The 143,823-nt window shown below is 40.6% G+C and overlaps 6 protein-coding genes and 2 long non-coding RNA genes across 28 annotated transcripts; 6 read left to right on the top strand and 2 right to left on the bottom strand.

The window, feature by feature from the left end:
* Positions 1-27,851: 27,851 nt before the first annotated feature.
* Positions 27,852-32,595, top strand: LOC104591797 (glycerophosphodiester phosphodiesterase GDPD1, chloroplastic-like). The gene is made up of 8 exons (XM_010250828.3): positions 27,852-28,529; positions 28,705-28,883; positions 30,847-30,906; positions 31,031-31,111; positions 31,249-31,449; positions 31,532-31,627; positions 31,712-31,908; positions 32,139-32,595. Exons 1-8 carry the CDS (start codon positions 28,433-28,435, stop codon positions 32,371-32,373), a joined length of 1,146 nt encoding a protein of 381 aa, XP_010249130.1. The 5' UTR covers positions 27,852-28,432; the 3' UTR covers positions 32,374-32,595.
* A 14,949-nt stretch (positions 32,596-47,544) lies between these two features.
* LOC104591798 (NAC domain-containing protein 83-like) lies at positions 47,545-49,384 on the top strand. Its single transcript, XM_010250829.3, has 3 exons — positions 47,545-48,036; positions 48,450-48,736; positions 48,929-49,384. Exons 1-3 carry the CDS (start codon positions 47,856-47,858, stop codon positions 49,232-49,234), a joined length of 774 nt encoding a protein of 257 aa, XP_010249131.1. The 5' UTR covers positions 47,545-47,855; the 3' UTR covers positions 49,235-49,384.
* Positions 49,385-68,396: 19,012 nt separating this feature from the next.
* Positions 68,397-87,135, top strand: LOC104591799 (pyruvate dehydrogenase E1 component subunit beta-1, mitochondrial). 10 transcript variants are annotated; one of them, XM_088904014.1, is made up of 16 exons: positions 68,397-68,461; positions 69,822-69,883; positions 70,843-70,917; positions 71,066-71,140; positions 72,360-72,440; positions 72,582-72,608; positions 72,713-72,775; positions 72,988-73,074; positions 78,814-78,939; positions 83,344-83,477; positions 83,576-83,648; positions 83,752-83,817; positions 85,626-85,664; positions 85,794-85,918; positions 86,019-86,133; positions 86,752-87,135. In XM_088904014.1, exons 3-16 carry the CDS (start codon positions 70,867-70,869, stop codon positions 86,818-86,820), a joined length of 1,131 nt encoding a protein of 376 aa, XP_088760140.1. In that variant the 5' UTR covers positions 68,397-68,461; positions 69,822-69,883; positions 70,843-70,866; the 3' UTR covers positions 86,821-87,135. The 10 variants fall into 10 exon arrangements, with proteins under 10 accessions (XP_088760140.1, XP_088760139.1, XP_088760137.1 ...); XM_088904013.1 differs by lacking the exon at positions 68,397-68,461 and adding an exon at positions 68,543-68,617; XM_088904011.1 differs by lacking the exon at positions 68,397-68,461 and adding an exon at positions 68,603-68,804.
* Positions 87,136-88,635: 1,500 nt separating this feature from the next.
* On the top strand, positions 88,636-121,718 carry LOC104591801 (uncharacterized protein At2g33490-like). 7 transcript variants are annotated; one of them, XR_734317.3, is made up of 12 exons: positions 88,636-89,090; positions 92,206-92,278; positions 93,041-93,121; positions 94,516-94,577; positions 94,690-94,758; positions 102,881-102,909; positions 102,986-103,190; positions 103,285-103,485; positions 116,306-116,359; positions 116,580-117,600; positions 118,055-118,165; positions 121,428-121,718. XR_734317.3 is itself a non-coding variant. In XM_010250834.3 (11 exons), the coding sequence occupies exons 1-11, from the start codon at positions 88,977-88,979 to the stop codon at positions 118,072-118,074; spliced, it is 1,929 nt and encodes a 642-aa protein (XP_010249136.1). In that variant the 5' UTR covers positions 88,636-88,976; the 3' UTR covers positions 118,075-118,325. The 7 variants fall into 7 exon arrangements, 4 of the variants coding, with proteins under 4 accessions (XP_010249136.1, XP_010249139.1, XP_010249137.1 ...); XR_016085763.1 differs by having other exon boundaries at positions 88,642-89,090; positions 118,060-118,165; XR_016085764.1 differs by having other exon boundaries at positions 88,653-89,090; positions 93,041-93,115; positions 118,060-118,165.
* LOC148791972 (uncharacterized) lies at positions 118,146-121,428 on the bottom strand. Its single transcript, XR_016085766.1, has 2 exons — positions 120,272-121,428; positions 118,146-120,018 (listed from the first exon to the last, which is right to left on the bottom strand). It is a non-coding gene; the product is annotated as an uncharacterized LOC148791972 (long non-coding RNA).
* Positions 121,719-123,502: 1,784 nt separating the features above from the next.
* Positions 123,503-126,260, top strand: SKL1 (shikimate kinase like 1). 6 transcript variants are annotated; one of them, XM_010250839.3, is made up of 10 exons: positions 123,503-123,983; positions 124,514-124,560; positions 124,669-124,723; positions 124,814-124,886; positions 124,970-125,057; positions 125,145-125,227; positions 125,385-125,472; positions 125,636-125,714; positions 125,807-125,871; positions 125,967-126,260. In XM_010250839.3, the coding sequence occupies exons 1-10, from the start codon at positions 123,734-123,736 to the stop codon at positions 126,033-126,035; spliced, it is 897 nt and encodes a 298-aa protein (XP_010249141.1). In that variant the 5' UTR covers positions 123,503-123,733; the 3' UTR covers positions 126,036-126,260. The 6 variants fall into 6 exon arrangements, with proteins under 6 accessions (XP_010249141.1, XP_010249140.1, XP_088760145.1 ...); XM_010250838.3 differs by having other exon boundaries at positions 125,804-125,871; XM_088904019.1 differs by lacking the exon at positions 125,385-125,472 and having other exon boundaries at positions 123,516-123,983; positions 125,145-125,262.
* LOC104591802 (uncharacterized) lies at positions 125,873-141,593 on the bottom strand. Its single transcript, XR_016085765.1, has 2 exons — positions 140,289-141,593; positions 125,873-126,139 (listed from the first exon to the last, which is right to left on the bottom strand). It is a non-coding gene; the product is annotated as an uncharacterized LOC104591802 (long non-coding RNA).
* Positions 128,670-130,141, top strand: LOC148791971 (uncharacterized). The gene is made up of 3 exons (XM_088904017.1): positions 128,670-128,973; positions 129,047-129,477; positions 129,555-130,141. Exons 1-3 carry the CDS (start codon positions 128,670-128,672, stop codon positions 129,840-129,842), a joined length of 1,023 nt encoding a protein of 340 aa, XP_088760143.1. The 3' UTR covers positions 129,843-130,141.
* Positions 141,594-143,823: the final 2,230 nt, after the last annotated feature.

Genomic DNA, 143,823 nt, shown 5'->3' with positions numbered 1-143,823 from the left:
CTTGAATTTCGAGACCTCGACCCTATGGTCTCCATACACGCCGCCATTAACGAACTTTGCCTCAACTCAGCCCCAAGTGCTCGGTCGCCAATACCCCACTGAAGACTAAGCTCGAATATCTTAAGAAGGCCCAAAAATACATCGCGGCCAAAGAGGCTTCGGCTGGGGACAACCAAGAAAGGGCAACCGAGCACCACGACGGGCCCCTGGAGAAGAAGTGGAAAGGCGGGCACCAGCACCACCCCGACAACTATGGCGGCAAAGACAACAAGAAGCCATCGGCCCGAGCCTTGGCTTACAAGGACTACACGCCACTCAACTCCACCTGCACTCAGATACTGATGTAGATCGGGGAGGAGAAGTTTGTGAAGTGGCCAACGAACTTGAAGCAAAACCCCAAGATGGGAAACCCTATGAAGTACTGCAAGTCTCATCGCGACACCGGGCCTGACACTAAGAACTGCTACGATCTAAAGAACGAGATAGAGTCCCTTATCCGCTGCGGGCACCTCAAGTAGTTCGTCAGAGGAGAGGCCGATGCCTCGTCCTCCTAGCAGCAGCATCAGCAAGTGGCAAGCGCCATCGATGTCATCGCCAAGGGCATGGCCTTAGGTGGAGCCTCAGCCTCGGCTCGAAAAGCCTACGCCAGGCAGCTTAACATCCAGGAGCCTGTTCCGAAGAAGCAGAATTACCAGGACGCTCCGCAGAGGCCGAGCTGTCCACATGCCCTCTTCTTCCCAAACGAGGACTTAGAGGGGGTCACAATCCCCCATGACGATGCCCTCGTGGTCGCAGCCATCATCTCCAATTTTTTGGTGAAGAAGATCTTGGGGGGTAGTGGCTTGTCAGCCGATATCCTTTTTTACGACACTTATGAGAGAATGAAGCTTGCGCCAGAGCAGCTCCAGCATATCGATGTTCCCCTCGCTGGCTTCTCCGGCAGTGTCGTCAGATCGGAAGGAAAAATTACCCTACCCATCACGGTGGGGACATCACCACACCAGGTGACCTGGATGCATGAGTTCCTAGTGGTGAAGGTTGCCTCTCCCTACAACGCAATAATGGGGAGGCCAACCCTTGATGCACTAGGGGCAGCCATGTCCTCCTATCACCTGGCCCTCAAGTTTCCCACTGAGCACGAAGTTGGAGTTGTTCGTGGGAACCAACAAATTGCCTGCCAATGCTACGTTGTGGTGCTAAAAGGAAAGAATAAGGAGGCCCTGTCACTAGAAGGCCTCGACCTCCGGGAGAAGCCTGCGAGCCGAGGCCGGCCAACTGAAGACCTCATCTCGGTTCTCCTGGATGAGTCATCACCAGAGAAGACAGTCTATGTCGGGTCCAACCTTCCCCGTGAGCGTTGACGTCTTTGCTTGGTCAGCCCCAGCCATGTCCTCCTATCACATGGCCCTAAAATTTCCTCAGAACTAACACCGACGCCTTTGCTTGGTCTGTGACAAATATACCCAGAATTGACCCATCGATCATTTCTCACAGGCTGAGCGTAGACCCGAGCTCTAGGCTAGTCCGACAAAAGAAGAGGAACTTTGCATCGGAATGATGGAAGGCCATAGGAGAGGAAGTTGATAAGCTACTCGACGCCGGTTTCATCCGTAAGGTACATTACCCTAACTGGTTGTCTAACGTGGTTTTGGTAAGGAAAGCTAATGGGAAATGGTGGATCTGTATTGACTTCAAAGACCATAACCGAGCCTACCCGAAGGACAGTTTTCCTTTGTCGAGTATAGACCACCTCGTCGATGCCACTGCAGGGTATGAACTACCCAGCTTCATGGATGCCTTCTTTGGGTACAACCAGATCCAGATGCACCCCGACGACGAGGAAATGATCTCGTTCATCACTAAGCATGACATGTACTGCTACAAGGTAATGCCGTTCGGCCTTAAGAATGCAAGGGCTACATACCAACGCCTTGTCAACAAAGTTTTCAATAATCAGATGGGGAGGAATGTCAAAGCCTACATGGATGACATGGTGGTGAAGAGCCTGAAGACCGAAGCACACATCTCGGACTTGGCTGAGACCTTTGATACTCTGCGCAAGTTCGACATGAAGCTCAACCCGAACAAGTGTGATAGCTATAATTATATAACCCTAGCAAGTGCACTAGTTATCAAGTAGTATAAAGATATCGTTCCCACGAGGATTTTACAAAATAAATATTAGAACTATAGGCTTCCTTAATTATTTGGACAACTGAATTTCAGATCTAACAATAAGAACTACTGAAAATTAAGAATAGAAGAAAAAGAAATAAAAATAAGGGCAATCAATGACAAAACTTGCAATGATCTAATTGGAAGCGCTAGGACTATTGGTCCACCTAACCATTCATAAGCTGAAGTTTTTCCAAATTTATTTAATATTCCCTCTCAGGATATATCAAATCTACCTCTATCAAGTAACCCTTCGATCTTTCGGCTAGAGTTCTCGTGATAGAAATGCATTAAGTTCTATGAAAAACTTATATGATCAGATGAATCATGTATATATATATATATCTCTATATACCATTCAATTCACACAATGAATCATTTAGTCGATTATGTGAATTCATCTCTCGATTCATTCACATAAACCAAATCAATTAAGAGGTGGCCAAGCTCATTATGCACAATAACTCATAGACAATATGAAAATAACAATATTGGATAAATCAGAATAAAAATCAATTCATTGTCGTGGTTAGGCTTACCACAGCCCTAGCTACAAATAAATTAATAAATGATAAGAGAAATAAAACAAACAAGGGGTAAGAAAAGAACTCATGATGTTGCCCTTGAAACTGAGATCTTGTCTTCTCCTTGCCGCCGACTTCCTCCTTTTCTCCTTCTTGGAGCTGACCTCCTTCTTGGAGCTTTCTTGGATGATGTCTCCTTGATTGCTTCAGAGAAGGCTTCTTTAACGAATTGGGCCGCTGCAAGGCTTCTCTGCGAACTGCGCTTCTTTGCGAATTTGGTTAGACTTCGGGCCCGATTTTGACCTTGATGCATTCCTAATATATCAAAACTCAAAACATGAAAGTTGTACAGTTTTCCCTTATATTTCCAATGCATCTTGAATCTTCTCAATAGGAGTCCGGATGGGAGAGTTATGCCCAAATCATCTCGTGGTGCTGAAACTGGGTAAAATTACCCGATTAGCCTTGTTTTTCTCCTGACGCCTCATTTCTTGCCCTGAATCGAAATACAAGAATAATGAGTCCAATTAAGTACTAATTAAGTATAAAAGACTGAATATTTGGGGATAAAAATATGATGATTTTTATTCTCATCAAAGTGTGCCTTTGGAGTTACCTCAGAAAAATTCTTAGGCTTCGTTGTCACTCAAAGAGGCATTGAAGCCAACTCGGGCAAGGTACAGGCCATAGTAGACATGACACCCCTCGATCAGTAAAGGAGACCTAGAGACTCATTGGTAGGATAGCCGCCCTCAACCGTTTCATGTCGAAGTTGGCAAACTGCTGCCTTCCCTTCTTCCGCGCCATCAAGAATCTGAAAAATTTTTAGTGGACGGAGGAATGCCAGCGTGCCTTCGACGATCTCAAGCTATACCTCGCCTCACCCTTGTTCCTTGCTTGGCTGGCATCAGGGGAAATTCTATATTTGTACTTGTTAGCTAGAGGCGAGGCCGTCAGCTCGGTCCTAATGAAAGATGACAGAGTCCAAAGACTTGTATACTATGTCAACAAGGTCCTCTGTGATGCCGAAACCAGGTACCTCGAAGTAGAAAAGCTAATCTACACCCTCGTCACCTCAGCTAGAAAGTTCAGGCCATATTTCTAAGCCCATACCATCGTGGTCCTGACGAATCAGCCCCTTAAAGCCGTCCTCTCCAAGCCAAAGACTTCGGGACGCCTGATTAAGTGGGCGATCGAACTATCAGAGTTTAACATCTAGTACCAGCCTAGGCCCTCGATCAAAGTGCAAGCCTTGGCTGACTTCGTAGCAGAATGCACGTTCAACAAGCCCCTCGGCCAGCCTCACAGAGGCAAATCAAAAGAAGCATGCCCGGTTGAGGAGCCCCCCCCCCCCCCCCCCCCCCCCCGCGTGGAGACTTTTTGTTGATGGTTCGTCCAATGCCAAAGGGTGTGGAGCGGGCCTCATTCTCCTCACCCCCAACAGTGCCATCATAGAGTATGCGCTGAGATCCGAGTTCCCTGCATCCAACAATGAAGCCGAGTACGGAACCCTCTTGGCAGGGTTACAGCTTTCCAGAGATCTCGACTCTAAGCACATCGAAATTCTCAACGGCTCACAATTGGTGGTGAATCAAGTCAACGGTGAATAGGAGGTCAGAGAACAGAGCATGACTAAGTACCTTGCTAAGGTTAGAGAGTTAGCCTGCCACTTCTGCCATTTCACCGTACAACAAGTCCTGCGAGCCGAGAACACCCGAGCCGATGCCCTCTCCAAATTGGCAAGCACCTTGGACGCGACCCTCGGCCGCACTGTGCGCATGGAAAGGTTACCTCGGCCCTCCATATGGGACATCCAAATCCTCCCCGTAGAGGCCAATCCATCTTGGATGGACCCCATCATCGACTTCCTACTGACGGGGAGGCTACCCGACGATAGGAACGATGCCAGAAAACTCAGACGTTATGTAACACATTACACCCTACTGGAGGGTAAATTGTACAGGAGGTCCTTCACCTTGCCTTACCTTCGATGCTTTTGCCAGGAAGAGGGTACTACTGGCCGACCCTTCACAAGGACGTAGCTGAGCTAGTGCATAAGTGCGACCAGTGCTAGAGACATGTCAACCTCTACCACCAACTAGCCACCACCTTTTGGCCCTCAACAGCCCTTGACCCTTTGCCAAGTGGGGGATGGACCTCTTCGGCCCCTTCCCTCCGGAAATGGGGGGCAGAAAGTACCTCGTTGTTACTGTGGATTACTTCACCAAGTGAGTGGAAGCCGAACCACTAGCCACTAACACAACACGGGCAATTTAGGACTTCTTTTAAAAGAACATTATTTGCTGCTTCAGCCTCCCCCACATGCTGGTCACGGATAACAGAAAGCAGTTCGATGATGCTAAATTCCGAGAATGGTGCACCTCTCTTGGTATCAGACAACAGTACACCTCGGTGGGCTACCCCAGACGAATGGTCTAGCCGACAAACAATACACCTCTCTTGGATAGAGCTAAAGGTCTGTGGGCCAAGAAACAACACAGCGTCCTCTTGGCATACGGAACCACACCATGGACAGCGACGGGAGAGACCCCTTTCGGCCTGACCTACGGTATGGAAGCAGTGATTCCAATAGAGATCTTCTAACCAACACTTTAGATCGAAGGGTATAATGAGGCTGAGAACAAGCACAAATTAGGGTGGCTGCTACTATAACTCTAGGGTGTAAGAAAGGCACAACAAAAAGGGAGACCTTGTCCTCAAGAAGGTCATTGTCCTTGAACCTAGAGTGGAAAAGTTGTGTCCCAATTGGGAAGGCCCCTACCGGATTAAGTAAGCACTCGGCCCCAACACTCGGCTAGAAAGTTTAGATGGAAGACCCGTCCCTCGTCCGGATGTACTACAGATGAATGTAATTTTTTGATGAAGTAATGAATAAATGAAGCAAAGTTCCTCTTCACCTCGGATGATTGGACGAATGAGTCCTAAGTCCAAAAGGACCCGTAGCCTCAGGACCTATCGACACGAGAAGCCTTCCTCCGAGGGACGAGCCCTTGGCATGGGCCATTGCGGAAAACAATACACCGGGGCAACCACCTCACCTAGGGCATACATGCTAGGGCGAAAGGCCTTTTACACCTCGTCACCTCGGAGCATGGTAATCCCCTCGGCTACCTACACTTGGCGCAACGAAAATAGCGAGGTCGAGCCCTCGGCTTCGCCGGTGGGATGCCTCGGCATCCCCCGAGAAAACACATGGTGAGAACAGGTCAGGAGAACTACACTCCGATGGTGCTGCTCCACCCTCGGCCATGGTGCCAGGTCCCTTCGGCCTTGCCTAAGTTGACACTTAAGAGATTTAGGAGCCGGGTGAGCCCCAATTACTTGAAGCGAGCATGCAAATAAATGAATACTATAGATGAATTGTGTGTGCCCTATGTACCATGGCCTTGATTGTTCGGAGGGGCAAGGACCTCTCAAAAGAAAAAAAAAGAGAAGAAAAGAAAGAAGGTGGAAGAGACAACATGCACAAAGCATAGTAGATACAAAAAATGGCTTCATTCATTGCTTAGTTCTTGTTTTGTATCGCCTTTACAAAAAGTTTGTTAAAGCCTTGTAGGCCAAGCATATGTACATTCACCGAAAGAAAAAGAAGAAAAGCAAACAACAAAGTACTACAACAATTGAACAAAAAGGAGGGGGAAATCTACGCCTGCGCCTCGCCATTGGCAGGAGGGGGAACAGAGTCTTTGGCCAGTTAAGCCTCGCCCGGAGCGTTAGGGATCACCTGCAGCCCCTCGATGCCAAAATCTGGCAACACCAGTAGGAATGCCTTTTTTGTATGCCTGTGCGTCTAGATAATCGGAGGACTTATTGTACACCTCCACCGCCTCGGCCGCTGCTTTCTATGATTGTTTTGCTTCGCCACTTTTCTTCTCTGCCTCGACAGCCTTCTTCTCGACCTCGGCTGCCCGTCACTCCGCTTTCGTGATAATGCTTTCCAGCCGGACCCGCTCCATTTGCTCCTTGGAGAGCCCTTGCTGCGCCTCCTTCAGCTGAACCTCAAGGCGCTCCCGAACTGATTGCTGATCCAGGAACGCCTTTCAGAATTTTCGGTACTTGTCCTCGGTGGCGGTAGCTACTGCCTTTTGGAACTTCTCTCGTTCCTTCTATAGCTTCTCCTTGGCAGACTTCTTCCCCTTCTCTGCCTTGTCAATGCGAAACATGGCCATTCTTGTTCAGTCCCCCAAATCGACGAAGTGCAGACAGGCTTGCAAAAAACCAGTTAGCAAACAAAAGGGTAGGGAGAGAAGAAAATGCAAAACCAAAGAACATCTTAACTCAGCCAAGTGATACAGGCCTTCGTCGTAGATGGCCTTGGGGTCACTCTACAGTAAACGGTAACGATACCTTGGCAGGATGGCCCCGCTCACCAGCTCTTGGTTGACCCCCTAATCTTGAATGGAGTCCCCCTCTCGGAGCTGCCATTGTGGGCGGAAGATTTCCCGACTCCCTCGGCTCTCTTGAGATCCCTATACTGATGGAGGGGATGATGAAGGTACGGATGGGCACTCCCCGGGCATGGACCTCCGCACCACCTCCTCGGCCTGCCTGTCATTGTTGGCCACCTCCCGCGGCAGCTCCTCCCTCGGCGTGTCTACTACGGGCCTCTTCTTACCCTCCTCGGCCCGTCTGCAGGCTTCTTCGGTGCCTCAGTCCCGGTGGTGGGCTTCTTTGGCGCCTCTGTCAAATTTTTGGCCACCTCCAAGGGCCTCTTCACCCCACCAATGACTTCCTGGGGTGCCACCATCGACTGCTTCCCCTAGGTGGGGACCTACGGATTTCCCCCCTTCTATGGGGCAGGGGGGAAGCTTCATCATCGGGCCTCTTCGGCGTTTGCCCTCCGGCTTTCTTCCCATCTTGCTTCACCCGGGCCTTCTCCAACAAACACTGCTTGGCATCCATTGGCACTTCTGCAAAATGGCAAAGGAAAACAATTAGCACGTTAAAGGGAAAAACGTTGAAGACATACTAAGTAACCACAAAACCTCTCCTACCGAGGAGGGCTGGGCTAATCCCAGCGAAAGCTAGGGGGACCTCCTCCTCCACCAACGGCTTCGCCTGGAATGTCCCCATCACAAGCAGGTGAGTTACAATTGCAGCCTCTTCGTCTCGGAGCGGTGGGGGGTCATCTCTCAATGATGACGTAGGCCTCCCCCTAATCAGATCACAATCGCCCGTCCTCAGTGCAAGAGACATAGAAAAACTTGTCCTTCCACCCGTGGACGGACAAAGGGTTATGCACAGGCTTCCCCCTCCTCGGGTGGAAGTAATACATGTTGAACTCGGAAGTGTGCTTCCTTGGCGCGAACATGGCACGAAACAGCTTCAACGTCAACTCCACGCTCCTGAACTGAGTCCACACTATTATGGCAACGATGGTACTAAGGGCATTGGGTAGAGTTGGCTGATAGTGATGTCAAACCACTCCAACAGGATGGAGATCAAAAAAGGGGAAACCTCAAGCCAAACTCGAAAAAATACTGGTAGAGACAGATTTTCCCCTCCTTGGTGGTCTACGGCCGATCGCCCACATCGGGGACCCTCAGGTCATAAGACCGGAGTATATGGAACCTCCTTGCCAGGGATTTGACCTGGCCCACGTCCAAGGAGCTATCAATCTCTAAACGTGGGACACCAGCGTCAGCCATCCTTTGGGCAGCGCTCCCTCCCACTAGTCTGGCGACAACTTCCACAACATCCTCCTCAGAGAGAGGAGGTCCTTCGGGCTCCCTTGGTGACGCCAACGCGGCGCTCTCATGGGGAGAGTTATTCCCCCGGTAGCTGCCCTCGGCACCCCTCGAGGTTAACCTTTCCCTTAGGACGGCCACCTCCCGTCGGAGGGGCGCTATGACTAAGGAACCTAGGGAAGACAGGGGGGAGGGGGTTGCAGGAGATCTCCCTCCCGAGATGTTCGAGAGTTCATGGCATTCAGGGTCAGAATATGAAAATGACATATTTGATTACCTAAGAGAAGATGAAATGTCCCAAAGAGAGGAAGAAATGGGAAAGTCCTAGATGATTGAGAGTTAGGGAGCTGCATTCACTCAAGAGCAAGGGTGTCTAAGTTCAAATGAAGGAGAAAGTCACTGTCAGGGCCCCTATTGAAAGGAAAATGGATGGCATTCAGATCGACATGAATCCAACAGACACGAGAGCCCTTTGTTTTGGCAAACCAGTTCTACTGCACCTTCTCACGCAACACCTCGAAAGGCGAAATGACGCCGGGTGGACTGCGAAGATTGCCCACGACAGCCCGCTGAGTGAACCTCAGGGTCCGCCCATTGCAAACCACTGGGCGAACCGCTCAACATAGCAAATGCATGACTACTGGAATAACCGTCCCCCTCATGGTAGCCCCCTGACGTGACTTGCCCGTGCACGAGACGGGACACCTCCACCAAATCGAGCATCCGCACCACACATGCTTCCAAACCGAAGAGGGACGATGCACACAGCAAAAACGACGCCATTCCAGGACACCACTTGGCTGATGAATCCGAAGGCATAATGACCACTACTCCCAAACGAGCGAAGCCGATGCCTTACCTCGACTGCTACCCTCGTTGCCAGTCGAAGCCAAGGCCTCGCCTCGGCCTCAGGAGTGGGGGGCAAGTGATGTGGGTTAGCCTAGCCCAACCCACTAACGTCTGACAGCGTCAGCTACAGCAGGGGGGAGCCCTACTACCTTCATACGGAGCCAACTGCATGACGGTCAGATGTACCCACCAGGGCCTGCTACCTGACCTCAGATGACTCTCATCCGGGGTGTTCAATTTCACCTACCTCTAGTACGCCCAAGTATAAATAAGAGGTAACTCCCGCTTAAAGGGGATCCGGAATAGGGAATTCTAACACAACTTACTGATTTACTCCTCGCACTTACCTTGCTCCCTTGGCATTTACTCTAGGAGATCCGGTGCACCCGAGGACTACCCCCAAGACTTTATCTACACCCTCTCCTACTTTACACCGCGTCGGAGCCTATGCCTCGGGTGTTCGCCCGAGGCCTCTGACATTCCCTGTTTTGTAATACCATCGGTCTCCAGGAACCCCATCATCGAAGGAACAACCTACAGTCCTCGACTTCTACGGTCCTTAGAAGGAATACCTTGCCTTGGCCTATGGTCCTCGGCTTTGGCTCACCTCTCCCGAGGCCCCGAAGTCTTCGGCCTACTTTTGGAACGTAGAGAGTGAATTTACCTCGTTGCCCCTGGCCAATCTGTGTGGCAACAGTAAGCAAAGAGATCCTTTGCAAAAACAACACATTAATGATACAAAAGAAAACCCCTCATGCTGGGATACGGGCTAATTCTCAGGGGGAGGGGTCTAGGGATTAGAAGATAAGTTCTATTTACATTGGCCCTTTTTGCTATGTCATGGGCTAGGCCTACATCATTCCTGTTTACATACATAATTTTAAGTTCTACAAAAAAAGAGATAAGGAATCTGATATGCTTGAACTGCGCCTGTTCATTCCACCTTGTGTTTCCCCTGGTTTCTCTGAGTTTTTGCAGGACCTCCTTCACATCCGACAAAATGAAAGCATGGTTGATACCCAATAAAATAAATCTTCTCCGGCCTTTGATGATTGCTTAGAGCTCAGCTTCTGTGGAGTTAATGGCCTTGCATTGTTGTCCTTCTACAAAGCAAACATTGTGTGTGTAAGAGACTATATATAAACATATGGAGGCTTGAGTCGTTGTTGGATTCCAGGATCCATCAACTATCGCTATTGAGTGAGAAACGAGGGGTAAGTTGTGGGTAGATATGACATTTTGTTCATGTTGGAAGTGAGATTGAGACCAGTTTTGAACTGCTTTTTCTAGGACATAAGCATTGTCTTTCCTTATGACTTCAAGGGGGTCCGGGGACTTTCCTTTGAAGATCACTTCGTTTTTGTGATCCCAAATGGCCCTCAAGAGGGCTAACAGCCTAGCCAAGAAAAAATCGAAGAGATTTTTCTTCTCAGGGTTCCTTTCAAGCCACCATGATTGGAAGTCTGGTGTTCTTGAGAGTGTGAAAGCTTCTGGATTAAAACCAATTTGTGCTGACAACCAAACTGCCCTTGGTAGAGCACATTCGAAGAAGAGGTGTGCCTGTGTTTCTGGTGCATTACCACAGAAAACACAGGATGGGTCCCTTGAGTGTCTTAGGAACCAAGTAGATTGCTTTGTCTTAACTCCATTCGTTAGGACTTTCCATCCAAAGAGTTGACACCGAAGGAGTGGTTTTGTGGTCCACAGTTTTGACCACTTAATTTGTTCTTGAGGGGGGCCCACGGTTTCAGTGCTTGAGAAGCTTATGTAAGCTGATAGAACCGAGTACTCCCCATCCTTGGTTTTCTTCCAAAGAAGCTTGTCCTCTTGACATTGAAGGGTCAGGGGTATATTTAGGATGGCCTCAGCTATTACGTCTGTAAAGACATGGTATAAGAGTTGGGAATTGCTTAGTCCCGTGAGAGGTGATAAAGTCTTTTACCATCCGATCCCTGCCACTGGGATCTTGCACTTGTAGGGGTTGTGGTTTGTTGGAGGGAAGACACGGGATCCAAGGATCATTATGAGAATTTATTCAGGTTGCAACCCCTATTTTCCAAAAAAGAGGAGAAGTGAGAATAGCATGATGCTTGCGATGTTTTGTTTTGCCACCAATAAGAGTGATATCTCTGTGATTTGACTTTAAAAATGGACTTTTCCCTCGGTCTTTGTTCCTTGTTTTTTGTTTTCATCTTCACTATATTGTATAACACCCACAATCTCCTTGTTTTTGCAACCGGTGATTGTTCATAAATTTATTCACTGAATTATAGATATTTAAATAAATCAGTAAAGAAGTTTTTAGAATCTAAATGTTCTTAATTTCATCTGTTTTCCCTTTTATCATAGGGTACTCTGAATGAAATAATATAAGTTAAACCTTCACACATCATGCAAGCTAGCAGCCAAGAACAATCGGTTTCATTATTCAAACCTGCAGATATGAATGCAAATTACCTGGAAAAGAAAATATCAGCGTATGGACTGAAAGCGTCGATGAGGTGTTGGCCATTTTAAACTGCTCTGGCTGCAGCGGATCTTGGAATTAAGAACTTGATTATATGCTCTGACTCATTAAGTATTGTCAGAATTGTGAGCCTGATATCTTTTGATTGTTCTCCTGTAATTTTGCCTTTGCTCCATGATTTGTTTGGTTAATTTGGGTTTGTTGATCGTGATGTTAATAATAGTGCAGCTCATGTCTCTTTCAGTTGCTGATGATGCTATAAAAGTCTTGGTTGGCGATGGCCCCCGCCCCCCTTAATAGCTTTCTTTGTTTTTCTCTTTATGTCTTTGTTTGTTGTCTTTGACTGGTTGTTTCCTTCTTTTATAAAAAAAAAAATCCATATCTTTTTTAATGAAAAATAAAGCATATGAGGCTCTAATGAGACTCTTTTAACTGCCTTCGAAACCGTTGACTGAGGAAATGATTTTGAAATGGTGGATGATGGGGGTTGTTGCTATGGTTGTTTGGGATTGTGGTATTTCTCATCATTTTGTATCATTCTTTTTTAAGAATTTTTTATGTATTGGGAGGTTTTGTTTGATTGGTGTTTTGGGTGTTAATGACAGGGTTTTGAGTGGGTTGGAGTTTGAAGGAACAGACTTGTTCTGTGAAAGTTTGAACTGTTATTCGGATTGACAGTTCGATCACCTGAATCAACGATTCACTGATCAAATCAATGGTTCTTGACCAAAAACGGTTCTGGGATAAAACGGAACCAATCAAATAATTGGTTCCAGTTTTGAAAACATTGCATTAAATGTTTTGGGGCGGGCACGAAAGGGAGGGGGGTTTAGAGAGGTGGAACCCACCCAATTTTCATCCCTGCCACCATATTAGTAAGCAATAAGCATGGCGTCTTTTTCTGCTGCTGCGTACAAATTTCGAGTGAATATAGTTATGAATGACACAACTTACCAGACTAGGAAATTCTGCTGTACAAGAAAATATCATCAATAGGAAATTCCAGTTCGTTCACCATTCGAAAGGAAACAAAAGTCCAAATCCAGTTATTTTCCCAATGGCAATTTTTCCCTTCATTTCCATGATTCATCTGAATCGGTAACTTTCAGACAAGAAGAAAAATGATTATGTAGTACAAAGTCTACCTACATCAAGAAAAATTCAGCCTCAGTTGAGGTTTTGTTAAAATTATTGTTGCTTAATATTCACTTATATTTTACTTCTTTCCAAATTTTAAATACTTGAGGCTTTTATATATATATATATATATATATATATATATATATATATATTCCTGACGCAAGAGAAGATGGGATATTCATTGGTCTAATTATGGGTTACAGATTGGACCTCTTTTCTTACCTTCCATTCCCTTGAGCCGGTTGAGTTGCTATGCTGTCGACCTCACTCATGTACAGCTCTATTTGTAAACCAGAGAATCCAAATGAGTCTAGATCCTCTACATCATGGACCATATAAAGTACTCTGGCTACAATTAAATGGTACTTTATTATTAATAACTAATGAGAGAGAGAGAGAATTGTAAGTTCTAAATTTCCAATTGATGTGGCTAGGGGAAAACATTACCAGAATGAAAAATGAAAGAGGAAGCGAAAAGGTTATGGTTCCCACAATTTGGCTTAATCTCCATGCATTGCTGGTGGTCCTCACTCAATTTCGTTCCTACCCACATTACTGCTGATTTTACATTCTAGTGCAACGGGTCCAGGATCTAGAGGTGCAAGTGTAACTAATGTTGGGCTGGCAGTTAATTCAATTCCAACAACTGAAATGCCCCCATTTGGTCTATTCTGTTTTGATCCTTAGGTTCGTTTGGTAGAGATTTAAAATCGAATCGAGGTAAATTTTACACCCCGGTTCGATTTTACAGGCATTAGGTAGAGGTGTTAAATCGGTGTAAAATTTCATTCTTGTAAGTATGTATATTCATAAAAAATTAGTGGAAAGTTTACATTAATAAAATCAATGTAAACTTTACCTTCCTCTGTCCAACGGTTACTTGCATGTCTTTGTCCAACGGTTACTCGTGTCTCCGGCTGCATGTCTTTATCCAACGATTACATCGATAAGACCCGTTCTCTCCCTCGTTCGCTTCATCGATAAGACCCATCTGTCCAACGGTTACCTCTGCAACTGCTACTGCTTTTCTGACACTATCAAAACCCAGTTGAAAATGGCGAAGATGGACCTCTGCAATTGCTTTGCAATGGTATTGCGTTTGGACCTCTACATTTGTCCAACGAGGGCTTATGATGGACTCCGCATCTTGCCCAACTACATCAACAACCTACGCAACACCGTCTTTCACGACTCCATTCGTTAAGGTGAGTGGGAGCTCTCCTTCGACGAGACGCTGCTCTTCCATTTCAAGACGCCGCACTGTCCGACGTCACACAGGTTTCATATCCCATGCATCAATCCGCCCGTCGATTTCGATTTCAGGATGAATACTGCAACGACCAATTAATCATCAAATAGGGCCTAAATGATTGTTAAAAAAAGCACTTATTGTACAAGTGAAATGAGTTCGAAAACAACATATGGAATATTCAAAGGGGAAACAAGGTTTTTAAAAATTAAGATGGGTGAAATGAGGTTAATGTTAACTGTTCTGAATATTTTACTATGGGAAAATTGGAGCCACCCCCATAAGGCTTGTTTAAATCCATTTGAAAAATTCAAGGTATGTTTAAATCAATTAAAAAAAAAAAAACTTTTAGGATATATTTAAGTAGATAATTGTTTCAATCATAAAGTAGCATTAGATTATGCCTACTTTGAGAGATTAGAAATTCAAAAACATTTAATAGTATAAAATGATAAATTATAAAGACCCCCTTTGTACTATAGAATCAGTGACAAAGACCCCTATAATTTAATTTACGATAAAGACCCCCTTAAACTTTTACATTGCAACAAATACCCCATAACTCACTAAACTTTCTCTATCTTCTTTTTCTTGTCGTTCTCTTAAAACCTAGCAGATGCAAAAATACCTTGATCATTGTCAAAAAAGGAAAAAAAATCCAACTTTTTGGTGAGAAATCTCCGACAATGAGAAAGTGTTGATTGCCGGAAAAGAAAAAATGAGCTCCGAAAAATTGATCATCCTTAATCTTAAACCAACGCATCCTCCAAAACTAGCCATCTTAAATATGCGTATTTTGGAGTTACGGTCCTCTGTTGAGGCGTGGTGAGGTCCATATGTTTAACTTTTAGAAAACTTTCACCAAAAGAACTAAAGTAGAAAGGGACAGTTTCATGCCCTAAATGAAATGAGTTTTCTGAACCACATCAGAAGATTACAGTCTGACGAAAGTAGCAAATGGGTTGCAGAGAATAGATTAGTCGAAGCTCATGAAAAGACTACGATACCTGACGTGTGTGTCCAAAATGTGTGCCTTTGATAGGTAGCTTTCATTATTCTCTAGAGAATTATTAACTTCGCTCTGTGAGCTATATATAAAGCTAGTCCAAAATCTGCAATGCCGTAGAATGCCTCCACTGTTTACCTTACCAATTGAATGGCTGATTAATAATCTAAGCTTCTCAACATATAGAATCGAGACAAGGTATATAAGCATTCCATGGAAGATCGACCCAATAATCAAGGACACTTGAGAAATGGCAAGGGCCATTAACATCTTGGTATTAATACAAGTCACCAATCTAGAGAAGGTAAACAAATTGCAGAGCAGACCTAATAGTTAATCATTGACGTCAACAAATTAAGAGAGATGTGGAGTGGTATTAATACAAATGTTGTTGAATCTCTCACATATTTCTTATTCAATCAGGTTGTGCCCACAAGTCCATATATGGCAGGGGTGGAATTGACCGGATTGAACATTTTGACCTAGTTGTTGAACACTTGAACTCAAGTACGTACTGGACTAACCCAGCATGGCCCCGTTTCTCAGTTCAGCATCCATGTCTATTTTCGTAATTACAGATCATCTATACGCCTAATTCCAGTTGTAGTCGAATTAACAAATGCAGTTTTCGGGTTCACACAAAGTAGTTATCTGTGGCTATTACATGAAACCTTTCTCAATTCTGGATGTAGGATTGTCAGATTTCAATCGGGAGGTCAAATCGTTCTTTTTTGTTGCAGGTATCATCATCCCTTTCTCTTCTGTCTTTTAGATCATTACTCTCTATTTCTACGTCCATGGATTCGAATGCTGCATGTTTAGTTATACAGCCAGCCAGAATCTCTCAATGGTCGCCGTAGAGAATTCCGTACGTGAGCAATCTATAAGATATCCTCCAGAGATTTGCCTTGACAGCATTTACAAGATTGCTTTCGGATTTGACCCAGAATACTTGTCTCCTTCGTTTCCATCGCCAGAATTCACCACCGCATTTTAAAGTGTTGTCCGCCCGAGCAACGAAAGGTTTGGCTCAATTAACCAGACGCTTTGGAAACAGTTTCCCAAATTTTAGGCTTTGCATAAACTTGGTGAATGGTGATTAGCTTTATCTCAACTGATCGAGACACAACATGGAAGCCTTGACCTGGTTCTTCTGGTTAATATCAAAGTCACTCTCATGTAAACAATATGGTTAATATCAAAGTCACACTCATGCTCTACTATACCCGCCTTTTCTTTGGGACGCCAAGGAGGCAGCGAGGACGACTTATTACTCGAAGGAACAGTGGTGAATAAGATTTCATAAATTAAAGAAAAAGGTAAATTTATTTATAAAAGAGTAATTTGAGCAATTAAAAAATTTACACTTTGATGAGAATATTTTTCGAAATTAACTGATGGAATATTAACGAAAGGGGTTTTTGTTATTCAAGAAGGAAGATTTGGCCGGACCTCGTAACCACTCAACACGTGGCAAAGGCAACAGCTCGACCAAACAGCTCGTCAAGGCACGAGTTCCGAAAGGAGGAACTAGCGGTCCGAACCCCCTGCAAGGAGCCCAAACTCCCAGTACAGAGCCCAAGCTCTCCCTTAGGCCCCGAGCCTTATGAACACAAAGGGCAATAACCCGAACTGGCCTGCCCCATGGCAGTTCAGGCCACACCTCTGTCCGAACTCAAGACTTCGCCTCGCACACCACTCCAGCACTTCGCCCCCAGGACACCGAACTGAACAAACCGTACCTGACACCGAAGGAGTCCGTATCCAGGGGCGGCGCACCTGATTGACTTGGGATCTGACGCATGACAGCCGCATTCCAACGGCCACCTGCCACCGCCATCTCCAGTTACAGAGACGGCTCCGACAAGGAGCAGTGGTGGTTCTGTCCCAGCAGAGGTGATGACACCCAAACTGGCAGAAGCACAGAAGTAATCATACCCGACCTGACAGAAGCCTCGGAGTGAGTGTGCAAAGTGGTTATAAAAGGCTCTCTACCCACCGAGGGCAAGGTATGTGAACATTGCACCATCTGGTTTTATCTTGCCTTTGAGAGAATACTAACTTGAGCTTCGGAGTGATCTCGCCGGGTTCCTCCCCGGAGATTCCCCACTTTCTTCTCTGTTTCAGGCCTCCCCTGTTGCTCCAGTCAGAGGCAAGGTCGTTGACAGCTAGGACCGGCCGGATTGCGCACCATCAATTGGCGCCGTCTATGGGAATTGCTTCTAAAAGCCTCCCTCTAAAACTCTCATAACCTCTTTTCTCCAAAAACCCCAACACTCATGGCTTCTTCCAGCAATGCCGGACGTGGCACGGAGATGAACACCACCGGGGAACAACTTCAAGTCCCCGTGGTGTGTGTCGGACAGTTCACCATCCCCCTTCCGGTGGATGGGATCCCCAGCTTGAATGCGCCACAAACAGTGGCGCTCGTAAACCTTCCTGCCATGAGCATCCCCTTTCCTCTCCCTATCGAAACAACCTTTCCTGAACCAACTGCTGTCCCCCTAGCGACCAGCCAGAACCAGTTGGACGACTTGATGCAATGCATGCGGGCAATGCAAGCCCAAGTGCAACAATTCCAGCAACATCAGCTCCAGTAGCACCAAGTACTGCACCACATCTCTCAATATCACTATCAGCAACAATTCCTCCAACTGCCTCTGAACCAACCATTGCTTCCACATCGGCACCCTGCTCCAAAGCCGGTTAAGCCCTCCCCTCAGGGTGGACGCCGTCACCGAGGAGAGGCCTCCCAACCTCAGAACCCCCACAAAAGTCAGGCCGCATCCCCGGGCCGAGGGGAAAGAAAGATCACCCCCACCTCGCAGCTCGCCGGCGGGTCGGGCACCTCTTTCGCCAAGTCAGTATCCCAACACTCCAAATCTGAGCTCCCGCTGACAGAGAATCGGTTCAGCGCCCTGGCGGCAGACTACCAATAGCCCGGGCCCATCGAGCTCGGCAACACAGAGGCCAGCAGCGCCAGCACCAGGCCCACTCAGCAACGAAGGCGCCGGCGAAGTTGTCGAACTGCCACCCGTGTGCTGCCCGAGCTTAGAGGTAAAGAAGAGACGAGCTCGGACGAGGTAAAAGCTGCCCCAATTCTCTCAGTTCCTTCCCCCCTCGCATCAGAACTCCTGGCAGTTCCCATGCCTAGAGACTTCAAGCTCCCACCTTTGGACAAGTATGATGGGTCCTTCGACCCCAGCGACCATGTCGATGCTTTCCAATCCCAAATGCACCTCGCTAGGGCCAGTGAATCGTGCATGTGCATGGCCTTCACCACCACCTTCAGGGGGTAGCCCGCACTTGGTACAGGAACCTGGCCCCCGGGTCGATAAGATGTTAGGCCCAGTTCGTGCAGGTCTTCACCGCACACTTGGTCACCAACAAGCGGTGCCCCAGAACAGAGGAAAGCATATTCGGAGTAGTCCCGAGAGAAGGAGAATCCATCTGGGGCTACATCAAGCGGTTCAATGAAGCGTGCTTGCAGATACCGCGATTAGACCCCGCGGTGGCCAAGAGAGGAGTAGCGCACAAGGAGTTCAAATGGCACATGGTAGCTAACCAGCCCGCAACCGTGGCCGAATTCCTCAAGCTCGCGGATAAGTTCATGAGAACAGATGAAGAAATCAACCAACGGACTGAAAGCGGAAACGAGAAAAGAAAGAGGGAAGGTGAGCCTCTAACCCAGTCGACAGAAAAAACCCGGCCCGGGAGCCGAAGCCGAACTAGCCGTTCCAAGCTCCCTTAGCAATTCGAACGGATTACACACCGTTGAACACGAGGCGGACCGAGATCTTGATGACAATCAAAGATGCCCCATACGTAAAGTGGCCACCTGGCCTAAAGGGGAATCCAAACGAGAGAAATAAAAATTTCTACTGCAGTTTACATTGAGACCACGGTCCTAGTACCGAACAGTGTAATAATCTCCGGGACGTGATAGAGGGACTCATCCGTCGCGGATACTTGAGGAATTTTGTACAGCATGATAATAATAATAACAATAAGGCAAGTCGACAAGGGGAGCACGGAAAGGATGCCCCCGAATCCAGCAGCAGGCCAGCCGAACCGTTGCAGCGACAACCTCTGGAAGAGAGGCCAGTTCGGGGAACCATCCATGTAATAGTGGGAGGTTCGGTGGTAGCAGGGTGTACTTCGGTAGTGGCCTGGATGTTAGTTCGCGAAGCATCCCGAGAAGAACAGAACCCTCCAAAGAGACCGAAGACTGAAGAACCGATCTCCTTCACGGAAGACGATGCGCGAGGGGTCCACTACCCCCACGATGACGCGCTTGTCATAAAACTAAGGATCAGTGATTTCGAGGTCAGGCGAGTACTCGTGGATTCGGGCAGCTTGACAGACATCCTCTTTAAGTCAGCATTTGACCAGCAACAGTTGCAGAAGAGCGAGGTGAAGCCCGCGAACCCTCCTCTGGTGGGCTTCAGCGGAGAGGAAGTCAGGCCCCTCGGGAAAATAACAGTACCTGTGGAAGTCGGAACATGGCCTTGTGCGGTCAGACTCAACCACGATTTCCTGGTGGTCGCGACCCCTTCCCCATACAATGCCATAATAGGGCGGCCAATTACGCATATCCTGCAGGCAGTGGTCTCCACATACTATTTGGCAATGAAGTTCCCTACAGACTTCGGTGTGGGGGTAGCGCAGGGCGAACAGCTTGAGTCCCACAAGTGTTATGTTGCCGCCCTGAAGGGAAAAACCAAGGCTGTCGACGACCTTGAACTGGAGTGGCCTACAGAGCAAGGCGAGGAACGAGTTTCGCCCACGGAGGAAACGGTCGCAATCCCGACTTCGGCTACAGACCCAGCTCGCACGCTACAGATCGGTGCTTCCGTCAAGGAACCACTACGAATCGAACTGGTGAGTTTTTTACTTCAAAATTTAGATATTTTTAACTGGTCCGCGGCCGACATGCTCGGTATTGACCCCAGCCTTATAACTCACAAACTTAATACTGATCCTGTAGTCAGACCCGTTAGATAGAAGAAACGCAACTTAGCCCCAGAGCACTGGAGGGCGGTCGACGAGGAGGTCGAAAAGCTCCTCGCAGCAGACTTCATAAGGGAGGTTCATTACCCGAGCTAGGTAGCCAACCCAGTGCTGGTGAAAAAGGCAAGCGGCATGTGGCGCATGTGCGTCGACTACACCGACCTGAACCGAGCTTGCCCGAAAGATTGCTTCCCCCTCCCCGGAATTGACCGCCTAGTGGACACGACCTCGGGACATGAGTTGCTAAGCTTCTTGGATGCCTAGTCGGACTACAACCAAATCAGAATGGACCAATCCGATGAGGAAAAAACCAGCTTCATAACCGAGTTCGGCCTGTACTGCTACAAGGTCATGTCCTTCAGATTAAAAAATGCTGAGGCGACCTTCCAAAGACTTGTAAATAGGCTGTTTCGGCCCTTAATTGGCACGAAAATAGAATGTTATGTAGATGACATGGTCGTTAAGACGCAGTTTTCACAGGAATTAATACAAGACTTAGATTCTGTCTTCCAAATTCTGCGTCAATTTAGCATGAAACTGAACCCTAACAAGTGTGTCTTCGGTGTACATTGTCAACCGGCGCGGTATTGAGGCCAACCCGAACAAAATAAAGGCCATCCTAGATATGAGACCACCCAGGAAAGTAAAAGAGGTTCAGAGGCTAAACGGTCGCATAGCCGCTCTGAGCCGCTTCATGTCCAAATCAGCAGACCGCTGCCTGCCTTTCTTCAAAGCAATCAAAGGCAAAGGGTTCGAATGGACCCGAGACTGCCAGTTCGCGTTCGACGAGCTGAAAAACTACCTCGCTAGTGTGTCGATCTTAGCCTGGCCTGAGGAGGGCGAGGTCTTGGAACTGTACCTCTCGGCAAGCGACGAGGTGGTCAGTTCGGTACTAATAAAAGAAGTAGATCGGGTCCCACGACCCATCTATTATGTTAGTACAATTTTGCAAGGAGCAGAGACAAGGTACCCGCAGATAGAAAAGCTAGCATACACACTAGTGAAAGCAGCTCGGAAACTCCGCCCATACTTCTAGGCTCACACTGTCATCGTCTTGACTGACAAACCTCTGTGGCAAGTCTTACTCAAGCCCGAGGATTCCGGTCGACTGACGAAATGGGCCATCGAACTTAGCGAGTACGACCTCCAGTACAAGCCACGAACTGCTATTAAGGCCCAAGCCTTAGCAGATTTTATCGCCAAATGCACGTTCAGCCTTGAAGTCCCCAGGCCGGTCGAGCCCGAGATCCCCAGTTTGGGTGAGCACGGAGCTCCCAAGCCAACAAAGTCTGAACCCCGTGAAGTAGCAGCCAGTGTGGCATCTCTCCTGGTTAGGACAAACGCGAACTGTGATGAGGAGCCCTGGATCTTTCACATAGATGGCTCCTCGAACCAACAGGGCAGTGAGGCTGGAATAGTACTACGCGGCCCAGGTGCACGAAACTGGAATACGCACTACGCTTTGAGTTCGCGGCATCCAACAATGAGGTGGAGTATGTGGCGCTGATAGCCGGACTGAACCTAGCGCAAAGAGTAAGGGCAAAACACATAGTTATCTGCAGCGATTCCCAGCTTCAAGTCAACGAAGTTACGGGCGAATATGAAGCACACGAGTTGACTATGATCGCCTACTTGGCAAAAGTAAAGGACGCTCTGGTCAACTTCCAGTCACACTTCATCAGGCAAATACCGAGGTCAGAGAACACTGAGGCCGACGCCCTGTCCCGGTTAGCCAGCACGAGTCACAACACCATGAGAACCGTGTACATAGAGGACTTACCTCGACCTAGCATTCTCGGTGGGGCAGAAGAGGTCGCTCCCGTCCTTGAAGTAGAGCCTTGTTGCATCGACCCACTCGCAAGCTTCTTGCTAGATGGAACCCTCCCTGCGGACCGCAATGCAGCCAAGAGGGTGCAGCGCCAGGTAGCCAAATACGTCATAATAGACGAACGGCTGTACCGAAGGTCCTACACGTTGCCCTACCTGCGCTGTTTGCGACCTACCAAAACCGCGCTCGTGCTCCACGACACTCATGAAGGTCTGTGCGGCGGACACTTGGGAGGCAGAGCCCTCGCTCAAAAGGCACTTCGACAAGGATACTACTGGCCAACGATGAAGGCAGAGGCCATCGAGCTCGTCAGAAAATGCGACAAGTGTCAGAAACATGCCAACATCCACCATCAGCCTGCTGCCGTCCTCAAGTACCTCTCCAGTCCATGGCCCTTTGCGCAATGGGGCATCGACCTCCTGGGGTCATTCCCGCCAGCAATAGGTGGGAAGAAATTCCTAGTGGTGGTGGTAGATTACTTCACAAAGTGGATAGAAGCTGAACCTCTAGCAACAATTACAGCCCGAAACATACAGAAGTTCTTTTGGAAGAACATAGTATGTTGCTTCGGGCTACCTCGGGTATTGATCTCCGACAACGGCAAGCAGATCGAGGATATCAAGTTCCAAGAATGGTGCCAAGATATGGGATTCGTCAGAACTTCACATTGGTCGCACACCTGCAGGCAAACGGTCAGACGGAAGTAATGAACAGAGCCATCCTCCGCGGACTGAAAGCACGACTAGACTGAGCTAAAGGGTTGTGGGCGGACGAGCTACCAAGTGTTCTATGGGATCACCGAACTACGGAAAAAACCGCCACGGGAGGGACCCCCTTTAACCTCACCTATGGCACTGAAGTGGTAATCCCGGCGGAGATCAAAATACCTACACTGCGACTAGAAGCATATGACGATCAGACAAACGGAGACGAGTTACGTACCAACCTCGACCTATTGGATGAGGTAAGAGATCTCGTGCACATCCGGACAGCAGCCTACCAGCAAAAAGTAGCTCGGTACTACAATGCCAGAGTAAAGAAGCGGAGCTTCTGTGTCAGCGACCTGGTTCTCCGTAAGATCAGGGTACCCGAACCCGGCGTGGGCAAAGTTGGACCAAATTGGGAAGGGCCATACAGAGTAAAGAGAGCGCTCGGGGGGGCATTTTTGGATGTTCCTTTTTGTAATAAGCCTAATGCAACTGATATATGGCATTTTAGGATGGGGCATTTGTCCAATCCTCGATTGAAACTTTTGAGAGCATTGGATCATTCTATAACACTACCATCTTCAAATTACTGTTCCATGTGTCATTATGCCAAACAAAGAAAACTTTCATTCCCCATTAGTCAATCTACTTCTGCCAACTGTTTTGATTTGATTCACATTGATACATGGGGTCTTTTTTCTACTCCTTCATTTTATGGACATAAATATTTTTTTGACAATAGTTGATGACAAGAGTAGATTTACATGGATATACCTTATGAAAATTAAATTTGAAGTTAGACAACATATTCAAAACTTTTGTTTTTTGATTGAAACTCAGTTTCCTGCAAAAATAAAGTGTATTAGATCTGATAATGCTTTGAAATTTAACATGTCTGATTTTTATGCTTCAAGAGATATTGTTCATCAAACTACATGTGTGTATACTCCTCAACAAAATTCTATTGTTGAGAGAAAACACCAACATATTTTGAATGTTGCCAGAGCTCTCAAGTTTCAATCACAACTTCCCCTTTCCTTTTGGTCTGACTGTGTTTCTCATGTAGTCTATCTAATAAATAGAACTCCTTACCCAATCATTTCAAACAAAACTCCATTTCAACTTGTTTATCATGCTGCTCCTTCATTTGATCATTTGAAAGTTTTCGGATGCCTTTGCTTTGCTTCTACACTTGATACAGATAGAACTAAGTTTGATACTAGAGCCAATCCTTGTGTATTTCTTGGCTATCCTTCTGCCACTAAAGGTTTTCGTTTGTATAATTTTAGAACTAAAAAGGTCATTGTCTTAAGAGATGTGCATTTCTATTAACACTCGTTTCCTTTTCATTCTAATTCTTTCTCAATAGATAATTCAGACTTTGTTCTTCCCACAGGATATGTAGTTCCTTTAGCAGAACCTTCTCCACCTTCTTTCACATCTTTATCTACTAATCAATCACCACCACTTACCACTTTAGATAATACCATTATTGATCCAACCCCTTCCACTAATGTTTCACCAGATCCCATACAAAGTATACATTCTAAAACCCAACCTAGAAGATCATGCAGACCTCATACACTTCCTTCATATCTTGACCAATATCATTGTCAAATACCAAATCTTAAAGCCAATTCTGTTTTCAAAACCTCCAATCCTCACCCCATATCTTCTACCTATTCCACTCACAAATTATCTCCTTTTCATAGGATCTTTGCTACTCAGATCTCCCAAACCAAAGATCCTAGAACCTATAATGAGGCTATAAAATCACAATGCTAGAAGGACGCAATGGCACTTGAGATCAAGGCATTAGAGCAAAATAATACTTGGGTTTTAATTGATTTACCTGCAGGAAAATAACCTATAGGGTGCAAATGGGTTTTTAAAACCAAGTATCATGCAAATGGCAGCGGTGAAAGATACAAGGCAAGACTAGTTGCCAAGGGCTATACTCAACAGAATGGCATTGATTATCTTGATACTTTTTCTCCAATTGCAAATATAACAACTATTAGATGTTTACTTGTTGTTGCAGATATTAAAGATTGGCATTTGCAGCAACTAGATATTAACAATGCCTTTTTGCATGGTGACTTACATGAAGAAGTTTACATGACTCTTCCCCCATGTTTTGAAACTTCTGATCCTTCAAAAGTGTGCAGATTAACTAAGTCACTCTATGGTCTCAAACAGGCAAGTAGACAACGGAATCAAAAACTCACTGATGCATTGTTGTCTCAAGGATTCACTTAGGCAATTTCTGATACTTCTCTGTTCACAAGACAAGCTGGTTCTCATTTTATAGCCTTGCTAATTTATGTTGATGATGTCATTTTGGCAAGTGACAACATTGAATTGATAAATGAGGTCAAAAAGTTCTTACATGATACTTTCAAAATTAAAGATATCAGCCAACTCAAGTTCTTTCTTGGCCTAGAAGTTGCCAGATCCATGGCTGGCATTAATCTTAGCCAAAGGAATTATGTGATTGATCTCTTGGAGGAAACTAGTTTTATAAACAGCAAGCCAGTATCTACTCCTATGATTACCTCTTAAAGACTTGATAAAGATGTTGGTACTCCTCTAACGGATGTTACTTCCTACAGAAAATTGGTTGGCAAATTAATTTATTTATGTAGCACATGGCCAGACATTTGTTTTGTTGTCCAACATCTTTCTCAGTTTTTGGACTGCCCTACAGACCATCATATGCAAGCCGTACATAGAATTCTTCGATACTTAAAAGCCAGTCTTGGCCAAGGAGTGTTATTCTCTGCTTCATCATCTCTACAGTTGAAAGCTTTCTCAGATTTAGATTGGGCTTCATGCCTTGATACCAGGAGATCTATCACTGGCCATTGTGTTTTTTGGGAGATAGTCTAATATCTTGGAAATCCAAGAAGCAACAAACTGTTTCCAAATCTTCCTTTGAAGTTGAGTATCGTGCCTTTGCTGTTGTTACATGTGAAGTTCAATGGCTTACTTATTTATTAAAAGATTTGCAGATCCCTCAAGTTGCTCCTGCTCTTGTTTTTTGTGACAATCGATCAGCTATTCACATTGCTCGTAATCCAGTTTTTCATGACCGTACAAAACATATTGACATAGATTGCCACATTGTAAGGGAAAAATTGCAAGCCGGTTTGATCCACCTGATGCCAATAACTTCTGAAGACCAATTAGCTGACTGCTTCTCTAAGCCCTTGCCACCTCACTCGTTCAATAGCTCAATCTGCAAGCTGGGCATTCAAAACTTGTATGCTCCAGCTTGTGGGGGGCTATTAGAAGACTAAACTTGTAATTTACAATTTATTAGTTTTCCTCTTTTTTGTTTTTTTCTTCATTTGCTATATATATATATGTCTCTTTGTAATATTTCCCGAATCAATGAAAAGAGAATTATCTCTCTCTCCAAATTACGATAATTATCGTGTAAATATTACACCAATAAAATCAATGTAGAACATTACACCAATCACATCACATTTTTCAAAAGTGCAACGATCACAAACTCATAGTTCAATGTAATATGTCATTGGCATACTTTTACACCAAATATTTTATACCGATTCCAAACACTGTCATACAAAACTGTTCTCACACCGTCTTCAGGAATTAGGGTATACTCTTTCACAAAGCGCACCTCATGGTCCCATCCCACTGTATATTGAGAATAAAATACAGAAAATGTTTCCGATGTGCGATTGAGACACATAATGAGATGAGTCCAGATCTCTTACCCACACAAACCCTGTCCATATTTATCGCAATCACATGTGAAAAATATCTCATTCTCTACATAATATTATACAGGGAGAAATATTCCCTATTCACAGGGATAATGCATTGTGGGTAGATGTGGGCAGAATTTTCGTGAACGGGAGATTATTGAGATTGGTATGAAGAGCGCTATGTGAGGAACATATCCGGACTCCGTCTTGCAGCCGTGCATTGAAAACATCTTCTTTCTACATTCTACAGTTGCAATGAGATGGGTGGGGAACATATCCGGACTCCGTCTTGCAACAGTGCACCTCCTCCTCCAAAACCAATAGCTTACTTTCCCCTAAGAAATTCTTATCATGCTCATCGGCGCCACGTATTTTGATGTTGACTGTTATTCCTCACGTTTAGTTTGTTTTTTCCCGATTGTTGTCAGTCAGTGCAAGACCTATTTGAATACTGTTCAAATTATACTTGTTTACAGGTCGGGTTTTGGGTCTAATTTTATATTATGTTAAATTCGAGCTTTAGGACAATCTTATTCAAAATTTGACAAAATTCAAGTTTAAGATTGATATGTTTTATTTCATGGGATGTATTCTATAAAAATTGTTGGAAGGGGCCTAGCCCTGACTATATCAGGTTTCCGATTTTTAACCCTTTTTTATTAAACTTTCATTTTATGATTTTAAAAACTTTGAATCGATTCCTCTTAAAAAAGTCTTGCCTGTATCTGCGCCCCACAGACGCTTGGAATATATTGTAGGGCGCAGACGTCAATTCCCTCCGTTCTAGAAATTATAACGTAAACGTACTTGAAACAAAAATATTCGTCTCTTTCTGCCGGATCAGAACGAAGGAAACATCCTTTTGAAAATTCGTGTTTCGTTTCGTCAGCATATTGTTACGGTCTGACACAGAACTACCCCCGTGACAATATGGCAGTTAGCGTATCCTCCAGATCGTCTGAATTTTAATGAAATAACCGGCTGCAATCCTGTCCAATCACATATCTGCAATGCAAGCTACTCTATCTAATCTAATCTAATCTAATGCTGATAGCTGACCAATCCGTAACATCGTGTTCACCAATCACAATCGCAACCCAACAAACCTCTCACATCTCTAAGATTAAATGGTTCTAGCGCGTTGACTGAAGTCCAAATTTCGCCAATTCAACGGTTACGATCATTCTGTTCACATCACATTCATAACCCCACTCCAGCATTCCATTTGGCGCTACAGCTAATAATTTGTAAATTACACAATTATTGAAGGAAATTCATTTTCATCGATAAAAATAAAAATGAAAAAAAAATTAAAAACTTGCGCTCTACGCATGGATGTATCATGCATGACAAGCACGGGGATGATCCCAAATTCCCAATACACGGAGGGGATGGGCAGCCGATCCGATCACGTATTGGTATGAAGGCTCAAGCTAAAAGGATAAACCATCGATAAACGGAAAAGACAGGAATCCCACGTGTCCATCAAACCGGATCAGATATTCCTTGGCATATTCCCTTGTGCACATCATTTCATTGGTTTGATTTAGAAATAGAAATTCTTCAGTCTCTCTGACGGGGAGAGCCAGCCACAGCCAGATAACCCCCACAAGAACAGATTGGAGATGGCAAGGAAACTTCCCGTCCTCGCATCCCCTACTCCACTTCTCCAAAGAATCAACGGAATCACCCACCCTAATTAACGGAAGCAATCGGCTGTTCTCGACGACCATGACCCCATCCTCCGTTTATCTTAACGGAATATACCATTGAATAACCCGCCAACCACTGCAACGTATTCGTTCTAGAATTCTACATTAATTTACAACTCCAATATTCTTCCGCCAAGATCCCATTTCTGTTCTGCTATTTCTCTCCCTCTTCAGGCTTCATCCCTATAATATATACCCCCGCCTTGACCTCCTTTGGAATTACCGTTGTCTCAACTCCTCGCTCTCTCTGTATCTCTCTTGAAAACTTTCCCTTCGCTCTCTCTCTCTCTCTCTAATTTTGTTTTTTCTGTTTTTTGTCTATGGCTCTTAAAGCCGTTCACGTTTCCGACGTTCCTAATCTCGATCAGGTCCCGGAAAATGCCACTCTGGCTCTCTATTCCGGCCGGTTTTCTAAAGGTGAGTGTTCATTCATTTCAGAGCTATAGTTTTCTTCTCTCTCGCCGTAACGAAAAAGTTTTTATTTTCTTTATTTCTTCTTAGAAAGAGCTTTGGATTTTGGTTTCCTTTTATCGGTTATCATATGCCCTCTGGTCTTTGAAATTACATCTAAAATTCCTGTTTCTTTTTTCAGGCAATGATGTTCGAGCCACGTTAAAATCGCCAAAATTTATGGTCATTGGACACAGAGGGTGTGGCATGAACATGTTGCACTCGTCCGACCGGAGAATGCAAGTCATAAAAGAAAACTCAATTCTTTCCTTTAACACTGCCGGAAAGTTTGCCCTTGATTTTGTAGAATTCGACGTTCAGGTGAGACTGTCGGCGAAGACTGCTTCTTCTCTGGTTTTGTTCTTGTTCGTTAATTTCCTTGGTTGCCTTCCGATCTATTTCCGGTGGCATATTTTCTTTCTATTCGGTCTGAATTCGTTTTACACCCCGCACCGCAAGTGGCGATAACATCCGTCATCCGCCGCGTAAGGAAACGGCAAACTTCCCCTTCTCGCCGTGAAACGGCCTTGATTTAAGAAAAGTACATTGTTTTGACACGTGTACAAATCCATCCATTTTAATCTAACGCCAGAGTACTAGTAGTAATCGCCCAATAAAAATGTTGTCGCATCCCGTTCAATAGACGTAAAACTTTTGTCGGCAAATCTGGTCAATCCTAAATCCAATACGAATACGATGTTCAATCCTCGACTCTAACCCGAACCCTTTCTTTAACCCGATCTTATCAATCTTATGTCGATACTTCCTTTGCTTCTCGTCCAGACGGTCCGATCCAATTCGAGTTGGCCAATTTTTCTTCACTACCCGTTGATTTTGGGTTGTAAAGATGAATAAATCGATAATGTGGTTCGGTTTTGATTTTCATATATGAAAACTGAAACAGAACCGAATTATATAAAAAAAATATATTTTTTAAAAAAATCTGTGAAATATAGATATGTTAATTTTAAATAATAAATATATATATCTGAAAAATTATATATTCTGAAATATATCGGATATATATTTCCGAAATACATATATTTTGATATATTTGTATATATGTTTTGGTTTTAAATATATATTTTCAGAAAATATATTTTAAAATATTATATATAATATGATTACTTTGACTTCATGTGCATATAGTTGGTTGAAACCCAAATGATTGTCGATTTTACTTAATAGAAGGTCAGTTTCTATTTGGTCGATAGGTAATCCGACCAGATCGAGTGATTGAAAAATCATTACTAAACCGATCCAATCCAACCCATGAACAGCTCTAATTGAGACAAACGTTTTGACCCTGTGACGTCAAAAGCCAAACTAGAACACCTCTTTACATAAAAATCTAGCATCCGCCCAATATGGTGGGGACACACACACGAACAATCCAGAACCAAATCCTAGTTAGACCCTAGCCAATAGAGATACCAGGGGTGGAACTCGGGTTGGCTCTAGTTAGGATTTTACTCTGCTTGTCCGGCCCATTTTAATACATTAGGCCTTCCTGGGCCTCATTGATAGTCCTAAAATAGGGCTACACAGAACGGGGATAGCACGTCCCCAAAAATCAAAACAAACAATTACATTTAGAAGAAGAGGGATGGAGCTGAGAGAAACATCGTTTGTGTGTGCAATACGATTGAGTATCATCACCCCCCTAACCTTTCGGACTGTGTCAAGTATTTTCTTTGGGATTGGGCCTGGATTAGGCTGAGCTTGAGCAGATATTTCGTCGGTCTCAATTGCTGTCTGACTGGTTGGATCTATATTGCCGGAACCAGTTCGCTCGCCCAAGTTGCTCTCTTCAAGTGTCATCATCCCATGTGACTGCCCGGAAATTCTGGACACGGTAGTACATTATTATACGCGTCCGTGACGGATGAAATGACTGATGTGAATAATTTACTTCACTGCTTTCTTACCTAACGAATAAAATAATTATATATCAATTCATCATAATATTCAGGTTACCCGATTTTAGCTTCAGTCTTTTTATGTTAAGCTTCACCTTATTCAGTTCAGTCACTTCAGCTGTTATTTAACCTATTTTTTCATCTATTTTGTTTCTGCTGGTTTTACCTTGTTAACTCTCTCTCTCGGCTGAATATCAGTGTACTGATTAATTCATTTTCGTGCTTTCTTCTGTTTCTTTTGTTCGGATATCGATTTCCCTTCTATTAAAAAGAAAAAGAAAAAAAAGGAATGAAATGAAAAGAAAATGTTGATGAGCGAAGATCCTTATACGAGACAGTAAACCAAGAAAATGTAACTTTTGTAGGTGACAAGAGATGACTGCCCAATCATTTTCCACGACATCTTCATCTTGACGGAGGAGAATGTAAGATCTTTCTGCCTTTTTTTACTTATTTGTTTTTGCTAATTAGCGCTTCTATATCCAAGTTACATGCTCTTTTATTATAAAAAATAATAATCCATCTGCTTGGCTGGCTTTTTATTTTCAGGGTTGCGTTACAGAGAAGATAATTAAAGAGCTTACCTTAGCTGAATTCCTTAGCTATGGACCTCAAAGAGATACCGGAAATGTAATCATTTGTATATTTTTTATTTTTTTTTTCTCTAGACGTTCTTAACCTTCCGTTTTCCCGGTTATTATCAATAAATCCATCCGATAAATAAAACTGAAACTGAGTTTGCCTCTCTGAACTTGTTGAAAAACCAGGTGGGAAAAGCACTATTCCGAAAAACTAAAGATGGAAGGATTTTCAACTGGAAGGTTCAGGACGACGACTCTCTCTGCACATTGCAAGAGGCATTCCAGAAGGTTGACCCCAAATTGGGTTTCAATATCGAATTGAAGTTTGATGACCACATTGTTTATCAGGAGCAAGTGCTCATTCACATTCTTCAAGTAATCTTGAGGGTATGCTTTCCTTTCCTGGTGACTATTCTTTTCTTCCCCCTCCTTAAGACAAGCCTAAAAGTGGGGAGTTAATAATGACCAGGTTGTTTTTGAGCACGCCAAGGATCGACCCATCATCTTCTCAACTTTTCATCCGGATGCAGCACGGCTTGTGAGAATTTTGCAGAGCACATACCCTGTAAGAACACCCTGTTTTCCTGTTACTTAATTCCCTTTCTTTTTGAAGTGAATGTTTTCTAAAGTTGTCCTTGATCAAAACTAGGTATACTTTCTCACAAATGGCGGGACCGAAATATACCCTGATGTCAGAAGGAACTCCTTAGATGAAGCCATAAATTTGTGCCTGGCAAACGGCTTGCAGGGGATCGTATCCCAGGTCAAGGCTATATTCAGAAACCCAGGAGCTATAAACAGGATAAAAGATTCAAATCTTACCCTCCTAACCTACGGCCCATTGAAGTAATTTTCCTTTTCTTCAAACAGTGTTAAAGTAGGATTTCTTCTATTTGGTTGACAGGTTTCAATAGCCAGTTTGGCCTATTGCTGGATATATATAAATGCTTGAGGACTTACTAAGTTGTTTGTGCTAAACTCGGTCTATGCATATCTGTAGATTTCTCGACTGCAGAACAGATTTCTTGTGATTAGGTTCCATTTCAGGTGTATTGATGCTTATTCTTGTGTCTCAGTAATGTGACTGAAGCGGTATACATGCAATATCTAATGGGTATCGATGGGGTGATTGTGGATCTGGTTCAAGAGATTACAACTGCGGTTTCTGACTTCATCAAGCCTGCAGTAGAGGGAGAAGAGGAGAGCTGTACCGAAGGGGATGGCCGGATTCAGGTGATGACAAGGCCCAAATTCTCTCAGCGTGAACTGTCATTTCTACTGAAGCTTATACCTGAGTTGATACAACTTTAAGTCCCATTACACAACCAATACAATGGAAGATCAATCAAACACGATAGGGTAGCAATCGAAAGTTTGTAGTTCCTTTTTTTATTTTTTGTTAATTATCTCTGCAATGAAATTCTTCTATTTGGAGTAAAGCCTTAGGCATCATTGTATATTAATTGATCTTTTAACTATGTTGTATTCATACACTGCTTGGATTATGAAGATATCCATCAAGGTTTACTACTACTGTTTCTGTTACAACTTACAAGTCGTTACTTATTGAGAATTGGGAGATCCTTTTTCAAATCTCAAGGCAGCAGGGAGTTCAAAACCTTCTTTGGAAATACCGACCAAAATCTACTCCTTCCAGACTGAGCCTTTTGTTTGAAGTCCAAGGTCCACATTCCCACCTTATGGAGTGATTATCACCTTCCAACTCTCTGAAGTCTGAAACACATCCTTAACGAATTTTCTTTGAAAAAAAAGGAACAGTTTCATTTGTGTATGTTCTGTTTGAAAGAGAAAGCATTTCAAGGGGTATTCGGCTACATGATTGGCGTTGTTTTTCGCAACAAAAAAACAACTATCACAAATCACAACACCAAATGAAAAACAAAATCATACACGTTAGTAAACACCCATCAAAGTATATAATTTTCAGACCTAGACCTTCATCCTATGTGATAATTTCAGCCCAGCAGCCCTTGAATGTGGCTAAAATAGAGTAATTCTTGCCTTTTATTTTAAAATAGGCATGACCCCTGTACTGAGTACGGGTCCAAGATCTGAATCATTTCAATTTTTTTTAAAATATTCTATATTAGAGATATAGGTTAGGTTTTTCATTTCATTTTTATGGAATTTTATTTGATTTAAGAGACTTGTCATATTTTATCTAGAAGAATGACCTACATCACTTATTATTTCATTTGAGATCACAACTTATGCTTATATGATAAATTTGATTTTGGTTTTTTATTTGTTTTAGAAAATTAAATCAGGTTTAATTTGCAATTAACAATTTATGTTTTTCTTCTTTTTAACTTATGTAGACATGGCAAAATCCTAATAACAGGGCAACTATTATTTTGTTTGTGATTTAGTACTTGTACGATAAGTTTGATTTGATTACTTTAGGAAGGTGGAGATATTTTAAGAAACATTAGATAATTGAGTATTTTGTGAGAATATAGAATTATAGATAATATTAACAAAGTTTAGACAAAAAGTGTAGAAAGATGGAGGGATGATGCTAACATAGACAAGTACATTATATACATGTAATACATATCCAATTAATTTTTATTTAAATATTTGGTTTTAAATTTTTATCACATTTTAATTAACTTGAATTAAATTATTAGCTTCATTTGGTTATTTAACCATTTTACTAATTATAGAGCAGCTTGACTGGTCCAAAGCCTCCCAGTCAAGACATGTGGCTCTCTGTTTTTTTTGTTCCTCTCTTACTGCTTTCACATACGTTTGATATTGCAATTTTTCAGACGTGAAAAGTGGGACTATCCAATCCTAAAACAAGCAGAAAATGCAAATCAGTCAATCACAAATTCTAATGAATCACTACATCTAAACTTTAATTACAACTGCCCAAGATTGCTACTGAGAGACTGAGAAAACCAGAGCCTCTACAAGAACCAGACCTCAGCAATGAGAAACATCCTCTGGAAGAAGTAGAGACTACCTCCACACTGAGAAACGTACAACCTGTACAAGAACCAGATCCATCCTTGATCAGGTTAGTTGACTTCCTGGTCGGGAATGTTATACCGTCGCTGTTGATGAAGGCATCGGTGAGCAAGGGGATGTTTAGTTACCCCGGTGACCGGTGAGCAAGGGGATATTTAATCAAGCAATTATGTTTGGACACCGGTGACCAGGAGGCTCATACAATGGTGTTTATCAAGCCGTCGGTGGTCGGGTTTCAGCCAGGGGATATTTTTTTTAATACAGGTGACCACTAGCTCCTCGTATATATCTGATGAGATCACTGACCACCGGCGATCATTTACATTTGGCCGACGATGACCGGGAGACTCATACGGTGGCATTTATCAAGCCGTCGGTGGTCGCCTGTATTAGAAAAAACATGCCTTGTCTGGCTGAATTGAAAAAACTTCATTGGAAAATTCATTTCAGTAAAATTAAATTTATATCTTTAACATTGACATTAGTTTTCACATTATCAGTAATTTTTTGGTAATAAGTTGTTATTGATATTTATAGTAATTTTGGTCAATTTATTGATAAAAGAACCACTTTCGGTCATTTATTGTTTTCAATATTATTATTACCATTACGGCTATTAAAATCATTAATTTTAATATTACAATTATTTCTATGATTAATATTCAGATTCATTAATAATCTTAACTACCGATTTATAATTACTAACATTATCGATATATAATGAAGATAATTTAATATCAGTAATTATAATTAATAATATTATTTTTAGCAGATAATATATTATTAACATTATTGGTTTTCAAATCATTAATATTAATATCTATCTTATAATATCAGTAATATAAGTAATTATTCCAGTAATAATATAAGATGGTAAATATGAATTTTATTACTAAATATGACTTGCTGAAAATTACTGAGTTTGGTAATTTATTCATTTAACTCAATCCAATTTCCAACAAACCCCGATTTATATGTTATACTGATCATTAATTAATATATTATTAATATTAGTGATTTTATAATCACTAATTATATAACTTCGTAAATAAGAAAATTTAATTTATAGAAATTACTTGCTGAAAATTACTGATTATGGTACTTTAATTTCATGAAGTGTGTCTAAATTAATTATTGAAATAAATGATTACTAACAAATTAATATAAAATTTCATTAGAAAATTTAATTCAAGAAATATAAATTTATTTCATTTTTAGATTTACATTATTTTTATATTATCACTAATTTTTAGCAAAAAGTAGTTTGTGATATAATCAGTAATTTTGTTCAAATTATTACAAAAAATACCACTTCTATTAATTTAATTTAGTGAAAGTTATATTATAAAACTTTGAATTTTTCAAATAAATAATTGGAAGTTTTAATAATTCCCATAAGTATTGGATAGTACATTTATAATTACCATACTTATTGGAACTAATAATTATATTATACTATATTATATTATATTAATTAATATACTATAATTAATATTATTATATTATAATTAATACTACTATATGAATTAATATAATTATATTATTTTTATTATAAATAATCAAAATTAATTATTACTAATAATAATGATTTCTGATAAAAAATAATTACTGATTATAATTACTTACTGATAATTAATTCCTTATTTATAATAATGCTAATTATTAATTGGGATATAACCATTTTATATTTATGTTAATTCATATTAATTTTTTTATAAATAAATAATTAGTGATAATTATTTACATTATTATTATAAGTAATTATAATTAATGCTATTATTATAATTAATACTATTATTGTAAAAGCACTTATTATTTTATTAATTAACCAAAAAATTAATTATTACAAATTATTTACTTAATATACACAAATTAAGTATATACATAATAATAAGAATATATTATTACTTAATTTAGTTTGGAGTTTACAATCATTGTCAATACTCATTAATAGTTAGAATTACATTCGTTATTAATAAAGAAAATGCTTTATTAATTACAAACTTGATTTAACTTTTAGGAAGCAACCTAATTTAACATTTAAAAAGAAATAACTCAAAATAGAATTATTAGATAAATAGTAAATACCAAATAAAGTAGGTTATTGCCTACCAATAAGATCTCATTTAATATCTTAAATCTAATTAAAAGAACATAAATTAATAGTGGGTTTCAAATAATAAGTCAGAATAGACTGTGAATTACAAAAATACAAGACCCATATTAGTTTTTTTAATTTAATTTTTGATAACTGAATTGTAAACTTCAAACTAAATTATAAACACATTTAGTTACCCGTACTTAATACGGGATCATTCACTAGTTATTTAAGTTAAAGTAATTAACTTTAATTGAACTAAGGGGTCAATTTAAATTCAATGACCTATATGGCGTGTACAGATTAAACATAAATGAATCAACTTTTGTGGACCTATAAATTGTTAAATTAGAAGTAATAAATTTTCATTGAATTAAGGGGTCAAGTTGGCCGAGTTTATGATAGTTTCAATGGGTTCCACCTATACATCCATTTTAAGATTTTGAATGGGTCCCAAGATGTATGCTTCTTATTCGGTTGAGCATGCGTCTTTTAATTTAATTATTTTGATAGAGTGATTTAAATTTTGAATTTTATTTGAAAATGTAACTAATCATTTCTAAAATACGGGAAAATTTATGTTACGGAAAAGATATAGTATAGAAAGAGTTTTGACCAATCAAAACCCACATATGAATTTTGATAAATAATGACGAATATGGTATGGGAAGAGTTTCAACCTTCTTAGGTATAATGGCAAATATGATAAGTAGTACATTAAAGAATTCAATTTCAGCAATAAACAAATTTGGGTGATTCGGGGCCTCACTTCCTCTACTTCCTCCCTGCCTCCTCAAATTTCTGGATCGTAGCAAATCTCAAGTCAAGGTAACATCTATTCCGAATTAGAGTGGATTTGGTCCAATCGAATTCAGTCTAATGTAAGCTTATTACAAATGGATCAGGTTAAATCCAATCAAATGAATATTTTGGATTATTTTGAATTAGTTCAATTCAATGTTTGGATCGTCTAATTTATCTAAATTTGTTTTAATTTAGATTGGTCCAATGACACTCCATATATTGTCTTAATCCAACACAATCCAATATAAATTTATTACGGATGAATGGATCAGGTCCAATCTAATCCAATAAATGTTTAGATTATTAAGTCTAGACTGGTCCAATTCAATATATCTTGTTGGTCCGTCTAATCTGTTCAAATTGATTTTAAATTGAACTCCGATCTATTTACACCCCTAAATCGGTGGTTCGAAATTTTATTCGATGGCTGTGGGAAACGAAGGTAAAAATTGCTGACCTGGATGTCTTTTTAGATAGAATTCCAATTCCCGTTATAGAAGAAGTACCTAAGTAGCCTCTAGTTCATTCCGACCCAACATCCTCTCATTTGTCCTTAATAAGGCAAGACGCAAGACGCAAGTACACAGTAGTGTTATTCTTTTTTCACCGTCTTTTATTTGCTGGGTCACAAGTAAAGGTGATCATTTCTAGCCCGGCCCGGTCTGTCCTGCAACTTTCGGTCTGTTGCACACTTTTATGTTCGGGCCCAGCGTTCAATATGCCCGGGCTTATATTTCAGACCGGGGTTGGTTCTGGCCTGGCCTAATAGATAAAAGCAGAACAGGGGACATCCAGCCATTCGGCATATAAAACCTTGGCCTCGGTCTTTTGATGTCGAGATTGTGAAGCATTTCATTTTTTTTTTTTCTGGGCGAATTTATTGTTGATGGTACCTCATTTCTCAATTGATACAGTATAAGGGCCAATTTGATTTGCAAGAATAAGGGTCTGGAATCCAAATTGGAATGGGCTATTCCGGTTCTAATTATTTGGTTGGCGGAATCAGAATCTCAATCTCATTCCCGGTGAAATGATCATTTCCTCCCCCTTTCTTGGAATGAAATCCCATTCCAGCTAATTCTAATTTCTATATAAACCACACAGATTATGGGAATGGATCATTCCTATTCTAATTTCAAGGGATTTTGATTCCAAGTCTGACTATAAACCAAATGAATACTAAGATTATGTTTGGTTTAAAGGAAAAAGTAGGGAAAGGAAGGAAAACTTTTACAAATCTTGTATAGATTACCCTGCATTTCCCTCCCTTTCACTACTTTTTCATTTAAACCAAACATAACCTAAGTGTAAAGTGTATACTTGTAGATAGAATATCACTGAAGATAACAACACAGATGATTCAACATCATTTATCGATTTTAAATTGAGCAAGAAGGAAACCGGCCGAAATGCAAGAATGTGCAAGGTCCAGGCCTCTTCTATATATATATAAGCATTATGCTTGCGTAATGTGAGAGTTTGTTCTTAAAAAAAGAACAACCTGATTGCCACATCAGCAAAAACAATACGATTTGACTGATGTGGCAATTGATATCGTTTTTGAAAACAAAATCAGAGGAGAGCTTTAGTGGGACGCAACTGGAGGCATCTGTCTGCTGAACCTGTTAGGCTAGGCTGTTACAACAGCAAAATCATCAGAAGAATCTAAAGTAAAGAGAAATTCAAGGGTGGATGGGACAAGGGCGAGCTTCAACATTGAGAGAATGCCTAATTTTGATAGAGGAGGAGGGCAACCACATGTGCAAGTTAACTGTCATACACGCAAGGGAATGCAAAATGCAAAATAATACAAACATACCTAATAAAGCTAGACAAGAGAAGTTGCTTTTATGCATCGCTTGGAGTTGAATACAAAAATCGACAATTCCCTCTTACAAACATCCCTCTCCACGAGAAACACTGCTCACTAGTCACTACCCTTGTCGCCTCACATGCTATGTTTGTCCATTTTGAATTGCCTGCTCCTCTCTTTGGAATTTGGACAAACATTTCATGTGGACCATCCAATTCCATTGGACCAACGGCAACGTACACCCCCCCTGCATCTTTGACATCCTGATTCCTGATAAGATCCCATCATATATATTATGTATTCATTCTTGTTCATTGCACAGGATAGACCTTTTTCACTCTCATCGTATATGTATTTGTTGATCGATCTGGTCAATGAGGATTCAATTTACTTTCTGATCACCACTACAAATTCAGAGCCTCTGCTTTGGCTTACCAACTTTTGCTGGTTTTCTGGACAATCAGAAAGAAAGAAAGAAAATCTCTTTGGCCAAGCTTGAGAAGACTAGAACTAGAAATTAAGCTCTTTGGCCATTTCTGAACTGTAGCATCACACAACCAGATTTGGATGCAAAATATTTTAGAGCAGCACCAGCATATGCATAGCCTATTGAAGAGTGAAGACTTCAAAATTGTGGCCAAAATCCAAACTGTTTGGCCACGTGGACTACTCGTCATCACCGAGGTGCTCATCAGGTGCCCAATTCCAAGACTTTGTCATAATTGAACCCCAGTAGTCAGTACTCACTACTCAGTAGAGTAGACCATGACCGTCCTCTGCTTATTATGTCCATCATTCCATGTTTAATTTGTTTAATTGTGTATGTAGTGAGAGCGACGACAATGGACATACTGTCTGTACGTGTCTCATGCATGCTTCCACCCACACGCCACCGACTGGAATTGCCGAGCAACAAGCTTCTCTCTCTCTTTCTCTGGTACATCAAATTTATTGGTCACCCAATTTAGACCTTCTAGGACAAGGTCGCTCTAGTGTAGAAGGCTGCTTGTAGGACAATCAATCACCCAATTGGCCAGGCCTTTTCCTCAACGTTTGAACGCACCACAACAGAAATAAATAAATCATCCTAATTAGATCGGATGGGAGTTATTACACGATTACTCATTTACTTGGAGAAAACTTTTGGCTCTCCAAGTTTGACAATGAAGAAAGCTATATACCTCAGCCGCTCTGCAGGTACCCTAAGAAACAAGTCATGTCATATTAATAGCCCCTGATGTTAATCTTTTCTTTTTTCTTCTTCTTCTTCTTCGGTGAAAAGGATGTTAATCTTTATGATATTAAAAGAAAGCTGCGGTCAAATTTGAATTCCTCCGCCACTTTTCTACTTCTGCGCCGTGGCTCGGCTCTAGAAAGTAGAAAGTCTACTTACTCGATTAATTACTTGTTGTGTTTGATGTAATACGTATATATTTCTTGGTGTTTCTTCTTTTTGGACTTTCCAAAATAAATGATACGTTGCCTATGTGTTTTGCGTTAGTTGAATTGGAATTACAGGTCCGATACTATTGATGTTGATACAAATTTATATTGTCTTATTGATACAGACTCTTTTATAATTTATAAAGGAATGATTTGAATCAGTAATAACAAGTCTTTGCCCCTTTAACTTAAAGCATGCTACATGACGTCGATCTGCGGTTGTTTCAGAAAGGAAGAAGTCCGATTCATAAAATGATTGACGTGTGGTGTGGGTGTTTGTTTCCGTCACACATCATATCAATTCCCCCCCTTTAATTACTTGGTACGTACAAACAACTTTTTTCCCTTTAATTTACAACTTACCAGGGGAGGGGAACCCACTTTAATTACTTCACTTAATTAACTGTGCCTCACTCTTATTAAACAAACAGTTTTGTTCTTGCTAATAATACAATCCGGAAGGGAAGCAATAAATAAGAAATTAGTTCCCTCTCCACCCACCACTCTTCCATTTATAAATTCTAAGGGGTGTGTGTGTGTGTTTTGTTTAATCGCTCTTCCTCGCAAGGATAGCTTTTATTTGTTTATGTCAAATTAAAACCCAACACTCTGAAAATTAACCACAGAAACAGAGTAAGTTCAATTCAACAGTTGGAAAATCTGCTATCCATTCTTGGGTATTCAATTGCTTCTGAGTTCTGACTTCTGCGGAGGCAAGTTAAGAAAAACGAAAAGCATAAAAACGGGAAACGGTTACAAGTACCACAGTTGAGACTTCAGAGAGCTTTTTGGGTTATAAAATAAGAAGAAAGAGTGAAGGAATTTCTTTTTAATTTTTATTTTACCCGAAAACACAATAATTGCAGCCTTTGACGTTTCTGTTTTGCACCTTAAAATCCTGCTCGACACGACGACACCCACACGCAAACTGCATTGACTGGGAGAGGAGAGAAAGAAAAAGAACCACAGCCGCAATGTGGCTCACGAAAGCCTACTTTTCTTTCCGTTCCACACAAAATGTGGCACTGACCACTACAAAGAAAAGAGCCCCCACCCCACTCAATTCTCTTTCTCTCGTACGAACTAATTTTTTAATTATGATTTTAGAAAAGGAATTTCCCTTCTCTCTACGGAATCCGTCTGCTTCATTTGTCAATGTTTCTCTTTTTTATTTTTGGTAAAACTTTTGTTTTGTCAATGTTCCAGAGTCCAGACTCCGGTTTAACTCAAGGGAACATAACCGTCCCACGTTAACTTATCCAATTTGCCCTTTGGTTTCCATTTAATTGCGGAAATACCATTTCTCTATTCTTTCTCTTTCTCTTTCTCAATCATAATATTTAACTTAAAACTTAATGGGGAATTTTATTTAACGGAATCGATTCTTGTTGTCGTTGTTGTAAGGTGGTATGGCATGTGGCAGGCAACGTTTTGTATTTTTATGAGATTGAAAAAATAGATGATAACCATGAGAAGAATGCAAATTGCTCATTTGCAGCTTAATATGTTTGTTTAAAAAAAAATCAAAATCAATTTGCCCCAATATTATTCTTTATCACATAAATTAAAGGCATGTTCTGGTGTACTAGAGTTGATATCTGAAACTGTAATATTTGCTTTGAAATCCGAATGTTGAGTTGTGGTAAATGAAATTTATAATCATTTTATCCTTGGAGAGGAGAATGTTTGTTTTAACTATTTAAGAAATTGATTAACAATTAACTAATAAAATGACTGATGAATAATGAAAATTATCAAAATGAATAAAATGTTTAACAAATAACAAAAATTACTTAAGACTTAAATGACTATAAAATAAATAAATGAAAACAAAATAATAAATGGATAAATTTATTAAAATAGTAAAATATTAAAAAATAAAATTTGATTAAAAATTATGAAAAAGAATAATTACAATGTAATAGGGGTGTCAGTTGGACCATATTTGGTCCAATCCAATCCGATGAATCCTTTAGACCATTTTGGACCTGTCCAATTCAATGTGTAGACCATCCAATCTGTTCAATTGGTTCTAATTTAGATTTGTTCCAATCCAAACTTGGTCCACTGGCACATACTCTTATTTTCTATCAATGGACCAGATATTGGTTCAATCAATTTGACCTAATCTAATATAAATTCATTACAGATGGACCATGTCCAATCCAATCCAATAAATACTTTGGACCATTAAATCCAGACTGGTCCAATTTAATACATCTTATTGGTCTATCTAATCCATTCAAATTAATTTTATTTTAGATGGAATCCAAGCCAAAATCGGTCCATTGATACCCCTCCAATGAGAGGGTAAAATTGCGCACCATAGGTAGTACAATTGGAAGAGTTTAACGTGCACACCATCCAGATGAGATAGTAGTCATATATATACGAGCGATGACCCGTGCAATGTATTGTATTTCTACATTTTTACATGTAGAATAGTATTTTTTCTTCATTAGTTACTGAACTTCGAACTTTCCTTTTTATAGCTTATATATTATGAGAAGCACATAAGCCAAGTGATGGTGGCTCAGTTGATACTTTATCTAGTTAGTTATAGCAGAGATATGGGTTGGGGCAATTGGCTACCTACCATTGTGTAGTCCTATAAAGCTAAAAAATGTGCTTAGCATAAAATTAAAACCCAAGTTAAAAAAAAATCAAAATTGAATTGATGAAGATAACCAAAAACTCGCATTAAATTATTTCTTACTACATTTTATTATTAAATCAAGAACAATCAATTAAAAAAATCTACATTAAAATAAATTAATAGAAACAAAGGAAAAACTTAAACCCAAGGAAAGGAGTAAAATAAAGGGAAAAACTTGATTATCCAAGGAAAAGAGCAATGATTTGTTTAGATTGGTTCACCCCACAAATTGGTGGGAAAATTTGGGTCCAAGCTAAGGTTCATATTTAGGCTGACCTTTAATCTAACAAAGTTCATCTGATTTACACCCTACTTTATCAGAGAGAGCCAAAAGGGATTGAAAAGATATTTAAGAGGAAAGTAAAGAATGGGGAGGGGAGATTCGTGTGTGTGCGTGTGTGTGTGTGTGTGTGTGTGAGAGAGAGAGAGAGAGAGAGAGAGAGAAAATATGAATTTTATGAAAGACAATAAAGACCCATGAGATTTTTAATGATTTAACACAAAAATAAATATACACATGTGTGAGAAAGTAGAGGAGGAAGAACTATGTGTGAGCTTTGTGGTGAGAGGACCCTCACCACCTTTCTTTCCTCTTTCTGTTATATATATAGATGCATGATAACTTGTAGTTATCAAAACGTAACACTGCGATAGCCATGGCTCAAGCTGAGCTATCATGGCCCAACAACAAAATGAGTTCACATCTGTGCCCCACAAGGGGGCACCCCACAGCACATTCCTGTCGTGGGAAAATTTCTCGATGATGACATCATCGGTTCTAATATTAACATCGGGAGATATTTCTAATACATGCCGTGAGATGTTGTGGGGCACCCCCTTATGGGGCGCAGATCTCAACTCCAACAAAATTACCTAATGAAAACCAAGATTCTGCGTATCTAAAAAAATGCACGCAAATTGCGGGAAGAACTTTATGAAATTTAACATAAAAGAGTCAATTATAATTCTATAAAAGGAGAATTATCTCATTTTCTAGGATTAAGACAATAACTTGGAAAGCAACCTTATACCTTCAGACTTTCAAAGTTTAATAAACCCTCGCCACTTTCAAATTTAGTAATTTTTTCCTTCCTTAGATCCATGTAACATTGGGAATTGGAAAATAAATGCAAATTGACCAAAACACAGGAAAAAAAAACTTTATTTTAAGTTGCATGTTTATTTGATTTATAGCTTCACATGCATGTTAGGTGGCACGTACGACATACATTATCAACATTCAAGCCTTTATATGCATCAAACATGCATACAGATGTGATAACTAATTATTAATAAATATGGTAGGATTAGATTATGTAATATATTTGACTGTTTCTTTTTCCTTATTCACCATGTCATTGAGATCGACTTCAGTGAGAGTAAGTCTGTGCTTACACCGTCCCAATAGTCTGTTGCAATTTTTATTGAGAATATCTTCTCATGAAATAAAGTATGAAATTATATTGATCATAATATAATTTTTTATATATTATATAGAAATCAAATTGCAAATATATATGTATAGTATAACTTATCAAACTAATCTGAAATTAATATTATTTGGGATATTGTAATTAGATAAATACTAACCACCACCATACAACCAAGTTGAGGCCCCCAGTGTGTTATTCTTATTCTTAACGATCCAATTACTCAGGCTGGGTTCCTTAATTATTCATACACAAAAAGACGTATTTCAACTACTCTTGCATATAGCCAACTGATGGTGGCTTGGTAGGTTCTCTGACTCATTGGAGTAGAGATCTGGGATCAAATCCCGCTGCCACCAGGGGCTGGGAGGTTAAGGGAAAGGGGATGAACTACCCCCTGTTGTGTAGCTCCATGAAGCGAAAAAAAAAAAAAAAATCTACTCGCATATATATATTCCCCCTCCTCCCCACGTTCAAAAAAAATATGGGTTAGTGTTGGTGGGTTGGGGGGTTAAGGGAAAGGGGATGGGCTACCCCCTATTGTGTAGCCTCATGAAGCGGAAAAAGAAAAGAAAGAAATAATGTATCATGCCAAATAGGAAAGTTCTATTTGAGTAAAAGAAGGCAAAAAAGTGATACTAAAAAAGAAAGAAAAGAAAAAATTTAACACCCCTGGCAGTGCAATTTTATTTGCATTAGTACAAATGTAATGGGAGTGCAAATGAAAAAAAGACAACTTCTCATTTAATTTTGTTTTGAGTTTTACTTTATTCTGCTTCCTGTCTTAATTTACTTCATTTGTTCTATAATCAAAGAAGATAAGTTAAAATTTGAAACAAAAATAGGTCAAAATTTACACTCAAATAATTTGCACTATCATAGTTTCACATCAGTGAAAGAGTACAAATACAAATATGTTCGGTGTAAATACATACAAAGTAATATAAAATACATAGATTTGCACTCTACATATTTGTATTTGTAAAGGCTCAATTTTGGAAGGAGAACAAATACAAATTTATAGAGTGCAAAACCTTGTATTTTGTATGTATTTGCACTGTACATATTTGTATTTGTATTCCTTTCAAACTGAGCCTTAAACACAAATTAGGAACTACTTAGGACTCAAAATTACATGGCTCTCACCAAAGGCTTAAACATTCATTCTTTCTTTCTTCTCGCTCATTACATTTCTTTTAGAGTATAAGTTATTAAATGTAAAATGCAAATGCCCACACACACATATAGAAACAAGATCAAATTGCATGGGAGAAGCCATTTGATGAACAGGCTGACTTTTGGCCCCAAGAATATATTTTTCTCACAAGAAAGATCAGAATACAAAGGAGGTAGATGTACTCTTAGAAGGGAAGCTTCTTCTATGCATATAATGGTTTCCACAGTGAGATTCTTTTCTTTAAAGGGTAGTTTGGTCATTCAAACGGAGATTAGATACGTTATTTTCTTGAATTTTCTGTCGATCAAAATAGAAGATTCAGGAAATCTTGTGAGGGCAGTATTATGAAGGTGGCATTTTTGTCAGCTAGCCCAAATCCGACGTAGTGTCCGTCGTCTTGGTGGCAAGTGGGTCCCAGAAATTTATTCCCCCCAATCCACCCACAACGATTTCAGATGGACAAACTTGCCCCTAATTATAATTGTTTTGATTCCACTATAATACCGGAAAAAACTTGTTGTAACCGTCTGTCGTAAAACGGTGGTTATTTATCAAAATTCATGGGTTGATTGGTCAAAGCCGTTCCTGTATCGTGTCTTCCGGCCGCATAGATCTTTTTTTATCGTCTTTGCTCTCCGACTAGTAGATAGAAAGAGAGAATCAGAATCTCCGTCCAATCTCCCGCACAGTTGTCAACTTGGAAGGGCATCTTCGTCAACGTATGTACGAAAACAATAGAAGTAGTTGGACACGCCTCTCTATGTACGTCTGTTGTCCTTGTTTGCTTGGTGTTGTTGAACTTTCTTCCCTTCCCACAAGGAAGAGATATTATTTAATTTGTAAGTGGGCACATCACCACCGTCCAATCAGTATTCTACTGAATAAATGAAGCGTTGCTCAAGTAATGAAGAGACATGTGCGTCTGCTCCCCCCATCCGCACTGTCCAAAGTTGCCCTTAACCTCCTGAGTCCTGACCCGTGTTACTCTTTTCATTCTCACGCAAAGCTGTGTCCAATTTTGTTTGTATTTATGTAAAACTAAAACCCCAATGACCCGTGTTGTCCTCCCAAACAAATGCAAATCAAATATTTATGTACCTACGTGCTTTTAGTACTAATTAATTTCACTGAGTCTGAGACACTCTAAAGAGAGGAACTGTTTGGCTGTTAATTTATCATCGTGGCTTTTTGGCTTTGCAAAAAATGGGCCCTGTGACGACGGTGAGCAATGTTTGGTGATAATTGAAAACCTGGTCCTGGGAAGCCCAAAATTATTGTCCTTTTAGACTTTTCATTCAAATTTTTTAATGGCTTTTCCTAAACAGTTCAATCACAAAAAGTGAAAACAACTCAGCCCTACTGCCCTACCAAACAGGCTCGCTGTTTCGTCTCGCGTAAAATTAAGAAGGTTACTTTGGTAACACGGGGCGCCTCACACCGGATCTGCTCTTTGCAAGGGCGCCTCACACCGACTGTACACGCACATCCTACCATACATTTGGAATATCTTCCGTACTTATAAATGATTATTTACGGGAAATGTTCCCAATGTATGGTGGATGTGTGGCTGGAGCCCCTGCTTTTGGGAGATCAGATCTGTCGCTGATCGCCTCACCGGCACATTCCACTGTGCATTGAGAGCATCTCGCGTAGCGTACTTAATGTCTTATTATTTGTGTAAGATATTCTTAATGCAGGGTGGGATGTGCCCGATGTGAGGCGCCCTGTATGAGGAGCAGATCCCACCTCTGTTTTTGGAGGTACAGCGTCTCTGAAGAGCATCACTTTTTTTTTTTTTTTTTCCCGAATAGACAACAGAGAAGTGAAACACGGAATTCATCTCCAATCTCATTCTGATTTATCTGTGTCATAACAACTAATATAAACTGCTGCTGCTGCTGCTTTTTTAGCCTTTTTTTTTTCATTTTTTAGAAAGATGGACTGGGACTGGGACTGGGTTTCTGGGTTGCGTTTCTTTTTTTTTTCTTTTTTTTAATTAAATACTATTACATATAACTTTTTAACCTTTTCGCAGAAAACCAATTTTAATCCCCGAAAACGTCTCTCAGAAAGAAAGAAAGAAAGATGCGTCAAACAAAGAAGGGCTTGAGTCTCGTTTACGCCAAAGGGAAGGGTGACTCGCGGGGTTGAGGGTGTCGTCCTTTTTTTTAATTCCTGGGTGTCTTCCAAATCCCATGGCTATAAGAAAGAAGAAGCATCCCTTTCCTCTATAACCAACATCCTCTTCTGTTCCTCCTCTCAGTCACTTCTTCTTCCTCGGAAGTCAGGATTTTTCTTGAATTTAGCCCAATTTGACTGTGAGTGTGTGAGACGTGGGAGAGTTTCCACGGAAAGCTTACTCCTACTCACTGGGAGATATGGAGAAGTTCAATTTTGTTAAGAATGGAGTTATCAGGCTACCTCCCGGCTTCCGATTCCATCCCACCGACGAAGAGCTTGTCCTTCAATACTTGAAGCGAAAGGTCTTTTCCTGCCCATTGCCCGCTTCCATTATCCCTGAAGTCGATATCTACAAGCATGATCCTTGGGATTTGCCAGGTTCGTCACCCATAAAACTACTGTACAGTCTGTCCCCGTACTTGCCTCCTTTGCCTTTTTCATCGAGTACGGATTCACAAATTACGAAGCACATGGAACTAGATTATTTGTGAATTTGCCTACAATAACTGTAGTTCTGTGAACACTAGATGTAACTCCAGGAGTCAAGACAAACTACCTTCAACCTACGAGTTCTGGAGCAGGGTTTGTTTAACATTTTAATCAATTCATTATTCATGGGCACTTGTACCAGAGATCTAGCTAGAAAGCTGAGAACGTCCAGTTCTATACTTCTATTACTGGTTATCGAATTCAATGTGACAAGCTAGGCTTTCATGGGTTTCTTCGATTTTACTTCACATATTTTTCGTTTCTCCTTTCTGATTTTAGGTGGGGTTTTCGTGTTCTTTCAGGTGACCTGGAGAACGAGAAATACTTTTTCTGCACGAGACAAGCCAAGTATCCAAATGGAAACCGATCCAAACGCGCCACTGGTTCTGGTTACTGGAAGGCCACTGGCTTAGACAAGCAAATTGTTGCTTCAAGAAGCAACCAAGTGGTGGGGATGAAAAAAACTCTTGTTTTCTACACAGGGAAGCCTCCTCGTGGGTCTAGAACCGACTGGATCATGCATGAATATCGCCTCGTCGGCGCTGGAACAACAGCTTGCATTTTCCCACAGCGGAAGAACTCGACCCAAGTGAGTTTCCGTTTATACTTGTGCATATATATATTTGACTCCATGCCACTGTAACTAAACAGTATACAGACCGTGTAATTCAGCTAAGTTAGATAGGTAAATTGGAATGAAACCATCTTTTCTTAGTAATTGAACTCGAGCTCTTCAGTGACAGTTTAGCACTAAATTATTCGTTTGTTTCATTCCCCGCAGAATTCCATGATGCCAATGGAAGATTGGGTACTCTGTCGCATATTTCTCAAGAAAAGAAATACCAATAATATCGAGGACGACATCTCCAAACACTACAACGAAAACAGAGTGCGGAACCCCGTGATTGCTAGGCCTAGTTTCATTGATTTCATGATGAAAGATAGGAACAATTCAGCTCCTTCTTCTTCTTCTTCTTCGTCTTCAGGTTCAAGTGGGATCACCGAAGTCTGTTCTAGTGATTCCAACCGCGAAGAAAGCAGTAGTTGTAATAGTAGTTTTTCCTCTCCTTGTAGAAGAGATGCATGAAACGTTTTGCATTGAGCCTGTTCCAGTAGTTGAGCTTTACGAGTTTCAATGAGAATCTCCATTCCAAGTATTAACTTCAAATTCTCCATCGTTTCTGTAATCTCATGTTGCCCACCGTTGAAGAAATTGAACTCGATAGTATTGAGGAAATCTAGAGACTAAATGATGTGGGAATTGAAAGTTTTTTTAAGCAGAAGCAATCCCTTAATTAAAATCAGCAACAACATTTTCCTACGTGCATTTGGACATGTTCCCAATACCCAAATAATTAAAAGCATCCGAGAGGGAAGAGACAGCAATATTCTGGTAGTCGATAATCTAGAGATTTTCTTATTAAAAGGCAAATGATTTTATTGTAAAAGACATGATAAAAATAAAAAAGAAAAAGAATAGTAAAGAGAAACAGAGAGAAAGAGAGGCATCCAAAGAAGGGAATGAGTAAAGGGCATATATCTATCATAGCTTTGTCAAAAGAGATCTCTTTTGAGCTAGCACAAGAAATGAACTTTAATGTGAGAATCCCCTGCACATGCATGGGCTTTCCTTCTTCCTTCTTTCACTATGAAAAAGGCAAAAAAAAAAAAAAAAATCACAGAGAAAGTCCTAATGATGGGTTCTCTAGTGCCTTTGGACCCCATTCAGTAACTAGATTTCGCAATACTAACGGCACTTTAGTTTTGAACAAGATTAGACATTTGAAAAATGTCTTAGAAGGAATTGAACAAGATGATTATGATCATTGATCACCCCTTGAAATCTGTTGTTGCTCAGAACCAACTTAACGTTGTCCGCTGTACAAATGGAATCGGTGGCAATTGGGGAGTCAATTTCTTTTTTCTTTTTTTTTTGTCCTCTAATTCAATTTATACTTGGTAATCAGATTCCAATGCTAGAAATTAAAGCGGTGTTAGATCTGACAATTCGACCTTTCAGCAGATTGAACTACACTGAATTGGCCAATTAGACAGGAGCGGGATTCTTATCATTCAGTTGATTGGAAATTAATCTAATACTTCACACTGAATAAACTAGAAACGCTTATTTATACAGTACAACTTTACCCCATCAATCATGTTCAACTTTTGTTTGTCCATGATGGAAACAAGGAGAAGGCTTTGATAGTATCCTTGTAATATTTCTTCTAAGAATCAGAACAAACTTTCTACGTCTATATGGCATGTTCTTAAATCGTAATAATGTCGCCATTGAATAAGGGAATTATTTGCTTTGCTTCAAGGTGGGAGGATGTGAAGCTGCTGTTTGGATCAGACTCTTAAACCTGCCCGGCCGTAATAATGCAGGAGGGTAGATCAAAATCCACCAGTTCTATACATAAAATATAAAATTAATCAGCCCAAAACAAACCTAGTTACATGAATATAGCCATGAAATGATTTGAATATTTCTGAGAGTTGGTAGAAGAAACAAATTCTATTAAAATACAGAACCCAGAAAAATAAAAAAGAGTCCATATGGGTACAGACTACAGACGCTAACAAATAAGAATAAAAGGAGAACAGCGAAGCAGCTGAATGTAATTGATGGTGTCACCCATAAAATAACTATTTTCAATCAAGCGCCCTAATGGCGCCTGCCTAAAACAATAAACTAAAAGGATTATGGAGTATGGACTGTTGTTAAGTGATTGACCTGGTTTTGTTTCTTTTTTTCTGGAGGGGCCAAAAATAATTGCCAACCAAAGTTTCTTGTGAGAGAGGTTTAGAATCATTGTTAGGCTGTTGGAGTTGTTCACGTCACCCTTTTCTTCATATTTCGCTTTCCGGTTCAAAGAGAGAGACAAAAGAATCAAAAGTGAGAGATCTAATTTGATTGTTGACTTGGGTTGGCGCTGGCCATTGGGTTCCCTTTTGTCAATCTCATGGGTCGGCCGTCGCGGTAGACCATACACTATAATTGGACCTTTGTAGCTTCACCCTGATCAGGTCAATCCCTTGAAGAAAGAAACCCAGCTATATATGTCTGAAAAAAAAAAAAAAACGTGAGGGATATCTTTGTCCAGTTGATGTTTGCGGGCAATTTTGGAATTATAAAAATAATACCTAGCAAACAGGGAATTCATGTTGATTGTTGACCAATATTCTAAACTTAATTACTTCTTAATCCTTTGGTTTCATTTAGAATAATAACAGTAATTTTGACTTCTGAGGGTTGTTTAATAATGAAGGATATCTTCCTTAATTTATATGCAGATGAGCTGATACATTTAACAACTAATGTCCTTATGTAAACCTATCTACTTGATGAGATAAAGCTTTCAGGGACAAGTGTAACGGGTTCTCAAGCAAGCTCATGGCACAATAATATTAATACATCAATTTAGATCAACCAAATCACAGGAGTAATATCCCTAGAGAGATGAACGGAGAGAGTTTGATTGGTGAACTGAAGAATTGCGTTGTTGATTCTTTTTCTTCTTCTTCTTCTTTTTTGGCTGGAACTGGGACTGGAAGTTAGTGGATTCCCTTGTCAAGTGGCAGAGAATTGTTCATACGTCAATTATTATTTTCTGGAATTTCTGGGAACCATGACTTTTCTGTTTTGGCTGGAAGTTGATTCTGGAATTTCTTGGCCGGAGAAAGACACCAAACAGAGTTGGTGGGCAAATGGGAAACAGAAGGACGACTTCGGAGTTACCTGCTTTGGACGCCGTCCACACCGGTTCATTTGTTGACGAGAAGATAGTGATTGAAAGTAAACGATTGATTGATTATGTGGTCAATGCAAATTCTGGGCTGTTAACCGTTGCCCGTCAAGTGTCAAGGTTGGCTGGCACTCCATCTGGCAATCTGTTGGGGGAAGGAGATTGACGAGCTATTCCATTAATTTTCAATTTTTGTAGCTCGATCGGAGTGGCCTTTAACCATATCTGTGCGATAATAACGTGGCTTATACAACAATAGCAAAACAAATTTGTACATAGGAATGGTATGGTGGATCAATTACACGCCTGAAAGTTGTTCCCTTTTTATCTATTAAAACAAAAAACAGAAAGCAGCAGCTAAAGCTGAACCAAGTTTAAGCAAGCAATTAAGCCTTCCCAATCCAAAACTCCGTCAACTTGTGCGGCTTACGGAAGGTGGCTTGAACGCAACTTGTGGAATTGTTGACAGGGTAAGACAAGTTTCACCGTCGTACACGGTACATTATTTAAGTACATGGCAAAATTGTCAAAGATGGAGTAGGCATCGCATCAAGCTTCTTCAACTCAGGTTCTCGGCATCTGGTTATTTGATGCCAAACAAGTCTCCATGACACATCTTGAGAACCTGTTAGCTGGCCCATCCCATTCCCGCTCTTTGTCGAGCTTTTTTTGAACGTGATTTTAGACCCACGAGGGCTTTGGGCTCAGGCCCAAAATATCATGCTATGAATTTTATTACGTTTTTGGCTACACCCTAAACCATCATATCAAGCTTTAAATAGAATAAAATAAATTTTATTACGTTTTTGTGTGACATACAATTTAAACAAAAAGTACATTTATATTTAACCATTTTAACTATTCCAAGTAATAATATTCAAAAATAGTATTTTATAAATTAATAGAACAAATAATTTATCAAAATTCATATTTATATAAAAAGATGATTTTTAATATCAATAAAATTATACAAATAAAATATTAATAATAAAATAATTATTTTAATATTTAAATTGCACATGATATGCATTTTTTATTTTTTATAAATTATTAAGTAATATTTTAATTTACATTAATAAGTAATAACAATATATTTATTATTTATAAAAAACAAAAATATTGTTTACAAAATATTGAATAATATAATATTAAATTGAACCTATCAAATTCACCAATCTACACTTATTTCAAAAAATGATTTTTTATTTCAAATTATTTATAGAAATAATAATATTAACAATGGAATAATTATCTTAGTAATTAAAAATTATGAATTTGTATAGGATATGTATCTTAAAAATTTTAACAAATTTGATATACTTTAAGTTAATATTATATTTTTGTGAATTATTAATTGGTATTTTAATTTTCATATGAGAATTTAATATTTAGTTGATTTTTTTTGTTAATGTTAAAAAATTAAAATAGTAAAATAAAAAATAAGTGATATAATAATTAAAATATAATATGCATATGTGTTTAGTGTCTTAGACTCTTGATTGATACATTATAAATAAAATTATATGATATCTAGCCATCCTGATATATTAATTGTAATATAATTTTTCATATACACCATTAAAATATACATTTTCTATGTATTTATATATTATTTGTGACTATTTTGGTATTAAATTTAGTAAAATTAATGTATTTATGAAGTTTGTATGTATTTCCCTAACATATCCATCTGTTTTCATATTTTTCATCTGTATCCATGCATTTTCAAAACGTATCCGAATCTGAATCCTCCAATATAATACCTGATACCGATTGGATATAAAGATCTAAAGCCATTTGATATAAATAAATTAATTATGTTGTTGAGTAAAAGAAAAATCTTGCCCAATTTACAGGCATGCCTCACCTTCAATATACCGATTTATCGAACTTGAGCCTGAACATATTCTGTTAACAAAGAGTTAAAGCCCAATCCAAACACAGCCTGGCTCGGCCCGTGAACAGGCCTAATCACCACTCCTTTACTTTCAGTATAACTGTATGAAACGAGTGTTAATTATTCCTTCTGACCCTGAGAAATTGCCTCGTATAGAAATTAAAATTCCTGAACACATCCACATTTAAAGAATTTGTCTCTATTGATGACTTATATAGGTTGTGTAGAAGTAAGATTTGGATGCCATAAAACCGAAAGGCTGCAATGAAACCCTCGAATAGATACAATCTAACACGATTCACCAAGAAAAAATCGATTTCTCGGATCCCAATGACTTCAGAGGAGCTCCCCAGTCCCCACAAGGGATGTACAGTGGGGCGCTTGTGGGGGGTGCCCCGTGGGGAGCCCACCGAGCTCTTTCCCAATCATAATCCCAGCGAACTTCATTCGACATTTCGACCCAAATTTCATATGCACATCAGCACCAATTAGCAAGAAACTTTTCACAATTGAACAAGCGCTAGCAATCAAGACCCAAAACATTAAAAGCTTAATTTCATTCATACTAAAGAATGGCATCACTGTTGTAAAGCCCTTTCATTTCAGTTCTAGTGGGTAAAAGAGTACAACCGTCCCTTGATAAACTCAGTTAATCTTACCTGTATTTGTTGGGTGAAAAACAATTTCCAGAAGAAACTTGGAATCGCCAAAGCCCACACTTCAGGCTCATCTGGTGTTGTCACTCATTTCTGCTAAGGTTGCAAGGTGCAATCTTTCTCGGATATTCCAGCAGTTGAAGCTTCTGAAGGAGGTGGTTCAGCACAAGCTTTCAAGACAGCCTCATTGGCTCATTCTGCAGAGAAATATGTTAAGATGGTAACCCTTTGAATGGTGATCGAAACCATGACAGAGTTCTTCAAAGCAAAAAAATAAAAATAAAAATCTCCAGTCCATACATCTAGTTCAAAACTTCTGAATACAAACACTGTGCTTGCAAGTATGTCTGAACCTTGAATTTCTACATGAATATGAATATCATAACATCCACCTTAAATGCATGCAGTAAGAACTGGATTGACAGAGCATTTAAACTGATTCGATGAGGCCTTGGTATAAAGGGGTCTATGATAAAATAGTTGCCCCTCGAGGGAATGAACTGAAGAATACCATAATAAACTTTTTTTTATCAATAACATCAAATTTTATTAATCTGAGAAGATTGCTGATTCCATAATAAACATTCAATACTCTTAAATCCAGAAAACAGACCCAAAAGGAATAAAAATTGACACCAAGATCAAGAAATAAGATTGCTGATACACTAGAAACAAAAGGAATACAAATTGACACCAAGATCAGGAAATAAGATTGCTGATGCACTAGCAACAAAGGAAAATCTATTACAGGGGAACCAGGCACTCGGGTTAATTTATAACATTTTTTGGGTATAGTTTTCATGTGATGTCAGCCTCACGGGTCAAAGTAATAAGAAATAATTTAAGTATTCATAATTTAACAATGGATATCATATAGCATTAAACATAATGGAATGGCAAAGCAGTATTCAAGCAGCTGACCCAATATAATTGGGATAAGTCTTAGATGATGATGATGATTGATGTTAGTCAATTCGAGGTAGTGTATGAACTGTGGAGAGCAATCAGATAGTCCTTGCTGGCAGGGTGGGGTTGAGCTACAAGGACGAGACCACGCTTCAAGACCTGCGATCAAGAAAGGAGAAGTCAGAGGCTCGAGGAGTTATCACCGGATAAATACTCCGACACTCAAGTCAGTAGGAAGTGATTGATGATCGGGCCGAGCTACAGGGATGCTGGTCCGAGCAGAATAGCAATATGGGTGTCAGAAGTTGGATCCCTTACCTTGAGCATGGAGTACATTTTTATAGCCAAAGATCCGTGTTCTAGTCAGGTTGGGCTTCTAGGGTTGTCGGGATGAGGTTAGCCGTCAAGGTATTCGGGATAGAGTCCCATTCCCCCGTGGAGTCTTCCTTACTCCTCTTTATTCGTAGTTGTGCTCATCCGTGTGACGTGTAGCTGACGTGGCTGAAAGGATAAGATGGGGGCCACAATAATAGCATAGCTCAGCCGAGCTATGTTGATGTGACCGAGCTATGCCGATATGGCCGAGCTATACCAACGTGGCCATGCGATGATTGGGCGGCCACGTGTCTCTCAGAACCAGCTCAGCCATGACCCGAACAATGATAAAATGGCTAAGTGATGTAGTAGGATCGTGGAAATACAAAAAGTATTGCAAAGCTTGTAATGGAGCTCAGGTCAGCCAAGGCTATATACCTTAGTTCGGTTCTCGGTACGTGATTGTACAAACACATTATACATACTTCAATAATAAGTTAATAACTGTTACTGATAAGTGATAAAAGAAGAAAAAGGAATCCTATATGCAGACACAACAGTATTTGTTTACCTAAGAGAAGGCCTCGTTTAAAATATACCAAGCAATAGAGAAAAGAAAGAGAAGAAATAGGGGAACAAATACTGTCACAAGAGAGTAATAAGAAGAAAGGGAAACAGAAAAGTTCCATATGTAAAATATACAAGTAATAAGAAGAAAGATCAGACCAATTGGAGTGGGGTGGGGAGTAGGGAAAAAAAAACCAAGAACAAAAATCCTTGCCTCCTTGGCATCATACAAGCTTCACAATCTTCAAACTATTTCATTCCATTTTTGGCACCATAAAAGTTTTATTACAGCTTCAAAAAATAAAATAAAAGTTTTCTTACAAAGACTATATTTATACACTCAAAGTTAGGGCTTGAATCTCCCTTCACAGACTCCAATTTAAAGTAAAAAATTAACCAAAAACTTCTAATTTAACCAAGACAAAGGTAAAAACCATATATAGAAGCTCTAATATGGATTCTATCTCATAAAACAACTCTAATACCCCACTTCTAATCTTAACAAAAAATAACAAGATAGACCCCAGCAGAAAGACAGCTCCTGTTTTCTGTTAGTCAAATGGCCATAACTCTCTCAAAAGAGGTCAAACTTACAAGATGTTAGTCACTGGATATGTGATTAAAAGCCTACCTAGTGACACCTAAATTAAGTCAAAGTGACAAGTAATGAGCCCTGAAAAATAGGGTGAAAGATAAGTGATCTTATCCAACTTCTCACGTTTCTAAAAACTGTCCAATATGACTTTAAATTAATTAATTTGACTAAAAAAACTGTCCAACTTCTCAACAAACTAGAATTTAACTTAAAAAACTGAGCTTTACCAAAACTTGGAACACCCAAAAATTACAAAGTTTATTCGTCCATGTTTTTTTTCCTTATTTCACATCTACATCAGAAAACTACTCAAAACTGAGCTTTACAACTTGGATGGAGACACAACAGTATGGTTACTTGGGAGCATGCTTTGACCTACTAGAAATGAAATCATCACCATAGTTGTAAAGGTGTTTACATAATTCTAGGCAACTGTGGAGTGCATAGTCACTTAGTTGCTTTTTTTTGGGTGAATAACTTAGTTGCTTAGGTGGGCACCTAGGCATTGGAATTATTACAAGGAAAAACTAAATTTTTTTTATCAGTAAGGAAAAGCTAAATTTTAGGTTAGTTAACTAATCTTACATGCCAATCAGCAATGCATATAAGAAATCATTTCTTACTACTTCAATCCATGTCTTTTTTGGTCTACCCCTAGCCCATCTAGCCCCTTCAACTTGCAAAAGATCACTTTTTACAGTGTTGTCAATGATCTTTTATGCATGTGATTAAACCATCTTAGTCTACTTCATTTATCACCAATTGGAGCATTTTCTAGGTTTCTTCAAATGAATTCATTTCTGATCCTATCCTTTCTAGTTTTCCACTCATCCGTCTCGGCATACACATTTCTGTCACACTCACTTTTTGGACGTGTTTCTTAATTGCCCAGCATTCTACTCCATACAGCATATCTGGCCTTCCAACTGTTATATAAAGTTTTCCTTTGAATGCAAGTGGTACTCACCTATCACATAAATGATAAAACTCCGAATACACCCCTCCTTTTTGTTGCTGCTCTAATTCTATGGGCAATATCCTCTTCAATCTTTCCCTTATTTTTTTTTATAACTTTCAATCTCTCCCCTCTTATGAATTATCAAACCAAGGTAATGGAAAAGGTCACATTGAATTATCTCTTTGTCTCCAATCCTAAATGTACCCTGACTTGCACTCTTATTAATTTTCATCTCAAAACATAACAAATCATCTTATCTATAAGATAATAGCATTTTAAATCAATCAATAGCCCTAGAAAAAAGTGTCTTACATACAACAAGCTTCTAAGTAGGGGTATGAACATGGACAATGTAGTCGTGTCATTGTTCCTGTGCTAAGGAGACAACAAATCATATTTTTATACATTGTCCCTTTAAGAGAGAGGCGCTTGATCCCTCAATCCATCCATAGTTTCTTGCTGGATTGGCAGCAAAGGGTAGGTCGTGTGGGGTTTAATCCCTGTGGCAGTTCTTTGGTGCACATGTTATGAAAGAAATGCCAAGATCTTTGAGAGCTCTTATTCTTCTTCAGGTCAAGAAGTCCAATGGAATATAAAAAGGAGGTTGTGTTCCTGGCTAGACCTGTTCATGGGTCAGGTAGCCCGAGGGCTCAGCCCGGCTCCAGACAGGCTCGGACATATTATTAGGCCCATGGGCCCAGGCTCGGGCCAAATGATCTAAGCCTGATTTAATTTCAGCCTGGGCTCGGGATTTTACATGAAAGCACGACCCGACAATATATATATATATATATATATATAAATATATATTAAAAAATAATAATATTTTTATTTTCTAAATCTAACCCTAGTTTTCACTCGATACTCTCCCTCCCCCAACCTCTTTCATACTTTTTTCAGTTTTCATTCGATAGTTCCCTCCTCAGCCCTTCTACGCAGCCAGCGAGCATCTACCAAGACTATCATCAACAGTGGCGACCCGCAACCCCATTCTCAACAGCGGTGACTAGCGACCTGTCCTCAACACTCAATAGCAGTGATCAGTGACCCTATCCTCAACAGCGGTGACCGATGACCCCATCCTCAACAATGGCGACCGACAACCTATCCTCAACACTCAATAGTGGTAGGAATGGCAACGAGGCAGGGCACCCCCTCCCCATCCCCACCCTAGAGCCAAAATCCCTTACCCCGTCCCTGGTGGTTGGGTGGGTTCAGGGCGGGGCACCTCCTCCTTATCAGGGACGGAGAATTCCCAAATTTTCCCTACCCTGAGTCAACACCTAAAAACACATCATATTTGGGGTATTTTGGAAATTATATTATGGGAATTTAGGGGTATTTTAAACATTGGATTATGGAAATTTAGGAGTATTTAAAACATTAAATTATTAGATCCTAAAGGTTTTAGGAATTTGGGGAAATTTTAAAGATATTTTAGAAATTAATGTTAAACCTAATGGGTTTGGGGCGGGTTCAGGGAATTATATGCAAAACCCATCCCCATTTCAAGGCAAAAGTATTTTCCCCGTCCCCATTTAATATTGGGGAAAACCCACCCAATTCGGGCAGGCGGGTTGGGGCTCCGGTTTTACGGGGGAAGTTGCCATCCCTAAACGCCGATGGTGACCGGAGACCCCATCCTCAACAGCAGTGACCAGCAACCCATCCTCAGCACTCAACAACGGCAATCAACAGCTAGGAAAGTGGATTCATCTCCCATCTCCCAACAGTGGTCGACGGCTTTTTATGGGTTTTTCGGGCTTTGAGCTCGGGCTCAAGCCTCGGGCTTTTTTGATGGTTAGGCTTGGTCCTGAAGATTTTATGTTAACAATAAGTGAAGCCCGACCCATAAAGAGGCCTATTCCTAACTGACAATTCACAAAGACTCTAGATGCCATACAGAGATCTTTTGATAAGGATATATTGTTGTCTAGTTGGTTTTATCCATTTTGTTTTTGTGTGGTATATTCCATTGTACACGGGCTTGGTGTACATGGCTTATATTTGTATCTATCTTTCTTTTCGTCATTGAAATCAATATGTTACTTTCTCAAAAAAAAAAAAAAAGTCAATGTTTCATACACAACAATATAACATAACAAGTATTTAATAGAGCAATTGCATGTCAGAAAATTATTAGAAAAACACTTTTCTTCTTTTTCTATTCTTGAAAATTTTGGACCTTTTCATGTTCTAATGGGAGAACCCTTAGGACAAGGCTTAGATGAAGAGGAGGACGATTAGGATGTATAAATACAATATTAACAATATGAAGAACTAGTAAAAATGTATTAATACACTGTTAGCGATATGAAGAAATAGTAACAAAATACAATAAGTCATACACCTTGCAATTTTTGTCACCTAGATGAATGCCTTTTCATACAAGTCATGGCACTCGAGTTAGGTGCCCAACACCAAGGATGCCTTGTTGCCTAGGTGAACACCTAGGTGACGCCTTGACAACTATCAATTCATCACGTTGTGAAATTCTATTGCATTTAAGAGTACAAAGTAACTGTATAAATTGGAGCCATTTCCCGGTTGCTAACAATTGATAGCAACGAAATGAAGTTCAGGATTTCAAGAAATGAATTCAATTCCATTTTTCTGGACATTAAACCTATAATCCATTTGAGTGAAGAAATTATGGGTTCAAATGCCAAGAAAAAAGTAAAAATATTTTTATGGACATGGAAGTTACATGGTTAAGACTATGCTTGTAACAAATTTACATTCCTTGATATAGAACCATATAAAGCAATGTGAGGGTACTTGATTTAAAACAAGTTGTTGAATTATAAACCTGTCATATGAATGCCAATGTGTATCTGATTCTGCATCTCCCAACCTATAGTTTTCAAGAACATGGGTCTCTGTTATGTGGCTATCAAATGCATTAATAAATAACCAAGTGCCTCTTCTAGTAGAAAAAGGTTGTGAGATATGAATCCATGAGGTAGGGTAAATTCCAATTTAGGAGTCATAGAGTCACTCCAGGCGTTATAGTGAAAATTTAGAGGGATGCACAGCCTTAGATAGACTGATAGAATAGAATAAAAGATGCATGTAATACACCCATGTTAAGGAGGGATAAAACAGATGATGGTGGTGATAGCGGTTGCCAATTTGCCATGCATGTAAAAATAGCTGTGGACCTAGAGAAGCAAAAACCTATTGCTTCCTCCAACAAGGCACGAGAGGAAAATGGATAAGTGAAATGAGCTTCCAGTTACACATCATCATAAAATGGTGATCATTAGTAATAGCATCTAGAAATTTGGCTACTTACCACCTTCCAACTCTTATGGAAAACAATTTCTAATTTAAAACCTAAATAAATTTATAAATCCAGAAAGCAGGAACTGAGACCAAATGACAATTAGTTGATTAATCAAATTGGGTTGCAATGGATGATCAAAACGAAGATAAGGTTTTATTACTAAACAATGAACTTAAAATGAAGTAGGTAGCCAAAATGTGGAAGGAGTCTAAGACATGATCAATTAACAAAACCTAAGCCTTAACCCTTTTTCTAGGAGGAAAATGGATCAAGTCATCTGCTCTGTAACCAAAATCTACTCCATAACTTGACTATTGCCATATATGCGAGCACACAAAGAGAAAACTAGACCAATGCAAACCCAATGCATTACAAATATATGTTAGGTTTTAATCTTTGTTAAGTGGGCTTACATATTTAGTGAAACAATTACATTGATGGGCTATCTTGTAAGTGGGCTAAATCAAGTGATTCATTTAGGCAAAGCCCGTAGACTTCAATAAACGGGTATGGGGCTTAATGAGTAGATACCACATTTTGGCCCATATAGGCTTAATGGGATCCTATTAGGTCAAAATATAAAGGCTCCTAGGTTATGGTTCCCAATATGTTAAATCATCTAGCCGCCCTCTTGCTCTACCCCATTAGAGTCAAGAGCTGAGAAAACTTAAGGAAGAAGGAAGATTTAACTGAGGAAAACCACAGTCAACCTACCATTGATTCATCACTCATTCCGCAAAGGCTTCTACTATTGCGATGGATATAGGTATGCACGTTTAAACCTCCTTGATAACTGCAGTATGATATTCTTTGGGGTGCAACATAGCTTCTTGTTCTTCGTACATGAATGATATTGGTATGATTCTACAAGACTAAGGATTGATTTGCTCCCCCTTATTTATTCTTACAAGTGGTATCAGAGCCTTATATCATGTTCGGTTATTAGGATTATCATTTTTCTTTTTATCGATTTCTTTGTGGTTGCCTCTCGATCGATGGATACAGTCGTTCGGCTGTATCCAACAACCATGAAGCAAGGCTGTGTCGATGACCAAAAAAAAAAAAAAAACAAAGACGCATTGATGAGTCAATGCGGTTTTGGTTTCAGCCGAAGGGAGAGACGCATTGATTATTCGGTTTCGCTTTCAGTCGACCAAAAAAAAAAACAACGACGCATTAGTGTTGCGATGCACCTCTGGAACCCAAGAATGAATTCGCATCAGTGATTCGATGCGTCTACAGAACCGACTCAAAAAAAAAAATTTGGAATCGTGATTTGCATGCACGTAAGCAATTTGCATGTGTCAGTTCTTCTCTCCTTTTGCATGGAAGTAACCTTGAACCTTTTTTTTAACTTTGTGATGCATGCGATGAATACAATTTTGGATGAATACTTTTTTTTCTTTTCAAATTAAATTGATTGAAGCAGCATGTTACCAAAGTAGCCTCTGTAGTGTAAAATTAATTTGATTTGAAATATAAAGATTTTGTGTGTTCATTATCCATGGAGACATTGATCGGCCTAAAGGAAGGTTGATGTTTGGCCGAGCAGTAAACGCACATGTGATGATGAATATTGGTATTGTAAAGCTATTATCCATGTGAATAGTAGTCGGTCCAAAGAAAGGCTATTGTTTGACAGGCTTTATTATCAATGTTTGATTGTTGCGTTGAGAGTACCATTTGTGTAAACACTAAATGTCAAGTTGTGCTGGGTATCTTGCCTTTGTAATTTATATTATTATTGATTATATGTTGTTTTTGTTCTCTGTTCAATTTCAACAACTACAAATAATGTTTCTGCTCAAATCAGTGCCATTCCCATGCTGAATGATACAAACTTCAAGATCTGGAAAGAGAATGTGGAAATCGTTCTCGGCTGCATGGATTTAGACCTTGCGTTAAGGACGGAGTGACCCATCCCGGCTGAGGACAATTCCAATGAGGCCAAAGTTGAGAAATGGGATCGCTCTAATCACATAAGTCTGATGATTATGAAACATTCCATATCGGAAGCGTTTCGGGGCTCTATTTCTGAGAGCAATAATGCTAAGGAATCCCTTGTGGCGATACAACAGTATTTCGCCAAGAATGAGAAAGCGGAGACTAGCAACCTTTTAGCTACTCTAATTTCTATGAGGTACAAGGGAAAAGGAAATATAAGGGAGTACATATCGGAAATGTCGAATCTTGCCGGTACACTAAAGGCACTAAAGTTAGAGATAAATGATGATTTGCTCGAGCATTTAGTTCTCATTTCTCTACTTGCACAATTCAGTCAATTTAAGGTGAGTTATAATACTCAAAAGGAGAAATGGACTCTTAATGAGCTCATTTATCAATGTGTGCAAGAAGAAGAAAGAATCCAGAGATAAAAGACGGAAAGTGCTCACTTAGCGTCAACCTCTCAGAATAATAAAAAGAAGAGGACTAAGGATACTACAAATGGAATACCCACGTAGAAAAAGGCGAAGAAGCAAGGTGGTGGATTTACCTGTTTTTTCTGCAAGAAAGGAGGACACATGAAGAAAGAGTGTCCCAAATGCGCCGATGGCGCATAAAGAAGGGTATGTCTCTCACTTTAGTTTGTTCTGAGGCTAATTTAGCTTCTGTACCTATAGACACTTGGTGGATAGATTCTGGCGCTACTACTCATAAAAGTGTGTCTATGCAGGGTTGCATCTGGAGCCGACCGCTAACTGATGCTGAAAGATTCATCTATGTAGGCAATGGCAATAAAGTTCCTGTAGAAGCTATAGGACATTTTAAATTGATTTTAAAAACTGGTTGTTATTTGAATTTAGTTGAGACATTTGTAGCTCCGTCATTTAAACGGAACTTAAATTTCTATTTCCTATTTAGACAAATCTGGTTACTTTTGTAGTTTTGGAAATAATAAAGTTAGTATTTCTCTAAATTCAAATATTATTGGTACCAGTATTTTAATTGATCTTCTTTATATGTTAGAAACTATTGCTTCCCACAATGCAGTCCTGCATGCAAGTACTAAAGGTGCAAAGCGTAAATTAACCGAGAATTCTGCTTCTTTATGGCATAAGCGCTTAGGCCACATCTCTAAACAGAGAATTCAGAGGCTTGTGTCGGACGAAATTCTTGATTCCCTTGATTTAACGGACTTCCAAGTCTGTATTGAGTGTATTAAGGGAAAATTGACGAACACAAAGAAAATAGGTGCCAATAAATGTACAAAAGTCTTAGAACTGATACATATGGACATCTGTGGGCCATTCTCTACGCCTGCATGGAATGGCCAGCAGTACTTCATCACGTTCATAGACGACTATTCACGGTATGGGTACTTATACTTAATAAGTGAGAAGTCTCAATCCCTGGACGTTTTCAAGTCTTATAAAGCTGAAGTTGAACTTCAACTTGGTAAGAAAATTAAAGTCGTCAAATCTGACCGTGGCGGGGAATACTATGGCAGATATGATGGATCAGGAGAGCAACGTCCAAAACCCTTTGCTAACTTCCTAAAGGAATGTGGTATCGTCCCACAGTACACCATGCCGGGTATACCCAACATGAATGGTGTTGCTGAAAGACGAAACAGGACACTTAAGGACATGGTGAGGAGCATGATTAGTCATTCTTCTTTACCTGAATCACTTTGGGGAGAAGCATTAAAAACTGTAGTGTATATCCTTAACAGAGTACCCAGCAAAGCAGTAACTAAAACCCCGTATGAGTTGTGGACTGGGAAAAGGCCCAGCATAAGGCACCTACACATTTGGGGATGTCCAGCTGAAGCGAGGCCTTATAGGCCCAACGAAAGGAAATTGGACTCTAGGACAGTTAGTTGTTACTTTGTTGGATACGCGGAACGTTCTCGAGGGTTCAAGTTCTATGATCCCACTACCCGCTCCTTCTTTGAGATGGGAAATGCAAGATTTCTTGAAGATGTTGAGTTTGGAGGGGAAGAATTAAGGAACGTCTCTTTTGACGAAATAGTTGTCTTGCAAGAAGAGAAATTCATTTCTCTTCCTGATATTATCATCGCTAGTGATCAGACAACAATTCCTGACACTGTTCATGAAGTGATTTCGGTTCAAGACAACAATGAAGTTCCTTCCATAGAACAAACTCAACAACCTCAAGAAGTGCCATTGAGGAGATCCAACAAACAAAGGAGAAGTGCGATTTCAGATGACTATATCGTGTTCCTCCTAGAACAAGAAGATTCGGTATGCTTAGCAGAAGATGATCCAATCACCCTTCGCGAAGCCCTTCAAAGTTCTAATTCTCAACATTAGATCAATGCCATGCAAGAAGAGATGAAATCCATGAAAGGCAATGACGTTTGGGATCTTGTTGAGTTGCCTGAAGGCTCAAAACCCATTGGTTGCAAATTGATATTTAAAACCAAAAGGGATTCAAAAGGCAATGTCGAAAGATATAAGGCTCGTCTAGTCGCCAAAGGTTTCACTCAAAGGGAAGGCATTGATTATAAAGAGACCTTTTCTCCGGTTTCTTCGAAGGACTCCTTTAGGACAATAATGGCATTTGTAGCTCATTTTGATTTAGAGCTATATCAGATGGATGTAAAGACAGCGTTTCTCAATGGAGACATTGATGAAACAATTTATATGGTTCAGCCAGAAAACTTTGAATCCAAAGATTCAAAGTCTATGGTCGGCAAATTAAAGAAATCCATCTATGGTCTCAAACAGGCTTCTCGTCGATGGTATCACAAATTTCATCAAGTGATTACCTCATATGGTTTTGAGGTAAATGTGGTTGATGAATGTGTATACCACAAGTTCAGTGGGAGCAGGTTTATCTTCTTGGTACTATATGTCAATGACATACTGCTAGCGAGTAACGATATAGGCTTACTGCACGAAACCAAGAAATTTCTCACTAAGAATTTTGAGATGAAAGATCTTGGGGACGCCTCTTTTGTGCTAGGCATACAAATACTACGAGATCGCTCTCGAGGTGTTCTTGGATTGTCACAAAAGGGCTATATCGAAAAGGTGCTAAGCAGATTCGGCATGAAAAGTTGTTCGTCGGGTGATACGCCTGTGGCTAAAGGAAACAAGTTCAGTCCTAGTCAGTGCCCCAAAACAGACATTGAAATAAAGGAGATGCAAAAGGTTCCCTATGCCTCAGCTATAGGAAGTCTGATGTATGCTCAAGTTTGTACCCGTCTCGATATAGCATTTATAGTGAGACTGTTGGGTAGATATTTGAGTAACCTAGGACTGGATCATTGGAAAGCAGCCAAACGGGTCATGCGGTATTTACAGAGAACAAATGACTTCATGTTAATCTACAGGAAATCAGACAGTTTGGAGATCATTGGGTATTCTGATTCTGATTTTGCGGGATGCCAAGACAGCAAACGATCCACTTCGGGCTATGTTTTCATGTTAGCTGGAGGAGCTATATCTTGAAAAAGTGCCAAACAGACGCTCATAGCCCCTTCAACTATGGCAGCAGAGTTCATAGCTTGCTTTGAGGCATCCAATCATGGGATATGGCTGCGTAACTTTGTCACGGGGCTGCGAGTGGTTAATGGCATTGAAAGGCCATTAAAGTTATTGTGTGACAATAAATCTGCAGTCTATATTCCAACAACAACAGAAGTTCTCTGAAGTCGAAACATATTGATATCAAGTTTCTATCTGTTAAGGAAAGAGTTCAGAGTGGCCAGATTTGCATAAAGCATATAGGGACAAACTCCATGATAGCGGATCCATTGACCAAGGAATTGCCACCTAAGGTCTTTCATGAGCACACTGCTCATATGGGTGTAAGCATGTTTTATGATACATTGATTTAGTGGGAGTTTTCTTTTCTTTTGCTCTTGGATGTACTTTGGATTAATGCATGTTTGCATGTCTACATTTACACATAATAAAGTTTATGACTCTTTCCATCATCTACATCTCTGAATATGTTTGTGACTTTGATTGATCTCTCTAAAGGCTAAAGTCGAACCAGTTGGAAATAGGCATGTTTTGAGATCACATTGCATGTAATTTTCATGCCACTCATCCATACTTGGTCTATGTCATTGAATGCATTGATATGGTGAGCATGAAAGGTTTAGTCACGCATATATGTGGCGATTAGTACAGGAGATGGACCAGATTGAAACTAAAGAGAAGTCTAAAGAAATTAGCATAAGAAGTGTACACATAAGGAATTCTTTCAATATAATTGTTTCAGTTCTCATATGTAGCCCAAGTGGGAGATTGTTAGGTTTTAATCTTTGTTAAGTGGGCTTACATATTCAGTGAAACAATTGCATTGATGGGCTATCTTGTAAGTGGGCTAAATCAAGTGATTCATTTAGGCAAAGCCCGTAGACTTCAATAAAAGGGTATGGGGCTTAATGAGTGGATACCACATTTTGGCCCATATAGGCTTAATGGGATCCTATTAGGTCAAAATATAAAGGCTCCTAGGTTATGGTTCCCAATATGTTAAATCATCTAGCCGCCCTCTTACTCTACCCCATTAGAGTCAAGAACTGAGAAAACCTAAGGAAGAAGGAAGATTTAATTGAGGAAAACCACAGTCGACCTACCATTGATTCATCACTCATTTCGCAAAGGCTTCTACTATTGCGATGGATACAGGTATGCACATTTAAACCTCTTTGATAACTGCAGTATGATATTCAATGAAAAAAATGAGAATTGATAGAGAATGACCAAATTCAAATTACATTTTTTGTTCTTACAACTAGAGAATGGTCAAACCTAGAATTTGAAATATTTTAGTCAAACAAAAGTTTCATACTATCATTCACACTTTTAATAGAAGTATATATATAGATATAGATAGAGAGTGACCAAATTCAAAAATAAAGGTATTTTAAATATTCAAATAATGTTGTGGAAGTTAACCTCAAATATAAGATTTAATGAAATGAATTTGAATGAGAAAAGTGGTTATGAAATTATTGTTTTGTCACTGCAATTAAAAATGGACTAAATCCAAAAAACTGAGACATTTTAGTCAAACAAAAGTTTCACACATTTAATAATAGTATAGATATAGATTATAAAATATGGTGCACTTCAAGTTTAGATGTGTATTCGTTATATTTTCTTTATTTCCATTTTTCCCTATTTGTCCCATTGTTATTGTCATGTGTCCCTTAATTTCCAACTAGCCTCATACTCATAAAGGATAAATAAAACTTTGGAAAATATCTCATATTTATTAGTAATATATCAAATCTAATAAATAGAGATAGAAATAGTTGTTTGATTCTGCCCCTAAAATCCTAACCCTCCAAGAGGAAAAGTTAAAATAAACTCGGATGCTTCTCTCTCATCTCACGGATGTTGGGCAGTCTTTTGGCTTTATGATCCACTCATCAAATGGAGGTCTGATTATGGCAGGTGGAGGTACAGTCCATCCGGCCCCAATTTTGGTTATTAAAGCTTTGTTCATTAGGAAAGGTTTGGTGGAAGCTTTCAACTATGGTGCTAAAGAGGTTATAGAAAAGATGGATTATAAAGAACTCTATGGCGCAGTGAATGCGTCTTTGGATTCATAGACAAGTGAGGCATATCCTATTTATCTTGGATATTCAAGATCCAATGAGGAAATTTTCATTATTTTCTTCCATAATCTGGATTTGCAGGACTCCTAATCACATAGCACATTCAATTGCTGCCTTTTGTGCTTGTAATCTGGATTTGCATGGTTGTGCAACCATTGCTCCTCCTTGGCCGGTGAATTTGCTTGGTGCTGATATCGAATTTTTTTTTGCTTGGTTTTATGTTGTTAGGATTACAATTAGTAATTGAATTAGGAGTATCTATTGTAATTGAATCAGGAGTCTCCGATACATCTTATCCTTGTACATCTTCTTATATAAAAAAAGTTCATTAAATTATTTTATACATGTTACACCATTCGAGTGTATGACTAAAGTTTTTAGTTTCTACCTTCCCCATACATTTTTCTTGGGTTATTATAGTCCTTTTGGCCTCTCTTTCTCAAACCCATTGCTTTCTCTCTTCCCTCTCGAACCTTATTCATCTCTCATCTCCTCTCTCCCTCCTTTGAAACCTTCGTCAGTTCGTCTCTCGATCTTGAATGAGCGGTTCTCAGCAGTGAGGAAAAAAGCTAAAAATTCGTACGTTTTTTATGTTTCTGCAATTAGAAGGGAATTTATTGAAGAATTTTCCACTCTCATGATTAGATTTTTTTATATGAGGTTCCGACTTCATGTTTCATCTAAAATATAAATTTTAATATGTTGTATTATTTGATTTTCTTTTTCAGATTTTCAATAGTAATACCATACAACAATTAAATGTGCTCCCCCAAGTAATATACTTTTTCTTAAGTTGATTTATTATTTTTAATTTGAGTTGTGAGCTACAAATCTTACCTATTTTCCCATTTTAACTATGTAGGAACCCAATGATAAATTGAAAGAATTGATTGGGTTGGTTTTTGTGGACAATTCGAGTAGGGCTGTTAATTTGACCCTAATCCATTTGTCTCACCCAATCCACTCACCTTAGATAGTGGAAGAAGTAATTTAAGAAATTTACTCTAGACTTTATTCTCTATATCCCCGACTTTATTCTTTGTTTTCTGTCACCACTCAATTAACTTTTACTAATGGAAATAATTTTTTTTTCTGCAATCTAATTGATAAAATTATTTGTTGATGGCTTTCCCGATTTTGAATAGCGCTGCATCCTCAATGTTGACAAAAGATTAATCCTGTTCCTGTCATTTCCCATACAGGATAGCGGACTCCTGCAGCCGGCCGTCTTAAATCGGAAACCGGCGAACTTCCGATCAGTAGGGTAATATATTCTCATTTGCCAAAACTTCTAAACATCTTCTGATTGGGCGATCAGAATCTCTTATACCTTCTTAATTAAATCTGTTCATTTTTATTCCCACAAATTGATTACTGATCTTAGATTTTCTTTTCTAAAATTTCTATCGACCGTTATCATTTTCTACGACAATAGACTGATTGTGGTCTCATTAGGGTGTAAGTGTTCACCCCACAACGTACGTGATGGAGACCCGGGAGAGTGGGAAAATCTGTAAATGATATCTCCTCGTTCGTATTTAATTCCTCGAAGAGAAGAATTAAAAGTTTAAAACAAAATTGTAGAAGAATTTCAGAATGCAACACGTGGCATTACATTGAATTCGTGGGTGATCTTACAAGGGTAGACCGCGGGTGAGGGGTGACCTAGTGACCCTATCGAGACTCAAAAAACAGAGAGGAAGAGCAGCTGATTTTGATTTTAATTAGGTGCAGAACTGTCTATCTAGACAAGTTCCGATAGGGTGGCCGTGCGATTCCTTGGACCGCCATTTGTAAATGTAACCCCCTTTTCCTGCTCTCTTTTCTCTGTAATTGGAGACCCTTCTCCATTTCGATATCATCTTTGAGTTTCCGAATTCAATCTTCTTCTTTTTTCCTTCTCTCCTTCGCGCAGGTGCTTCTTTACTTTTTATTTTAATTATATTATCATTTATTATTTTTTTTCGCTTTTTAAATTGCTCTGTTTTAGTGTAAGTTGCATTAGGTGTTTTCGTTCTCGTCGGATCCTTGATATTTGATTTTTGAAATCACACCTAAATTTCAAGTTCTGAATCTTATACCATAGAACTAGAGAAACGGTAGACCGTAAGTTTGGATCTTGAGGCTCTTTTCCATCCTTACTCTAGTTTTACCCTATCTGTGGTGGCAAGTTGATATTTTATCATCTAATTTGAGAAATATCTTTTCCCAATTCTTTATCAGGGCCATTGAAACAAAAGAGAAAGGATGTTGGGGATTATAAAGCAAAAGGCCAGATGTGGAGTCTTTCCTTCTTCGGTAAAATCTAACAACATTCTGTACCTTGTCCATTCTACTGTACATTTAGACGTTGGGCTAGCATGGTTGAATTTTAATTTGTCTATTAATTATTTCGATTTATTAGTTTATTTATTTTTTGCTCTCTGAAAGATGACTTTCCCTTCAGACTGTGGGGCAGACATTGCAGAGAGTCCGTCTTTCCTTATTTGCATTAAGAAATTACTCAACTGCGCCCAAAGAGGTATCTGAAGCTTCTTCTAATTGCATCTTCCAAGCAGTCAATAGTTGAATTTTACGTTAAGCTTTATATACATTAACGTTATGGGTTGATTTTACAATATAGTGGTATTGTGTGTTCACAGAGAGTCACATCCTCATATTTCATATATACTCAATTGCACATTCCCAATCTCATTTAACTTTTTGTACATTGATCTACACAATGCACCTGATGCACGATGGTTCACTGACAGACTTATGGGCAAGAAGGTTTTCTCTAGAAACATAGTTTGAGGTCTTGAAGAAAACTATAAATAATTACACATGCCAAGAGTCCTTAAAATTTCCCTTCCAGACTTCTGAATTGGACAAGGTTGTTGAAAGATGGATTACTTGCTGAAGGGGCCCTTTCTCTCAACCAAACTTGTTAAAGAGGGAAATGATTTGTTTTTTAAGAGATTCACTTGTACCTTTTTGGAAGATCTTGTTTCTTTCTCTCTTTATTCTTTCTTTTCGTCAAAAACACAAAACCTACAAGTCTTGTTTTCCCCTATATCTGGTTAATGTTTTCTATGTGCATGTGCATAGCCAGCCACATCATCATCATTATCATCATTGTTGTCTAAGCCTTGTCCTAACTATATAGGGTCAGCTACATGAATCCTGTTTCTCCATTTCATTCTGTTCAGTACCATATCCATTCTTAAAATTATGGGTGCTTAAATCAGTTCTTATTACTTCCACCCAATTCCTTTTTGGTTTGCTCCTAGCTCTTCTACCCTGCCAATTTATGCATAGCCTGCCAGCCATATAATATTTTATAATTTTTTTGGCATCTGGTGCTTATTAATTTGTGCACTCCTATATTCCTATTGCATGGTTGATATTGTAAACATTTGTAGCAGTGACAATAGCCACATAATATTTTATATTTTTTTTGGTATCCTGTGCTTCTCTACTGACACATTTTGCTAAGTGGTCCATGTGCTGTCACAATAGATATTAATATGTACACTCCTACATTCCTATTGCATGGTTGATATTGTAAACATTTGTAGTAGTTACGTGCTTCTCTATTGACAACTTATGCTAAGTGCTCCATGTTGTCAGAAGAGCTATTAATATGTACATTTCTATATTCCCTATTAGATGGTTGATATTGTAAACATTTGTAGTAGTTACAGTGGGTTTTGTATATACTATTTTCTTTCTAGTTTTGTTGAAATATAATTTATTAACAGATGACAGTGCGTGAAGCGTTAAATTCTGCACTTGATGAGGAAATGTCTGCTGATCCTAAAGTCTTTCTGATGGGTGAAGAGGTAACTAAGGATAAAAAGAAAGGGAGCACTTAGACTATCAGAAAAAAAGAAAAGAAAAGAAAAAGAAATGAATGGGATCACTTAGCCAGATTTTTCTCATTTATTCTTTTCTTATGTTCCTTTTGCCTTCCCCTTTTTCAGGTTGGAGAATACCAAGGCGCATACAAGGTGAGGTCCATTCTTAATGAGATGAAACTTTTGCTTTTCTTTCATTTTTTTTCTTTTCTTCGGTTTTTTAAGAGTCTTCTCATTAACAACCTGTATTTTAACAGATATCTAAAGGTCTTTTGGAGAAATATGGTCCTGATAGGGTTTTTGACACTCCAATCACAGAGGTTGACTCTCTAGTCTAAATTATCTGTAGGACATGTTGTTCATTTGCAGAATCATGATACTTAAATGCCATTCTTCTAGTTTTTAAATTTGGCAGTTTGGCATGCCTGAAATTGCTCAGTAATTGTAATTCTCATTTTCATTGTCATTGATAGTTATTGTTTCACTTCATTTATTGATATTGATATTGATATTGATATTAAATCTTCTGCAGGCTGGCTTTACAGGAATTGGAGTTGGTGCTGCTTATTATGGTCTCCGGCCTGTAATAGAATTTATGACATTTAACTTCTCGATGCAGGTCAGAGTTGTTTTCAGATGTTCTATTTGTAGAAATAGTATCATCATCATCATTGGCATCTAAGCCTTGTCCCAACTCCCAACTATGTTGGGGTTGGATAATGAAGCCTTTTTGATCTTCTAATCCTTGTTCTAGTCTACACCAATTACTTTACATTAGTAGGTACTCTAATAACTAGTAGTCATGTTGTAAAGAATACTATTAATTGTTAGAGATTATTATTTGTAAGTGGTTGCTATGAAAAAAAATATTTTGTACTCATATATGCATTGCTTTTTGTTTTCTTTTTCTTTACAACTCTCAATTATAGGCATATATGTACTTGGATAATCCTGAAAAAGTTTGGTTTGCCATCTTCCTTTCACAACCGAGTAGAAAACACAATTTGAAAAATATTCAGATAGGCTTTGATTTTTTTATACATGAAAGCACCAATTATTAGAGAAAAATGCCAAGAACTATCTGTAATGGTGGCAGAGTGGACCAAACTTAATTTTGATAGCCAAAAAAATAGCGAGTTTGGACCTTATATTCGTCTAGCTCCTTTTCTCGTGCTCCCTTCTTCAAAGCCCTAGCATATCCATTGCCTCTACAACAATCTTTTCTAGTGAAAGAGTTTTTGGGGAGACCCATCCCTCCAAGAGTGGGAGCTTTCAATTGGGAGTTTTTTTTTCTTTTTTTTTTATGAATAAATAGAGATAGAAATAGTAAAAGCATGAAGCACCCTAAGAGGAGGCACAAGGTGTTACCTCCCCTTAAAGGTGGTTCCAAACCCAACTCTTTTCAAATTACAGTTACAAAATAGCCAAAAATAGAAAATCTCTTGAAGCCCCTTGTTTAGTTAAAGAATCTGCCAAAGCATTTGCCGATCTACTAACCCACTGAAAGCTAACTGACATGGTTCTCATAAGCCATTTGACTTTTTTGATGATGTCCCTATATCCCCAAACAACAGTTTCTGGGTCCAACATCTATCTCACTTTCACCTTAGAGTCTCCTTCAACTATCTAATTAGTCACTCTAAGCTGGTTGGAAATCTATAGTCCTTGTACCATAGCTAATATCTCAGCCCTTGTAGAGTCTCCATAATAACTGGACCCAAGAATAAGGATAGAATGTTGTCATCCTTATTCCTCAAGATCCCTCCTGTACCCGAAGGTCTTGGATTGCCTTGATTGCTCCCATCAAAGTTCAACTTTACAACTCCTTCCGGAGGGGGTAACCAACTTGCTTGTGTTCTATTTTTCTTGGATGAGGTGGAAGCCACTGCTGCCCAACTCCTTCGAAGGTCATCACTAGAGTAATCCGCAAAGAGATTAGTAGTTTTTAGCCAAAGGATTGCCCTTGTTAGTATACAATCCTTTATTTCAGCAATGCTTCTCTCCTTCTCCTGGAAAATTTTAGCATTTCTTTCCTCCCAAATGGTCCATACGGGGGCTTCCCTAATACATTTCCACATTACTTTCCCTCTCTTTGTTGGCCAACCAAAAATAGACGAATCAAAAAGCAGATTTACTTCAAGAGGCAGGCTCCACCTGTACCCAAACAACATAAAAACCCAATTCCAAATATTTACTATAAAAGAGCAAGAAATCGGTTGGTGATAACAGTCCTCATTCTACACTTTACATAAAATGCACCAATTGGGGGACAAGCATGAATAAGGTCTCTTTTTTTGTACATTGTCCACAGTATTAATTTTACCATGATACACTTCCCAACAACAACCAACACTTTTAGGTGGAATTGGCCTTGACCATACTTCTTTAATTGGGAACAACAAAGGGGAAGGAGTAGAGAATAAGGACTTAAAGAAGGAAGAACAAGAGAAGGAGCCACTCGAGGTTAAAGACCAAATTCTTCTATTTGGTTTAGGAGGGCCCAAACAAACAAAATCAAGTAAAAGTAAGAGCTCAGAGGCAGAAACCGATTCCTCATCCCTCAACCCTCTACGAAACCCAAAATCCTAGTTAAGAGACAATGGGAAAATGGGGGGGGGAGAAAGAAACCTCGAAACATGCTCCTTTTTTATAGAGGGAAATGTAAAAAAGGGAGGGATAGAGGTCTATCTCCCAAGGTTTATCATGAGAGAATTAATACTTATTACTTGCTATAAAAAGAAGACCACATACATGTCTATCTCCCAATGTTTTAAAAACTGATTGAAGGTCGGGCCACTTTTTCCTCTGGTTTGTGGGTCATCGGTTTGATCATCTGGGTCGAACGGGTCAGATTGTGACATGTCAACATTTTATGGATGAATAAAATAATGTATAATTATATTCTACATTTATTATATGTATGTATGTGTATTATTTTATGTTCAATTTGTATTTTCTATTTCAGTTTTTAATTTTTTATTTATCAAAACTTCTAAAAATTGGGATTTGAGGCCAAAAAAGTTTTTTTTTGGCAAAAATAGATGGTCAAGGCACCTTGGAGTGCATAGATCTAAAAAACACCAAAATTGATATATAGATCACCCCAATTGAACAACCGAATGCAAAGTTTTGGCATCTAGAAAGTTTTAGTGTGTAACTTGTGACTTGGTGACTTGGTCGAATGGGCCAACAGGTCAACCACCCAGGTCGGATGGTTTTTGACCAAGTTAACAATTTTTGGTCAAAAGTCAAGATTTAGGAACATTGGACCTAAAAACATGGCCAAGTGATGGTTTGAATAGTTTGACCGTCCGGATCAGTGGTGGGTTGAAAACACTACTATCTCCATATTAGTGTGTTCTCTACTAAGTAAATGGGGAATCATGCTTCCACTTATTAATCTCATGCCCATTTGCTATTGGTATTTGGCAATGGTTCTTTGCTTTGTGTGGTTGCAGGTAGGCTTCTCCTGTTAACTTTGCAAGCTTATATGGTCCTCCTTTTGCTTGGTTGACGAAGAGAGGACTTCTTTTGATATTACTTTAGTAATATGGGTACTTTATTGTATCTATAGTGAAATATTAATGCTATATTATTGAACAATGTTCAAAGGATTGTGCCAAGCATAGAACCGGAGAAGGGAGAAGTTCACGGGTCAGAGGTTCAATTGGGGTTGAACCAGAGGTTGAACTGTGATGATGTGGCATATACGTATATATACTGTGGGTCGTATAAATAGTATATACAATATATTTTACTACTTTTAGTATACTTAAATATGGTGGATGGATGACAAGTTCTTTAACTTTTAAAGCAAATGATTTGGGTTGAAGTATTTTAATTTACTTTTTCTTGAAATTATGTGGCTTGGTCCCCTCCAGGAGATATCATCAGGAAGTGCAAAGATGTGGCTTGGTCAGTTCCAAGGAAGAATGTATTTCACCCAGTTTGGTCCCCTCCAGCTTCAGGGTTCACTAAATTAAACTTTGATGGAAGCAGCGAAGGAAATCCAGGTCTGTCAGGTATAGGGGGAGCTTTCAGGTATGATGAAGGTCGAATTATCGCACTGTATTCGGGTCCTATTGGTTGGGGGGACTCTCTTAGAGCTGAAATATTGGCTGTTATGGAAGGGTTAAAAAGAGCTCGAGAATTAAATATCAGAAACCTGATAGTGGAAGGTGATTCTAAATTGACTATCAACTGGTTAATGAAAGATGATTCTAGCTTGTGGAAGTTTTTGAATGAAAAGAAGAAAATTAGATATCTCATACAAAATATGGAAGTCAAATTTTAGTGGACTAAGAGGTGCGCCAATTCCTTGGCAGATTCATTGGCTAAACAAGGGGTGGGAAGAGATAATTTGTTCTAGGCAACATTGTAATCTGAAATGTTCTCTTGGGAGGGTTAAGAGTTTTTACCCCTCCCTTTGTATTTTTCTATATTAATATCTCTTAATAAAAGTATTTGTTATTTATCAAAAAAAAGTGTATAAAGTAATGCATACAATAAAGAGTCATTAATTAACACAATTAAAGAGGTGGATTAGTTGTAATTAAGCAATATGTGAAAATAAGAGGTCATGGGGATCAAGTCTTGTTAAACACACTTTAAAATTTCAATTATTTAATGACCTGGGTGGTTTCATGAAACCGGGACCAGTTCACCAGTTTTCTGGTTAAACTAGCCTGTTAGCTGGTTTTTCACTGGTTTTTAGCAAATATGGTTATTGGGGTGTGACCGAACCGGCTAAGTTCCCAGGTCACAATACAATTGGTCCAACCGACCTGTCCAGCCCAATTTTCTAAACACTGTTATTAAACGCACACATGCATGGAGATTGTGTATACACTATTATCCGATGTTAGACAAAAGTTTCCTTGAAAGGTTATTTTGGTAGTAAAATAAAAAATCATTAAAAAGAAGAAAACTTGAAAATATTGGTATAGATTTTAGAGGATTTTTGTTATAGATCATGCCACCAAATTGCTTTCAAATGATTTTAGGTTCATAGGAGTTATTCATATATAAAATATTAATTATAGGGGAACACTGCATAATGCCATTGAATTGGGGATCTATTACCTTTTTCCTTTCCCCCTTGACGTGTTTGATATTATCTCCTATTGTATTACAAATGGCCAAGGGCCCAAGACATGCCATGCTGCCAGATAGTTATGCTGATTTAATGCTACATTTTTTAGTAGAAAATATGAAAACTAAGATCATGTTGTACACTTAAAAGTTGTGTAACCTTACGTTTCATATTTAGCTTCAAAATTTGCTAGCAATTAAAACAATACGTAATTTTCCTGAATTGTTGTTTCATTTTCATGCTAGGACATTTTTAACAGAGGATATGGTGCTTGATAAAGTGGAATAGGGGAACAGGATTCTTGTAGCTGACCCAATATAGTTGGGGTAATTTTGGAGTTGAGTATTCCAAATAATTTGCCTGCATAGTTAGGACAAAGTGGTAATTTTCAAAAGGTTGGGATGAGAGCCTGTGGGATTATAATGTTTTTTGAAATTCTTGTAAATTGAGATGAACAAAGTATGAATAAGTTCCTTATTATGCATTAACATATGGGACTTGCCCTTTAGTTAGTAAAGTTATTCCTTCCTGGTCCATATTCTGTATGGGGTTGTAATAGAAATCTAGAGATTTTCTTTGGAACATGGTTCCATTTGCTGTCTGTTGGTCAGTTTGAAAAAGAAAGAACTGTAGGTTTTCCTTGAGGGATTGGTAAGGCCTTTACCATTGCTTAATGTGGTGTTTAGTTTGAACTGTGTTTTAAGCATGGGGGTGGTTTAGAAGTCTGTGTTCTTGTATCTGACATATGGAAGTTTGATTGCATATTAATAATTTAATATATTATATACTCTTAAAAGCTGCATTTTTAAATTGATGCCTGCACTAATTATTTCTGTGGTTATGTTGGCTTCATCTTTCCCACGTCCTCCTTAGCATTTGGTCTTTTATGGATTGCAGAATATTTGAATGGTGGCTTCCTTTATGTCAAAACCATCCTAAGGAGGAAGAAAAACATGTTCTTCTCATCTGAGGTCTTTACTGGGATGAAACTTTCATGTCTTTAACCCCCTATTTGTTTGATTGTTGTTAATTTTTAGTTGGCTAAAAACATAATATGTTCAGGCATCTGTAAAGAAGTTATCAGTGTTAATGTACTGAAAGCCAATGAGTTTTTTGATTAGAGTTGAATTTTTCATATTTCTAGATAATATAGATTCAAGTCTCAATACTATAATTTACTTTGGGACTGGTGTAAAGTCATCTTTTTGCATGAATAACCATTGCTATAAATGTTTTTGTGTGGACTGACTTTTGGGTTTCATGCAGGCAATTGACCATATTATTAATTCTGCTGCAAAATCAAACTACATGTCTGCTGGTCAGATATCTGTACCCATTGTTTTCAGAGGACCAAATGGTGCTGCTGCTGGAGTTGGTGCCCAACACTCCCAGGTACGCATCTCTTTTGAAGGTACAAAGGTGTTCTTACACCTGAATCTGCTGTAACTTTGGCTGCATTTGGTTGTGATGCAAATGCAAATATATACTCTGCAAGTCTGCATAAATACCCTCTTTCCGGTTCAAGAATGAAAAGTGGGTTCACAATGTAACCCGTTTTTTTGCATTCTTCTTGTTTGTTTGAAATCGGTGCTGTTAGAGTTAGCCGAATAAGGGTAGATTAGTCAACTCACCTTGGTTAAGTTATGAGCTTATGTGGCAGTCTTATTAGAGGTTCTCTGTCCCATACTTAATTAGGGGCAGTTTAGTCCTTGTACATTTAGTTAGAGCCTAATCACTATTAAGAGGTCGACTGATAGGGTTTAGCTATCAGGTTCGACAGTTCTTTCATCTTCTTCTTCTTCTTCTTCTTCTTCTTCTTCTTCTTCTTCTTCTTCTCTTTCTCTTTCTCTTTCTTCTTCTCCTTACTGGTTCGGACTACTGTAGCAACAGTAGAAACATGGTATCAGAGCGTGACAACTTCAGTTCGTGACAACTTCAGTTCGTGCTTCAGTTCTCTCCTTTTCTTCTCTGGGCTGTCAATGGAGAAAAGTGGTTCGTCCCAGGCCTGAAACATCACAGCTCTTCTTTTTTCTGGTGCGCAGAACCTCCTTTCCTAAGAAAACAACTTCAGCAGTGAATGGTTGGCTGAAGCTCTCAAACGAAGGTTGGTTATCTTTCCTCTGTGTGCTGTTGGTATTTCTGGGTTGAAAATCTTCAAGAACTTGAGATGACTGATCAGAACCTAGAGAACTAGGTTGGTTGTTGCCCTGGTTCTTGGAAAAATTCCAAGAACAGGCTGTGTTTACAGTGACCAAATGGTGTAAGGGCTGCTACAAGTAAGTGTAGAACATGTAGGCTCAGGTGATCAGTGGGCAGATTTGTTTACAAAAGCCTTAAGCTCAGGGAGAGTGAACTATACATGTAACAAGTTGGGATTATATGACGTATATTCTCCAGCTTGAGGGGGAGTGTTAGAGTTAGCCGAATAAGGGTAGATTAGTCAACTCACCTTGGTTAAGTTATGAGCTTATGTGGCAGTCTTATTAGAGGTTCTCTGTCCCATACGTAAGTAGGGGCAGTTTAGTCCTTGTACATTTAATTAGAGCCTAATCACTATTAAGAGGTCGACTGATAGGGTTTAGCTATCAGGTTCGACAGTTCTTTCATCTTCTTCTTCTTCTCTTCTTCTTCTTCTTCTTCTTCTTCTTCTTCTTCTCCTTCTCTTTCTTCTTCTCCTTACTGGTTCGGACTACTGTAGCAACAGTAGAAACAGGTGCAAAGCATGGGCCCCACCATGAAATGCCTTAAACTTTTGGTCAAACGCACCAATTATTAGAAGAGTACAAAAATGTATCCAAAAAATGGGCACAATAATGCCTTCTCCTTAGGATACAAAAATGTCAGAAAACACATTTTTGACCTCTTAATCATTGCATTTTTTCATGTCAAACAAAATGCTCACAAATCTGAATCAGGGTACATAAATACCCCGGTTTGGTGTTTATATCCCAAACAAACACAGCCTTCAGGCTGTTCTGTTAATGGATTTGTATATATGCTAGATGAAACATAAGGTCTAATAGAGAGCAAGACAGCTGGTTTCTGCTAGATGAAATTGGGAGTGCTTGGCACTTGTATATATGCTATTTTTTTTTTAAACATAATTAAGAATTCTAACAAAGGAAAGATTGAAGAGGATGTTGTGTATAGAATTAGAGCAGGATGGGCAAATAGAAGGGTGCATTTGGTATCTTATATGATAGGCGAATACCACTTTAGGCTTGTCATTTGGGCTCAAGTGGGCTTATTAGGTTCAATGCACTAAAAAGTTGCATGGGCTTATTTATCATCACTAATTTAAAGTTTTAAATAGGAATTTTATATCTGTCATGCATGCAGCCATGCATGTTAAGTTTAAGTTGGGCTAAGGTCATTAAAAAGTTGCTTGTGCATAGTTGGGCACTTTGGCTAGGCTCAGATTTGGAAAGGTCAAGTTGGGTTTAAGCTGAACTAGAGCCACCTAGAGGCTAGTGCCAAGCCCAACACCAAAAATATAAACTTGTTTTTTTTTTGCCCAGGCCTAGCTTGAAGACCAAAAATCAAAGCCAAACCCATGCAAAAACACGGGTGGGTTCAGTTCAAGCTCGGGTTAGGCTTGCCCAAGTTGCACCCCTAGTTGGCTAGTTCCTTTTGTTGTAACTACATTGTATTGTACATGTCACATACACATGCCCTGACACCCCGTCTCATGCTATATGTGGGTAATTTGAAATTGGGTCACAACAATTGCAAGTAGCCTTAACATATTCCCATTTGGGCTGAGCTGGTCCAAGACCAACCCAGGGTTTTTTTAATGGAATCTAAAAGGATTTTAAAAATTAACAAATTTTCATTAAGGTTCCGTTTGGTTCGTAGTTGGAATCGGAATCAGAATGGTCTATTTCCATAGTCTGTTTGGTTCAGATAGGAATCAAAATGGGAATTGGAATTAGCTGGAATGGGATTTCATTCCTAGAGGGGGAGGGAATGACCTTCAAATGGGGGAATGCCATTCCACCCGGAATAAGAATGGGATTCTGATTCTGCCCAAGCAGCCCAACCAACTGGTTGGAATTGGAATGGCTCATTCTGATTCCGATTCCAGACCCCTATTCCTGTGAACCAAACAAGCCCTAATTTTTATTTTTATATCATTTTTAATGGGTCCTCTGTTTATATAAGTCTCTTATGTAGTATGTGCACTATGCACAATAAAGGTCCCAACTCATAAAAAATATTAATTTTAACAATAATATTAATTAATTTAAAATGCATTAATACAAAGTTATCTAATAAAATGAAAAGAATAAACAAAACATAATAGGACATTAGAACATGGGTTCTATGTGCAATATATCAAACCCATGTTTATTATGCCCGCTGGATTTTAAATTATAATATTATTAAAACTATCAATTAATATTTTTATTGTTTTTACGTTTCTTATTCTTATAAGTGTTTATTAAGTTTGATTTTTAAGTGAAATGAAATGTTTTTATGGAAACCAATTTTTTTAATTTTTATTAGTTATTATAAGATTAATGTGTTAATTTTTACTAACAGTTATTATTTCGAAGTGGAAATTTAGTGGATTTTAATTTTTTTTGGAATAATATTTTTATTAGTGCTGTTTTATGTTTTATTGTTTAACCTCAACCTATTTAGATTATTTGATTTATTAATATTTTTTTTGTATTGTGTTGTATTAACTATTCTCTCTCTCTCTCTCTCTTAAATGTATAATAACATATTGAGGTGCCTTGGAAAACCCAAATGTCTCAAACGTCTCTCTTTCTCTCTAATAATGTAATATCTGTCTCTCATTAACACTCTCTTAAATGTGTATCTACTTAATCTTGATAAAGTGTACCAACAGCTTTATTGATGACATGATATAATTTCTTCAATCAAAATTGACAATGATTCATTTTGTAATACTTTTAAAGCAAAAGAAAATAGGAAAAATGCAAAAAAGGAGAAAATAAATAAATAGTTTTCCTGAAAGGACATGCATGCTGATATGACACAACCTGTTTATTATATATATATATATATGAAGGATGAGTGTACAATATTCTCCAACTACTACCTTTCACTTCATTCGACAACCTCTGCTTCTTATGTATTGATGTTAGATGGGAGCAGGAGCAGAGCCAAGTTACTGGGTAGGGGGTCTTTTCCCATCCCTATACCCATAAATAGGGGTATCCCATCTCCTATATCCACAACCAGGTTGGGCTAATACTTGGCCCCCCAAACTTTTCAGAGAAAATGTTACCGACTGGGGCGGAGTCGCATCAATATTTATTTTCTCAATCCTGACCCAATTTGATTTCTTGAAACCCCAATTCTAACTTTAACATAATCCATTTTTTTTTTCCTGTGTCAATCCAGTTTGCTTGAATTGGATTTTCAGGGGTTGGGCTTGAATTGGAAAGACTTATTTACTTAATATTGTAGGATTGGATTGGACAATGCCTCAATCTTAGCGCAGCCTGAAGTTAAATAGGGTTCATATTTTTTAAAGAGAAACTTCAAACCGAACTTTTTGATTGGTAGATGGAGAATACATTAGATAGGTACACTGTAGAAAATTTCACCTAGCCCCACTCCATTCTCCCTCATTTCTCCCCCCCCCCCCCAAGATAAAATTCCTGGCTCCGCCACTGGATGGGAGAGCAAGCTTTGTGGTCAAGGGTTTCCCAGAACTTCAAAAATTGAAAATATATGAGTCTCCTGATGATCTTGTTTTTGGTTTTGGGTTATTACATCACTAAGAACTAGATTAACTGAATTACACTTCTGGATTGCATGTAGTGTTATGCAGCATGGTATGGTTCCTGTCCTGGGTTAAAAGTTTTGGCTCCATACTCATCAGGGGATGCTCGTGGCCTGCTAAAAGCTGCTATCAGGGACCCTGATCCTGTTGTTTTCCTTGAAAATGAGTTACTGTGAGTAGTTTGACACACTGATTTTATTGTGTGATACATTGGTGCTTGTATTTAGAATTCATTATAATTGTAATTTTAATGGGAATGTTGTGCTCCAGATATGGTGAATCTTTTCCTGTTTCTGCAGAAGCTCTTGATTCCAGTTTTTGTCTGCCAATAGGAAAGGCTAAGGTATGTTTTCTTTGGGTGCCCTTACTTTTTTGCACTCTATATCTATAGCATATCATTATAGTAATTGTTCTTATGTTGTTTTGTCTATTATCTACTGTGGTAGATCGAACAGGAAGGAAAGGATGTGACTATTACTGCTTTCTCAAAGATGGTTGGTTATTCACTCCAGGTTCGTGTGTCATTCTTCTTCTACGTGTATTGTATGCATATGCAATACAGTAATAACTTGGATTTATCTTTTTTGGTTAAAAGTATAAAGTGTTTTCCCTTGGCCCTTTTACTTGAAACTTTGTTTAGACATGGTTGAATTGGAATTAATTTTAAGGTAGTCCAACTCATTATCTATCTAATAGAAAAGTTAAATGTGCTTCTCTTGATGGTAAAACAGAAATATTTACTAGAGAAATAACAAGGATTACAGATTCAAGAAGAGATTTCGCCCAGAGTGATGCATCCAAAGCAGAAAGAAAACCTAATGTACATTCCTTGATTTATGAATCTAAAATCCCATTAGAAATTTCTAAAGATGGCTAAATATTATGTTCAAGGTTTTCCCTGCTCAATTCTTTGAACCCTGAGAGGTAGAATCTAATCTTCCAACAAAATTCTGCTGCTATGTTTCTTCTATTTTTGTATTTGTCCTCAATGATACATCTGTTCCTTTCTCTCCGAATGCCCCAACAGACTGCAATGTATTCATACTTGTACTGCTATTCTTAACCAATTCAGGCACATTTTTTTTTTATCAATAAGAAATTCGTTAACTCATCATTAAAATAATTACAAAGAGGAAGACAAACAGTCTTACCTTCCAAATACAACTTAAGCCTTCAAAAGAAAAGAAAATCAACTACGTAAAGTGAAGTGATTCATTACAAAATCAACTACGTAAACTCCTGTACAAAGAGAAATGAACAGAGGATATACAAAAAACCCAAATCAGCCCATTACAACCTCAATCCCCAAACAAAAAAAAAAAAACAAAACTATCCACTCCTTACAAATAAAAAATTAAACTCAAAAAAGATACTTGGATATCTGCCTTTAAACATCGGATGTATTGCCATCCATGAGTAGATCATCCCCAGAATTTTCCTCAGAACATCTTCTTTTGAGTTTTGAGTTCCTTCAAATAATCTGTTGTTTCTTTCACTCCACACAGCCCACGGAACAGCTGCGGGAATAATGCTCCATGCCACCTTTCCAGCTTTACTTAGACCTCCCAGCTACCAAGCCTCTATGAGTTCCCTAACATCAGCTGGGAAACATAGCTTAGCACCAAATATATAATTATGTTTAACTAAAAATTAAAAAGAATAAAATTAGTATTTTACAAATATTAATGAAATGAATTAATCTATTAAACCCACATTTATATAAAAAATGATTTCTAGTCTCAAAAAAGATTATAGAAATAAAAAAAATAATAAGAATAATTAGTTTAGTAATTAAAATTTAGGGTAAATTGCTGAAACCTCCCCTGAAGTTTGGTAATTGCAATCACCTCCCATGAACTTTTTGACACAGTTGCAAGTAGATCCCCTCTGCAAAAATCCTCTAATAAGAGGTACTGTTAAGGTTCCTTTCTGCATAAGCAACATGCATGGAGACTGACCAAAAGAAAAGAAGGCCACAAGATAATCTGCACATTTATTATATATGTAAGATGTCTGATGCCAGTGGTTTTGATGGTTCCTGGGGCATATGTTTTTTGAGCATTATAGGCTTTATAAGGGAACCAATTTCAATTTGTCTTTTTGATGGTTTTTTTTGAATGTGAAACTTCTTGACGTTCATCGTCCCAAGTTTAAAATTTTATTTGTTACATTTAATTTGACAATAAAATCAACTTCTTGTATGTTTTAATGTTGATCCTGGCATTTAGAGATCCAAGTACTGAAAGCTACTTTTAATGGATGTCTTGAATTTTCGTAAGATCTGTTTATATTATCTCTAATTTAAGATGATGAAACCCAGGCTGCTGATATACTTGCAAAAGAAGGGATCAGTGCTGAGGTAAGATCATAATTGGGATATGAAAATTTACTTCTGGTCTCTCTTGGGTCATGGGTCATCAAGGAGCAAGCTTGGAAAAAGCTTCAACTTCAGGCTATGAATATAGTAACATTTTATTTGTTTGTACAGGTTATAAATCTGCGCTCTATCAGGCCACTAGATAGATCTACAATTAATGCTTCTGTGCGGAAAACGAACAGACTGGTAACAGTAGAAGAAGGTTTCCCTCAACATGGTGTTGGAGCTGAGATCTGGTTTACTTTCTTTTCCCTGCAATCCATGTTTATACTTATACAAAATAGGAAGGTTCATATATACATATATTTATTTATTGAGGTATGGTTCTTCCAACAGTGCATCTGTCATTGAGGAGAGTTTTGGCTATCTAGATGCACCAGTAGAGAGGATTGCAGGAGCTGATGTTCCCATGCCATATGCTGCAAATCTGGAAAGAATGGCTGTCCCACAGGTTGGTTTTTTCTTCTCTTTTGTTTGGTCTACTCAAGAGTTCCTGTGCTCTCAGGCATGCTTTGGTGAACTTGGAATTCTATGCCAAGTAACTTATCTTGGGGAAAGGAATCTGTGTAAACTTCTTTGGATAGAAACTGTGGCTTCTAATTGCTTCCTCTTTATGCTTACTACATGTTAAAGAGCCTATATGTCATTATCCTAGAAACTCATTGAATCGACCTAGATGGAATGATTGTAACACTTGAATTTATTTAGACATTCATAGAAAATATAAGTAGCAATAAGGAAATTAGGAAAGCACACGCTTTTGGATGATCACAATATTCCAAATAGGTAGTTGTTGGTTTTTAGGAATCTCCAAATTGAGATGCAATACATTGTGGGTGTAGCATTCTTGCGTGCACCCTGCAAAATCCAGCCTACAGAGGTGTCTGATGAACCTTATATAAAATGAAACTTTATGGCAAGTAACATCCATTGTACATTTGTCCTAGCAGGCCTCATCTTCCACAACAAAACAACTCTTTCTGTAAGAAGTTTATCATTAAAGCAAGTTCATTTTATCTGAAAATCTAATCAGATTCTGTCTTTGCTTATTGTTTGATGGGTTTTACAGGTTGAGGATATTGTTCGTGCAGCAAAAAGGGCATGCTATAGATCAGCTCCCATGGCCGCAACTGCTTAAGTGCAGATAACTGGTCTTCTTTCGTTATTTACTTTTCTTATTGTACTTTGCTAGGAGATTGTGTTCATGACTATTTTGTGTCCAGAAGTCCACATCGGTTGAGAGTTGTGGAAATCTTCACTAGCTATGGGAAACAATGTTTTTTTTTTTCCTTTTCTGGGGTTTGTGGCGGAATTGCTCATTTACCTGAGAGTAGAACGAGGTGAAGATTTCTAAGATGAAATGACCACTTTCACCTGCTTTGCCCCTCTGTTTTGTAAAAATGCTTAATGATACTCATGTAACTCTGTAAATGGTGGTGGCATTTTATCTCAACTTAGCGGGTTAATTGCATGTAGGAATCCTTTGCAATTTGCATATGCCCATCCTATCTTGTATTTCTTTGGGATGATCGATGGGGAGGAAATTGTTGCAGTGGGTCCGGACTCCAGTGGTAACTTAAAAAGAAAGAATCAAGACTAGGGAAAACTTACGAAGCACCGTCTATGTGATGGATTTTACCTGGTCGCGAAACTGGTAGCCCGTTTGGTTTAGATTTATTGCAGCTTGACTCAGTTTGGTTTTCAAAGCCACAAGGCATGTAAGTCACAAAGAAATGAGAGCAGAATATCTACGTTGCCTTTGGATTCATATTCGCTTTTATAAAATGAGTTTGCCAAAAGAGTTATTAGATTAAATGGGCAATAGTCGGTAAAACACCTGGGCTGTTAGATTAATCTTCAAAGTTTTCACTCATCTGGCTGTGGCTGCACATGTCATGAACTGCGAGGCTTCCGCCGCTGCCCCAATCAGACATTCTATGATATGGAAAAATTATATTCCGAAAATATCTGACCAATCAATTAGAATTATAAATGCGGTAGGCAATCGTGTGCTATTTATCAAATTTCATGAGTGGGTTTTGATTGGTCAAAAGTTTTTTCGATACTATATGTCTAACTTGTGTTCATCTTTCTTGGGGTTGGACCTGGAACTGGAACTGGAACTGGATGGAGAGATTATTTGAAAAGACACGGCCAGTCCAGAAGTTGTTGGGCAAAAACCCACGTGCTACGTGGTCTCTAATACCGATTTTCACTAATCTATTATTAATTTATTCTTGATAGGATAGGAAGGTGGGAAGGATACGGACCATCTTATTATGTCCTGCAATGGGTTTATCCGTGTTTTTCCGTTTTCTTTTTTATTTGGACTGTAATCCTCCTCACAAATTTGAATTGTAGTCCCTCTATAAATAGTATCTTGTCCATGAATCTGATATTAATCCATGGGCAAGATTTCAATCTATCCCTAGAAATCCTAGCTCTACGTAAGGGTGGATTGTCACTGAACGGTAAAAACCCCTTTTTGTTGTTGTTGTTGGTTTATTTGACAGAGGAGAGAAAAATCTGGGCCAAATTTAGATGGCGTGGTTAAGGCAGTATTGTAACTGAATGTACTCTCAGCTAACAGATCCTGATTTGCACGAGCCACGAATACATAGCGGCTTATGATTCTCTCTGCTTTTCTATGCCTCGCCGTATGGTAGGTATGCCGTGCGTGGTGGGTGGCAGTAACTATGAATATGATATTGATCATTTGATCTCCGATGACATCGACATTCGATAAGAATGAATTCCGGTCGGACATCAGTTCGTGGCTTTAAAAGAAACGAACCATGATTGCTTGCGAGTTGCGAGTTTTAAGTTCGGTGACAATACAATGGTAATGGTAATACGTAGTACAAATGCCCTCCATTATTAATCAAAACTCCAAAACTGAAAACTCAAAAGGGACGTTGTTTCCGCTTTCCACATTCTATAAAAGCGTACGTAATACGATTTGACAAATATTAGTGTAGACAAGCAAGGAAGAAACGTAGAAGCAGGCAATTCTGCTCTCTCCATTTCAAGAAATTTTCCTTTTCTTTTTCTTTCCTCACTCGTAATAAGACTTTCTTTCTCCGTTGACCCCCCCTCCCCCCCCCCAAAAAAAAAAAAACTCCAATGGAGTTACCGGAATCAACTCGGTTTCAGGATTTCCTCGCCAATTTTGAGTTGTGTTTTGTCTAACCTTTCCATTCGCATAAGAGCGCTCTCTCTCTCTCTGGTTCGCTTACTGTTTTCCTCGGTCACAATCTTCCTTGTCTTGGGTTTCGTTGGGGCTGCACAGAAGCAATGAAGTCTTCTCTTAGGAAACTGCGAGGATTTGCACTAAACAAGAATGATGCCAGGGGAAAAAGAGATAATCAACCTTCGGCACAGCTGGATGAGCTCGCTCAGGCGTCACAGGTTCTCTCCCCACCCTCTCTCTTGATTATTTTTCTTCGGGGCACTCCTCTACTTTCCTTTTTTCTGTCTGGTGAGCATTGATACACAGGAACACTTCATAATTTTAGGGTCTAACGGAGCATAATTCAGCCTTAATCATTACAATTACCAAATTGCTCTACGCACTAAACTTTGAAGCGCGAAGACTTTAGTCTTTTGGTTTTAGCTTCCCATTTCTATGGGTTAACTTTTTAACTTTTTCCTTCCTACCTATCAAGCGAACTCGTTAATTAACTAGTTTGTGTTCTTGTGAGCACTGTATGCGGTACTATCTAATTGACTGAGGGATCACCGGAAGAACTGTGCAAATAACTAGCGATACACTTGGATCCTCTGCAATTGCTCTATAAGGTTTTTGATTGCAGTCAAGCTCATGAGGCATGGCTAGATTGGATTATGCCTGTCCAATTGTGTTTACATGCTTCTCTTGGTTAGCTTTGTGCTTACCGGGTTGTTTTATCTTTTGAGCCGAGTGGATTTTCTTCTCCAGTCATCCCTTTGATAGCTGGTTGTTTCTTGACCAAAGGCTTCTCTCACACCATATGCTATTACTCTTTCTCAAACATGGACAAATATAAAATGGTGTCTGAGTATAGTTTTGTTACAAATAAAGAAAATGCCAGATATGCCATTCACTGCCCCGTCTGGTCTCGTTGTGAAACCTACAGTGGGGACTTGATAATATTTGGTCACACCTTGGGTTAAAAGTTTACATTCAACAGGTTCTGTATGCTGCTCCTATTACTTACCTTTCTGGAAGTCCTAACGTTGGAAGTAGGAAGTAATGGTAGCTTAGGGGCTTCAGAATGGATTTGTTGATGCACAAGAAATAAACTGTCCTGTAACTAGTCATTAATGCCAATCAACAAGTCATATATTAAATCTGACCATATAAAATAAATAAATAAAAGAACAATTGGTGCATAGGGGGAGAACCCGCCAAGGCAGGAATATGAACCTAAGGAACCACTTCTCAAATGTAATTTGTATTCAAACAGAACATATCAATTTTCTTTTTGAAAGGTAATCGTAACGATTGTATTACTGAAAGGAGGGTTTTTCCAGAGGTTACAAAAGTGGCACCAGTGTGTGCTATATATAGCATATACAATTTTATTTTTTATTTTTTGACAAAAATCAGCTGGGATTTGACCAATAATTTGACCCCACTGATTACCATAAATTCTGAAATGGGAGACCACTGAACTCCTTTAGAGAAGCCCAATTTACTAGTAATCTCTATTCTTTGCTTATCACAGCCTCCACCTGTAACGCTTTGCCTTTGAAAATGCGGTTGTTCCTCTCCCCCCACAACACCCAGCCAGATTACAAGGGGAGAGGACAACCATAGAAGCCTGCCTCTCGTATTAATTCCACCTTCAAACTGAACATAGCATAACAATGAAAAAACTGAACACTGCATAAGGAAAATATTATGGAAGTGTAATTTGAATGTCTATTTATATCCTGGTGATTAATCAGAGAACTTTTTTGATAATTAAAAAATTTAGAAAATCAGAAAGAACAAAAGATGGTTTGAAGTTTAAATCATATATATTACATTGGTGTGGGAAATGAAAGTATTGGGCACAGATGATCAGATATTAGAAATCTATTTTAATCAGTTTTTATAAATCTATTATGTTTGTTTCCATTGTTAAAAAACACATTCCGTTTATGATTAGTTATAAAAGATCATGTGGAGATGTACAAGGGAAGTGGTGCTGTGGACAATATGGAATGAGAGTAATTCAAGAATCTTCAATGACTGGGAGCAAAATGTCCTCACTGATCTTATTATGGAAAGACTATCTCATTTGGTGCGTACTAAAGAAGAATTCAAGCAGGGTGTTGATAGGTTCCATTTTGAGATTATGGATATAGTTGCTGGATTTGCTCCTCAAAAAGGACTACTGATTCACAGTTCCTCAGTTTGGAGACGTCAGACGTGGGAAGAATTAAGTTTCAATTTTATGGCTGTTCCCTTGGATATCCAAGCCTTTTGGGTTTGGATGTGTGTTTAGAGATCATTTGGACAATGTGATCCCATGATCCTTGCTATTTGCGTCCTGCTGGTGAAGGAACCTCTCTTAGACCTGTGCTTCTTGCCCTCCTTCAAGGACTAAAATTGGCCTCTTCTTCAGGTCAGAATGAATGATTGTGGAAGGAGACTATCAAGTTATAATTGGCTGGACACGTACAAGAACAGGTGGTCCTTGATCCCTTAGAAATTTTGTCAAAGAAGTTAAGGCATTCTCCTTGAGATTGAACAGCTTGTTCAGGTTGACTCTACATAAGCAAATAGGCTAGATGATTTTTTGATAGGGAAGAGTTAGATAGGTTTGGTTTAGTTTGGGGATACCAAGTCTGGGGTTAATATTGCAGATTCTCTGGTTGGCTATGTCCTTGGCTATTATTTGGGCTATTTGGAATGAAATGAATAGGAGGATCTTTGATCAAAAGCAAATCCAAGTAGAAGAGCTGATCAATCAAATCATCAGTAACCTTAGAGGCTGCTGAGTATTAACGTGCATTTCAAGGGCAATCCTTTGTCTAGTTCTTTTTTGGCTGTTGACTTTTTTGGGAGGCCTTAAAGGTGTTCAGATGTACAGTGAACTTTCATACTTCTACACTTTTTGATAATATCAATACAATTTTACCTTACCTTTTCGAAAAAAAAAAAGATAATTGCAGGATCTCCTTGCAAGCTCTTGTATTGCATTGTCAGATATCAGCTGTTGTACAGCCTCACCAAATGATGTGTGGGAGTCCTCACCTTTTCACCTTATTAATAATCCTTTAATAGTGCTGTTGACAAATATTTCATTAAAAAAGAAAGGAAATATGAAAAGACAGTACCCAATTGTATTTTGCTATTGTTTGAAGTTCACTGATAGTAGCAGTTATGAGATGGCATATGGTGATATAGAGATAATAATATTGTATGAGATATAAAGATCTAAGACAATGGGAAACCTGATTTATATGTTTCTCTCCATTTAACCTTGCTCATCGGTCTTTGGCCTTCTTTAGGAATCTTGTTCAATTTCTTTGTTTGATTTGGTTGTGTTTGTAGGACATGCAAGACATGAGAAATTGCTATGATAGCTTACTTTCAGCAGCTGCTGCAACAGCAAATAGTGCATATGGTACATAATATCTTGCCTATAACTCTATAAGCATCTTTTTAGGGTATTTTTAGCTATCACATATGACTCTGTAAATTACTTTCTATCAAATTTATGCTTTGATTGCCAAATATAGGTTCTTAGTTGTTACTGTTTTAATAGGTGTAATAGATCTATTAGTCATGGGAATAAAAAAACTTGTGAGCTGTGTAAATGGAGCCTATTACACGTTAAGCCAATTAGTATAATCTTTTTGTACCTAGGCATAGTGTAAATTGTGTAATGAGTATACAAAATCTGGGTGTTTGATCCCTGTTCAGTTTCTCATTGAGCAGGGACTCGTACATGCTTTCTTCAGAATTAACTTCAAATTCTACCAACCAGGAGAAAAGAAAAAAAAAAACTTCAACTTTCTCTTAGAAAAGGAGGTTTCAACTTTCTCCAAGACCAATCATTATCTAAACAAGCCTCTCAAATCAGCTAAAATAAATCTATAAAAACTACTTTTAACCGTGAAAGGCTGGGAACTTGTAGAATTCCAATGGTCTTGATGGGCTTTTCTTTTCGATTTTGACCTATGAGACCTTGTAATGTCCTATGGTGTCTTCCTTCCATAATAATTCATGGAAACCTCAAGGTTAATGGAACTTATTCAAGTTCCTAAAGTTACACTAAAACTGGACCATGGTGATTTACGTGCACATTTCTGTTGTTGTGGATAATCTTTACATTTGGTGTTGTCTTAGAGATTTATGTTCTCATTTCAATTGTATTTACTTTCAGAATTCTCAGAGTCACTGCGGGAAATGGGTACTTGTTTGCTTCAAAGAACGGCATTGAATGATGATGAAGACAGTGGTAATTGTGTGGTTTTATTTTCTCACAACTTATGTATGAATATTTGATCAAATATCTGGTTCATAAATATAAAAAACATCCAGAGGTCTTTCTTTGGGAGGCCAGAGAATGCCTATTTCTCATGAATTTAGACAAACATCACTGGTTATTTATTTTATGGCTCAGGTAGACAGTATCATTATTTATAGTATTCAAGTATTGTCTGGCTTTTTATAATATGTTTTCAGTTGGGGAAATTTCATGTTCAGCATTCTGGACATTAAATTATCAGCAAATAAAGAACCATCCTACTCTTACTTTGTTGCAATTGTGTGCTAGTTTGATCTTCAGGTAAAGTCTATTGTATTGTTTTAGCAAATCAAACTTGCTAGTTTTAAGAATTATTGTATTGCTTAAATCTTAATGTCTTTTTTCCTCTCTGATTAGCAACAGAATCGAAGGGTTTTATTAATCACAACAAGGATAACAATAAAGAAATGAATATAGATGATATGAACAGTTGAGAAAGAGATAGAAAGAGCCTGATGACAGTTAGGTATTAGTGTATTAGTGTTAGCAAAAGAGGGGAATCCATGAAAAGCATTACATGGTCAATATGGCAAAACCATGCACAGCAATAGTGTAAGGAGACTCAATTAGGGCAAAACTATTGGCAGTGATACACAGTCTGAAGTTAGGGAAAGAGTTAAGCTACAAAGGGATCATTGTGGAAGGATATTCAAAGGTAATGGTGGGATGGCTAAGGAATAAAGCACAAGCAACTTGGAAGAACAGATGTACATTAAGGATAATCAATTCTTTAGTGGAAGAATTAGATGTCAGATTTCAGTGGGTTACTAGAAGCACTAATAGTATAGCTGATAGATTAGCAAGGCAAGGGGTAAATAGATCTGAAATGTATTGGGGTTGGTTTCAAGGGAAGCCTGTATAAAAATCACCTTAGGGTAGATAACAAATGGTGGTCTACAACCTTTCTCTTGTAATCTGTATATTATGTATTTTTAATAATAAAATTTTTGACCATTTCTGATCCTCCCCCCCACAAAAAAAAGGATGGGGGCTAATATTTTTTTCCTGTTTTGTAGCTCATTTTATTTCATCTTTTACATCTATGTGCATTCTGAATCATGACATCATGAAGGAAGCTTGATATTTCTTTTTTTCTTCTTTTCATGATTTTCAACAAATCTGTGGCTCTCTCTCTCTCTCTCTCTTAAGTTTTTGTTTTCCTAAAATGAAGTTGGTTTCTCTCTATTAGCAATATGTGGGTTATTGTCTTGAATCATGCCAAAATCATTGCTTTAACATTGAAGCTGAGTATTACCTCATTTTCTTTGTAGTTTGAGTGTTCTATAATATCCAATGGATTGTGCTGTAACACTTTTTTTTTTTTAATCCAGGTAGAGTTCTGTTAATGCTGGGAAAAGTTCAGTTTGAACTGCAGAAACTTGTTGATAGCTATGTGAGTCACTGTTTTATATTATAAACAGTTAGCCGTTTCCCCTTTGTGTTATCGTTTTAAGACTTATGCCTTGATTTGGGCTTGATAATAACTTATTGTTTTCATGCATCAGCGCTCCCATATTTTTCAAACAATTACAACACCATCAGAATCCCTTCTCAATGAACTTCGAACTGTGGAGGTTTGTTCCTCTCCGTTATTTTCTCTTATAATATATGAAGACAGTGATTAGTTTTGGTATTATGATATACAGATACTTGGGATTTATGAAGTTGGATGTTTAATTTTTTTTTTGTGTCAATTTTGTATTTGGAACATCGTTGACCTGTGTCCTTATCATATCTGGGTAACATAATTTGATGGTTTCTTGATTCTATGTGCAGAACAATTGCCTGGTTTTCATTCTTCCCCCTTAGAAGTAATTTTCTTCTATGCTCTTTGATATTAGTAGGAGATAAAAAGGTTCAAATTCTTTAGGAAGGGTTAAGGCAAGGAAAAATAGAGAGTTCAATGTAACAGAGATCCACAGGAAATAATCCCCTAAGCACTCACCCTTAGGAAGAAATTCTGTGAAATCATTAATTGATTGACAAACTTAAAAGTAGGTTGGGTTGATTGCCATACCCTCGAATATTTTATTATTTAATTGCTTTATCCACTAAAAGATAAAGCAATAAGTCATTCAGTTCAGCTATTTCAGCTGTTGTCAAACAGCCCCTGCTCTTCACTGGCATTCAACAGGGAATCAGATCAAGGATTTCATGGCACAACACAAGGTCTACACAGGCATTTGCCTCTTCTAGTCCATCATGTTATCTTTATTGAGTTGCCTTAATGCTGTGCTTGGTTTCGCTACCTGTACCCCTTCCTTTCTCTACCTTTTCTTTCAAACCAAATACAGCCTAAATGATTATATAGAGAAGAAGTGTTTAAATCTCCAGACCTTTAAGGTGAGAAGTTCTTTCTACTAGGCTAACACTGTCAATTAAGTCCATAGGTCATCAATGATTTACCATCTTCATCCCTCCAAAAGCCATCTTTGACTAACAGGCCCTGATTGCCTAATAAATAAAAGGAAGTAAAAAGAAAAATGAACCATTAAAAAAATTTGGCCAAACCTTAAGGAGGATGCCAAGCACTAATGGAAGTTTCCAAGGAGGGCATGACCTCAATAAAAATGGACCACTTAGAGTTAGTAATGATGCTGACGACACATTGATAAAAAAAAATGATGCTGATGACACTCCTACCTTAAAAACTGAATTGAGATGCACTAAAGCAAGCAGTCCAATGAAAATATCAATTTTCCACTAGATGAAAGGAACAAATCATCAGGTAAATTTAAATAGCAAGGTGTTATCATCTTTATGGCTTGATATCCTGGAGTACTTTTTTCAATTATAATCAGCATCTGAGATTTTAACTTTTTAAGTTTTTTCCATGCTCTCCAATTTTCCAGGAGTGAAATAGAATTTAGCTATTGCAAACTATGGTCTTACTAGTACTTCAAGTTTCTGGCCACACAGAGGGGGGGGGGGGATGTGTGAGTTTACGCTAGTGTGGCTTGTGCTAATAAATTTTACTGTTACCTTTAGGTTGCAAGGTTCAACCATTTTTAGCCCTGTAAGAAGAATTTGTTGGTTTAGAAGCAAGACTTCTTTTAGTCAAAAATTGGAAATGATTTATTTTATAATAAAAGAAAATTCATTAAAGAAGAAGAAAAGGGTAAAAGAAGAGGTGATATGAAACTACCAAAGAAAACAGGGCTACAAGACCACACTACACAAAACAATAGAACACCAACTTTTATAAAGCCAGACCCCACCAAAGATAGACATGCAAGCTACATAAAAGAAAATCACCTCTCCTTTCTAAAAAGAAAAAGTCTCAATCTTACAGTAGGTCAAACTAAAATACATAACAATTTAACCCGACAACACACCCACTTCCATCCCCAATGCAGACCACAACAGTGACAAACATCCCCCTTGGCAAGCCCCTAATAGAAAACAACTCCTATCCCACCCTAACCAGTATGGGTGGCTTCGAGCCAAGCCAAGCCGGATATTTGGCTATTCGAGCTCGGCTCAGCAGAAAAACATCAGGCTTGAGCCTCAACTATTATACACTGTCTCCTGGCTTGGCCCAACACAGTCCTCCACAAAAAAACAGTGGTTGTAACCTTTTATGTCCAATTTCTTCACTAATGACTCTTTTTTCTACAGGTCAATCTCCAAAACAGACCTCTACAAAGATTGGAAATTTGATTAAGGTGCTTGGTTGTTGGCTTTGTCCTTTTATTGGAAATGCATTTACTTATAAAAAAAAAAAACTCAACAAAGCGTTGTTCCAACTATATGGGGTCATCTAATTTGTGGTCAATTGCTAGTTTAGTTAAAATTGAAAAATAAGAAATTCAAAAATTTCTTCAAATTTGTCTTTGTTGAGCAAGAGAAGAGAAGAGAGGAGAGGAGAAGAGAGAAGAGAGGAGAGTCGAGTGGACTGAAAACCCTCCAGAATCCTGGGGGCGAGTGTAAGAGTACACAAAACAACTGTCAACACTCCCCCTCAAGTTGGAGCATAGATATCAATCATGCCCAACTTGTCACAAAGATCATGATGTCTGGAAAGGTTTAAACCCTTTGTAAAGATGCATGCAAGCTGGTTCTCAGAAGTGACATAGGGAGTACACACTTCGCCTATGATAACTTTCTCTCTAATAAAATGCTTGTCAACTTCGATGTGTTTTGTTCTATCATGTAGCACCGGATTAGCAGCAATGCTTATAGCTGCTTTGTTATCACAGAATAGAGTTATAGGTTTGGCCACTAGGAAACCCAACTCACCCAACAGATTCTTTACCCACATGCCTTCAGCAACCCCGTGAGTTATAGCACGATATTCAGCTTTAGCACTGGATCTAGCCACCTTGCTTTTTACTCCTCCATGTAACAAGGTTCCCTCCTATAAAGGTGCAGTAGCCACTGGTAGACTTTCTGTCACTTTGGGATCTAGCCCAATCTGCATCTGTATAAACTTCAACTTTCAAATGTCCATGCTTTTGAAATAACAAGCCAGTACCCAGATACTTCTTTAGATATCGGAGGATTCTCTCTGCTACTTCAAGATGAGAGGACCTAGGAGCATGCATGAACTAACTGAGGACACCAACAGCATATGCAATATTTGGGCGAGTCATAGAAAGGTATAACAATCTCCCTACAAGCCTCTGAAACTGTTTCACATCCTTGAGAGGTTCACCACGGCTGTCACCTAATTTATGGTTGGGGTCAATGGGAGAGTCAACTGGCTTCACCCCCATCTTCCCAATGTCTTGAAGTAAATCTAGGACATATTTCCTTTGAGAAATGAAGATACCCTTCTTTGATCGGGCGACTTCAATTCCAAGGAAGTACCTGGCAGGTCCTAGATCCTTCACTTCAAACTGAGTGGCAAGAAAAAACTTCAACCTCTGAATTTTATCATCCCAGTCACCAGTAACAATTATGTCATCCACATATACAATTAGAGCAGCAATTTTACCTTCTCCTCTTCTCACAAACAATGTGTGATCTGATTGACATTGTCTGTATCCTTTCTGTTGAACTGCCACGTGGAATCTGCTGAACCAAGCTCTTGGTGATTGTTTCAGCCCGTATAAGGACTTCTTCAACTTGCACACTTTCTGTTCTTTGCCTTGAGCCAGAAAACCAGGAGGTTGAATCATGTAAACTTCCTCTTCAAGGTCACCATTCAAAAATGCATTCTTGATGTCAAGCTGGTGTAAATCCCAATCCAGATTAGCCGCAAGAGAGAAAAGGACTCTAATGGAGTTCATCTTGGCAACAGGGGCAAAAGTTTCTGCATAATCAACTCCATATACTTGAGTAAATCCCTTTGCCACTAAGCGAGCTTTATACCTTTCCACTGTTCCATTAGCCTTATGCTTGACTGTGAACACCCATTTACATCCAACTGGAACCTTTCCCTTAGGAAGATCAACAAGTTCCCATGTGCCATTTTTGTGAAGGGCATTAATTTCTTCCTTCATGGCATTTGTCCATTCAGGAACTAAAAGAGCTTCTGCCACATTCTTAGGGATAAGGACACTGTCAATAGAGGTAAGGAAAGCACAGAATGAGGATGAAATGTTCTCATAGGAGACAAAGTTGGAAATGGGATGTTTAGTGGTGCACAATCTAACACCCTTCCTGTGAGCAATAGGACGATCAAGATCATTAGCAGTAGAGGAATCATTTTCAATAGATTCAAGCACATCATTGGGAGCCAAAATACCTGAGTGAGTATGATCTTCCCCCGAGGAGTCTGGTGGCACTGGAGGTACAGCTTCCGGATTCTCTACAGCTCTTGAATTTGGTTGGCCTTTGCGACGACGAGAAAAAACACGAAAAGGCGGAGGGTCAGGGAGAGAGGGAAGCTGAACCAGTTTCTCCTCATGCCTACACTCCCCCTTAGGAGAAATAGGAAAGAAAGGCTCATCTTCAAAGAAAGAAACATCCATGGAGACATAGAATTTCCGAGAAACAGGATCAAAACAACGGTATCCCTTTTGAGTGAAGGAGTAACCAAGAAATATGCAAGAGATAGCACGAGAATCCAATTTCCCACGGGTGGGAGACAGATTTTGGACAAAACACCGGCAACCAAAGACACGAGGAGGAATAGAAAGAAGAGGAGCCTTAGGAAAGAGAAGTTGATGTGGGGCTTTGTACTCTAACTGACGAGAGGGCATACGGTTTATAAGGTAAGTGGAACAAAGAATAGCTTCAAGTCAAAAACGTTTGGGAACATTCATATGAAGTAGTAAACCCCGAGCCACTTCAAGGAGATGTCGGTTCTTCCGTTCGGCCACACCATTTTGTTGTGGTGTGCGGGCACAAGAGCTACGGTGAAGGGAACCACGCAAAGCAAAAAACTCCGTGAGGTCATTATGAAAAAATTCTTTTGCATTGTCTGATTGAAAATTTTGGATTTCAGTTTGAAATTGAGTGAAGACCATCCGCTGGAAATCTTGAATGATTTTTGGTACTTCTTCCCTGGTTCGCATCGGGTATACCCAAGTATATCTAGAATAATCATCAATGAGGGTAATGAAATACTTGTAGCCACTCTCAGATGGTAAAGTAACAGGGCCCCATACATCAGAATGAACAATGTGAAAAGGAGATTCAGATTAACTATTTCTTTGAAGAAAATGAGTTCTACAATGTTTACTTAATTGACACGTTTGACAAGAAAAGTCAGAAACAGACATTGACTTAAACAGTTCTGAGAATACAACTTTCAAAGACTCAAAAGACAAATGACCAAGACGACAATGCCATAAATAGACTTTTTTCTTACAGGACTAACTCATAGACTCTGTAACATGAAGACCAGCCTTATTCTCCAGCATGTAAAGTCCATCAGCCATACGTCCCCTACCAATCATCCTCCCCGAGGCCAAATCCTGAATCACACAATGAGAAGGGAAAAAAGTCACTGAGCAATTCAAGGAATTAGTAACACTACTAACAGAGAACAAATTAATGGGAAATTTTGGAACATGAAGGACATCAGAAAGGGTAAGACCAAGAGGAAGAGAGAGAGTTCCTTGACCAACTATGGAAGTGTATGATCCATCGGCTAGTCTCACCTTGTCTCTTCCAGAAAGAGGGTGATAGGTTTGAAAGTAAGAGGACGTACCAGTCATGTGTTTTGACGCTCCAGAATCAATGATCCATGGAGAGTCAGGGGTGTGAGAAGCAACATGGAAAGCAGTGGCAGGGTTACCTGACGTAGATGCAAATGAGGTTGAGGGAGGAGCATTCATCTGACGAATTACTCTACCATAGAGCTCTAAATGGTCACGGAAGGAATTCATAATATCCTCCCTCGGGTCAGGTCCAATGAGATGTGTCTGAGTCACAGTAGAAATGGGGGGCTGATTCTCCCAAGTAGCCATGTTGGTCATGTGATGTTTCTTTGTACCTTGCTGTTCGGACCTCTTATTCACCTCTGAACCTTGCTTCTTAGTCAGATCTTGAGCTCATTTTGGTTTCCCATGAAGATCCCAATAGGTATCTTTGGTGTGTCGGGGTTTCTGGCAATGAGTGCACCACAATTTTTCCTTATCTTCTGTTTTTTTCTAGAGATCTCCTTTCCTGGAGGAAGATCCCACACCAATAGAGACACCCCCTTTTGCTACCAACACAACAGCATCCCCACCAGGGCTGTTCATCAAATTTCTTTTGCTTTCTTCAGACTATACAAGAGCATAGACTTCCTGAACAGATGGGAGATCTTTAGAGCTGAGAATCTGAACCCTGATAGATTCATACATAGGATTCAGACCATGTAAGAATGCAAACACCCTTTGTTGGGAGACAAGTTGCTTGTACTTTTTGGCATCCTCATCACACTTCCAATCCACACTCTGGTAGTGATCCAACTCCTTCCAGACAGAGGTCGAGTCAGAGTAATAAACTGATAAACACCTCTCCCCCTGTCTACAAGTAGATGATGCTGCCTGTAGTTGATAAATTTTGGCATAGTGTCGCAATTCTGAATAAGTAGACTGTGCTTGTTCCCAGATTTCATTTGCAGTTTCAGCCCACATGAAATTCTTCCTTATTTGAGGTTGCATGGAAACCAAGAGCCAAGACATAACAAGAGGGACAACAGTGATGGTTCTTTTATCCTCCCATTAATATAGCCTATCTTCCCCCTTGCAGTGATGTATAATTTGATCCCTCTTGACCACTCTAGGTAATTTAAATCATCAAGAGGGACAACAACCATAGGAAAGGATAGGTCACCCCCACCCATTCCATTCAGCATTGAGGAAACTCCAGATGTGGCTGAATCTTCACTGCCCATGATATCAGAATAAAACGAAACAGCAACCAAATGAGTACTGCCGTACAAGGCTATTGCAGAAACAGGTCCTTCTGACCTCCAGTTTCACTGGGAGCAAAATCAGAACACTGCTGTTGCAGTACTGAAACAGGTCTTTCTGACCTACGGTTTCACTGAGAACAAAGTCTGAACACTGCTGTTGCAGTACAAGAACAGGTCTGTATGGCCTACGATTTTGTAGGAATCAAAAAGAAACACTGCAGTTGCAGTACATCACTAGGTCTGAATGACCTAATCAGTAGGCCTGATAGCCAACCAGTCAATGAGAACAACAGGGTAGCCGAACAGTCAATCAATAAGATTAATACAATATCAGCTTCAGGGCATCAACAGTCCATAATACCAAAAAAAAAAAAAAACAACTGAATACAGTTACTTTGTTAAGGAATACAGTCAATCAACAGTCCATCAATCGGCTGAACAGACAATCATTAGGGCAGTCAATCAATAGTCTCTCTGTAAACCAGAACTCCTTCTACGAACCTCAAACAATAGCCTCTCCACAGTCGAGCAGACAAGAGGTACAACTTCTGGGCTGGAAGATGAAAAGACTCTGTAACTTCTGGGTCGAACTGAGTACACCAGATTAGGAGTTCGATGGAGACAGCTCTGGGAGATGAAAGGTCACTATAACTTCTGGGTCGAACTGGATGCAACAGCTTAGCATTTCGAGGGATGCAGCTCTGGGAGATGGAGAGACCATATGCACGACATTGAACAGCAGGTTTGCTTGACACCACCCTTCAGGCCTGGACGACTTGCTCTGATACCATGTTGAGCAAGAGCAAGAGAAGAGAGGAGAGGAGAAGAAAGGAGAGAGGAGAGTCGAGTGGACTGAAAACCCTCCAGAATCCTGGGGGCGAGTGTAAGAGTTATTATTTATACTGGCCCAGTCGTACAATATAAACAAGGGAGAAATTACAACAGTACCCTTGAGGTACTAAACCCGAGTACACAAAACAACTGTCAACAGTCTTGAAAATGGTGGTGGAGGTACATTGCTTTGAAATCCACACTCAGATGTTAGTGCATTTATTTTTAAACATGCATTTTTGAATGTTTCAAACTTCCTAGTATTTGATTTGTTAATTAACAGTCTTTTTTATCCACATTGTTTATTTTTTTATAAAAAGTTATTGAATTGACATCTTGCAATCTCAAACTTCTCCTATTCAAAATACACATTGGATTTAAAATTCTATATATAAAGCTTCATCTATTAGGACTCAATGAAGATTAATTTCCTGTTTGTTTCTTTCTTGTTTAGCACCTGCAATTTATTCTCAAGATCCAGACAAGAAATTAAGTTTTTACAATAATTTCAATAGTTGGCTTTTAATTGTTAGATCTTATATTTGATGATTTTACCTTATTTCCGGTTTCAGGATATGAAGCGGCAATGCGATGAGAAAAGGTCTGACTGTTTCCTTTTTATCTTCCCTGATACCATGAAGTGAATGTCTTCTCACTTAAAAGTGTATGATCTTCAGAAACATGTATGAATACATATTGGCGGCACAGAGGGAGAAAGGAAGGCCAAGAAGCAGCAAAGGAAGTTTTTCTTCTCAGCAGTTGAAGGCAGCTCATGATGAGTATGATGAGGAGGCAACATTCTTTGTATTTCGTTTAAAGTCGTTGAAGAAAGGGCAATCTCGAAGTCTTCTGACACAGGCTGCTCGGCATCATGCTGCACAGGTTCCCTCCCTCCCCCATAAAATGAAAATTTATGATAGCAAGATTTCTCTTCTTAGTTGACAGTTGGTAAACTTTGTTCCTTTGTTTCATACAGTTAAAATTCTTTAGGAAGGCACTCAAGTCTCTTGAGGATGTTGAAGCACATGTAAAACTGATTGCTGAACAGCAGCATATTGATTATGAATTCAGTGGACTTGAAGATGATGATTGTGATGATGATGATGATAGCAATGATGATGGAGAGTTAAGTTTTGACTATGGAGATGTAGTAGCAACAGCAAGTGATTCAATGGAGGTGAGATTTGTTGTTAGAATGATTTGTTAGTTGTTTCTGCTGTTATAGTATTTTATAGTCAGTCTTAGGGTGCTGTAATCTTGTTTACTGCTTTTTATTATTGTTTTTTATTAGGGTGTGCCTCCAGGGGCAAGGATGTAATTTTTCCTTCTTTTATTTTTATCTCATTAATATAAATAGAAAGCCGGGCGCCGCCAGCCTAATGTCTTGGCTCCCAAACAGCCGATCTCTCTTCTCCTTCTCTTCTCTTCCTTCTCTCTTATTCTCCCTTTCTTCTCTTCTTCCTAGAAGAAAACATGGTATCAGAGCAAACTTCTGGGCAATAGGAGGACTTTTCTCTCTCTGAACTACATCTCCTCTCATCAGTTTTTTTTTTAATTTCTTGAACTGTGAGGTGCTAGAGCCCAATCAGACTGGTCAGAATTCTCAGACTGTGACTTCTCTGGGTTCTTCCTTGGTCATAATACCAAGGAAACCCTAGTGGGTGACACCATGACAGCCGATGCTGTGAAGGCTGCATTCTTGTTATGTTCACCTTCGTACAGGTGCTGTATAGGGGGTTGTGTGCTCCCTCGTTATAGGTATGTGCTGCCTTTTTTTTTGGTGTGGTTTGTGGGGCCTAATGATGATTGAAGACTGGTTTTTTGGGTCTGTTAGTTACTAGTAGTGGTTTTTTCTGCAGTGGTGTTCCATTCTAGGAGGCAGATTGGTGTGTGCTTTGTGCCTGCGTGTGTGTTGGGTAGTAGAAATAGGGTGGAGACCTATTTCTGTGTACATCAGTGGTTCCTTTTGAATTGTAGAACCTGCTCAACATGGCAACTGATGATTCAACTTCGTCTGGGATTACATCAACCTGTGGTACAGCTGGTATGAATGCTGAGAATATGCTTTTTCTGATGCCAATTGCCCCTTTGAATGGTTTGAACTATCTAGAGTGGGCTAAAGGTGTTAAACTATATGTTACAGCTAGGGGAAAAGTTGGATACATAAATGGGAGAGTAAAAGAACCTAAAGATGGGACAGCTGAACATGATAAGTGGGATCAGAAGAACAGCATGGTGATGAAGAAGAATTTTATATGGGGAAAGACTGCAAATGAGATATGGGAACAAGCTAAAACTACCTACTTTGAGCAAAGACACTATGCCAAGATTTATCAGTTACAGGCTGAATCCTCAACTTGTAAACAGGGTGACCACAGTTTGTCAGCATATTATTCAGCTCTTATTTCTGTTTGGAAGGAGTTGGATCACTATCAGACTATAGAATGGAAGAATGATGATGATGCCAAAGCCTATAAGAAGTTGGTATCTTAGCAGCATTTTGAGAAGTTGTGATTTGCCTTCAGTCCAAGAGGTGCATGCCTTGGTCCAATCTGAGGAAAGTACGCGGAGTGTAATGGTTGCAAATGAGGGGGAGCAGCAGATTTTATTAGCTGCAACAGGTAGTGCTAATGTAGGAAAGAAAAGTGGTGATCCCAAGAAAGTTGATGACAAGGACAAGTTGTGGTGCACTCACTGCCGACATTCAAGACATACTCGTGATACATGCTGGGAGCTCTTTGGAAAACCAAAGTGGGCTGTAAAAAAGGAAGAGAAGGGTAAGGTGCAGGGCCAGAAGAAGTACAATGTAGCAAATATGGCAGCTCAAAATTCTCAGTCTACTAGTAACCCTAGTGCTACACAGGAACAGTCCACGAGTCCTGACCCTAAGGAATATATCATGAACTCATTCCGCAATCATCTAGAATTGTATGGTAGGGCTCTAAGATGGACAACTCAGTTACTAGTACTCCCTCTACTTCATTTGCATCTACATCAAGTAATGTGGCCTCTGCCTTCCATGTTTCCACTGCCACTGATTCCCTTTGGATTATTGATTCAGGGGCCTCGAACCACATGACCAGTAAGCCAAATCTATAGCTTGTTGTCCGAAAGAGATAAGGTGAGGCTTGCAGATGGATGATTCTCATCCATTGCAGGCCAGGGATCAATATCTCTTCCTCATGGCTTCAACCTTAATAATGTATTACGCGTACCTAAACTTCCTATCAATTTGCTTTCCATTAGTAGTATCGCAAATTCTTTAAATTTTAGTGTAACCTTTTTTTCCTGGTTCATGTACTTTTTAGGATCTAACTTCTGGGAGGACAATTGGTAGAGGAAGCTTAGTGCATGGTCTCTATACTCTTAACAACAAGGTTGGTTTCTCGGTGTCATCTTCATTAGGTCATCTTTAGAGTCACATTGTTAATTGGGTCAGTCCAATAAGAGTCAAGTTTTTTTTTTCTTGGGGCATAATCATCTAGGTCATGTGTCCTTTGAAATATTAAAGTGTTTGTTTCCATCCTTATTTAAGTCATGTTTGGTGTCAGATTTTCAGTGTCAAACATGTCAATTGAGTAAACAATGTTGAACAACTTTTCATTCAAGTAACAAAAGAGCAAATTTCTCTTTCCATATTATGCATTCTAATGTTTGGGGGCTTACTACTATAACTTCTGAGGGTGGATATAAATACTTTATCACCTTGATTCATGACTTTTCTCATTATACATGGATATTTCCTATGCGTACCAGAGACGAAGTCCCAAAGATTATAAGGGACTTCCAAAGGATGGTATTCACACAATTTCATGTTGAGATTCAAATCTTTCAATCAGATAACGCGAAAGAATATTTCCATGGTGAGCTTAATGAATTTTTTGCTTCCCATGTGTTAAGTTGACTGATTTTATGTATTGTTGGTTCGGCTGATAAGTGTACATGTTAGTTAGTATTGGGTTTTAAGCTGTTAGGTACTGGGCCTTTGTTATTGGGCCTAAGTTTGTTTAGTGTTTTAAGCAGTCTAGGTGTCCCATCACTAATCAGGGGCATTCCAAACATTTCACGTAACACTGTATTGTAATCTACTATAAATAATAGTACTGACAACTGGGTTACTCAGTTCGACATTTTCAGCACCTGTTTGCCTTCACCTCTCTTCTACTACTTTAGCTAAAACCTTTCAGCAAACATGGTATCAAAGCATTGAGCGATCTTCTGGTTACAGCCGACGCCAACTCTTCTCTCTTGCTTTCTTTCTGTCTTTTTTTTTTTATCCTGGTTGCTGCGGGGAAACCCTAGGGTTGCCGTAGAACAGAACAAGGTTCGAACCTAGGGTTTCCCTTGGTTGTAGGGCACAAGGGAAGTAAGACCCAGAAGTTGATGTCCTACTAGACTGCTTCTATTAGTTAGTAGCCATTCGGCTGCTAAGAGAGGTCTGTATAGGACAGACCTAGGTTGAGGACTGATTTCAGCAGTCCTAGTATTGGTTGTAGGGGTGAGCACACTCCACAGTAGCAGAAGTCGAAGCCCAAGAGAAGTATGCATAGTGCAGTGGTGGAGAGCTCTCAGTTTCAGGTCGGTTACTAGCTCACAGAATACTTCTTGCTGCTGTAACTAGTCCACTTCAGAACTGTGACCACTTTGGTTAGTCTAAAACAGTGTTATCTACACAAAGTCTGCAACCAAGATGTCTTCAATATCCGTAGAGGTCTCTTCTAGGGATAACAGACCAGGTGGGAGGTCTTCAAATCTGGAGAACCCGAATATGCACAACTTGCAGATTACAAGTGTGTTGCTGGATGAATACAACTTCAGGGAGTGGTCCGTTTCTGCAATGCTTTTTATTACTTCCCGTGAACTCACAGGTTATTTAGATGGGAAGAAGAAGGAACCCAAAGTTGGCAGTGTGGAGTATGCAGTGTGGCGCAAGGAGAATGCCACAGTTATGTCCTGGCTGCTTGCTTCTATGACTCCACGAGTTGCCAGGACTGTTCAACACTTTCCCACAGCAGCTAAGATTTGGGAAAAAGTGTCAAAAACCTATGGACAGAAGAAAAGCAATGCTAGAATTTACAGGTTGAACCAAGACATTGCTACTTTAAGGCAAGGGGATATGACAGTTGCAACATATTTTGCAACTTTGGAAGGACTGTGGGAAGAACTTGATCATCACTTGATTCTGGATTGGGAGAATGCCAGGGACAAGGAGATACATGATAAGCAGATTGAAGAGAGCATAGCCTTTAAGTTCTTGGCTGGCCTGGACCCAGTGTATGAGGGCATAAGGTCACAAATTCTTGGAAGAGATGAAATGCCCGAGCTACATCATGTTTATTATCTGGTAAGGAATGAAGAGGTCAAGAGAAAGGAGATGCAAGTTGGCACTCAGATGCAGCCAGCTGAACAATCTGTAGAACATTCAGCCCTGATTTCTACAAATCAAAAGGGGAACAGATATCCAAACAAAAGGCATCTTAAGTGCACTCATTGTGGAGGTGAAAGACATGTAAAAGAAAAGTGTTGGGTCATGTATCCTCACCTGAAGCCAGCTGCATTGAGAAAAGACAAGAAGCAACAGAAGGGTCAAGCGGCAAGTGGGAACCTTGTCACTAGTAACAATGGTGATAGCTCACAGAGTATACCAACAGTGGCTTCTTCTTCCATGGGGCAGGTTGCTAATTCCTCCGGAGTCGATACTTTGGGCTTCATTGCTGGTGAGGTAGAGGTCTTAGTCGGGCTTTTGCCCGACTAAGGAGTAACTCTTTTGCTTTCACCTCTCTTGCCAGATCAGGTATAGTCTCTGCCTTTAGTGCAACTAGTCCTATTGACTCTACTTCTTGGGTTATTGGTTCTGGTGCAACTGACCACATGACACATATGTCCTCCTTATTCTCTTCATATCACTTGTTGTCTGGTCAGGATAAGATGAGTGTTGCTGACGGGTCTTTCTCCACCATCTCTGGCAAAGGGGTGGTTGACCTAAGCAAGGACCTCTCTCTTAAATCAGTTCTGCATGTTCCTAGTCTTACCTCGAATCTTTTGTCTGTTTCAAAACTTACCAAAAGTTTGAAATGTAGCATAACCTTTTTTCCTACTCATTGTGTCTTTCAGGACAGATTAACGAGGAGAACAATTGGGAGCGGTCATGAGTATGGAGGCCTCTACTATTTTGATGCAGACATCGGTTCAGTCTTACAAGCATCTGCTGCTAGTGGTCCGGAGAATGTAGAGTCAATAGCTAGGTTGCATCTGTGGCATGCTAGGCTAGGTCATTTACCTTTTTCTTCATTGGAAGTGTTGTTTCCCGAATTGTTTAAGGGCATTTCAAGTCAGAGTTTAGTTTGTGAAGTATGTCAACTGTCAAAACAATGTAGAACTGTTTATCCAGTTTCCAGTAATGAAATTCAAGCTCCTTTTGATTTGGTTCATTCTGATGTTTGGGGCCCTTCACCTATTGTTTCTATTGATGGCTTTCGTTACTTTATCAGTTTTATTGACCACTACTCTCGATGCACATGGATCTACCTGTTAAAAGGACGAGATGAAGTGTCACGGATAACCATGGCATTTTGCAAAATGATTGAAACACAATTTGACAAGAAGATTAAGCAATTCCGGTCAGATAATGTTGTTGAATATTTTGAAAAATCCTTGAACTTGTTCATGGAAGATGCTGGCATGCTACATCAATCATCTTGTGCTAATACCCCTCAACAGAATGGGGTTGCTGAGCGCAAGAATAAACATCTATTGGAGACAGCTCGAGCCTTACTATTCCAGCACAAGGTTCCCAAGCACTACTGGTCTCAAGCAATACTTACTGCATCATATCTAATAAATCGGATGCCATCTAAGGTGTTGGGTATGAAAACCCCTTTCTCTGTTCTGTGTCCTACCCTTCCAGGCTTTCCTCTTCCTCCTAGGGTCTTTGGTTGTGCATGTTTTATACATGTAAAGGATCCAAAGAAGACCAAGCTGGATCCTAGGGCTACGAAAGGAATTTTTTTGGGGTACTCTCCTACATAAAAGGGTTATAAGTGTTATGATCCTGTCACCAAGAGAAAGTATGTCACCAGAGATGTGGTCTTTTTTGAGTCTCAACCCTACTTTCAATCTTCCCATAATCCTCTTCAGGGGGAGACTAGTGGGATGGAAGAGGATTCTTATTCTCCCTTCTTTTTTGTTTCTCTATCTACCTCGGGCCTTCCATCCTCTCCTTCTACTCCTCCTAGTTGTGGCATCCCGGGTGAACCTAGTGAGGCTCCCATTGTGCCTATTACCTCTCCTGATAATGCAGATGTTCCTGAGGGCTCTAGTAGGCAACAGAAAGATATAAGAATCACCTACAACAGAAGAAAAAAGGGCCCTCAAACTCATGACAGCAACTAGTTGGACTTGGATCAATCTGTCTCTGCAATCCAAGGTAATCCCAACACACATACTTCTTATTTGAATCTTCCTATTGCTCTTCGTAAGTCTATCCGTTTTTGTACTACTCGGCACCCCATTGCTGATTTTGTTTCTTACTCACGTTTATCTCCATCCTATCACTCCTTTGTGTCTGCTCTTTCCTCTGTACATGTTCCTTCTAGGTACTCAGAGGTTGTGTCTGACCCAAGGTGGAAAGAAGTTATGAATGAAGAGATGAAAGCTTTAATGAAAGCAAGGACTTGTAGTGGATTTGCCAGAAGGGAAGAGCACTGTCAGGTGCAAGTGGGTGTTCATTGTAAAGCATTAGGAGGACGGGTCCATTGAAAAGTACAAGGCCCAGCTTGTGGAAAAGGGGTTTACTCAAAAAGAAGGGATTGACTACAAAGAAACCTTTGCTCCAGTAGCGAAGCTCAACACAATTTGGGTTTTACTGTCATTAGCAGCAAATTTTTCATGGGAACTCCATCAGTTGGATGTGAAGAATGCCTTCCTAAATGGTGATCTTCATGAAGAGGTATTTATGGACCCTCCACCAGGCTACGACTTTGATAGAAAGGTGTGTAAACTGAGGAAAGCATTATATGGCCTAAAGCAGTCTCCTCGTGCATGGTTTGAGAGGCTTTGTGGGGCCATGAAGAAAGTGGGGTACACTCAGAGTGATGCAGACCATACCTTGTTCATAAGGAGACAGAATAGCAAACTTACAAAACTCATTGTTTATGTGGATGATATGGTGATTACTAGGAATGACCTAGAAGAAATCAAAAGACTAAAGGAGTTTTTAGCTTCTGAATTTGAGATCAAAGACTTGGGCCATTTGAGATACTTTCTTGGGATTGAAGTTGCTAGGTCAAGAGGGGATCTATATATGTCAGCGGAAGTATGTACTTGACCTCCTAGAAGAGACAGGCATGATAGGGTGTAGACCAGTAGATACTCCAATAGAACAAAACCATGGTCTACAGGAATTAGTAGGGGAGGACTACTGTGATAAAGAGAGATACCAAAAATTGGTAGGGAAGCTGATATTATCTATCTCTCACCCGACCAGATATTGCTTATGTTGTGCATGTTGTCAGTCAGTTCATGCACTCTCCAAAGATCCCTCGTATGAGAGCAGTTGAAAGGATTCTCAGGTACTTGAAGACTTGCCCAGGAAAGGGAATTCTGTTCAGAAAACACAATAAAATTGTAATTGAAGCTTATAGTGATGCAGATTGGGCCGGTTCTGCTGGGGACAGAAAATCAACTTCAGGATATTGTACATTTGTTGGAGGGAACCTGGTTACATGGCGGAGTAAGAAGCAGAATGTGGTTGCTAGATCAAGTGCGGAGGCTGATTATCGAGCTATGGCTCATGGTGTTGCTGAACTTCTGTGGCTTAGGACCCTTCTTGGTGAGCTTGGCATAAAAGCTGAGGGTTCTCTCAGGCTGTACTGTGACAACAAGGCTTCCATCACCATTGCAAATAACCCAGTGCAACATGACAGGACAAAACATATTGAGATTGATCGACATTTTGTTAGAGAGAATAGTCTCGGGAGAACTCTACACTCCTTATACTCCATCCGAGATGCAGATTGCAGATGTGTTGACTAAAGGGTTGGCTGCAAGAAAATTCTTGGACCTTCTTGGTAAGCTAAACATGACTGACATCCATGCTTAGCTTGAGGGGGAGTGTTAAGTTGACTGATTTTATGTATTCTTGGTTCGGCTGATAAGTGTACATGTTAGTTAGTATTGGGTTTTAAGCTGTTAGGTATTGGGCCTAAGTCTGTTTAGTGTTTTAAGCAGTCTGGGTGTCCCATCACTAATCAGGGGCATTCCAGACATTTCATGTAACACTGTATTGTAATCTACTATAAATAATAGTACTGTCGACTGGGTTAGTCAGTTCGACATTCTCAGCACTTGTTTGCCTTCACCTCTCTTTTACTACTTCAGCTACAACCTTTCAGCAAACACCATGGATCCCTTCATGGTTCATGTGCAAGAACACCACAACAAAATGGTGTTACTAAAAGAAAGAGTAGACATCTTCTTGAAGTAGCACGGGGAATGATGTTACATATGAATGTGGCAAAACGTTTCTGGGCAGATGTTCTTGTTGTTGCATATGTCATCAATCGCATGCCCTCTAGAGTATTGAACTACAAGTCCCCCCATCAGTTGTTGTTTCCTCAGTCCCCTCTGTTTTCCATCCCTATGAAGGTGTTTGGTTGTCGTGCCTTTGTTCATGATTTGTCTCCTCGTGACAAGTTGGACCCTCGGTTTATTCCATGTGTCTTCCTTGGGTATCCTTCCTCTCAAAAGGGGTATCAGTGTTTTGATCCTATTGGTCATAAGTACTTTGTCTCTATGGATGTTTCCTTCCTCGAGTATGAACCGTTCTACCCTGCCTCTCCCCAGGGGGAGAGTAGTACATAGGAGGAAAAACAGGTACGCCAAGTCTCTCTTCCCTCCATTCTGGATCCAACTCTATTGAGCAACTGATGCCATCATACTCCCAGGAGGTAAGTCCAAATGCGCCAGGCACCCTGTCCCTGTTGATTCCCTTGTTCCCATTTCGGTTGTGGATGATCTTGACATCCCGATTGCTCATAGAAAGGGAGTCAGATTGTGCACTACCAAACACCCTATTACCCACTATGTATCTTATGATCATATTTCCCCCTCTCACCGAGCATTCTTATCTGTTGTTGATAGTATTCCCATACCCAAAAATGTGGCAGAGGCCCTGACTTATCCTGAATGAGCAAATGCTATGAAGGATGAGATTAATGCCCTCCATAAGAATCACACTTGGGAGTTAGTTGATCTTCCAAAAGGGAAAGACCCTATGGGGTGTAAGTGGGTGTTTATAGTGAAACACAAGGCTGATGGAACAATAGAAAGATACAAAGCAAGGCTGGTAGCAAAAGGGTACACTCAGGTTTATGGTATTGACTATGATGAGACTTTTGCCCTATAGCGAAAATGAATTCAATCTGGGTTTTGTCATCAGTAGCTGCAAATCTTGACTAGGAATTGCATCAACTTGATGTAAAAAAATGCCTTTTAAATGGTGATATGGAGGAGGAGGTTTATATGGTTCAGCCACTGGGCTTCTATGCCAAAGTGAGAATGAGTAGTGATTTAAAAGGCACGCCTAGGTGCACAGGCGAGGCACATTTTAGGGTAGGCACCTCACCCATGTCCTAGGCGCAGCCCTTTCAAAAGGCACACGCCTAGTGCGCCTTGTTCCTCAGCCCAAGCATGCGCCTTTTGAAAATTTGATGTTTTTTTGCTTTTTTGTGTCTAGCGGCTCAGTCGGGGCTCCGCCCCCAGACCCCCATGCCACGCCCCTCGAGGCAAGCCCAAACAAATCCACGTTAGGTCTTAAATTCTTAGTTCTCACACAAAAAATACTGATTTTATAGTTTTAATTGCTTTTTAAGAAGATATTTTATTAGGATGAATGAATGAACAACATTACCAAATAGGGGGTTCTCGAGGGGCATGGCACAAAGGCGTCTCGTAGAATCAGGAATGTAATATGTTTTACATCACATTAGCTACTTCAAGTAATGCAATTGAGAAAAAAAGAGATTGTGGGTTTTATATGCTTGAAAATGTTTTATATATTTGATTTTATTTTTTAAATTCTCATTTGAATATGCTTCACATGTTATATTTATGTATTTTAATTTTAGATAATAGGTTTTTTAAAACTTAAGTTTATAATTTTTATCAATATTATGTTTAATAATTTTTTGATTTGTTTGGCTTTTTTATTTTTTTTATTTTTTGCACCTTGCTTAAAAAGGTGTGTGCCTCGCCTTGCGCCTTGCGCCTCAGGCACAAATTGACTCCTGTGCCTTGCGCTTTTAAAACACTGAGAATGAGGTGTGCAAGTTAAGAAAGTCCCTCTATGGCCTAAAACAATCTCCCAGAACATGGTTCAGCGGGTTTCATATGGCAGTTCAGTAGGTAGGATTCAAACAATGTCAGTTTGATCACACTCTCTTTGTTAAGAGGTGTCAAGAACAAGTTGCAATGTTGATAGTGTATGTGGATGATATCATTATCACAGGGAATTGGAACTCTGAAATACAAAGGTTGAAGGAGTTCTTGGCTTCTCAATTTGAGGTGAAAGATCTGGGTCCTCTAAAGTACTTTGGGATTGAGGTTGCTCTCTCAAAAAGGGGTATCTTCATCCTAGATCTGCTACAAGACACAGGCAAGCTAGGTGCAAAACTAGTAGACACCCCTATGGATGTTAATTATAAATTGGGTGATTGTGATGGTGAACCTCTAAAAAAGATGTGAAACTGTTTCAAAGACTAGTGGGAAGATTACTTTAGTTGTCCATGACACGTCCAGACATAGCTTATCCGGTTTGTGTTCTAATTCAATTTATGCATTCCCCTAAGACACCACATATGGAGGTTGTAGAAAGAATTCTTAGGTACCTAAAGAAGTATCCAGGAATTGGCTTGCTGTTCCATAAGCACAACCATTTGAAAGTGGAAGTCTATACAGATGCCGATTGGGCAGGTACTATAGATGACAGGAAATCTACAAGTGGGTACTGCACTTTTGTGGGAGGAAATCTAGTGACACGGAGGAGTAAAAAACAAAATGTGGTTGCAAAATCTAGTGCTAAAGCTAAGTATAGGGTATGGCAAATGGGGTGACTGAAGCACTTTGGTTGAAGAATTTGTTAGGAGAGCTTGGGTTTCCATTTAATAGCCCCATGTTTCTCTACTGTGATAATAAGGCAACCATAAACATTGCTACTAACCCTGTCCTACACGACAAGACAAAACACATTGAAGTGGACAAGCACTTCATACGTTAGTTGTTTCTGCTGTTTTAGTATTTTATGTTGTCAGTCTTAGGGTGCTGTCAGCTTGTTTACTGTCTTTTATTATTGTTTTTTATTAGGGTGTACCACCAGGGGCAAGGATGTAATTTTTCCTTCTTTTATTTTTATCTCATTAATATAAATAGAAAGCTGGGTGCCGCCAGCCTAATGTTTTGGCTCCCAAACAGCCAATCTCTCTTCTCCTTCTCTTCCTATTCTCTTCCTTCTCTCTTCTTCTCCCTTTCTTCTCTTCTTCCTAGAAGAAAACAAGATTTCAGCACAGTTGAAAATGCAAACTTTTATTGTTTGCTTATCAATGGTAAGAAAAAAAAACTTTTGTTTTAATTTTGACCAAAATGGTAGTGATCAACATGCTTTATTCAACCTCCTAGATGATTATTATGGACTAATGTGCCTTATGGCATCCTGACTTTGAAGTCTGCATATCTTCTATTAGACTTGAGTGGAGGCCCTCTTGAAGTGATTGGCTGCAACAATGCATCAATGGGTTGCTATTGGTAATTCTATTGTAAGAGCAGTTGCCATGACATGCTGTTAAAAAGTGAGACCATGAAGCTGAGAGGCTTTAAGCTACTATTAGACATTCACTACCATACATGCATGGGTTGTGCATTGGATCAAAAACTTGAACTAGCATAACATCTTTCCCCTTATTTTCTTAGGATTGAAAAGGCTGTTCTCAACAAGGCTCTACATGTTTTATGTGGAGGATACCACCTGCATCACCAGAAACATAGGGGCAGGAGATTAGCAAGTGAAGAGTTGTCTTACTGCTTTCTGAATATAAGAACAAAATACGAGGAGACAAGAACCAGTTAGGCCTCCTCTAAAAATGCGTTTTGTACATTTCAGACAACAAGACATATAATCTTCTTTTGTTAGTACATGAGGATGCACAAGTTATATTCTTTATGAGCTATAGCATTTAATTTAGCATTTCTTGTTCTTAGTTAGAACTTAGAATGCACCTAAGTTCTTGTAATGTTGTTAAAAACAAATTGAGGCTTGCACCACGAGAGTAGAATTTAGGTGATTTTTGAGAAAATGATCTTGAGGGTAAACCTTACAGGATAAACATCACTTACACCTTCTTGTGTCATATGTCAAGGATGTATTGTCGTGTACACCCACGTTACGGATAAACATCACTTGGGATTTCTGTTAGCTATTTCTCTTGCCAACCCATCTGTGGTATTGTTGGCATACCTTGGGATCCAATTATAATTCTCTCCCAAGATGGCAGCTAGTGTTGCATTCTCTCTCATTATGTTCCTATACTTCCAAGAACCCCATGCTTTTCCTGTTCAACCACCCCATATTGTGTGGGAATCCCCTTGGAACTCTAGTGGTTTGGCCAATCTCATGCCTTGCAAGACTGCTAATAACTACAAAAGTCCAAAACTCAACCCAAGATCCAATTTGATCATTTCAGATTTGGATTATCCGTTTACATAATTGGCATATTCAGATTTAACCTCGTCTTTTCCTAAATATCCAAGTCCAATTAAATTTTATAATATACATTTCATATTTATATATATTTATTATATATATATATAAGTCCAAAAAGTAACTTTTTTTTTAATTTTAGTATTTTATTTGGAGTTCCTTATATTGCATTCTTAAATTTGTTTAGCATGAAATATTATAATTTTACTGTGCCACTTATGATCTTATGTTTCAACACGTTACGCAGTTGGATCAAGTAGATCTTTCACTTCCCCAAGTGCCATCGGTGGAAGTTGCACAGGTAAAGGTTCCTAAATGTACTTATTCTAGATGTTAACAGAAACCATAAAATCCATAAATTCTTCAGACTAGTGAGAAGTCATTTCATTCTTAGCAAAATTATGTTCTAATCATTGTTGAATGGACTCTATAGTTTTTGAAGCTGAGCGCCTTTAGATCATGATTTTATCAGCACATGATTTTGATCTTTGAGATCAATTTATGCTTTGGTATATTTGCAGGAAAATCTGGATAAAAGCCAAAGGGGACTCTATGCTTTTAGTAGGGAACCTAAGGCAGGGAGCCAATCAGCTCCAATTCTTGCAGAGAAGAAGTTTGATCCAGCTGAAAGGATAAGAGAAATGCAATCATCAGCTACTCGGAAGTTTCGCACATATGTATTACCCACACCAGTTGATGCAAAAGGTCCAGTACATGCCAGATCAGGCAATCTTGTTCCTCAGACAAGGCAAACAAACCTGGCTGGACGCGTCCACAATTTATGGCATTCATCTCCCTTGGAACCCAAGAAGTATGAGAAAGATTCTGGAGATAAGCTGTCGAGATTCGCCAGCTTAAAAGCACAATCAGTACTCAAAGAGAGCAACACCAATAGTGCACCCATCAGATTGTCCCCTCCTTTGGGGGAAGGTCTTTCATTACTACAGCTTGACCTGCATAATGCGTCTGATGCTAAAAAGATCAAAACAGAGGCCTTTTCTGCTCCATTAACTAGTAGACCATGGTCAACAAAACCTCCCTTATCTGCCAGTGGTCCCAATATGTCAATCAAACAAGTCCAGCTTATATCAGGGATTCTTTCACGTGCCCCAGTGGTCCAGCCATCCTCGTCCCCAAAAGTATCACCAAGTGCTTCCCCTCCTCTTATATTTACGCCCAAGATAAGTGAGCTGCACGAGCTTCCTAGGCCCCCAGTGAGCTCAACTACCAAGCCCACAAGGCCTTCAGGTTTAATTGGTCATTCAGGTCCCTTAATTGCCAGAAGTCAAGCAAAACAGCCCCTAATGGCTCCAAATGCTGCATCTCCACTTTCAACTCATCCTTTAACTGTCTCTAGGAGTTTCTCCATACCATCTGGCAGTCAGAGAGAAAGGGCATTCCATGTGGTCAAGCTGTTGGAAACTCCTCAAAACCTAGAGAAGGCTGAGGAAGTTGTTTCACCTCCTCTGACACCTATTTTATTAATCAACATCCAGCCAGCACCAACTGTTGCTGAGGTTACCCAAGCCAGTCAGATCAGAGGTAATTAAATCCCCTTTTCTGGAATTAGACATTTCATGTGATGTTTCAGCCTTGTTTGGTCATCCTGATGGTCACCTTGTCTATAAAATTCATCTATGTGCATTTGTTACTTTAATCATTTTATGATTCCCTCATAGGGGTCATTGCTTGAACTTAGGGGTGCGACTTGGGTTGGGTTGATCATTTGTTAAATTTTGAATGAGCCCGAACACCCCAAACCGAGCTTGCATCCCTACTTGGTGTAATGGTAAAATTTAGGCTGATAGCCATGAGAACATGGGTTTGAGTCTGAGAGTGGCCACTTCACGCCAAAAAATAACCCATAAGGTTAGGTTTGTATCCAGTCGATCTCTCTGCCCCTCCCAAGATCTCAGATATCTGGGACAAAAGTTGAATAGCCTTTATTTCTTGAATCAATTCATTTGTGATTTTGAGAACCGCCTTTGTCAACTAGTGCAGGTGATTATTGATTGAGGCAGTATGTTGCAACTAGAAATCATGTAGATATTCTGGCTTGGTCAAGCAATATTCTGGCTCAAGATCTATTTTACATCATCTCTTGCAGGTGCGGTTCTGTGTAAATATCATATATGATTGTGTATCGATTTTTTCTTTCTTTTTTTTTCTAATCCTTGTTTTCTGTTGGCTGTTGATTATGATAAGAACTTGGCATAAGCGCATTTAATAATGGTCAACATATTGTTCGTCCATTAGATTCAGATGAATTTTGCTTTGTCTCATTAATTTATCAACAAAAGAGTCTTCCGTTGTTGTACCCCTATCTCTTTTGTTTTTATAGTGAATCTCAAGTTTCCCAAAATGGTTCTAAGAAATCTCATTTCCAAGGGAGTGCACAGAACATCTATATCATGTTGACAAGTGCTTTAACAGACGAACCATTTATGAAGTCTGAAGGTTGGATAGCTATCCCCTATGTGATGGGCCGGTAGAGCGTATCGACCCATGTTGGTACATTTTTTTTAAGTTTCATTTGTTTTTTTCTAAACCAGTTCAGAGGGGCTGGTTTAAGGCCCGGTTATCCTCTGAACCGGTGGCTGATCTGGTACAACCCCTGGAGGGGTGTATCAGTAAGCCATCGGCATGATACGTATTGACCAATATGGGCCGATATGTATCGATACTTTGAACCTTGGCAGAGTTGCCTAGCTTCAATTATTGTTGCTAGAAATGGGACGAAAATTTGAAATAGGGACTTTTTTTTTTAATCATTCCATTGGATGACGGGAGGTATTCTTTTTAAAAAGTGAGGGGAGGCTTAGTATTTAGAAGAAATTTGTAGTGGAGGTTTGGGATTGAATCCTGCCTGCACCAAGGTTTGGAGTGCAGGATGAATCACATTTGCTCCTCACACCAACCCCACAGCACATCACACTACCAAAACATCACCCCATGAATAACAACACAGTACATGAGATGTTTCTGATGTGTAGCTAAAATGTGCTAGAGGTTGGAGTAAAGAGTGCTCTATGAGTAGATCTGGGCTCTTGGGGGATGAGCCACCCCCACCCTCTTATATATCCCCATGGAGTGAAAAAAAAATATTTTCTTGATAGGAAAAAGTATGGTTCACACGTATATAAAGAGGTGTAATGTGGCACTCCAGATTTGCTACCCACAAAATGTTCCCGCATCTTTACCCACAGAATACCACCACCATGTATTGGGAACATCTCCAAATGAATGAAAAGGGAAACATTCCCAATGCACAGATGTTGTCCCATGGGTAGGGATGTGGGAACAACTTGTGAGTAGCAAATCCAAGCCCGTAATATGGATGGTATTGGCTAGGTTTAGGCCATGTTTGATACTGCGCTTTAGCCCATGGGCAGCCTAGCCTGTGTAGCCCGTGCCCACAAAGCCTTGGGGGAATGGAGCCCAAGTAGGTGATTAGGTAGATTCCTACCTATTTTATCAATTGTAGTGGGGACTTGGTAGTTTAGGTTTCACAACTGTGGTTGCGTGGATTCAATTCTCATAAGACCGTGATATTTATATGTTTTTTTCATGGGGATATATTCCCAAAACAAGACTGCAAGGGACTGTATATGGTATCTGTATGGTCTTGTGAGGACCAAATCCAATTTCAAAATATATGTAATCTAGACCTTCTCCAGATATGTAGTGTTAGATCATGTTGGAACGGATTTTGTTGGGAATAGATAAGTTTTTTTTTTTTAATAAGGATTTGATTCAGATCTTTTATATATATATATATATGTGTGTGTGTATGTGTTTCATTATGAATGACAAAGCCTAGATAAAATAATTGATTTTGACCGATTATTTCACACTTTTCAGATTCATTTACAATAGAAAAACAAATTTGGAATAAGAAAAGAAAAGAATTAAAAAATTGAGGCGCCTAGCCTAATCAAACCTCCAATGCAGTCCTCTCCCCTTGTGAAATTACATTAGGAGATGAAGAAGCAGAAGAAGACGAAAAAGAAAAATGGGTCAGGACTAAGCAACGACAAATATAAAACAGAAAAATGCACATTATTTTCATACGTGACTAAGTTATTTTTCGGAAGCAGCCATTAAATAGATGTCATTCTACAGTTAAACTGAATCTCGATGATTATTAAAAATTATTTAAATGAAAATGTGGTCGAACCAAAAACACTTGATCGAATTGATAAACGAAGCTCACCTCCGCCGCCAGAAAGAGGAAGTTTATGAACTTCGGAGAGGTTTTTCTTCCATGGAAGAGGAGGTAGGATTGTAATAGTGGAAGCCATGTATTTATCTGAACAAAGAGAACAAGATTAGTAAAAGGTAACGAACAACTATAGGAGAGGAGAGGAGAGGAGAGGAAAACCCAGTTGGGAGATCGAGCGAGAATGGCCACCGAACCTGCTAACAAAGAGAGACAAGACCAAGAAATGGAGACGGAGATAAAATCGGAATTGGAGACAGAGATAGAGACAAAGTTGGAGACGGAATCGGAGTTGGAATGACGGAGACAAAGAGGGAAATGGAGTGAAAGCATAAAAGCGTATTTTAGAAATTAAAAAAAAAAAAAATTATTAGTCACTTGATGTCACATGTGAAGAAAGTCTGACGGAAAATTAATGATAAAAAAAATTTTAGACAATTATCAAAAAACTTAAAGAGTAATTTAAGAGACATTAAGAATAGACTTAGTCGATTTCCTAAATTATAGAAATACTTTAAGAAATTTGCCCGTTTTTGTTAAATCCCAAATTTGTGTTTAATTTTTAAGTCTAAGCTGAATTGCTGGATAAAAACGAGTTCAAATCAGCCCCTCATAACGTCTCACAGCACAATCTCAACGATACACGGCAAGGATGTTTTGTGAGACGTTGTGGGAACTGATTTGATGTCGGTACAAATGCAGAGTAAAGGGAGGCTATGATGGTTCCTTACAGATCTAACGGCCCACCGACATCCATGCTGTAGTCACATCCTGACAACTTAGATCAAATCAGCCCCCATACAACGTCCCACAGCACCCCTGATAATATAATTGGAAAATGTTCTCAATATACGGCGGAGATGTGCTGGGACGTTGTGGGGGTTGATTTGAACTCCCGACAACCCTCTGAAAACATGGATAAACAAAAGGTGAAAACGACGAACCAAAACTCCAAAAAGATGGCGTGGCGTTGTCTGGTTCGTTGGTTTCTGTGGTGGTGTGGGTAGAAGTCTCGAGAGAGATGTAACGTTTGACCTCCTCTTTTCTGATTGCTCATTTATTTATTTAATATTTAATATGTCCGTCTACCTTTTCTTCCCTCCCTGAATTCTAATAACCAAAAATCTTTTCTCCATCTTGGAGAGTTTAGGTAGGAAGATGGGAAAGATTTACATCTCAGACGGGAGCGACAACTCGACTCTCATAGGACTGGTGGTGGCACTGGTCTTAGCAATGCTGCTGTTCGTCGCCTGTCAACCCCAGCCTCGCATCCGGAGGGTTGCAATCTATCGTTGTTCTTGAAACTCTTTTCATTATATTCTAGCTTCCTTCCACTATGTAAGTTGTAACTTGTAAACAACGCCTCTCTCTCTCTCTCTCTCCGATTATGTTATTATCACTTTTGTTCTTAGTAATAAATGATATTATCATTCACTTGGTACACACTAAATGTGGATATAATCAGTTGTCTGTTCTCATGAATGACATCTTCATCTTTTCTACCCCCCCCCCCCCCCCAAAAAAATGTCTTCTTCATCTTTGTTTTCGGCTTTCTATATTTCCTATAGCTAATCCCCGGCCCAATAAAACAAATTATAAGAAACTAGTCATGTGGATTGCAGCCACACTCTTTATCCACATTCTATATAACATCGAATTAACTGTTATAATAAACTAGTCTGTCTCGTATATAACATCGAATTAACTGCCAAGTCGCAAATCGGATTTCCTGTCCACTACTCTTTATCCACATTCTATTGATCCATGTCCAGAAGTAGAAACTAGAAAGAAAGCCACGGGTAAACTGATCAAAATCCTGACGATGTGGGAACGACACTAATTCTTGAGGAGATTCAGCATTCCTTGCATTGATTTATATATAATTTTTTGGTTGACGGTGCCAACTAGCTCACTTGATAAGGTCTTCCGATCAAATCCAGTTGCACCAGCATGTGTGTGATTGTTTTTATCTTTTTTTTTTCTCCTCTTCTTAGCTTAAATGTGTGGTTTATGTTGTCCAGTACATGAACGGATATCACAGTTGAAACTTGAAAGTTAAAACTTAAAACATTCATCCATGAAGTATGAACCGGGATCTGCTGCGAAACCGAGCTACACAATCAATGACAAATGAACACTGTACACGAGGAGATGGACGATATCACATCTCAGCGCCCCACATGCACATTTCAGCACATTCGGGATTTCCTACTCACTTTCACCGGAAGATGTTTCCAATATACAATCGAGATGTGCTGTGGGACCCTTATGAGGTGCCAATGTAAACTCACTCACACATGAGAACCACTCCACAAACGATATCTGAAAACTTCTTACTAGTTAATTGGAATCATAAACACGATTGCCAATCATGTTATTTAATCAAAATTCATTGATCAAAACTCTTCCCATACCATGTCTTTTTCGCACCATAGATTTCCCCCTCGTTATACGTGCTATTATTGGAGCTATTATTGGATATGGGCTTTGTAAGTTGTAACACCAGTGAGTTGGGCCGGGCGAACTTCCGAATTGTAAGAACATAGTAATTATTAAACTCAGAACAGCCTATATTAAAATGCAGCCCAACCCAAAAGGGAGCACATGATATCTTAAGGCTGTATTTGGTTTGAAAGAAAAAGGTAGGGTTTTCCTTCCTTTCCCTGCCCTTTCTTTCAAACCAAACACAGTCTAAAGGAATCCGTGCTCAAACTTGTGGCTGTGGAGGCCAAAACGGAGTGGTTTAATCTGAGTTACGGTTTGGTTCAACCCTGGCTGCTGGCTACACCCAAAGCCCAAAGGGCCGGAAACGTAGACACTTGGAGAGCTTCGCCGGGCATGGGCATGACCCAGCCCGGCCCATGACTAAAATCCAACCAGATGATGGTAGTGTAGTGTCCAGTCTGGACTTTGGAGGACCAACCTGGGCCTTGGGGACGGGCTCTGGGGCCTGGGTGCAGCCGTGAACTAGGGGTGCAAATCGGATTGACCTGAATTAATAGTTTACACTGTTTCGGGCATGGGCTTCGGGTTGGATCCATTCGAATTTTGATAAAATCCCAACCCTAACCCGGAAAATTTGCACCTTACCGTGCAAGGGAATTAAAAGTGAACTGTCTATAGTATAATTCTACACGTAGGAATTACCAAACATTGCTAGGGGTATTATTGTCTCTCGAGAAGGAAGTACTCCTAAATCCCTTAATCTCATTCATGTGGTATGGAATATGGATATCAATCGGGATTCAAGAAGGAACCATTCTCTTCTGAAACTGACCGACCCACCAAAGAAGGGAAGGGCTGAATAATCTCCGGACTGCGTTGGTACAAACTACGAAAGGGACTGTTCCTCCTAATCTGTAATTTGGGAGGAGAGAGAGAGAGAGAGAGAGTACTCTGAACTGTTCTTTTACGAGAGAAAGGGGGAAGGGGGAAAGGATACGGTAAAGAAGAAGGATGGAGATGAGCCTGATACATTCGAGTTGCAGGAACCTCCAGTTTTGTTGTTCTAAGTTTATCCAGTTTCGATTTGAGGGAGGAGGGGGTCGGAGTTCACTCATCTCTCCCCTCTTCACAAAAGTCGGTTCCTTCCACAGTTTGCAGACGACGACGACCTCAATTTCCACAGAAACTACTACGTCGATGCTCCGAAGACCTGCAACTAAGAAGATAAGCTCCAGCCTCCGGGATCAACATGAAATTTCCGGTGAGTAGCTGAAACTGAACATCTCCAAAGCCCTACTAACACCGTTCTCTTTCGTAAAAAGGAGGAAATGCTCCTTTCAGGTTTCAACGGTGGATAATAAACCACGGTACATACATAAGAAGCTTAATTTTCATCCGAACATGGGCGACGTGGATATTTATCCACTCAAAAGTAGCGCATTCCCTCTCTCTCATTCGAAAGGTTTTGGTTTTGGAGACTTGGGAATCCATGCCCTGTTTCAATGGGTATTGCCATTTGGCAAGTGAGTGTTACCCCCCAGTCACAGTCAGCCAGTCCAGTCCACCACACAAAAACAACTCTGAAGCAAATGCTTAAAAGTTGAAAGCCCCAGTAAATTATTACTTATTGTCACTGATGAAGCTGATTAAAGGGTGTGTCCTACGCCTACAATCAACATGTGGCGAGTACAGGGGTGTAGTGTACACTGTACACACTCCTCTGGTGTCTCTAAGCTTTAACTGGTAAAAGCTTTATTAGTGACATCCTTTTGCTGAATGCTCTCATGGAAGGTACAACCGCAAATGTTGTTGAGCTTGATCCATCGCTCCCGGTAAAGGTGAAATTTCATGTGAATCACAAGCTTTCGATTATTTCTTTTTAACCTAACCAATAATGAAAAACTGTCCCAACTCTCCTACTTTTATCGGTTTTCTTGTTAGTGTAGAAGAAGGCAATTCAGATTCTTCCCGAATTGAAAGGCACTTCAATATTTCTTGTTGGTAAGCATTTGCAATCACTTTCTGGACGCAATTAAGTAACAATGGCCGTTTGATTGATTAGTAACCACGATTAGTAATTCAATGTGATAGGTATAAACAACATCATGAAATACAGCCTTGGGAAACTTTTATCTGACGCATTGAGATATTACTATTTTGACAGGTATAGGAATCTTTCTCCATCAGGAATATATCCCCTAGATATAAGATTGATGATCCCCATTTTGTTTATTTGTTTGGATGCAGTGACAGTTTAGTTGAGCAAGCTGCTGGTGGGGAATCCTCTGCCAAATCATTCAAAGAGAGGGATGAAGAAGGATTTCGGAATTCTGAGGTTAAGATACTGTCTTATTATTACATGATTTCATTTAGTATAGTATAACTCTGTTAATTATTCAACAAAATCACAATGCTCTGGCAGACTGAAGTGCTGAAGCAGTTGTCATCCATGGGTCGCCTGGTGGTTTGTGCTGGGGACGGTGCAGTTCAGAGTTCCACCAATTTGTATGCATTGTCTGGATTAATTTCCGGTTTCACAGGTTCTAGATTAGCTTTCGTGGTTGATCTTTAACTTTTTTTTTTTTTTTGTGTGTGTGTGTGTGGGGGGGGGGGGGGGGGGGGGGGGGGGGGGGGGGGGGGGGGGGGGGGGGGGGTTAATTAGGGCATTTCTGAGACATGGGATATCAATTTGGGTTGACATCCCGCTTGATTTGGTGGCTAGAGAAGTGACGGAAAACGCTTCTTCAGAGGTCAATTCTTTTATTCCATGATCCATCTTCCTAGTTTTGAAATTGCACAGGGCATTTTTAATTTTACTTGCTATCTCTACTACTATTCTTTAGTTTATTAGTACACACTGCACACGCTATTTTCCAACCATTAGCTAATCAATTATAGTTTGCACAGTAACAGATACTAGCAAACCTAACAAAGCTGTACGAGGAAATGAGAGAGGGATACGCTACAGCAGATGCAACAGTGTCTCTCCAAAGTAAATAAGATGCATGTCCTTTATTATTTTCCTCCCCATTTGTTAGGATTCTCTACTGTTCATCTGTTTTAACAGTCTTCTGTTCTTAGCAGAAGTAGCTTCTCAACTAGGTTATGATAATATGGCTGCGGTCACTGTGGAAGACATGGCCATGGAGGTGAAGACAATAATCAATAGTAATAACTAAGGACTTTGATTAGTTATGTAAATTTCTCATGGGGATTCCTTTCTTTGTCTTTCTATGAATTTCAGGTTCTCAGGGAAATAGAGAAATTGACAAGAATGAAAAAGATGATGGAAGCTGCGGGAAGGCCATTTTAGCCGGAGCAAAGCTTTTCAAGAGCCATGTTTTCATCACCACCAACAATTTCCAGAGTTGTCCTCACCAAACCTTCTGGGAAACCCATCTCTACTAGCTTCTTTACCTGTAACCAAGAGAAAACTTCTCAGGCTCTAGTTGAACAAGAAGTTAGATCATGTAAGTTATATTAATACTTGAAACACAGAATTTAGGATAAATCAGATCTTTTTATTACCTTTTCTTCAGTTCCAATGGATGTCCTCTTACCAAAAGCCTCAGTCCAATAGTACAAGCTACTCTAACAACAGATAAAGGGAAAAAAAGTACTAACTAGCCTCGAGTAAGGCAATGAGTCGGGGATATTATAAATTAAACTTGTTGGGCAACGGCAGCATCTTGAGGATCATCACCCAGGTACAGGGGCAGAAAGCAATGCTTGTAAAGAAAGAAGTGTTGTTTTCAGTGTGAGAGCTAGGCTCCATTGATCCTTCAAGATATCCAAGCAGATTGCTCCATTTTGACTGCTGATATTTGGGTGCCTTGAATAGGAAATGCACGGGAAGATTGGATTTTTAAAGAATCTTAAATGTCACAGCTTGGATTGGAACCTTGCATTAGGGAATCCAACGATGCAAATAGTAAACATCGTCGAATGAATGTGACCTGATGATGCGCAATCCGGCCGGTCTTAGCTGTCAACGACCTTGCCTCTGAACTGAGTAGTAGGGAATCTGAAACGAAGAAGATGAGGAAGCTCCGGGGGGAACCCGGTGTAAAGGCTCCGAAGCTCAAGTTAGAATCCTTCAAAGGCAAGATAAAACCAGATAGCGCAAACTTTGCATACCATGTTCTTGGGGGGTAGAGAGCCTTTTATAGCCACCTCGCGCACTCACTCCTAGGCTTCTGTCAGGTCGGGTATGATTACTTCCGTGCTTCTGCCAGTTCGGGTGTCATCACCTCTATTGGGGCAGAACCGCCACTGCTCTTTTTGTCGGAGCCGTCTCTATAACTGGAGATGGCGGTGGCAGGTGGCCGTTGAAATGCGGCTGTCAAGCGTCAAATCCCAAGTCAGTCAGGTGCGCCGCCCTTGGATACGGACTCCTTCGATGTCAGGTACGGTGTGGTTTGTCTAGTTCAGTGTTCTGAAGGCGAAGTGCTGGAGCGGTGTGCGAGGCGAAGTCTTGAGTTCGGATAGAGGAGTGTCCCGAACTGCCATGAGGCGGGCCAGTTCGGGTCACTGCTTTGTGTGGCTCGGGGCCAAAGGGAGAGTTCGGGCTCCTCGTAGGGAGTTCGAGCTCTTAGTAGGGAGTTCGAGCTCTTAGTAGGGAGGTCGGGCTCCTCGAAGGGAGTTCGGTCTCCTCGAGGGGAGTTCGGACTGCTGGTTTCTTCCTTTTGGTGTTTGCACCCTGGGTACGCTGCTTTAAGTGCCGAGCTACTTGTTTTTTGTCACGTGGCGTGATTGCGAGGTCGGGCCAAATCTTCCTTCATCAATTGCCCCCCACTCCTCGCGCTAAGGGTCTTGCCCTGGCGCGGGGAGTTCGCAAGGTGTCAAGTAGATTTGCCTTGCACTTTGAATCTTGGTTCTTACGGCGCAAGGTGCGTTGTCAGGGTTCCTTGGGTTTCTTCGAGCGTCCAAAAGGCAGGAAGCGTGCCGGCCTGCCTAAACGCTAATAGATGTGGCGACGTGCGCTTTATTTCGAAATTTCAAAAAAGTGCACCACTTGGGAGGCGTGATAGTAGGCGTTTTTTCAAATTTGAAAAAACATGTCGCTGCCACTTTTATTGAGGAGACGTGCGTTGGCGTTCCGTCAGTTTCGAAAAGACGTGCGCCGGCGCTCTGTCAATTTCAGAAAGACGTGCGCCAATCACGTCTCAGTCTTAGGGGACGTGCGGTCAGTGCGGCTGTGGACCGTCAGATTGGCTTTAATCTAAGCCGTCGCTTTTCGGTCACTATGAGTATAAATAGTGGGGGGGACCCCAGTCGCTATCACTTCTGTATTTCTCTCGAGCTCGCGTCCGAGTTTCAGCTCGCATCCAGTTCGCGTCCAGGTTTTTTCAGTTCGCGTTTAAGGTCTTCTGCTCGTCCGAGCTCCTGTGGTCTACAGCCTTTTTTCGGGTGAGTACTTTCCTGGATCCCATCTCACTCTCCGATGTCTAGCTTGGATAGCTCAGATAGTCCTTCCAGCGGGTCTAATGTAGGTTCTACGAACCAAGTTGCATCCCCTGATAGCCCTAGCGAGTCGGAGGTAGAGCTCGAGGAAGAGTTCGAACTCGTAGGCCGAGGCGCTTTGGGTAGTTTGGCATCCACCTCTCGTCAGGTTCGGATGTTAGACAAGTTTGGTCCTTCGACCATGACGCCCGAGGGTCTCCAATCCCTCATTACCTACTATAACTTGCCCGGGGAGTACGCTTATTTCATACCTTCGAGTAGCTTTCCTTAGGAATACGGTCCTGATGAGATCGTGATATTCCGGGAGCAGCTCGCCGCGGGGCTGCGATTGCCTTTCCATCCCCTCCTTATCGAAGTCTTGAACCACTACGGCGTGACGGTCGGCCAGCTTCACCCGAACTCCATTCGAAATTTGGTGGGGACAATCTCCTTATTTTGCGAAGAGAGCTTTCCGTTGGACTTGGAGATTTTTTCTTCAATCTTGATGCTTAAGAAGCAAGCGGGTCCCCTCCCCGGGCGTAGGCGGGCATACTACCTGTCTCCTCGCCCGAGCTTTAAGCTTTTACATGAACTCCCCAACAAGGTCCCAGCATGGAAGTGTGACTATTGCGGGGTGCGAAGTGTGTTGGGGTGGCCGTTTCAGACCGGGTGGGGGATGGCCGCTCCTGACTCCGGGGTCACGCTTGACAAAGAGACGGCGAAGGGCCTCCGGCAATGGGTGCGGCTTCGGCTGAAGTGTCAACAGTATCTGACGGAGGACAAGCTCATTGCAGCCGGCCTGAGCTCGGGTAGGTTCTTCACTTAGAGATTCTGTCTTGCTATCTTTCTTGCTTTTTACTGATAGCAAACTTCTTTTCGCAGGTGTGATGGATTCTCGAGGGACCCGAGGTGGGCACTTGTTCCAAGGCATAAAGAGGAGAAAGCGGGTTGCCAAGCGAACTCGCGCCGAGATGCCCCGGGATGCGGAGCCCAAGGTGTCGGACTATCCGCCAGAAGATCTGCCCAGGGAGCTCGATATGGTTCCTCCAATGCAGAAGTCGGCAGGGGGCCCTTATGCTGAGACTACTTACACAGGGGCTCCTACATACTCCGGTGCTCCTGCTTACTCCGGATCTGCTCATACGCGAGTTGGGCCCTCGGGCTCGGGGGCCTCGGGGGATTTCAGGAGTGTGCTATCGTCGACCCATGCTCTTCAAAAGAGTAAGGAGGCTATTTTCCCCGAGGAGGTCGCGGCGTGGATTGATCTCCCTCTGCATCAAGTGGCCTGTCGTGCCGTTACCCATGCCATGGTGGTAAGTGTTCTCCCTTTTTTAGAGCTCTTTGGCTTTCGTTTTGTTGGTTCTTTTGATCACTCGGTTCCTTTTGGTAGGTGAATTCTTCTATTCACGCCTTGGCGGCTCAGATGGAGAGGAGCTCGAGGCAGGCGCGAGCTGCCCGAAGAGGCTCGTCACGTTGCCGAGGAGGCTACTCGTTTTTCACGGATCAGGCAGGCGAGGTCTCAGAGAGATGCCGAGGCCATGGGAGTGGTGGTGAAGCACATGGCGGACTTGAGGCTGGATCTGCAGGATCAGGTCGAGTACTTTCAGGAGGACATCAGGGAGAGGACGCAAATCTTTTCTCAAGGTATCGAAGATGCCAAGAAGAAGGCTGTCGATGAGTACATTGCTTCGCCGGGCTTTGATGATCTGATGGTGGATTCATACAGGAGGGGTTTTAAACTAAGCCGGTGGATGATCCGGAATACGTACCCCGAGCTCGATATTAGTGCCATATCCACTTTGCGCATAACTCAGGAGATGGCCAATGCTGCTGACGGTGAGCCAGACTCCGAGGGCGAGGCGGGGCCTTCGGGTATTGTTGAAGTGCCTTCTGATAATGAAGAAATAGCTCCGAGCTTGTAAATTTTTTTTTTAAATGTACTTACCTTACTTTTGAAATGGAATGACTTTTGGTTAAGTGTTGGTTGTTCTTTCTCCCGAACTGAGCATATTTGCCGAACTAATCATACGTCCGATCTGTTTCCTGTCCGGGCTACCGCACTCGCGCGGCCTGTTTTGATGGTGATTTTATCCACTTTGCTTGGCGGTCTATAGGTAGTATCGCCTTAGGTTGACGATGTTCCATGCCCGGGTACTTGCTTACCCTCTAAGCTTTCGAGCTCGTATGCCCCCCCCCCCCCGAGTGCTTTCTTTACTCTGTAGGGTCCTTTCCAATTTGGTCCGAGTTTTCCCACGCCGGGTTCGGGTACCATGATCTTATGGAGAACCAGGTCACCGATGCGGAAGCTCCTCTTCTTTACTCTGGCGTTATAGTACCGAGCTACCTTTTGCTGGTAGGCCGCAGTTCGGATGTGTGCGAGGTCTCTTACCTCATCCAGTAGGTCGAGGTTGGTGCGTAACTCGTCTCCGTTTGTCTGCTCGTCGTATGCTTCTAGTCGCAGTGTAGGTACTTCGATTTTCGCCGGGATTACCGCTTCGGTGCCGTAGGTGAGGTTAAAGGGGGTCTCTCCCGTAGCGGTTTTTTCCGTGGTTCGGTGAGCCCACAAGACACTTGGTAGCTCGTCTACCCACAACCCTTTAGCTCGGTCTAGTCGTGCTTTCAGTCCGCGGAGGATGGCTCTGTTCATTACTTCTGTCTGACCGTTTGCCTACGGGTGTGCAACCGACGTGAAGTTCTAACAAATTCCCATACTTTGGCACCATTCTTGGAACTTGATATCCTCGAACTGTTTGCCGTTGTCGGAGATCAGTACCCGAGGTAGCCCGAAGCGACATACTATGTTCTTCCAAAAGAAGTTCTGTATGTTTCGGGTTGTAACTGTTGCTAGAGGTTCAGCTTCTATCCACTTTGTGAAGTAATCTACTGCCACCACTAGGAACTTTCTCCCACCTGTTGCTGGCGGGAATGGCCCCAGAAAGTCGATGCCCCATTGTGCAAAGGGCCATGGACTGGTGAGGTACTTGAGGTCGGCAGCAGGCTGATGGTGGATATTGGCATACTTTTGACACTTGTCGCATTTTCTGACAAGCTCAACGGCTTCTGCCTTCATCGTTGGCCAGTAGTATCCTTGTCGAAGTGCCTTTTGAGCGAGGGCACTGCCCCCCAGGTGTTCGCCGCACAAGCCTTCATGAGTGTCGCGGAGTACGAGCTCGGCTTCGGCAGGTCACAAACAACGCAGGTAGGGGAGCGTGTAGGATCGTCGGTACAACCGTTCGTCTATTATGACGTATTTGGTTGTCTAACGCTGCACCCTCTTGGCTGCATTGCGGTCCGCAGGGAGGGTTCCATCTAGCAGGAAGCTCGCGAGTGGGTCGATCCAGCTCGGCTCTGCTTCAAGGACGGGAGCGACCTCTTCTGCCCCATCGAGAAAGTTTGGCCGAGGTAAGTCCTCTATGTACACAGTTCTCATAGCGTTGTGACTCGTGCTGGCTAGCCGGGGCAGGGCGTCGGCCTCAGTGTTCTCTGACCTCGGGATTTGCCTGATGAAGTGTGACTGAAAGTTGAGCAGAGCCTCCTTTACTTTTGCCAAGTATGCAATCATAGTGAGCTCGCGTGCTTCGTACTCGCCTGTAACTTGGTTGACCACGAGCTGGGAATCACTGCAGATAATTGCGTGCTTTGCTCCGACCTTGTGTGCTAGGTTCAGCCCGGCTATCAGTGCCTCGTACTCCGCCTCGTTGTTGGATGTTGCGAACTCAAAGCGTAGTGCATATTCCAATTTTGTTCCGCTCGGGCCACGTAGCACTATTCCAGCCCCATTGCCCTGCTGGTTCGAGGAGCCATTTACGTGAAGGATCCAGGGCTTCTCATCCCAGCTTGCGTTTGGCCTAACCAGGAGAGATGCTACACTGGCTGCTACTTCACGGGGTTCGACTCTATTGGCTTGGGAGCTCCGAGCTCGCCCGAACTGGGGATCTCGGGCTCGACCGGCTCAGGGGCTTCGAGGCTAAACGTGCAATCGGCGATAAAATCTGTCAAGGCTTGGGCCTTAATAGTAGTTCTTGGCTTGTACTGGAGGTCGTACTCACTGAGTTCGATGGCCCATTTCGTCAGTCGACCGGAAACCTCGGGTTTGAGTAAAACTTGCCTCAGAGGTTTGTCAGTCAGGACGATGATGGTGTGAGCCTGGAAGTACGGGCGGAGTTTCCGAGCTGCTATCACCAGTGCGTATGCTAGCTTTTCTATCTGTGGGTACCTTGTCTCTGCTCCCTGCAAAATTTTACTAACATAGTAGATGGGTCGTTGGACCCGGTCTGCTTCTTTTATTAGTACCGAACTGACCACCTCGTCGCTTGCCGAGAGGTACAGTTCTAAGACCTCGCCCTCCTCGGGCCGGGCTAAGGTTGGCACACTAGCGAGGTAACTTTTTAGCTCGTCAAACGCGAGCTGGCAGTCTTGGGTCCATTCGAACCCTTTGCCTTTGATTGCTTTGAAGAAAGGTAGGCAGCGGTCTGCTGATTTGGACATGAAGCGGCTTAGAGCGGCTATGCGGCCGTTTAGCCTCTGAACTTCTTTTACTTTCCGGGGTGGTTTCATATCTAGGATGGCTTTTATCTTGTCCGGGTTGGCCTCAATACCGCGCCGGTTGACAATGTACCCTACGAACTTGCCCGAGGTGACGCCGAAGACACATTTGTTAGGGTTCAACTTCATGCTAAATTGACGTAGGATTTGGAAGACAGAATCTAAGTCTTGTATTAATTCCTGTGAAAACTGTCTTGACAACCATGTCGTCTACATAACATTCTATCTTCGTGCCAATCAAGGGTCGAAACAGCCTATTTACAAGTCTTTGGAAGGTTGCCCCGACATTTTTTAATCCGAAGGGCATGACCTTGTAGCAGTACAGGCCGAACTCGGTTATGAAGCTGGTTTTTCCTCATCGGACTGGTCCATCCTGATTTGGTTGTAGCCCGAGTAGGCGTCTAGGAAGCTTAGCAACTCATGTCCAGAGGTCGCGTCCACTAGGCGGTCAATTCTGGGGAGGGGGAAGCAATCTTTCGGGCAAGCTCGGTTCAGGTCAGTGTAGTCGACGCACATGCGCCACTTGCCGTTTGCCTTTTTCACCAGCACTGGGTTGGCCACCCAGCTCGGGTAATGGACTTCCCTTATGAAGTCTGCTGCGAGGAGCTTCTCGACCTCCTCGTCGACCGCCCTCCAGCGCTCTGGGGCTAAGTTGCGTTTCTTCTGTCTAATGGGTCTGACTACAGGGTTAGTATTAAGTTTGTGAGTTATTAGGCCGGGGCTAATACCGGGCATGTCGGCCGCGGACCAAGCAAAAATATCTAAATTTTGAAGTAAAAAACTCACTAGTTTAGTTCGTAGGGGTTCCTCGACGGAAGCACCAATCTGTAGTGTGCGAGCTGGGTCTGTAGTCGAAGTCGGGACTGCGACCGTTTCCTCTGTGGGCGAAGCTCGTTCCTCGCCTTGCTCCGCAGGCCGCTCTAGTTCAAGGTCGTCGGCCACCTTGGTTTTTCCCTTCAGGGTGGCAACATAACACTTGCGGGACTCGAGCTGGTCGCCCCGCGCTACCCCCACACCGAAGTCTGTAGGGAACTTCATGGCCAAATAGTAGGTGGAGACCACCGCCCGCAGGATATGCGTGATTGGCCGCCCTATTATGGCATTGTATGGGGAGGGGGTCGCGACCACCAAGAAATCATGGTTGAGTCTGACCGCACAAGGCCATGTGCCGACTTCCACAGGTACGGTTATTTTTCCGAGGGGCCTGACTTCCTCTCCGCTGAAACCCACCAGAGGAGTGTTCGCGGGCTTCAGCTCGCTCCTCTGTAACTGTAGCTGGTCAAATGCTGATTTGAAGAGGATGTCCGCTGAGCTGCCCAAATCTACGAGTACGCATCTGACCTCGAAGTCGCTGATCTTCAGTTTAATGACAAGCGCGTCATCGTGGGGGTAGTGGACCCCTCGCACGTCGTCTTCCGTGAAGAAGATTGGTTTTTTGGTCTTTGGTCTTTTTGGGGGGTTCCGTTCCTCGAGGGCCGCTTCGCGAACTGAAGTCCGGGCTGCTGCCGAGGTACACCCTGCTACCACCGAACCTCCCACAATTACATGGATGGTTCCCCGAACTGGCCTCTCTTCCGGAGGCTATCGCTGCAACGGTTCGGCAGGTATGCTGCTAGATTCGGGGGCATCCTTTTCGTGCTCCCCTTGCCGACCTGCCTTATTGTTATGCTATACAAAATTTCTTAAGTATCCGCGACGGATGAGTCCCTCTATCTCGTCTCGAAGATTATAACACTGTTCGGTATTATGACCGTGGTCTCTATGGAAACTACAATACAAATTCTTATTTCTCTCGTTCGGATTTCCCTTTAGGCGAGGTGGCCACTTTACGTATGGGGCGTCCTTGATCGTCATTAAGATCTCGGTCCGACTACTCGGGGAGCTCGGAACGACTCGGGGAGCTCGCCTTCCCTCTGGGTGTAATCCGTCTGAACTACTCGGGGAGCTCGGAACGACTGGTTCGGCTTCGGCTCCCGGGCTGGGTTTTTTCTGTCGACTGGGTTGGAGGGCTCGCCTTCCCTCTTTCTTTTCTCGTTCCCGCTTTCGGTTCGTTGGTTGATTTCTTCCTCTGTCCTCATGAACTTGTCCGCGAGCTTGAGGAATTCGGCCACGGTTGCGGGCTGGTTAGCTACCATGTGCCATTTGAACTCTTTGTGCGTTACTCCTCTCTTGGCCGCCGCGAGCTGCACCGCGGGGTCTAACCGCGGTATTTGTAAGCATGCTTCATTGAATCGCTTGATGTAGCCCCGGATGGATTCTCCTTCCCTCTGGACTACTCCGAAGATGCTTTCCTCTGTTCTGGGGCACCGTTTGCTGGTGACAAAGTGTGCGGTGAAGACCTACACGAACTGGGCCCAGCACTTTATCGACCCGGTGGCCAGGTTCCTGTACCAAGTGCGGGCTACCCCCCTGAAGGTGGTGGTGAAGGCCACGCACATGCACGATTCACTGGCCCTGGCGAGGTGCATTTGGGACTGGAAAGCGTCAACGTGGTCGTTGGGGTCGAAGGACCCGTCATACTTGTCCAAAGGTGGGAGATTGAAATCTCTAGGCAAGGGGACCGCCAGGAGTTCTGATGCGAGGGGGAAGGAACTGAGAGAATCGGGGCAGCTCCTACCTCGTCCGAGCTCGTCTCTTCCTTGCCTCTGAGCTCTGACAGGACATGGGTGGCAGTTCGGCGACTTCGCCGGCGCCTTCGTTGTTGAGTGGGTCTGGTACTGGCGCTGCTGGCCTCCGTGTTGTCGAGCTCGATGGGCCCGGAATGCTGGTAGTCTGCTGCCAGGGCGCCGAATTGGTTTTCTGTAAGAGGGAACTCGGGCTTGGAGCGCCAAGGTGCCGATCTTGCGGGCGAGGTTCCTGACCCACCTGCGAGCTGCGAGGCGGGGATGATTTTTCTCTCTCTTCAGCCTGGGGACGAGGCCTGGCTGTTAGGGGGGTTCTGGGGCCGGGAGTTCTTTCCCTGGTGGGGGCGTCCATCCTGTGGGGAGGCCTTAACCGGCCTCGGAGCAGGGTGTCGAGGTGGAAGTAGTGGTTGGTTCAGCGGCAGTTGGGGGAACTGCTATTGATAGTGATACTGGGAGATGTTGTGCAGTACTTGGTGCTGATGAAGCTGGTGTTGCTGGAACTGTTGCATTTGGGCTTGCATTGCCCGCATGCACTGCATCAGGTCGTCCAACCGGTTTTGGCTGGCTACCAGGGAGACGACAGTTGGTTCAGTAAAGGTTGTCTCAATAGGGGGAGGAAAGGGGATGCTCATGGCAGGAAGGTTTACGGGCACCACTGCTTGTGGCACATTCAAGCTGGGGATCCTATCCACCGAAAGGGGGATGGTGAACTGTCCAACGCACACCACGGGGACTTGAAGTTGTTCCCCGGTGGTGTTTGTCTCCGTGCCACGTCCGGCGTTGCTGGAAGAAGCCATGAGTGTTGGGTTTTTTGAAGAAAAGAGGTTATGAGAGTTTGGAGAGAGGCTTTTTGAAGCGTTCCCACAGACGACGCCAATTGATGATGCGCAATCCGGCCGGTCTTAGCTGTAAACGACCTTGCCTTTGAACTGAGTAGCAGGGAACCTGAAACGGAGAAGATGAGGAAGCTCCGGGGGGAACCCGGTGTAAAGGCTCCGAAGCTCAAGTTAGAATCCTTCAAAGGCAAGATAAAACCAGATGGCACAAACTTTGCATACCATGTTCTTGGGGGGTAGAGAGCCTTTTATAGCCACCTCGCGCACTCACTCCTAGGCTTCTGTCAGGTCGGGTATGATTACTTCCGTGCTTCTGCCAGTTCGGGTGTCATCACCTCTGCTGGGGCAGAACCGCCGCTGCTCTTTTTGTCGGAGCCGTCTCTGTAACTGGAGATGGCGGTGGCAGGTGACGGTGGCAGGTGGCCGTTGAAGTGCGGCTGTCAAGCATCAGATCCCAAGTCAGTCAGGTGCGCCGCCCCTGGATACGGACTCCTTCGGTGTCAGGTATGGTGTGGTTTGTCTAGTTCGGTGTTCTGGAGGCGAAGTGCTGGAGCGGTGTGCGAGGCGAATTTTGAGTTCGGATAGGGGAGTGTCCCGAACTGCCATGAGGCGGGCCAGTTCAGGTCACTGTTTTGTGTGGCTCGAGGCCAAAGGGAGAGTTCGGGCTCCTCGTAGGGAGTTCGAGCTCTTAGTAGGGAGTTCGAGCTCTTAGAATGGAGTTCGAGCTCTTAGTAGGGAGGTCGAACTCCTCGAAGGGAGTTCGGTCTCCTCAAGAGGAGTTCGGACTGCTGGTTTCTTCCCTGCTTTAAGTGCCGAACTACTTATTTTTTGCCACATAACGTGATTACGAGGTCGGGCCAAATCTTCCTTCATCATGACCCACATAGTGCTCATCAACCAACAAAGCATTGTCAAAAGATGAGATCCAAATATTTGCTAATGTACTTACATACAAAAAAAAGGCTATCGTAGTATATACTGTATAAGCTTATACCTGAAGCCAAAAGAATGACCGAATGAGCTGTTTGAGGTGATGGCGGCATAACCAAGAGTTTGTGGAGAAAGGGCATTTAAAGTTAGGCAACGGGCACAGTGCGTACCGTACAAGTAGATGACAGACAGAGCGACAAGGAGACAAGAGCTGAAGCTAGTACATGATAATAATCTCTCATCAGTCTCACTACACAAAAAGAAATACTCTTCAAGTCTTCAATATTGATACCCCGATACCTCTACAAAGAGTGAGTCGTTTCGTGTTGAATAACTTCAAATTCAATTTTTAGTATAGCTTTCATATCCGATATCCAAAGAACACAGACTCTTAGTCCTTGCTAATCTAGGTAACCAATATTAAATCTAATACCTCAAAATAAGCAACCATATGCTTACAAGTTACAAAAGTGCAATTGATTGGTAATACTAACATATAATGCACAACCAGATAGCCTCAACAGAACAAAAACAATTAATAGTATGCATAAATCAACGGGTATACGAGAAGATCCATACCTAACTTTTGTCACAAACTGCATCTTTGGAGGCTCGAAAGGATACCCATCTGTAGAAATTACATATCACATATCTGTTCAATGTTTTTCATTACTAAGGTCTAAGGATGTGATTGGTATTTTGATTTGTGACTTGAGCGTTATCTCGGGATAATTTTTCGGGTCTCTAGCAGCATTAAATTGGCGTCGCCTGTGGGAATGACATAAAAAGCTTTTCCCGAAAATCTCATTCCTCGCCGTGCAATTAAAGAAGCAATCAAGATGCCTAAAAATCAGTCTAAGCGATTAGCTGACGATTCTCCGACTCGGGAGAACTGACACTCCCTGCACCAAGAAGTCCCGCAGCCTTCAGCCGCGTTAGATCAAGCGCAGTTCCGAACCATGTAGGAAAAGGTTGGCAGGATCTTCAAATTCGTGCAGACACTAGGATCTGCTGCACCGCTCAACCGGGCTGCCCCTCACACCTCGATGCGCACAAAGGACGATCCTCGGACCGAGGACCCCATAGCGGGCTTGACAGACATAAGGGAAGAACAGTCTGAGCATATAAGGCAGGACACGACCCAAAGGCCCACTGCCACAACCGTTCTCGCAGACGGGACCGTCGTAGCCAGACACACCAGTTAGTGCACATCCCCACCAAAGAAAGGCTCGACAAAAGGTCACCTCCCTTTGTGGTCTCCGTCGCCGAGTCAAGTTCAGTCAAGGATCACCCCACACGACCCAAAAGAGAGGTTGTACACGTTGCAGTCCCGGGCAACAGAGACACCGAGATTAAGGAGCTGCGGCAATGTTTGAAAGAGTTATATCGTACTTCCATCCCTAAGAGCACAATCCCCGCCGTGGATCAACCTATGCAAGTCACCGCACATATCACCAAGGAGCCAACCTTCGTCCAGGACATCATGGACGAGGTACTCCCTACCGGATGGCGAGCCCCCCAACTCGACAAGTACAACGGAACCACATTGCACAGCCCAACCTTGGCATGATACTCCTCCCTGCCGCCGAGGTCTATAGCGTCATGGGCACAACTAGAGACCCAGTTTCTTCACAACAAGTCAAAAGCATTGGAAAACTTCGGCTAATCTCATGCTAATCTCATGTGAGATTTAAAAAAGAAGCACTTCAAGTCAAGGACTTAAATCAATCAGTCGCGGTGACGGCCATACAACACGGACTTCGCCCTTCCCCATTCAACTTCTCCATCTCCAAGAATCCTCCTCAAATGTTGACCACGCTAATGAGTCACGCACAGAAGTATATCAACACTGAAGAGGCCCAGGCGCAGCTCAGAGACAATGGTGAAAAGCCCGACAGAAAAAGGACATACGAGGCCGCCGATTAGTCCTCGGCGGTAGAATCAACAACGCCAACAGCGGTTTCGGCTTCGTCCTCAACTCCCTCGGCGGACCCTTGCAGAGAATTTTGATCAAAAGCGTCCTAGCCCTGTGACTCCTCGACCAACTCCAGGTGATGACGAAGGATCCTTCGTCGAAAAAGGTTGAACTCAACCGCAAAGGAGGTCTCGGCGTACTCATCCATGTGCAGTTGCATCTCCTCTGACGCCTTGTACTCGGTGATGGCTTCCTCGACGGCCTCCTGCCTTAGCCTATCTCGTTCAGCCTTGAACTTGGCGATCTCCCGCTTCAACTCTCGGACAAGACCAGCCTGTTCAGCCAGTTGCGCCTTCAGCTTGGCCACTTCCCTCTGTAGTGCGGCAGACCGCTCCCCAGCAGCCTGGAGCTCGGTCAAATGGGCCTTTTGCCGCAAATACTCAGAATGTTCCCACTCGTATGTCGATCGAACTTCTGAGACCTATACAGCTACTTAGCTCGGATCGGCATCCTTATAGCTCAGCCCAACCATCCTTCTGCCACCTACTGACTTGAGCGTCGGAGTTCTTACCCGGGGATAACTCCTCGGGTCTCTGACTTCTGTTTCCTTGATCACAGATCTTGAAGTGCGACCTCGTCCTTATAGCTTGGCCCTGCGCTGCCAACAAGGGCTATCTAATCACATTCCTCGATTAGTGCACTACCTCGGATTGAGCAGCATCAATTTGATAGGAAATAATAAGAGAAACAAAAAGTTGAATAAAGTTTTTAATCATAAAAAATAATAATAATAACAGAAGTCAATCAGTGATTGGTGATCAACATACGGCTGGGCAAGCATAACCTTGATAGATCGTACTTGATTGTTAAACTGGTCATCACTGTTTGCAATTTGTTACTTTTCAATTCAAATCAAGAACGCAATGCCCATGTTTAGATGCGCAGAGAGTGTGTGTGTGTGTTAATCGGGGTTGTCCTCACATCGACAAATTTCTGGAAAATCTTAGAGTGATGAACTTGTAAGTCTTTATTAATAGTTCTTCCTGTTGGCTTTTCCTATTAGGAAATTGAGCCACAACCTAGAGAAAATATCTTAAACCATTTCAAAGTATAATCCTCTGCCTAAATACAAACTTACAAGGACTTAAATAAATCACCCCCGGCCGGCCGGCCGGCCCGACCCGCACCGAAAAAATAATTAGTAACTTAGTCGAATCAGAACTCCATTTAATTTCTGCAAAACGTATATATAACAATCAAAAGAAGAAAAATACCGGGCAATATAATATCAATTTGAAAAGTTCCGCCTTCGTAAGGTGTGGCAACTGGACCGGTGATTATTCCAGAGAGATGCGTGAGATCATTGTCGTGGAGCATTATGCTCACACCGGAGATAGCTGTGTCTCTGTTGCAACCCACCAGCTCTTTCTGCACTCGCGAAAAGTCGACCATCTTCAATCGATTCTCCAAATGCATTGATCAGTCTATTCTTTTCTTTCCCAATTTTAATTTATAGGTTATGAGATAGAAATTTAAGCAACTTTTTAATAGAGAACCAGAAGAGGAAAAGTGTGAAAGGCCATTGAAAGACGAGTCCGGCTTGGGTGAAGGCAAAGCCCGTTCCAACAAGCTTTACAGCCTTAGGTTTATGTGATTTATTTCAGGGGAGATATATTTCTAATGTAAGGTTATAAGAAGTTGCTCGAACGGTGCGAGCACCGAATTGCTCTGACAGATGCCGAACTCTTGAAAGGCAGCGAGATTACCTAAGCCTAAGGTTTGTTTTTTCTTTACTTTCTACTAGTCTACTACCATGCTTTACTTATTACTCCTCTCAAGTCTCAAGTCTCACAGCAGAAAAGAAATGACAAAATCCAGAACTGATTACGCTTTTCATTTGTCTGTCCCTCCTCGATAACTCGTGGCGTGGGTTATTGGTGTAATGGTGTTGGATCAACCGGTGTTGTCCCAAATTATGCTCCTTTTTCTACCATATTTTTCACTCTTTTTTAATTCTGGAATGGGCCGGAACGAATTTGGTTCACGACACGAGGGACCACGAACCTGATTTAGGTAGACAGCGACACCATGATATCGGACTGCTGATGCTGAGATGAACGGCCATATCGTCACTAGAACAACTTTCTGCCTCGGCGGGTCCCTCTACTAGAGCCGAGGAGGTGGGCATTGTGCCAAGGTGTGGCGGAGAATTAGAGTAAGGCTTTCGCAGTTAATTGACCACTGACAGAACAGAAGCCAAGCCATCACTCATCAGCCATGCGCGTGAGAGAATCACAATCAATAGAAGGTGGGAGGTGGGTCCACCCACCCGGGACCAGGGCCAGGAGGGTACCTGTTCTGGCCGGCCGGTGCCCGGTGGGTGACAAATCTAATAGAGTCCCAACCCATCTCCGTCAAACACAAGCATGGATTTCAAGAAACTTGTAGTTTTGTATTTAGATCGTGATTGGGATGGGACGGATGTCATTGTTGTAATTAACTTGTAAAACATAGTAGTTAGTAGTTTAGTACTACTACTACCTACAAGATCAAATGCTGAATTAGATCGCTATACATGTACGGGGTCAGGCCTTAGAGTACACGGTACACCACCACCGTCTGATTGATGGACCGTGGACGACGTGTATATTCAAGGAGTAGGGGTGGGATGGGACCTTCATTCTCAAATAACTAACACCATCTCATGATGATGTACGTGAACAACTGTTTAGAATTGGGTGGAAGTAGGCTCAAATTCTGTCAATACACGACTGCATCTTTTAAATTTTGTTCATGATCGGTGGTTCATCAATTATATCATTATATAAGATTGAAATTTCAGGACTGAAAAGATTTTCTTTCTTCTTTTTATTTGGTGGTATAGACAGAAGACTACCACCAATTCCTTTGTATTTTGTTCCTAAAATGTAAAATCCGTGAGAGAACAATGGAAGGCAGCCCATAAATTATAAATACTTTATTCTTTCATTCCCACGGTCCCACCACTAATTCTAATTTCCAACAGTCTTGGTTTTGGAATTGTTACAATCTATCTCTCCTGAAGTAGAATGGCAATAGGTAGAGCTTGGGCCGGAAATGGGACAGGCCAAGAAAGGCTCATCTGAGATTTATCCTAAAGAAGGAAAATGCCAACCCTGTCAAACACTGGGGCATGAGTAGAGTAGATCCTGCATTTTTCTTCTACTTCTGCACTTGCCTATACCACTATTGATGGGTGGAGCATTCACTCAACAGCATAAAATCTTCCAAACCTCTAAATTTCAACATAACACCACTATTTATGCTGCATTTGACAGTCCTTATTTTAAGGACTTGTCTAAGTAGGGGTAATAGCATATAATGACAACTTTTGAGATTTAATATCAATAAAAGTAATATATTTAAAAAAAAATTTAAAAATAGATTAACTTTTTAAAAATAATATCAATAAAGGGCAAAAACACTATTCAATAATATCAATAGGTTAACTTTTTAAAAATATGCCAACAAATCAATATATTTTTTGTAAATTTTGCAGTTTTTTTTTATTTTGAAAATAAAAAAATCACATATACCTTTTGGCGAAACCCCACCAAGTATACGGTGCATTTACTAACAGTGGTTGCATTTAAATCTACATCTTAACCAATCAAGTTAAATTATACTTATTTTTCTTTAGGTCATGTTTCACAAGATGTACTTTACCATCATATTCAACAAATTGTATCTTTGCAATTTTATTGAAGTGTTTACATGGTTTTTTTATTTTCAAAAGTCTACTTTATATGTTACCTATTTTATCTTATATGTCAACTATCTTTTTTATATTTCTTGAGGAGACTTTGTTTATGCCATAATATCAAAGTGAGGATGAAAAGTTCAAAACAAATTAAAGAAAAGAAAAGAAAATTTTGATATGGTAAAATTATCTTCAGTGTTTATAAAATGAACTGTATCAATTCTAAAATTAAAAGCAACATTTCATTAAAGAGTGTTTGTTTTGTCATTAAGTCTATGATTTTTTATTTTAAAAATACCCTTAATATTTTTTTTGTATAGAAAACAAAAATGACCAAATATAGCCAATAGAGTGGTTGTCCGTGTCTTATTAAGGGTAAAAATGATATTTTTATTTTTATTTTCTTTTGATTAAATTTATTTAAAGAAACATTAGGTCAATACTGTCATTTTTCACTATCATCTAATGAAAAATTGGTTAAATCCATTGCAAATTATAAATGATGTTTTAGTAAAATATAATTATAAGGTAGATTTTAGTAAATCCATGAAATTATAAGAAGTATTTTAATAAATGACCCTTTGTATTATTTAGCTTTCACTTAATAAATCTCGTGCATCGCACGAGTCCCCGCTAATATTATTATTAAGGGTATTTTCATACAGCACCTATCTCCGATCCATCTTTTATGACTTCCTACTCTGCCAGTCACTTTCTTCAAAGTGCAATCTTCATGAATTTGATGAGCTGTGGATTCGTTTCGGTTTGGTAATGTTTCCAGAAAAAAAGAACAAGCCGTTTTGTTAGACTTTGAGTTGTTAGACCACTGAAATTGGGGATTGACAACAATTTTGAAATTAAAAACCTTCCCCACAATTAGAGACTGACATACAGAGAAATGTAATCCTAAAGGAGATGGTATGCATTCCCGCAGCCGAAAGAGTCATTGTTTGATTAAAGTGGCTTTATTAGATGACGGTCAGTTGGTCAGAATAACAAGTCCTTCGACCTCTGTCGTCTGGTAGGCTGGCAAGGAGTGTCCATGTGAAGCCCACTGGCCGTGCCTTGGG

This window comes from Nelumbo nucifera, chromosome 4 (assembly GCF_055504915.1).
Source record: "Nelumbo nucifera cultivar China Antique chromosome 4, China Antique-T2T, whole genome shotgun sequence".
In the NCBI taxonomy this organism is placed as follows: domain Eukaryota; kingdom Viridiplantae; phylum Streptophyta; class Magnoliopsida; order Proteales; family Nelumbonaceae; genus Nelumbo; species Nelumbo nucifera.
Note: the sequence above shows the minus strand (reverse complement) of the source record. Positions and strands in the feature narration are given on the sequence as shown.

Bases quoted from the DNA above. Each gene is read 5' to 3' on its own strand.
- LOC104591797 (XM_010250828.3), top strand. From the start codon at position 28,433: ATGGCTCTTAAAGCCGTTCACGTTTCCGACGTTCCTAATCTCGATCAG. The intron at 28,530-28,704 runs GTGAGTGTTCAT...TTCTTTTTTCAG, and splicing joins TTCCGGCCGGTTTTCTAAAG to GCAATGATGTTCGAGCCACG. The intron at 30,907-31,030 runs GTAAGATCTTTC...TTTTATTTTCAG, and splicing joins TCATCTTGACGGAGGAGAAT to GGTTGCGTTACAGAGAAGAT.
- LOC104591798 (XM_010250829.3), top strand. From the start codon at position 47,856: ATGGAGAAGTTCAATTTTGTTAAGAATGGAGTTATCAGGCTACCTCCC. The intron at 48,037-48,449 runs GTTCGTCACCCA...GTGTTCTTTCAG, and splicing joins TGATCCTTGGGATTTGCCAG to GTGACCTGGAGAACGAGAAA. The intron at 48,737-48,928 runs GTGAGTTTCCGT...CATTCCCCGCAG, and splicing joins AGCGGAAGAACTCGACCCAA to AATTCCATGATGCCAATGGA.
- LOC104591799 (XM_088904014.1), top strand. From the start codon at position 70,867: ATGTTGGGGATTATAAAGCAAAAGGCCAGATGTGGAGTCTTTCCTTCT. The intron at 71,141-72,359 runs GTATCTGAAGCT...ATTTATTAACAG, and splicing joins ACTCAACTGCGCCCAAAGAG to ATGACAGTGCGTGAAGCGTT. The intron at 83,478-83,575 runs GTGAGTAGTTTG...GTTGTGCTCCAG, and splicing joins TTCCTTGAAAATGAGTTACT to ATATGGTGAATCTTTTCCTG.
- LOC104591801 (XM_010250834.3), top strand. From the start codon at position 88,977: ATGAAGTCTTCTCTTAGGAAACTGCGAGGATTTGCACTAAACAAGAAT. The intron at 94,759-102,880 runs GTTTGTTCCTCT...TTCCGGTTTCAG, and splicing joins ATGAACTTCGAACTGTGGAG to GATATGAAGCGGCAATGCGA. The intron at 102,910-102,985 runs GTCTGACTGTTT...TATGATCTTCAG, and splicing joins CGGCAATGCGATGAGAAAAG to AAACATGTATGAATACATAT.
- SKL1 (XM_010250838.3), top strand. From the start codon at position 123,734: ATGGAGATGAGCCTGATACATTCGAGTTGCAGGAACCTCCAGTTTTGT. The intron at 124,561-124,668 runs GTGAAATTTCAT...TTGTTAGTGTAG, and splicing joins ATCCATCGCTCCCGGTAAAG to AAGAAGGCAATTCAGATTCT. The intron at 125,715-125,803 runs GTAAATAAGATG...TTCTGTTCTTAG, and splicing joins TGCAACAGTGTCTCTCCAAA to CAGAAGTAGCTTCTCAACTA.
- LOC148791971 (XM_088904017.1), top strand. From the start codon at position 128,670: ATGCTTAAGAAGCAAGCGGGTCCCCTCCCCGGGCGTAGGCGGGCATAC. The intron at 128,974-129,046 runs GTAGGTTCTTCA...TTCTTTTCGCAG, and splicing joins TGCAGCCGGCCTGAGCTCGG to GTGTGATGGATTCTCGAGGG. The intron at 129,478-129,554 runs GTAAGTGTTCTC...TCCTTTTGGTAG, and splicing joins CCGTTACCCATGCCATGGTG to GTGAATTCTTCTATTCACGC.